We start from the raw sequence: 144179 nt of genomic DNA on the forward strand, positions 1-144179 counted from the left end.
GTTCAATGTAAATGAGCGAATCAGACCACGTTGTAAGTTAAATAAAAGTATTATTGATTTACTTAAGATGAAGAAAAGATTATGTACAGATGGAATAGCAATTCCAGTAATTACAGGATGGCTGTCAGGCAAATATGACAATCACGGTCAATACGACAATGAAATACGCTCAAAATGCTAATGACCTCGTACCCAGATTAACACTGGGAACTAAATTATACAAACAAAAAAACATGGGCCCCACACACACGTTCGCACACACACACGGACAACACAGAGATGCAGGCCTGGTCGCGGCTCGCGAGCGGTGTGGCTGAAAATAGCCCCTTCGCCTCAACAGGCTAGTTGCAGCTTACCGTACTGTTAGCTTCCCCAGGTAACGTTCGTAAACGAAAACGGTCCGGTCTCGTCCTGAAGCTTACCGCTCCCGTGTCCCGATGCACCGGTTGGAAAAGGCAAACGGTCCGACGCTGAGAGGTGGATTAGTCAACAGTCCAGTTGTTGTAGTTCCAGTGTGAATGTCCTTGACTGGGTGAAGAAACTAGCCCGGAGTCAGCTCTCTAGCAGCTAGCTATCCAGACAGGCAAAACGAGCCAATACTAGATACAGGAATATATATATATATAATAATACAACTGTTAACTATTACTATTACGTGTAACTCCGTCTCCAATCCGTCAGAAAGGAAAGAGGAAAAACTAAACTCTACTATATTCTTTTGATTACATCAAAACTCCAACGTCAAACTATTTCTCCAACTTTGTCTTTTTAGAAAAACCGCTCATCTGCCTCACAGCAAAACAGTGCGTGCAGCCACAAAACTGACTTTAATTGCCATGGCAACCTTTGCTGCCCGTAAACCTTAAAGGGGCAGGAGCTACATAAATACATAAAAGGAACAAATCAAAACACTTGACCTCTTGACCTATTTTGGCAACAATACATATTATTAACCATACTAGATTAACATATTCATTACGTTTTAATAATATAATAACATATTTATTACTTTTATGAATATAATAATATATTCATTACTTTTAGAAAAACAGTTTTAGTAAAGCCAGGCAATAAAGCCTGGGTTACACTCTCCCCCCTCTAAAAGTTTTTGATGTCCCCATCAAACCAAAGGTAAGAATTTAGTGCTAAGGGCACTGAATCTACTGCTAGAATATAAAACCCATGGAAGTTATTTGAATCTAGCACAACCAGAGCACAGTGCCAAAGGGTGACACCAAAAAGTGTGGCTTCGACATCTTCCCAGGTCTTCGTAGGCCCCACAGCCGGCAAGCACTCCCCTGCTCAAGATGTTCAGTGTTCTATCACAGGGATTTCCTGGAGCATCGTAGCCAAACCTCGTCACAGGTCTAGGCTCTCTTCGGGGTCTCAGTCACTGGGCTCCTCTGAACGTCAGCTTCACTGTCTCTGGAGTCTGCTCCCTCTTCTAGAGCCATCTCCGCAGCAGGATACGGGCTGGACAAGACCTCAATGGCTGGGACATCACCTGGATCAGCAACATCACACCGTTCAGCTGCAGGTACGTGGATCAAAGGTAACACTCTTTCCATGTTCCTTCGTCTCCCAGATGCTGAGGACAGTCGAAATCCCAGGTGGACATCTTCGGACTCGGAGGAGCTTGTAGCAACCACCTCAATCAGAGCTGTGGGATCTGACTGCTCATGGCGAAACTTCTGGGATCTGGTCACTCGCCTCTGGGGTACATCAGGCTCACTGTCATCTCCAGGCAACCTCACCAAGTATCCAATGGGCAACAGATGGTTCCGATGGATCGTCTTGATCGCTCCCATTCCTCTCTCTGGCTTCACCTGGTATACTGGCAGATTATCCATTTTCCCAATGACAACATACGGCATTGATTTCCACTTGTCTTGGAGCTTGTGCTTTCCGGTGACCCCGAAGTTTCTGAGTAGGACACGATCTCCTGTCCCCAGGACCTGTTCCTTGACTAGTTTGTCGTGAGCTCTTTTGTTCCGCTCGTGACATTTCCCAGCAGCTTCTGTAGCAAGTTGATACGCCCGGTGTAGATCTGTCTTCAGCTTCTTAACATAGTGCTGATGACTGACACTTTCTACCTTCTCAGGAGACACTTGGAAACACATATCGACAGGCAGGCGGGCTTCACGGCCGAACATCAACAGGTAAGGAGAAAATCCAGTGGCGTCATTCCTGGTGCAGTTGTAGGCGTGCACCAACTGACTGATCTGCTGACTCCACCTGTGCTTCTGCTTTGGATCCAATGTACCCAGCATGGAGAGAAGGGTCCTATTAAATCTCTCTGGCTGTGGGTCTCCCTGAGGGTGATAGGGCGTTGTGCGAGACTTCCTGACTCCCAGCGTCTTCAGAAGGTCATGGATCAACTTGGACTCAAAATCCCGCCCCTGATCTGAGTGGATTCGACCCGGTAATCCATAGTGCACAAAGTACTTCTCACACAAGACCTTTGCAACTGTTGTAGCCTTCTGGTCACGGGTGGGGAATGCCTGGGCATATCGCGTGAAATGGTCTGTCACAACGAGTATGTTGGCAAATCCTTGTGAATCAGGCTCAAGGGAGAGGAAGTCCATGCACACCAGGTCGAGTGGCCCCTTGCTTGTGATCTGTTTCAATAAAGCAGCTTTTTGCGGTGGCGTCTTCCGTGCAACGCATCTGCCACAGTTCCTCACATAGGCTTCAATCTCAGCTCCCATTCTAGGCCAGTAAAACCTATCTTTGATGAGGTCTGTCGTCCTCTCAATGCCCATATGTCCGCAATCATCGTGAAGAGACCTGATCACCATCGGGATATACACTCTAGGCAAGACAAACTGCTGAACTTCATTTCCAGATGATCGCTGAATGACTCTATAGAGCAAACTGTTCATTATCCTCAGCTTGGGCCCCTCTCGCCTCAACAGTGCTGTCTCCCTAGAGTCATGCTGTGCATTATTTGATGCACATCCACTTTCCACAGACTGTTTCACTGGGGCTATTACCGGATCAGCATCTTGGGCTTTGCAAAGCTCAGGGTTGCTCAACTGTTCCAGATGTCCAACATCAAGACGAACAGGAAAAGCATAACAGTCTGGAATTGCTTCAGGTGGGATACCAAGAACCTCTGCACACCTAGGAAGGGCCACACTTTCCCCAACCTCAACTTGCTTGCAAAGAGCCTGGATGCTCTCAGAGGGGATGTCTTGCCACTGACCATTGCTCCCGCAGAACACATTCCGGGATAGTGAGTCTGCATCAATATTACTGCACCCAGGCCTATACTGTATGGTGAAACTGTATGAAGACAAAGCAGCGAGCCAGCGATGACCTGCGGCATTCAGCTTTGCAGTGGTCAGGACATAAGTCAGAGGGTTGTTATCTGTCCTGATGGTGAAGTTCACGCCATACAGGTAGTCATGAAACTTGTCAACTACAGCCCACTTCAATGCCAGGAACTCGAGCTGATGGACAGGGTAGTTCTTCTCAGAGGGACTCAGCTTGCGGCTGGCAAAAGCAACTGGTCGGAGACCCTCAGGATACTCCTGATTTAATACAGCTCCTAAACCATGCAGACTAGCATCTACGTGCAAAACATAGGGCTTGGTGGGGTCTGCAAAAGCAAGAACTGGTGCACTTGTCCTTATCCTTGTACCATGGATAGCTTCAACCCACTCTCTTCTAATCTGTCAAGGACTTTGAACAGGCGCTCTTCATGTTGTTCCAGGGTCCTCCCAAAGACTATGATGTCATCAAGGTAAACAATGACTTCAAGCAGATGCATGTCTCCAACTGTCTTTTCCATGAGCCGTTGGAATGTTGCAGGGGCCCCTGTGACTCCTTGTGGCATCCTCTCAAACTGATAAAACCCAAGAGGGCAGATGAATGCTGTCTTCTCTTTGTCCTCTTCTGCCATTTGGATCTGATAGTACCCACTGCGGAGGTCAAGGACGGAGAACCACCGGCTGCCACTGAGACAATCCAGGGCATCATCAATGCGGGGAACAGCGTACTGGTCAGGAACTGTGTGTCGGTTCAACGTGCGGTAGTCCACGCACATGCGCAACTGGCCTGACTTCTTCCTAGCAATGACAATGGGGGATGCGTAAGGGCTCCTAGACTCCTTTATGATTCCCGCTGCTAACAGCCCCTGTAGATGACGTCTCAAGTCATCAAAGTCAGCAGGCGCTATCCGACGGGACCTCTCTCTGAAATGCTTTTCATCACTCAACCGGATCCGATGTTCCACCCCCTTGGCCAGTCCGACATCCCACTCATCCATGGAGAATACTCCTGTCCTCTCAGCCAGCCTTCTTGAGAGCCTTGCTTTCCAATCTTCAGGAACAGGGGAGTCTCCAAAATCAAACAGGTCTGGGTCTATCCTTGCAGTGGAATTCGGCTCAGCTCCTTTGGGCTCCACCACAGTATCAGCAACATGAAGGTGTGCGATAATAGTGCCAGCAGGAATTGCGGTCTCCTTGAGTGACTCATTCTTTAACATGACTAGAAATTTGTTTTTGTCAAGAGCAGAAGAAAACAACACAGTGGGCTGGACAAATACACTGGTGGGGAGAGCAATAGAGGAGGCGCGCTCTGTGATGAGTATGCCTTTCTTTAGTGGCTGTGCTTCAGTGACTTTACATGTGGCAATGTGCTCACTGGCGCCAGGAATGACCAATGGACCAGGGCCCACCCACTTGACATCGGCAACTGTATCTCTGTGCTTGCCCGGAACATATGTAGGCTGAGCTGGCCATTCACTGTCGTACTGGGACGAGCAAACTCTTAGTGAGTGAATTGGGTCGGTGCTTTGCCTGACAGGTGAGACACCATTGCCCGGACGAACTTTATGAACATTGGTGCCCACCAGAATGGGGATACTGTCAGAGCAACGAGGGTCGGGGCACACTAAAGCAAGGATGGAGATAGGCCCTGTGTCACCAGCCATCTTATTTGGGAGCTGTAATTCTACCTGGATGTAGCCACGATAAGGATAGCTGCTATCAGAGTCACTCAGCCCCCATATGGCTAGTCCACTGACTGGTTGAAGGGGGACATGGGCCAGGTGCTTGGTGTACCAGCTGTCAAAAATGATGGTCACTTGTGATCCACTGTCGAGGAGGGCGGTGCATCTCTTCCCCTCCACTTTAATCTGAGCTGTGGACGGTGGACCTACAAGACCTTCAGGCAGACACCCCTGTCGAGTTCTCACTGCCCCTCTTCTAACCCGGACATCAGAGGAGTCATTACCAGCTGGGCCACGTCCTCCTCTGTCTCTGTTTTTTCGCTGTGCGTCGATGAACTTCTGCACAACTTTCTGTGGGTCTTCAGGAGCTCTGCACTTTGTGGCAACATGCCCATCCTCACCACATCGGTAGCAAAAGAAATCCCTAGACCGTGTCTGTTGGTATGCACTGTGCTGATGCTGAGGGGAGTTGGGGGAATTCGGCTGACGGGCTGGCCTCTCGGTGGCTGCTGTGGCTGGACGGACAGTCATAACTTTGAGCTGTTTTCTCAACTTTCTCACCTCTTTTTTCAGGGCATTCACATCTCCACTCTCACATTCATCATCGGTGGAGGGAAATTCTTGGCCAACTGCAGAATGAATGGGCTGCACAGCTCTGTGCTCCGATGTCTGAAGCTTCAATGCTGCTATCTCATTCCTGAGGGCTTGCATATCACTGTCAGCATGTGCCACAGCAGCACTTCTCACACGAACCGGCTTCAGGGTGGACTTGAGCTGTTGGCGTGATGTCTCGTACCCCTCTTCTGCGAGGATCTCATTCAAAAGCTGAATAAACGTGGGTGGATTGTTCCGACGTTCTCTCAGTCTGAGATTTAGAATCATCATGTCCGCCCCCAATGCTCCTTTAATGAGCTGGTCTAGACGTGCATTGTTCACTGCAGAGGATGGGAGACCTCTTCGTTGTACAACTTTACATAGATGTCTTTCAATACGTCTGAGAAATTCAGAAAGCTTCTCCCCTGGCTGCTGGCAAAGGAGTCTGAAAGAAAAGTAGAGCTCTTCTCCAGTCTCATTCACTCCAAATGTGTTCTCAATCACATCAACATAGTCTCTGGCTGATGCATGTGGGTTGCTGCTTCTAACAGCCCGGGCCATCTCAAGCGCTGGCCCTTTCAGACTTTCTATAATCTTCAGGCTTTTCTCTCTGTCTGACCGATTACAGTTTTCAATCATGAAACGGGCCTGATCAACCCAACTATCAAGCTGTTCTTCACCAGGTGGAGTGGGAGTGATGCCAGAAAATGTGCGTAGCCTCTTGAAAACACTTGACTCACCTGAGAGCCTGCCCTGCCTCTCCATTAGATCTCCTACAGCCCGAATGATTGCCTCTGGAGAACATGCTTTGAATGGGTTGTTCACACCCTTTGGCGCGGTTTCGTCCTCTGAACCTGGACTGGGTGACTGTGGGTTCTCTGGAACGGTGGTTGAAACATCAGGAGCTCCCATGATCCTCCATGGCCAGCGGCTGCCCTCAGGCCACACCTCAGGAGGAACGGTGTGGACACATACTCTCTCACGGCATTCACACAACACTGTGAGACATTGGAGCTCAGAGTCATACATCCTTCCTCTTACTCTCACTCTTCCAAGGACTTTGATGGACTGCAGCGTGTCTTCAATGACGCCCACTTCGGCATCTTCAGGGACATCTTTCACCATCAGGGCATACTCAGGATCAATGCCTTCCCCTTTGCACCAGTTAAGAAGCTGTGCCATGCTCGGTGTCGTGCTTACTAAGTTTACTGTTTATTTATTTATTTATTTATTTTTTTATTTTTTTTTGTAAGCTATTCAATTTAGATTATAAATGAATGACTTCCTTAGCTATCTCTATATTAAAATGCTATGCCTACTGTAATTTAAAGCAGGACTTTACTTTGACAATCGTCACTAAACAGTAGAATTTAATACAGACCTATGTAATGACTAGTTGTTAGGTAGGCGATGAAGTATAGTTATATAAGCTACAATGAATAATAATAATAGTAATAGCTATACAGGAAACTTATTAAGTGCTACTCAGTAGCAGCTATTAACGTTAATAAACTAAAATAAGTGGCCTAAGTGCAAGCATAGGCTAAATTGTGCAAGAATATTACAAAACACAGCAGATTAATATCAACAGGCTATAGAAATAATTTGTTACTATGTTGTTGCTTTACAAAGCAGTCAAAGGGTTACTTTAGAAATCCCTATTTAAGTTATGTAAGCTACGTGGTCTGATGTAACGGCTAATTAAACAATATTATCATCCCAGCGGTGCCTCCATTTTATGTAGCACCCCAACCCTCAGGCGCCGGTTTACAGGGAATGAGGGGGACAGAAGTCGGCCTAATGGGGTGTCACAGGGTTCAATGTAAATGAGCGAATCAGACCACGTTGTAAGTTAAATAAAAGTATTATTGATTTACTTAAGATGAAGAAAAGATTATGTACAGATGGAATAGCAATTCCAGTAATTACAGGATGGCTGTCAGGCAAATATGACAATCACGGTCAATACGACAATGAAATACGCTCAAAATGCTAATGACCTCGTACCCAGATTAACACTGGGAACTAAATTATACAAACAAAAAAACATGGGCCCCACACACACGTTCGCACACACACACGGACAACACAGAGATGCAGGCCTGGTCGCGGCTCGCGAGCGGTGTGGCTGAAAATAGCCCCTTCGCCTCAACAGGCTAGTTGCAGCTTACCGTACTGTTAGCTTCCCCAGGTAACGTTCGTAAACGAAAACGGTCCGGTCTCGTCCTGAAGCTTACCGCTCCCGTGTCCCGATGCACCGGTTGGAAAAGGCAAACGGTCCGACGCTGAGAGGTGGATTAGTCAACAGTCCAGTTGTTGTAGTTCCAGTGTGAATGTCCTTGACTGGGTGAAGAAACTAGCCCGGAGTCAGCTCTCTAGCAGCTAGCTATCCAGACAGGCAAAACGAGCCAATACTAGATACAGGAATATATATATATATAATAATACAACTGTTAACTATTACTATTACGTGTAACTCCGTCTCCAATCCGTCAGAAAGGAAAGAGGAAAAACTAAACTCTACTATATTCTTTTGATTACATCAAAACTCCAACGTCAAACTATTTCTCCAACTTTGTCTTTTTAGAAAAACCGCTCATCTGCCTCACAGCAAAACAGTGCGTGCAGCCACAAAACTGACTTTAATTGCCATGGCAACCTTTGCTGCCCGTAAACCTTAAAGGGGCAGGAGCTACATAAATACATAAAAGGAACAAATCAAAACACTTGACCTCTTGACCTATTTTGGCAACAATACATATTATTAACCATACTAGATTAACATATTCATTACGTTTTAATAATATAATAACATATTTATTACTTTTATGAATATAATAATATATTCATTACTTTTAGAAAAACAGTTTTAGTAAAGCCAGGCAATAAAGCCTGGGTTACATATACAAATATGTTCACTTCAGGGTTATTGAAAAAAGCATTGAGCTTGACAAATTGTGCAATTTCTAGACTTCGTTGTCTGATGATCAATTCTGGTGATCAAAGATTTCCTTTTCACATTATCAAGCCAAGCTATTGGTCTGAACAGTTCATTAATTATGTTATATGGGGTCATTGTAGTCCTTGACCATGAAAACATGGGGGTAGCTCAAGAGATGTGACACAAAGTACTGTATTAAGGTTATGGTGAAAAGCAAAATGGCTGCCACGGCCACCAGGAGGGATGCATGATGTTGTTTATGGTAGCTATCATAGTAAGCCTTGATCATCAAAACATAGGGGTAGACATAATCCTATCTATTATCATGTTTTGTTCATTGAGAACAAAATGTCAATGCTGAGACAAATACTTGTGCTTTTTGAAAGGGGTTCCCTATTAAATTGATTTATCTATTCTACTATCTATCTATCTATCTATCTATACGCATAATAGCAGTATTAGGCCTAAAGGTGAAAAAAGAAATCACATTTGCAGGTGATTAGAATGTTGCAAATTAAAGGTTCCATATGACACTGTCATAATGAACTCAAGCTACCTGTTTGAATGGCAGTCAATGTAAGTTCTAGATCTTTACAGTAGAATTCTGGAATGACTTGTAAAAATATTTTACTCCTCAAAGATGTTTATATTGTACAGCAAATATCTAGCCCCAGAGGTCAGATCTGAAGTGCCTCCACGTCTGAAATTAAAGCTTAGGGGGTCAAGATTATATGGTGAAACTTTCATGCTTTAGTCATAAAATGCACAATACTTCTTATAATGTGAGCTTAACCGCTCCACTAACATTATCCCTTACATATACGCACGGCTATGAAGTAGTTCCATTGTTTTTGACCGTATTACACTTGAATATTAATTCGCCAAACTTGTTGTGAAGTTTAAATGCACTGTCACGTTACATACAAGCTGTAAAATACAGACGTTCAGATCATAGTAACGTTTAGCATATGACAGAGGTGTCATTTAGCTAGTTAGGTGGCAGTAGGCTAAGAAAAATAGCAATCTTTCAAAGTTAGGCTAACGTTGATCAGAATCTTGGGATATGCCAGCTTGACAACGGGAGATTAGAACTAACGACTGGCTTTTGGCCATAGCAACCATCCATTTAGAACTAGTAACCGCAGTTTGAGAAATTAGTTGAAATGTGTCTGGGAAAAGTAGTTCTACAAACAAAACAGTTCTAGCGATTAAAACATTTAAATTAGCACCGGAAACGAACACAACGCAGTGGCAACAGTGGAATAAGCGGGATAATGGACTTCACGCCGTGCGGTTATTCAAAGTTAATGCACTTTTCTAAACGGAACGTCCCTCCGCTTCGCGTCGGGCCGTATCACCGTCTAGAACGTGCATTAACTTTGAATAACCGCACGGCGTGTCGTCCATTATCCCGTAGGCCTACTTAACCAGTTATTTCAGTTTGCATTATATTTTCCATGTGTCGCCAATAGTTAAAGTTTTCATTCGGGAGCATATAAATCATTGTTCTTGGGCGAGAACAAATAATAGGCCTCCAGACGGAAATTGTTCACCTATCGCCTATAGTTGGGTTAAACGATCACAGATTAATATTAATAATTGAACATTGATTGTATTAGAAAAAAGAAAACAAAACACGTAGGCTATATTGTGAGTTTAGTGATCGACTGTAGGCCTACTGCTACTGTACTGTACTTTTCACCTTTATTCAGGTGAATTATATGTTGGCATAAGATGAGGGATAGATGAATTTCTTTGCAAAATGCATTGAAAAGAGGTAATAATAGACCAGACATGATTGAATAGAGACCACATATAAGAAAATGGACAACATATCCACATCAGTCCCTGTCAACACAAGTGTTTTTCAAAGGTCAGGATTATTGGGCTCTAAAACAGTTTGTCGACATTATAGCTTCCGAAGAGGATTCAGTTTGCACACATTGGACATAGGCTATAACTTTGAAAAAAAAAAATCTTGGCTCGAGGTGCTACTCAATTTATTCTTCAAAGTTGTCAGGTCTGGGTATGCAATGATTTAGTATGAATTCCACGCAAGTACATGAGGTCCCTGATTGCTACTGTCATTAATGACCCTTCAGAAATGTAGGCTATGAATTAAGGAAATATAATCATGTAAGAAATTACCAAATACAACATTTTTAATAAAACCAGAACCTGATAAAGCAGACATGCAATTAATATCACATAAGCAAACCTGCCTTTGCCCAGCGTATCATCATTGTTCTTCATTATGGGGTGTTGGCTGTGGATTTAAAAAAAAACAAGGTATTATTCCATAGCAAGTTCTACAGGCTACTCCAGTCCTAAATAAATGCTAATTTTAACATGTCTTAAACAGCAGAAACATGGAGGTTATTTGTATCTGAGGGTTAAATAGACTGTCTAATGCACCTAATCACCTATCCCAAAATATACCAAATTACTTATAGACATGGTCATAAAGTGTTCATACACCATTTAAAACATAAAAACATAAACCCAGTGTTTATTAATTTTATCGCACATTAACATTTTCCTTTGTGTGACTTAATACCCCAAAACAACAATCAGTGATCACCAAATTTCACCTGGGCATGTTATGTCTTAGACATGTCATGTCTTTACATCTCTCCAAAAACAATACTAAGTTATCAGCACACACAATATTTTTAAATTCAGGCCTAAATAATTTTCAAAACACTTACCCTGAGTATCATAGATGACCAGGCTGCTCCCGAGGCGTCTTAGATCACGCTATCTCACAAATGTAGCCGCATTGCATGGGTGTGGTGTATATACAGGATCATTTTCTTTCACTTTTAATTTGAGATGTGTCAAGGTGTGCACCCTCTGGTGGAGTAAACAGGATCTCTCTTTTAGAAGTAGGCTAAATTCACCTGAATCAAATAGGCCTAACAGTCGACATGTCCATTTAGCCATACAGAACATATTACATTTCACTCACCCATTTTAAATGAGCAAAGCAGCAAATGTGGACTTTTATGAGTCTCGACTCGTGGGAAAAGACAGGGATAATATCAGTTGTAAGAAAAGATGATGTTGAGGTAGTCAAGCCTTTTATTAGAAGGAATGAATTGGGTGGGTGGAAGACCGTGTTACCGGCCTCAAGCCTAGGGGAACTTGGGCCAGCACAAACCCTTTTACACTTAAAAGTAAAAGAACAAAGAACGCAGGTGTTTAGGCATGGAGACAATGGAATTCCTTTTTTATTAAAGATCAATATAAAAAAGATGCATTAAAAGGATTATTTCCTAAATACTTGACTTTCATTCATTAACATAATCATAAGATTAACACAGCCATAAGATCACAGATTACACAAGGTTCTCACATTAAAACTAGAGCTCTCACTCAATCACCACCACTAAATGAACACATTTCATCTCAACATACAACCATCACTGCATACCCAATCATAACCATCATATACATCAAAGATTAAACTGCCATGGCACTGCCATGTGCTTGTTAATTCATTACTCAACAAATGCTCAAACAAACAGTAAACTGTATCAGTGCCATGTGCTTAATTCATTCATCCACATTGCTCAAACAAACATTACAACCTGAATATATATATTGTTCCACAAAGTGGGACAGCTCAAGTCATTAGATCATTTTAACACAGACAATTTATCAGTTCAAAACCCATAAGAAAATAGTCACTTTACCTTAAAAGTAAAAGAACAAAGAAGGCAGGTGTTTAGGCATGGAGACAATGGGTGCCTCTCATTATGCCTCCTCGATCCTCGATGCTCGATCCTCGAGGGGCGTTCCCACTGATCTAACTAACACTGGATAGACTATCCCATTGTTTTCCCCCCATCATTCTTTATGTAGATCAGTGAGGATCGAGGCATCGAGGAGCGAGGGAGGACGTATAAACGCTGCATGAAACGCACCCAATGGAGTTCAAAGTAGGATCCCAAACTCCTTCTCTTTATCCTGCCTACCCAGGTGAGTGCGGTGACGTGGCACACACCATTGCTCCCTAGTGGACTGGAGTTGACCCAGAATGATGTCACCATCTCAAAGCATATTAATAATACTGTGTACCAATACTAGGGAAGGGGGACTGTAGGTTAGCACATTAGTCATCTGCTACAACTGCATTAGTTGTGGGAGGAATACATTATGAAGTTATATAGTGCATCTGTTTAGCAGGCTATTCAACCATGTTATAGGTGGCAAGAAGGACTCAGGAAGTAGTGAGGGTAAAGATAACTGGACTGAGGCTCAGACATTATAGGATAGGGTATAGACCTCTGAAGTTCGCCTACAAAAAGGATCCAAAGCTGCCATCTTTGCCCATATAAGGAGATCCGGGAGTTAATTGAAGCTAACTGCCTATGGCAAGTTGCATTGTAAGTTAGCTCTGGGGTAGCAAAGATCAAAGTGTGCCGTCTTCACCTACCGAAGATCACAGTATCCACCAGACGGCAGTGGACAAAACTGCATAGCGAAAAACGTCTGCATTTCCAATGTCATCATCCCCGCGAGAGTTTAACAGGTGCGATAATTAAAACTCCCCATGTTATTTTCCCATAGAAAAAATCTCAAGATACCGGATCTCCTTATTTGGGCAAAGATGGTAGCTTTTTTGTAGGCGAACTTCAGAGGTCTATATGGAGGCACGGTGGGAAGGGTGCAGCATGTGGGGATACTATAATAAAACTGAGAGGGTACAAAAGCAAGATCTAAATGCAAGACATCAGAAGATGGTGCTACAAAAAGCAATGAACTTGGTCCATTCAGGGCAAATATCAGTGTACTTCACATTACCACATACTGTACGTACTGTATGTACAGTATGTGATATTTATGACTTTCGTGTTGCAACAGTATGGAAAGCATCTTCGAGATCTTCACCTTCAGCATTACAATCACATTTTCCTTAAAAATATGTCGAGAACATTGTGAAAGTCAGATAAAATATGAATAATACATTGTTATGCATGATTAATTTTAGTACATGTCTGAGTGGAAGTGTGTGTGTGTGTGTGAGAGAGAGAGAGCGAGTGAGTGAGTGAGTGAGTGAGTGAGAGAGATAATGGCTCCTGTGGCCAACATCCCCCAAAGTGTTACAGTAGGTCCCCCACAGTCTGCTACTGAAGTGTATGAAAATAGCATGGATATGGATGAGGTACTTCTAAATAATACTTCAAAATAGGCACTTTTTAGCCTGGTTATCACCAGACCAAGCTCAATCTTTTAAGACTGAACATTAGTCTGCACTGTATTTTCTACTGCACAATCAGCGGGCATAGTTCAAATGAGTCTGTATGCATTTGGATAGTCCTTCAACCAACCAACCAGACCAACGATCCAGGTGTGCCACCTAATTTATGATATGGTCCCTGCAGATTTGTAATGGAAAGAGGATAGAAGAGCTGCAGGGCGAAATCAAAGCGCCGGCATCGAGCTGGATTTACCCAGTCTAGTACTCCTGCACAATTTAATGCATCTTAAATTCATTTTAAGCGGTAAAAATCACTACCATGTCGAGGCGTTTATATATATATATATGTGTGTGTGTGTGTCAAAGTCTGTAGGACTGTTGACTTCGTATCATACACAGGCAAGTGTGAGGTGTGGGCCAGGTACACCACTTTAGTGAGCCTGTCCTCTAGCTAAAGGGAGCATAAGGAACAACAACACAAACAACAACAATAATAATATGCAGCAGGAAAGGATTGGGTGGTGGGCCAGGGTGCCTCCCTTTAGTGAGTCCATCTTGTGGCTAAGGTAAGGGAAAGGGTGAGGTTTGATAAGGAAGACAAGGAGGAACAATATAAGTACACACACATGGCCATATATAAGGCTATATAAATACAAATATACAATCAAATTATCTTAATATAGAGGGTGGGGGTGTGGGCCAGGGTGCACAACTTCCAAGTTCAAGTTCAAGTTTTTTTTATTGTCACATATACTTACTGCATTGTAGTGAAATTCTTGTGCCACCGTTGCAATAAGGAGGGGTAAATAAACAGTAGGTAGTGTGTGTGGGGGGGCACACATAGCCAAACTATTCATATATGTACACATTATACAGTCATTCACAAACACAACCAGCATAAAGTATAAATAAGCCTCATGGGTATGGGACATGACCATTCAATATTCTGACAGCTTGCGGAAAGAAATTATCTTTGATTCGTGTGGTGTGAGTGGTGATGCTCTGGTAGCGCTTGCCAGAGGGAATGAGCTGGATGGCTGACATCTTTGATGATGGACGTAGCCCTCCTCTGACAGCGTGTGGAGTACAACGTTTGAAGCTGAGGGAGGTCAGCCCCAATGATCTTGGATGCAGTCCTGGCAGTCCTTGACAACACTTTCAGGTCATGAGCAGACAGGTTCAGTGTGCCTCTCCAGTGTCAGGAGAACCAGTGTCCAGATAACAGGATTTGCGGAACCTGGTGGCGTAGATGGTAATCCCTGAAGCCTCACAGTGGTCAAAGAAAACATTATAGGTTATAGTCTTCTTGAAGCTCAAACATAAACATAAAGCAGTCTTTTGCCTCATCGTCCCCATTTAGTTTCCTGTGCGACACCTGCTGTCTGTCTTCTTCCTTCATGGACAAAACGGCTGGGCATGTTGACCTACACGGTCGGTTCCACTTACAGATGTAGTAGTCTGTGAAACAGAAACACAACCACACATCAACAACTCTACTCTACAGAATATACTGTTTTAAACATGTTAAAGTGTTTAAAATCCTACCTCCATGATGTACAGCATGTTGCATGTGGTTATTGATATGGCCCTTGAATTTATATTCATGGCCTGTGGAAAATTTGCAGCACGGGCATCTGTAGATCCTTTGCATCGGGCAAAGTTGGCAGGACAGGAAATGTGTTGGTTGCTGAAAACATTGACACATCATAAATGTTATTTAACATGATAGTAAAGGGGCTTATGCATGGACCTCACCTTATACAAGATTTTCTGCGCATGCCATTTTTGTGCTACTGTCGTAATAAAAGTATTACTTTGAACATTATTGGCGGAGGTAAATAATCTGAGTAAAAACAATAGCGCCTTGCACCTAAGGTGCGGCCGCTTCAGCTTTTACAAGTCTTTTACAAAACCTAGGCTGGGTATTGAAATGGTCCTTTTGAAACTCGGGCCTAGCCCAATAATTAAAAACAGCCCAAACAAGATTTTTGTGATTGCCGAAACTTGAAATATCAACAACAGTGAAATGAAACTGCTCCAACTGGTCTCAGAGATGGGAATTGTGTAGCACATGTTAATGTAGGGAGTGTGTGGGGTGTGGGCAAACTGGAAACAATTAGATATGATTCATTATTTATTAGGTCCCCGACCAGTCCACGGCTGAAGTGCCCTTGAGCAAGGCACCAACCCCTCACTGCTCCCCGAGCGCTGCTGGTTTGGCAGGCAGCTCACTGCTCTGGGTTAGTGTGTGATTCACCTCACTGTGTTCACTGTATGCTGTGTGTGTTTACCAATTCGGTTAAATTGGGTTAAATGCAGAAACGGAATTTCCCTCACGGAATCAAAAAAGGATAAATTCTATTCTATTCTTATTCTATTCAGTGATGGGCAAGTTTGCCTGTGCAAGCTCACAGAGCAAAGGGCACACAACGGCGACCAGTCCTATTGCCTATGCCACTCTTAACAGAAAACAAAGACATACTGTATGTCAATGAGGTGGAAGATATTAAGGCATCAAGTTTATCACATACTGGAACTTCAAGACACATAACCTTCCAGTATGATTCCCTTGTTCAGTCCTGCCCTGGATTTGAATTAGTCCCCCCCCATGACGCCAGGACTGGTGTGTGTGTGTGTGTGTGTGTGTGTGTGTGTGTGTGTGTGTGTGTGTGTGTGTGTGTGTGTGTGTGTCTGTAAAGCAACATAGTGTAAACTGGTTATCATGATACATCTTCATGAATGTGTAACCAGCTGGTGTAGTTTCACACTACTGTATGGTCTTCCCAGCATCTTAAAAAAGACATGCTAGCAATAGACAAGTTGTCTTGTTCATTAATATTTTGTAATTTATTTGTCAAGTTGTCAAATAAACAAGAAGAATTGAAAGATCAGCTGAATGCATTATGAGCTCATGACCCTGTAACCAGAAATGTGGATGAATAGGAGAGAGGACCATTGAGTCAAAATATCTCTTAGATAGAGGAATCAAAAGACTCTAAAAAGACTTAAAGAACAGCCAATAATCACAATAGAGTGCAAAAATAACATTACACATATTGAAATTTTGGTGATATGTGTTGACATCCTTCCAGAAACGGAATAAACTCAAATTGTAGATGCATTTAACTCCTAATATACCAAACCCTGTCACAGACAAGTCTGTATGTTGATTTTCTGTGACATGCTGTAAATGTATTTTCTTGATTGATCATATGTTGGTGCTATACACAAATTGATTATATCTAACGTAATCTCCATAAACATAAGCATTGATTTTAAAAGCATAATAAAATCAAACCACATGCAATGATGTACAGTGCCCATGCTTAAGTTGGCTAAAAAGAGGAATAAGAAATCATCTTTTGGAACGTGATCCTAATGCCTTAACTAAATAAATGAGGAAAATCCAATCTTTAAGGACACCAATTTTCTTCTCTTGTGAATGAATAATGTTCTTCCTTGAGTACACCCCTATGTTCAATTCCCATAGAGGCAGGCAGATTTTTATGTTTAAAGGCCAGTTATTTCAAGTCCCCTTGGCCTTTGGAATTAAAATAGCCCCACATCATCACATACCCTTTACCATACCTATATTGCCATATTTTTTTTTTCTGTTAGCCTATTAACTAGCTTGATTTGCAGTGAGCTCAATGAGCTCACTGTGACACAGTGGGCTCTAATGGTTTGACACTCAATACAGTGTATTAAAGAGGAACTATGCAGGATTGGCGATTTCATCTCTGGTTTCGGTTTCGTTTTCGCTCGTTTTATGCTTGCATATTTCTCTGCAGAGCTTCCCCGACAGCTTTAGCGCGTATATTTATACATATATAGGCTATATATAAATATATAAATTGCAAGCGTGTTCTTCTTGTTCTTTACGCTTCTCAGACTTCCAGATGTAAACAGGAGACCAGAGGCGATTGCTCATTGAGTGCAGGGGAGGCTCAGCCTCCTCTAAAATATCACGGAAAATTGCATGAAATAATGCCTATTATGAGCTACATTAGCAAGCCTAATATTTCAACTACAACATGCTAAAAACGTGTTCAACTTCATGGCTATATCGTTATAGTTTCGTTTTGCAACAAGGTTTTGCCTGTCATCTATCGTGATTTCGCACGTCTAATGCATTGCTGTGACGACACGATCCATTAAAATCCCCATAGAGGCTCGGCCTCACTGGACTTCAATGGCACTACGGAGTGGGCTGGTCTCAGTGTAGGAAAAGCTAGATTAATATTGGATAAACGCCGCAAAATCGTCATATCCAGGGAAGCCCGGCCTCTCTGGGGGTGAATGGGACAGTGGGATGGCTCGGATGCCGAGCTTCTGTATGATGATTGGAGGAACCGTCATTTTTTTTTATTGACAAGCATATTTCGCGATTGCACAGGAAGTCTCAACAGAGACGGGCTCTGGTTTCAAGTTCAGGGATGCATGAAAGTTACGGAATCTTACAGGGTTGGCAGGTGAACTCGAGAGGCAAGGCTCACATTTTAATAATTCTATTGCATGTTGTACACAACATATCCTATCAATAAAACCGTAATGTGGAGTTACAGAGTTCGTGATTTGCATTTGTTTCAGTTGTGTATTTAGGCTAAGTTGTAGGCTAGCCACATAGCGCGCTATAATAACTGTGTTGCTTGGCTAAATTGCTAATGTTTACTTGAATTTTATAAGCTATTTGATAGCATTTCCCACCATGGGAGATTCCAAATAAAACAGCAAGGCATATGAACGTAGAATAGTCGCGTACTATAAAGGCTACCAAATAGCATATTTAACCCCCCAAAGTGAACTGGTAAAATGTAAGCTTAGTTCTAATCTAACCAAGCCAGCTGCAATCCTACGTATCTGATGCCGGATTCGTCTATAGGCTACTGTTGGGTCTATTCTGTTTTAGGATATATTTCCCCCTCAAATAACAATATAGCAGCAATAATATTAATTTAATAGTTGACCATTTTTATCAGAGCTTCCCCTGTTCCAATGAGCAGCAGCCGCCACTGCAGGAGACGATATGTCTCCTGCAGAAACTGCAAGGTTGCAATAGCGGATAGGGACACTGGGGGCGGGAGGAAATGTTACTGTTTTCGATGAAACTGGTCAGTCAAGCAAAACAACGATTTCTGAGTGATTTTATGACTATGAAAAAGTTGCATAGGGTCTCTTTAATAGGCATAAACTGATTAAATGCACCTTAATGCAAAATGTGACTAATTTAATTTGGGAGGTGGGCTTAGTCAATTTTCTCACCCTTTTTGCTACAAAACTACACCCACATTGTTCACCCACTGCTTCATGTACAGTATCTACATCAGCCACTAGCAAGCACTCCTTGTCCTCTGCACCAGCCCATGCCTAAAGTATTGTACATGAAACTGCCCCTGCCACTGCAGCTCCTCCACCTGCCCCTGTAGCTCCTGCCCCTGCTGCTGCTACAGTTCCTCCAAATGCACATGCTCCTGCCCCTGCTATTGCAGCTCGTCCACCTGCACATGCACGTATCACGACTACAAGAAGAGTTACCAAAAGCAACTTTTCCCAATGTATTTTAAGAAATTCCAAGAATCCATTAGGTTTCTCAGCTCTACTCTCTTCCTCTCTTCTAAGCCTTTCTGCATCCCTCAACATGTAATTAGTGTAGAAACGTCCTTCATTCTCCTCCACCATTCTGTCAATCTTTCCCAGCAGTTCAGTGACCTGATCTCTGTTGCTCTGGTCTGTGTTATTAAAGACGTGATATCTCTGTCCACACTGCTGGACCAGATTACTGAGATCTTTGCTCTTTTTAATGTGCTCTTCTAAGTTCATCCCTTCTAACTCATCTCCATGTGTGAACAGAATGAGTGTGTATTTTAGAGCCCCTTCCCCATAAAGCTCTCTGATCAGCTGAATAACCTTTACTTCCTGTTCTGTAAATCTTGAACTTAGAGAGAGAACAATGAGAAAGGCATGAGGTCCTGGACTAGACTCATAAATACCCCTGCCTAATTCTACAGTTAATTCCTCATGTGAAAGATCTGTGTCAAAAAGCCCTGGAGTATCAACCACAGACACAAGCCTCCCACCAACAACTGCCTGTTTAGCCATAGACTGACGTGTTACGGAGTTAAAACCAGGTGCTGCATGAAATTTATTTTTGTCCATTATGGTGTTTCCGGTTGAACTCTTCCCAATACCAGTTTTTCCAAGCAACACCATTCTTGTCTCCGGCGATCCCATATTCTTCAAACGTAGAGACCGTGATGAGGAGAGGGCTTTAAAAAAAAAAAGCCATTTTAAATTGTGTGTGTGTGTATATAAAATACATTTTTTACAATACAAATTTCACAAAATAATATTAAATACACATCCAAATCCTGTATAAAACACAATCTGATACAATCTAATGTTTAATATGGGAAATGTAATTAAAGTAGTACAACAAAACCTACCTTTATATTTTTTCTCTTGCATCCAAATCCACTGGATCGCTTCATCACACTGTTAAATATTACTGTGATTTCACAATACCTTACGGTATTATTTCACAGTACATTACTGTACTCAAACATTTACTGTAAAATCACAGTAGATCTATCACATTACAGCACCTTGTTGTGAAATTTGAATTGCACTTGAACCGCACAGCATTGTGGGGCGATTTCTAACGTTCACCCCTCCCACCCGCACCTGCCACCCTCAACTGAATTTTCAACTCAGCCGTCCACCAGTGACTTCAATCATCACTTTTCTGCATGTGTAAGCTGTACAAACTCTGCCATCATATCCAAGGTAAGAAGTACAGTGCTTTTGTATGTTATTTAGAAACGGGAATTAATATTGGTGTTATACTGTAATGTTTACCAAAACCTGTTGTGTTAGAAGTGGCTGGCTAGCCATTAGCTAGCGAGCTAAGAATCGCTAACATTTGCAGAGTTAGCTTTTTCAATAGCTAACTTCACGATTATGTGCAATATCTGGAATGGTAGTTAATATCATATCCAACAATACGTCTGTGTAAGATGTCGTTGTGAATGTAGTTTTAGTTTGAATGAAATATCAGGCGCAAGTAACGTTTATGTTAGCTATCTTTAAAGTGGCTGATTGTAGCCATGCAGGCTAACATTAGCTGCTAAGTTAACATTGCAGACACAGATGAGAGTTGTTAACGTTACTTTCCTAACTAACGTGACTTTTAAGAATTGTCATGGGACATAGGCTTAGGTAGATAACTTAATTTAAATTTGATATACAGTAGTGCCGATACAAAGGGAAAGAGGACCAGTAAAACTAATGAATGTAGTAATTTATCTCCCACCTTAACCTTAACTAAACTGCAGTTTAGTATGGCCATTGTCATTAACAGACGTGTCAAGTATGTGAATGGGGGTATGATGCACTTTAGGTTGTGAAGGGTAGTGTTTGGCTTCATGTTCTTCATTTCATAGCCCTTATTTATCCCTTGTTTGATATACCTAATCTGCGCCGAACTATGTGTTTATTTAAAATGCATATGAGTGTAGTAGTGCTTCAGTGATGATCTTTTTATCTTCTGTGTGTTTTGCAACTTATTAATCTTAGTCTCCCTCTGTTCCCTCTGTTTACAGACATTGCATTGTGAGGACTGGTGCCCTGGGAACACTGAGCGCATTCTCGAAAATTCCAAATTTGTGCCACTTCCATATGAAGACAGCCCAGAATAATGTAGGTCCGGCCCTGCACACATTCACATACAAAAAATGTACAGAATTACATATAGCATTATGATGTGTGCATTTATTTGTACGTTTATCTCCTCTCTTCCTTGTCTGTTTGTTGTTATGATTGTGTAGTGGGCTCCATCAACCATCCCGGGTAAAGTCGGTCTGTCCTGATTGCACTACTTGCTAATTGATGACGTCTAGAAGCCATGGCTGCTTCCCTCAATGTGGCGTAAGTGTTAATGTGTTTTGAATGTATTTATTGGTACCATTGTGAGTGCTCTACTGTGAATGAATGCAGCTACTTAAAATACTATACTCTTGAAATATCCATGTTTACCATTGTGTTGGTGGTAATGTAAAGTGTTGTGAATATCTGCCAAACTGATCATATTCATTATTTCAAGTGTATTGTATAGAATGCATACTTATGTTAACTCCTATCTTTTATTGACAGAGCCCTCACAAATAAACTGATACCAGGAATTAACATACAGTAGATGGTGATGGTGGTGGTGGCAAGGGTGCCTTCACAAGGTAATTATAATATCTGTTTGTACATTTCATTGACTTGTCTTACTTATTTTTTAATGCTTCATTTTTTTAATCTTGTTCAACAATGACAAGGTGTATGACAATTGCTGTTTTATTTTTTAGGTGCCATGTCACAATCTCAGTGTGGAGCCAAAGGCTGCTATTGCAAGTCAGATGGGGGACGATCGATGTAAGGCATCAGAAAGGTGGTGTACGTACAAAGGCTGGAGCTGCTGGAGACAGTGTTGCACTTAGGTATGATATCACACAGATATACTATTGCTCAGAACTGTGGGGTCACTTTGAAATATCCTTCCTATCAAAAGAAAAGCACCCGACATCTGCATTACTTATACTGTAACTATTGCATCTGACTTATAGGTTGCTAATGTGGGTATTTTTTTTTTATTTGTCACACAAGATTACTAGTTTGAGTAGTTTGTATTAGTTATATTCATGGACAGGGCCTATTGTACTTTTTTACAGATACTTGATTTACTGCCGAAGGTACCATCAGAGCACCACCCTACCCCTGCAGGACCAGAAGAGGACGGACAGGGGGCCAACATTTTTTAACACTCTGACCATGGACTATTTAAACCATTGAGGTAAAGCAGACGTCTGATCCCACTTGGCTAAAACAGAAGACTGAGGAGGAGTTTCTTTCCTCATGCCATTCGCATCCTGAGCACACATACTACATTACATGGACTTGCCATACTGCACTTACACACTGCACTATTTACCCCCTGACTCATTCCGTGTCAAATCAGACAAGGTTATGCTGCACCGTCTCAGGCCTGTACAATATTTTTTTGTTCAATCCTATGTCTTCATAGTATAATGTTTGTATGGCCTGCTCAATGATTTTCATTGAAAAGTGTTCATTAAAAGTTCAAATGGTATTTTCTTTGTTGTTGCTTTTATTGACCAGATCCAAAACATGTTGGTATAGGTCAGGTAAATCACTAATCAAATGTTCAAATGTACAATATCTTTCACTAATTCACAGCAAATTGCTGGCTACTGAGTTGCATTACTTTTACAGTAAAAATGAAAATATACAGTATGGTATTGTGATTATACACAACATGATACTGTAAATTTACTCCAAATTGCTGGCTACTAAATTGCATGACTTTTACAGTAAAAATTAAAATGTACAGTATGGTATTGTGATTATACACAACATGATGCTGTAAATTCACAGCAAATTGCTGGCTACTGAGTTGCATGACTTTTACAGTAAAACATGAAATTCACAGTAATTTACTGTGAGATAGTACCGGTAAATTACTGTGAAAGTCATGCAATTAGTAGCCAGCAATTTACAGTAAATTCACAGTGAAACATTTTACAGTGCATCATTAGGCCTATTTGGACGGAGGATTTCTGAGGACTTTATTGAGATTGCAATATCCCATAGTGCCACATTCTTATCTGGTTTCACCATTTTAATCTCCTAGAGTGGTTCTAAACAAATACAGATATAGGCCTACAATATTAATGTCATATCATACACACACAATTCTAATCTTGTCAATGACAATATGTTTTAGGCTATTTGATAATTAAACATTTTTTAATGTTAATTTAGCCTATATGAATGGCTTGAAGACAAACCATTTTGTGGAATGATTCATCATATGACATTTGATGTGACATTTGATGCAAAAACAGTCTCTGGCAGCCTATTGCGATATCATACACTGTGTGCCACTAGTAGTCTGTAGCTGGTTATGCTTTTCATGTGTGCCATTCGGAAACTACCCTCGAATTCACGATAAAGCAGTTGAGGTAGACCTTTGAGGTCGCTTTCAAAAAGGAACCAAGGCTGCCATCTTTGCATATAAGGAGATCCTGGTGTGAATTGAAGCGCCATTAGACCTCTAAAAGTTCGCCTACGAAAAAGCTATCATCTTTGCCCAAATAAGGAGATCCGGTAAGCCTATCTTGAGATTTTTTTGGGAAATAGCATAGGGACGTTGAATTATCACCTGTTAAACTCTCGCTGGGACGAAGAATGTAAAGCAGACGTGTTGCGCTACACAGTTATGTGCTCTGCCTTCGAATGGATGATCTTCGGTAGGTGAAGACGGCACATTTTTATCTTTGCTACCCCAGAGCTGACTTACTGTACAATGTGAAAATACATTTACCTTACAGGCGACAATAAGAGAGCAACATACAATAGGCCTATTCCGAGAAAAAAGTGGCATATTTGCGAGAAAAAGAGGCAAATTTGCCACTTCACAAAGTGGCAGATTTGCCACTTTATTTGCGCGAAAAAAAGTGGGAAATTTGCCACTAAGTAAAGTCGCAAATTTGCCACTTTGTAAAGACGCAAATTTGCCACTTTATAAGGTCGAAGATTTACCACATTATAAGGTCTGTATGTAACAGTGTAACCGGTAGTTTCTGCCCTGCGTTGATTGCTCGCTTGATAGAGTAAAGCGTGACGCCGACACAGCTGATTGTATTCTCTTTTTGATAGTTTACTGGAAACTATTGTAGGGATGGGAGGTTATAGGAGATGGGGAGGCTGACATGTCATTCCAAACTCGGGTCATTTATTTTCCTCACGTTGTACATATACTGTAGGCTACACGGGGCAGCAGGGAGGTTTCCACTCGAAAAACAATAAACTCACTGCTATCAGTCAATCGCTCATCCACTCGTCAATCACACAACTCTCTCGCGCGCGCGCACACACACACACACACACACACACAGTGTACACACACACACACACACACACACACACACGACAGGGGAAACAGATCAGAGCAGTCCAACAAGGGGGCTAGCCTACAGCCTCAGCGCTACACAAATGAGTGAGACACACAGCTGGGTTTGAGTCTCCTTCCCAACTCCTCTTCCCAGGGTAATTTTGAGCACACAATGAAAGGAAGAAATTAACCCCGAAAAATGTTCACTGTTTACACTGTCGTGCCATAGCCTAAGAGAACCCTGAATCTGATATTTTTTTAGGGTGTGAATTCTTAATGTAATTATCAAAATGCACAATAAAATGTTTAACTGGAATCCATGTAGAAATTGGCACACTCACATTTTTAATTAATACCTGTCATATTTAGAACTAGGAAATACTACCCAAACTTGAAGTGTAATTTTCAAGCCACTTACCGACCGAATGAAGAACGAAGGAGCCTATATCAAGACTTTGTCAGGTAGCCAGAGGAGTGGAGTCTGCTAATTTGAAGATGGTTGTTAAATATAGGGCTGTTATTTACTTTCAATTTCATGTTTTTGGAGGTGTGGTTGCTCAGTCAGAAGGTATTCTTGAGTTTCATCAGGTCCCTTTCCACAGGTGGGTTAATGAAGCACTTTTAAAGAGACCCTATGCAACTTTTTCATAGTCATAAAATCGCTTAGAAATCGTTGTTTTGCTTGACTGACCAGTTTTATCGAAAACAGTAATATTTCCTCCCGCCCCCAGTGTCCCTATCCGCTATTGCAACCTTGCCGTTTGTTCAGGAGACGATCGTTCCCTGTTTATATCTGGAAGGCTGAGACGCATAAAGAACAAGAAGAACCACGCTTACAATTTATATATTTATATGTAAGCACCTGTAAATTACAGTCTTTTTTGTTTTACTGTACACTCGATGTACCACAATGCTTTGTGGTTTTACATGTGTATTTTTCTGATCCAATAAGATGTACTTGTTTGTTTGCTTTTATTTGAATTGTTTTATTAACCAATGGTTGGTAGTTATTGTATTGTGCCCGCGAAATCGCGGGGAATACGAACGTTCTACCTCCTCAGCGAGCGAGACGAGGCTCGTCAGTCCCAGGCCGGAGCTGACAGTGAGAGGTCCCGTCAATATGCTCCCCTGGTGATTAGTGGAGACTTAGGTAGGCCTGCTGCCTACCCGGCCCACGAACTGTAGCCATGAGTCATCTGTTGGAGGGAGTGTATCCATCGTCGCCTCCGGACAACTGCGTTTCCTCCGGTGCTGAGCCCACCGGCGGACTGTCCTGTGAGTGAGGGACGCTGTCACTCCTCCTTCGTTGCTGCCACCCGGCGACTGACTTCTCCTCCGGTGCTGGGCCCACCGGCGGACCGATCACCCTGCTGCCGTTGGCTAGCTGGAGCAGCTTGCCTCCCGTCTGCCCTGGACACCGGTTCGGCCGAGTGGAGTGGAAATCTCCGTCGTGAGTACATGTATACTGATACACACACACACTCGGTTGTCGCCATGAGCGACCAAGGAAAATCGGACGTTCAGCGCAGCGGTTGTCCTGCCCGCGGCTCCGAGAGCTGCCACCGTGTACGTGCACCAACGGCAAGCGCTTGGGGGTGTTTGTATATTGTGTACTTTTGCTATTTGTAAGCCCATGAATGTTTTGTCTGTATTTTCTCTGTGGGGTATAATCTGTGTCTGTCTTCCACACTGGTAACCGCATTTGTGTTTAGCTCTGTAAGCTAACTGTCTAGCGAACAGTTAACGTTCGGTACAAACGTTAACGTTCGCTTGTAGGTTTTCTCTCTCCGCTTCATTTCGAAGCTGTTGATATATATTCACTTTTACTATCAGTAAATAAATACTCTATTGTTATTTCATACTTTTGGGTGTATTGGCAATTTATTTTATGCAACCACCACTAGTTTAATGAACACTTGTTTTCCCATTTCATATCTTTTTATAAATTATTCTGTAACATACATTTAATGCACGAGCTTTAGGGTGAGTGTAGTATGTTACAGTGGAGGCACCGCGCTATTACTATTTAATTATTCTATTCTTGTTTAAATGCTAGCCTACTGGTAAGTCAGGGATGTTTTCAGCCAGCTCACCACACCACCGCTGAGAGCTCGGGATCCTGTTTAGCGCCACTGCTTCTATAGCCTGTTTTACATTGCCTGTAACCAGTGCCTTATAATAGCACACCTGTCAAGATGGGGTTACATTTTGGAGGCACCGCTGAGATTTTCCTGGTTTACCCTTATAGTAGGTAGCTTGTACTTTGTTAGTGGCTTTTTGTTTTAGCTATTGACATTTATTTAATATGGAGCTTAGTTAGGCTGTTGAGTAAATCCGGCCTGCTAACCCTGTGCCTGGTGGTGTAGTTCACAAGCACTAGGCAACACATGTAGCTACACACCTGCCATACACCATAGCTAGTTTTTGAGTACTAGGCTGTGTTTGTTGTTTTGGTTGGTTGATTTTCTTTTATTTGGTTTATTGCTCTTGCTCTTGCTCTTGCTCTTGCTTTCTACCTGTGTGACTCCCCTTGTGGGGAAGTGCTATGGGAGTCTTGTGGTGTTGTGGGGCTGGATGTTGTGGGAGTCTTGTGGGAGTCGTGTAGGAGTGCTGTGGTGGATTGGGGCTTGCTGCAGGGGTGCTGCGGGATTGCTGTGGAGGTACTGTGGCGGCTTGGTGGATGTTGTGGAGGTGTTGCAGAGCATCACGGACTTCTGTTTTGTTCTGTCGTGCCTCTGTGGTGTCCTCTGGCTGTTGTGGTGTTTTTGTGGCGGTCTTGTGGTGTTTCTGTAGTGTGACCCGGTTTGCTGTGGTATTCCTGTGGGATTCCTGTGGGGTTCCTGCGGTGTTTGGTCCCGGGGTGCTGTGGGATTCCTATATACTTTTTCGTAGGGGTCAGCATGGGGGCATGCTGTTTAAGTGGTGGGGGGAGAGTGTAAGCACCTGTAAATTACAGTCTTTTTTGTTTTACTGTACACTCGATGTACCACAATGCTTTGTGGTTTTACATGTGTATTTTTCTGATCCAATAAGATGTACTTGTTTGTTTGCTTTTATTTGAATTGTTTTATTAACCAATGGTTGGTAGTTATTGTATTGTGCCCGCGAAATCGCGGGGAATACGAACGTTCTACCTCCTCAGCGAGCGAGACGAGGCTCGTCAGTCCCAGGCCGGAGCTGACAGTGAGAGGTCCCGTCAATATGCTCCCCTGGTGATTAGTGGAGACTTAGGTAGGCCTGCTGCCTACCCGGCCCACGAACTGTAGCCATGAGTCATCTGTTGGAGGGAGTGTATCCATCGTCGCCTCCGGACAACTGCGTTTCCTCCGGTGCTGAGCCCACCGGCGGACTGTCCTGTGAGTGAGGGACGCTGTCACTCCTCCTTCGTTGCTGCCACCCGGCGACTGACTTCTCCTCCGGTGCTGGGCCCACCGGCGGACCGATCACCCTGCTGCCGTTGGCTAGCTGGAGCAGCTTGCCTCCCGTCTGCCCTGGACACCGGTTCGGCCGAGTGGAGTGGAAATCTCCGTCGTGAGTACATGTATACTGATACACACACACACTCGGTTGTCGCCATGAGCGACCAAGGAAAATCGGACGTTCAGCGCAGCGGTTGTCCTGCCCGCGGCTCCGAGAGCTGCCACCGTGTACGTGCACCAACGGCAAGCGCTTGGGGGTGTTTGTATATTGTGTACTTTTGCTATTTGTAAGCCCATGAATGTTTTGTCTGTATTTTCTCTGTGGGGTATAATCTGTGTCTGTCTTCCACACTGGTAACCGCATTTGTGTTTAGCTCTGTAAGCTAACTGTCTAGCGAACAGTTAACGTTCGGTACAAACGTTAACGTTCGCTTGTAGGTTTTCTCTCTCCGCTTCATTTCGAAGCTGTTGATATATATTCACTTTTACTATCAGTAAATAAATACTCTATTGTTATTTCATACTTTTGGGTGTATTGGCAATTTATTTTATGCAACCACCACTAGTTTAATGAACACTTGTTTTCCCATTTCATATCTTTTTATAAATTATTCTGTAACATACATTTAATGCACGAGCTTTAGGGTGAGTGTAGTATGTTACAGTGGAGGCACCGCGCTATTACTATTTAATTATTCTATTCTTGTTTAAATGCTAGCCTACTGGTAAGTCAGGGATGTTTTCAGCCAGCTCACCACACCACCGCTGAGAGCTCGGGATCCTGTTTAGCGCCACTGCTTCTATAGCCTGTTTTACATTGCCTGTAACCAGTGCCTTATAATAGCACACCTGTCAAGATGGGGTTACATTTTGGAGGCACCGCTGAGATTTTCCTGGTTTACCCTTATAGTAGGTAGCTTGTACTTTGTTAGTGGCTTTTTGTTTTAGCTATTGACATTTATTTAATATGGAGCTTAGTTAGGCTGTTGAGTAAATCCGGCCTGCTAACCCTGTGCCTGGTGGTGTAGTTCACAAGCACTAGGCAACACATGTAGCTACACACCTGCCATACACCATAGCTAGTTTTTGAGTACTAGGCTGTGTTTGTTGTTTTGGTTGGTTGATTTTCTTTTATTTGGTTTATTGCTCTTGCTCTTGCTCTTGCTCTTGCTTTCTACCTGTGTGACTCCCCTTGTGGGGAAGTGCTATGGGAGTCTTGTGGTGTTGTGGGGCTGGATGTTGTGGGAGTCTTGTGGGAGTCGTGTAGGAGTGCTGTGGTGGATTGGGGCTTGCTGCAGGGGTGCTGCGGGATTGCTGTGGAGGTACTGTGGCGGCTTGGTGGATGTTGTGGAGGTGTTGCAGAGCATCACGGACTTCTGTTTTGTTCTGTCGTGCCTCTGTGGTGTCCTCTGGCTGTTGTGGTGTTTTTGTGGCGGTCTTGTGGTGTTTCTGTAGTGTGACCCGGTTTGCTGTGGTATTCCTGTGGGATTCCTGTGGGGTTCCTGCGGTGTTTGGTCCCGGGGTGCTGTGGGATTCCTATATACTTTTTCGTAGGGGTCAGCATGGGGGCATGCTGTTTAAGTGGTGGGGGGAGAGTGTAAGCACCTGTAAATTACAGTCTTTTTTGTTTTACTGTACACTCGATGTACCACAATGCTTTGTGGTTTTACATGTGTATTTTTCTGATCCAATAAGATGTACTTGTTTGTTTGCTTTTATTTGAATTGTTTTATTAACCAATGGTTGGTAGTTATTGTATTGTGCCCGCGAAATCGCGGGGAATACGAACGTTCTACCTCCTCAGCGAGCGAGACGAGGCTCGTCAGTCCCAGGCCGGAGCTGACAGTGAGAGGTCCCGTCAATATGCTCCCCTGGTGATTAGTGGAGACTTAGGTAGGCCTGCTGCCTACCCGGCCCACGAACTGTAGCCATGAGTCATCTGTTGGAGGGAGTGTATCCATCGTCGCCTCCGGACAACTGCGTTTCCTCCGGTGCTGAGCCCACCGGCGGACTGTCCTGTGAGTGAGGGACGCTGTCACTCCTCCTTCGTTGCTGCCACCCGGCGACTGACTTCTCCTCCGGTGCTGGGCCCACCGGCGGACCGATCACCCTGCTGCCGTTGGCTAGCTGGAGCAGCTTGCCTCCCGTCTGCCCTGGACACCGGTTCGGCCGAGTGGAGTGGAAATCTCCGTCGTGAGTACATGTATACTGATACACACACACACTCGGTTGTCGCCATGAGCGACCAAGGAAAATCGGACGTTCAGCGCAGCGGTTGTCCTGCCCGCGGCTCCGAGAGCTGCCACCGTGTACGTGCACCAACGGCAAGCGCTTGGGGGTGTTTGTATATTGTGTACTTTTGCTATTTGTAAGCCCATGAATGTTTTGTCTGTATTTTCTCTGTGGGGTATAATCTGTGTCTGTCTTCCACACTGGTAACCGCATTTGTGTTTAGCTCTGTAAGCTAACTGTCTAGCGAACAGTTAACGTTCGGTACAAACGTTAACGTTCGCTTGTAGGTTTTCTCTCTCCGCTTCATTTCGAAGCTGTTGATATATATTCACTTTTACTATCAGTAAATAAATACTCTATTGTTATTTCATACTTTTGGGTGTATTGGCAATTTATTTTATGCAACCACCACTAGTTTAATGAACACTTGTTTTCCCATTTCATATCTTTTTATAAATTATTCTGTAACATACATTTAATGCACGAGCTTTAGGGTGAGTGTAGTATGTTACAGTGGAGGCACCGCGCTATTACTATTTAATTATTCTATTCTTGTTTAAATGCTAGCCTACTGGTAAGTCAGGGATGTTTTCAGCCAGCTCACCACACCACCGCTGAGAGCTCGGGATCCTGTTTAGCGCCACTGCTTCTATAGCCTGTTTTACATTGCCTGTAACCAGTGCCTTATAATAGCACACCTGTCAAGATGGGGTTACATATATATAGCCTATATATGTATAAATATACACGCTAAAGCTGTCGGGGAAGCTCTGCAGAGAAATATGCAAGCATAAAACGAGCGAAAATGAAAAATGAAACCGAAACTTAAGATGAAATCGCCAATCCTGCATAGTTTCTCTTTAAGCTGAAGCAAACTAGGCTGACAATCTCAATATCTGATGCAACTCTACCAACATTATGTTCTTGCTTTTCAAGTTCCTTATACCTTTGTCATATCTCTTTTCACCATGCATGAAGACCAGGGCTGTACGCTTAGCTTTTTCACTAGGAGCACAGGTGCTCCTAAATGAAAACATTTTGGAGCACAGAAAATAAATTAGGAGCACTATGAAATTATCACGGTTTTCGATATTATCGCAGTATTTTTTTAAAAAAATATGTGTTCAATATGTTAAAGGAACCGTATGTAGGATTTTGGCCAAAACGAGTACTGCAATTACTTTCAAAATACTGTAGAGCGGTGAATCACCTCCCCCTCCCCTCTGAGTCACGGTTGCCAGCTAGCTGCAGCAGGAACGTCGGCTGCTAGCTTTCAATGGCAAGTGCTGTTTTCCTCTAACCTGACTTTCGCCAGATCCTGTAGTTCGCTGTCTGCTTCACACAAGGATCTGGGACTTCACGATAGGAGATGTATTTCTGAAGGCGGGTCCTTGTAAAACATCCTCGCATGTGATTCGATAAACCACTTGCCTGTTATCTTGAATGACGTGCTAGGCTTCTTCAAGCTCTTGCCAAACCCGGTCGGTAGAAGAGTAAAAACATCCTTGCCACCAATAAATGTCTTCAAAACTATTCTCTGTTAATCTTTTAAAGAATGAATACTCGATAGATTCGACAAAACGGTTGAAATAGCAGAATCAATGTCAGCACAAGACTCCTCGCTGCGTGCCGCCATTGTTATTTGAATCAAACACTCGCTTTGGCGCTCCTGATTGGTTGCTTATTTTTTGATCACTGGCCCAGGGGTTTGGATTGCCCTCGCGTCCAGACCCTTGTTTGGAGCTCAGCCTCTGGTGGAGCATGGCGGAACTACAAGGGTCTGGCGAGAGTCAGGCTAGTTTTCCTCAGCATAAAAACAGAACTCGAAACTCGAGAAACGAACTCTGATAATGCATTGCTAACGTTAGCAATGACTACTATTTCCCAAACAATTCCTTAGCCTACCTTTTCAATTCAATGACCCACCTCCTCCATATGGACAACATACTTTGCACGAACTTGCATAATTTGTTCAACTGTCATGAATAGGCTATTTAAAATGTCCATTTACAGTAGCCTACAAGTAAGTTAGCCAAACTGATTAATCTTTACTTGTCCAGGAGCAAATTAACAACACTGACGTCTGTCTTCAAATTCTTCTCCGTTTTCAGCCGTCTCAATCTCCTAAATCCTTGTTTTATTTAGACGTATTTCGGATTCATAACAAGGTCTTTTAGGTTCCATAACGTTAGACATTTTCTATCCAACACGTTTGTAGCTGCAGCTGTCTATGGTGGTAACTAGCATAGCTGGCAACCCGGATGGCGAAATACTACTGACTTCGTGATAAGTGTAGGGCGGCGCATCAAACCAAAACACAACATAACAACATCAACATCAGTTGAGGGCTGCAACTTCACTTTTAAATGAAAATATCTTGGCCGGACTACTGTTGTCAGTGATATAAGTATTTGAAATTAGCATGATTTCTAAATGTCCAGTGACATATCAGGGCCATTTTATGATTAATTTAAGAAAGCACTGATAGGCCTACACAAGCTGAAATAGTTTTTGTGACCATGTTTATTACTTTACAAAAATAGGCAAAACCTTATTGCCTTAAGCGGGATACAGATCATTCACAGCAGAGGCAATCCTAGTCTCTCAACCCTCCACACACACAGAAAATGGCTTGTCTTGTTTCTATGTCATATTTTGAATTAATAATTTGTATACATTTTGTTAACAATTTATAGCATTAGGATCTGCATAATTACTTATAGCTTCAGTAATTTGAATACTTCATATTGATTACACACTTGTCATTAATGATATATTACAGGGGTGGTGTGTAGGCCTAGGTCTTATTGAGTGCCTGTCACTTTAAGTACCATACGTGAACATAATTAGGTTTCATTCAGTTTTAGGAAAATAGTTACGCATAGTTCAAGGATAGGCTATATGTTTTCATTAAATAACATGAATGTTATATGATAAGATGAGTTATATGATTTAGGTATAGGTTATGGCATGGCATTGAGAGTTCACTTTTTCCTTGGTCATGTTTAATTGGCTGGGTGCTTAACTTAGTCTACCATGACTTGGAGTTTGGTATATCTGTTATATATATCCAATGAGTGACAACCAGTGCTCAAAATAAAACTTTACGGTATTCTCCTGATAACATTAGTGATGGATTTAATGTGAACGTACATAAAAAGACGCAGAGTGGCTATATGAGCCAGCGCACGTTTGCGGTGAAAATGTTCTGCCTTTTTAAAGCTGGTGTAGCCTACACGGAATCGTGGTTAAATCCATCATTTAGACAAGAGAATCAGTAGGGTACCAATTTTGTTTCATAGTAGCCTACCAGGCCTATGTCAAAAGCAGGCTCGGGTGAAGCTGGGAGGAATTTAACACACGGTGTCCACACTGTGTTTATCAACCGTGATAACAATATTTGAAATGAACACGGTAATTGAAGAAAAAGAAGAATGTGTGTGAGAGCGCGAGGTTGATGCTGAAAGCTGAGTGTCCAGCCAGGTGCGTAAGAGTAGTCAACTCTGACATTTGTATACAGATGCGCGGAAATGTTACTATACTTTGATCCACCTTGTGTGAATTCATTTTAGGAGCAAAGTGTGAATGAAAGGGTTTAAATCCATACTCGCACGTGTGCGCCGTTTTTATTTTTTCTACTCGCACACTCTATTTTTTAGGAGCATATGCGACGGTGTACTCGCACTGTACAGCCCTTCATTGAAGACGCTCTTTTGTTTGCTGTTGACAGAAGAACCACTTATCTGTACTGGCAGCATTTGCTGCTGAACAAGTCTCAGTAGGGCTTAGTTCACACTGGCAGTCGAAATCCGATGTCTTGCATATCCGATCAGAATCTGGGGTGCGTTACCCGAAAGCCTAAGCCTAAGATGATCGTAAAGATCCTCTTACGAACGTCTTAAGGTTATCTGACTGTTTCCCGAAACCATCGTAGCTTAAGAGCATCGTGAAAACACTCGTAGATCTACGAGTGCTCCAGAGTTCTCGTTACTGACTAAGAGCGTCTTCACGCGTATGCCTCAGTGGAGTCACCAGCAGGATATGCAGGGGGATTACAACTAAGAATATAATTATCCAACTTACGTTACCATTCTTTATTGTATTCACTTGTGATGATTCAGATTTTAGCGTGCAAAATAGCATTCATTCAATGGACATAAGAATGTGATTAAAAGCGGACAAAAATAGCCGGTAACACTTTATAATAACTACACACAATTCATCATCTATTAAGCATTTGTTAACTATTAGTTAATGGTTTGTTCATCATTAGTAATTAATTGTTCATGCATAATTTATCATCACTTAACCATTTGTTCACAAAGTTATGACTGGTTTGTTCATAGTGAATAAGCCTATTTCTAAATGTATAAATTGTTGCTAATACTTAATATATCATGCAATAACATTTTTTTAATGAAATACTATTCATTATTTAACAGTTGTTACTCATGCACTAATGATTAGTAAGGATGTGAATACATGTTTTATAAACCACTTCCTAATACTATAATTCATGATTAACTCAGAAGTTACAAGTGGTTAGTTAATGATATTTGTGAGCTCATCTAAAGTGAGGACTTTTTATGCCTTGTGTGATGGTCTGCTGGCCTTGTCTGCGCTTGCCCTGTCGTGTGCTTTGTGTGTTTCCTGTAGGCGTGGCAGACCATCTGCAGAATTGGAGACACCTGGGCCCACGTGTTTCCCCGTCCTTTAAAATGGCTTTCCCCTGGTCACCCGAGAGAGCTTTTCTTTATTCTCCCATTTGCGTTTTTACATGCCACACGCTTCACTTCATTGATCACACATCCCTGCATTTACTTCACACTACTGACGCTACTGACTTCCACACTCTACGGTTTGATTACTTTACGTTCGTCAATACAATAAATTACTTGTTATTTTGTACTAACACACTGCGTCCTCATCTTTGTCATGGCCTACGAGCCGGGTCGTGACAAAGTGGGGGCTCGTCCAATTTAGTGACCTGTTCATTTTTGTTAAATTGTTTGGTATAGCTTTCCGGTTTTGTCGGAGTGCGGCGGGTCGAATTTGTGAACGGCGTGTCGTCATTCGTCACTTCACTTGATAGTGAGGATTCCATTAGATTCTGCTCAGGTGTAGTACTGATGGGAAGTCTTTTTTTTGAAGGCGCGGTGTGTTTGAAGCGATTTTTTGATTATATTGCGTTATTTGAAAGCTAAACTTTTGTGTGCAGTGTTTGAGGTAAGTAAGAGTGTGACTCGAGGTGTAAGCGATGTGTGTCCCTTGTTAGGTGAAGCGGCGTTGGCCCTTTTGGACTTCGTCGGGGGGGGATTGTTTAGTGTTGTGGTGAAAGCGGTCAGAGCAATTGTCTCGGGAGTGTATCCATGGGGCGTGATGAGTTGCCAGTTTCTGGTTGCTTTTTCTCCCTACTGGGCTTTGGCACTTAAGTACCCACCGCCAGTAACTGCATGAAGAGGTAGGCCGCAGCTTAAATAGGTAGGTTATGGGGCGTTAGTTAGTTAGCGGGACCGGCATTGTCTTTATTTGGCCTTCAATTTGGAGGGCTGGTGTAGAGTCACACACTTACTGTTTGTTTAGCGTTGCGCACATTGCCATAATGCCGACGGTAGAAGATTTTCTTGCTTCTCCGTCGGAAGACATTTTAGATCAGTATACTAAGGATCAGCTTCTCAAATTGGCAGAGCATTACGAATTTGATGTGAGCAGTCAGTTTGTAAAGGACAAGGTCAAGTCAATTATTAAAAGTAATTTGGTTGCTGCAGGGATCTTGGTCGATCGTGAACCGGTTACAGGTACATCTTTGACGGTGTCAATGGAAGGCTTGAGTTTCGAACAACGGAGAGAGTTATTATTACAGATTGGGCATGACAAGTATAAGGTTAATGCCGAGAACGAAAAGGTCCTGGCAGTTGAAAAGTTGCGTCAGCAGACTGAACAGACGCGCTTAGACTTAGAGCATAAACTCCAGGTTATCCGGGAGGGTAAAGTTACACCTGCGCCTCAGTTAAGGTCTGGGTCGCAGTCTAGCGGCGATCAGTCTGATCCACTTAATTTTGATGTTCGGGGAAATTTGAAATTGGTCCCCAAATTTTCCGAAAGCGATCCGGAAACATTTTTTCTTTTGTTTGAGCGTTTAGCTGATGCGCGGAGCTGGCCTAGCTCCGGTCGCGCATTACTGCTTCAGTGTGTGGTCAGTGGTAAGGCGCAAGAGGCATTCTTATCATTGTTGCCAGAGGACGGTCAGGATTATGAAAAGGTGAAATCTGCCGTGTTGAAGATATATGAGCGTGTTCCTGAACACTATCGGCAGAAATTTAGATTGTGGAAAAGAGGTCCAAAACAGAGCCATTTAGAATTTGCACGGGATTTAACAACTTATTTCAACCGCTGGTGTGGTTCTGTTGAGGTCTCAGATTTTGACGGTCTCTGCGATCTGGTTGTGCTAGAACAGTTTAAAAACTCTGTTCCCCCTCCTGTTGCCACCTATATCTGTGAACAGAAGGCGCGCACTGCGGCTGAAGCAGCCGCTCTAGCTGATGATTATGTGCTAATCCATCAGAATGCTCCTCTTGATCGCCGTTTTCAATCGAGTAGTGGGCCTAGTAGTTCAGGTGAGTCAGATAAGGTTTGTCATTTGTGCCATAAACGTGGCCACTGGAAGGCAGATTGCTACATGCTCAAGTCTAGCGTTAATGGCGCGGGCAAAGTTTGAGTCTGAGCCGGTTCGGCTGGTAAGAATTATTGAAAAAGTGCGTTGCCTGGTTGTTCAGTGAGCTGGTTGCTGAGCGGCAGGCTAAACCCTTCACTGGCTGGGTTGGCAAGTTGGGCCAACCTAAAAGTGAATCGAGGGACAGAGCTTGCGTATTTTCAAGATTCAGTGTTGCTGAGAAAATGGGCTTGGCGCACGGATTTGTTTGTTGGGGACGTTGTTTTCAACTTGTTTTACCAGTTAAGCTACATCAGTCAATATTAAAAGTTGCTTTTGATAAATTTCGACATTCGGGTGTTATGACCGGCTGTTGAGACATTTTTTTTTTCATGGTCTTAATTTGAAATTAACCACTCTCTTTTCTGCAGTCCTTGTTGTCTGGAGGTCCGCCGCATCGGGGGACGGACGGCGTGGGGGCAGACGCGTTGTCCAGGGTTCCCCAGGTGTAGCGCCCTCAGCTTTCACTCCCCATGTTACAGATTATCAATTAAGGGGATGGAATTGAGTTAATGTTGGTTTTCGTGCTCTAAATGTGTTGGGGAATGTTAATTTATGTTGGCTTGATTAACATGCTGATAGCCTTGTATTATGGGCAGGACTCCGTTAAAGGTCCCATATTATGGAAAAATCACTTTTGCTGGGATTTGATGTGTTATTGTGTGTCTCTGGTGCTTCCACACACATACAAACTTGGGAAAAAAACGATCCATGCTGTTTTGAGTGAGATAGGTGTTTCTGAATGCATCCTGCCTTCAGCCCTCAAGGTGAGCTGTTCAAAATCGTCAAGGTTTTACACGTCACAAGTCTAAACATTTAAATATTCCCACCCACCACGTCCTTTTAGGGAATGATTACGTTTGGATTGCCTAATTAGCCAGACCCACTTCAATAAACTCTGCAAATTGCATTTGCTGCCGCTAGAGTGCGTCGAGATTTCGATAACTTTTGCATACAATGGAATCCAATGGAGGTGCATCCAAGTGAGTAGGGGGATTTATACTTACGAAATCTTTGAACATGAATAAAAGGCACAAAATAAGGTTGGTGTAAGAGTTATCTCTGTGTTCTTGGGACTAATTATAATTCCATCACTTGTAATACAAATGTATTACCTACAACTAAGTGAGATAACTATGATATTATAAGTGAGTAATAATGTTTTCCTACAAGCTATTTCCAGCAAACAACTTCAGGAACATGTTTTCTGGAACTCATAGACCCATTTTAACTTCTGGAAAAATAGCATAATATGGGACCTTTAAGGAGCCTGTTTTTGTGGGAGGGGGTGTGATGGTCTGCTGGCCTTGTCTGCGCTTGCCCTGTCGTGTGCTTTGTGTGTTTCCTGTAGGCGTGGCAGACCATCTGCAGAATTGGAGACACCTGGGCCCACGTGTTTCCCCGTCCTTTAAAGGTCCCATATTATGCTATTTTTCCAGAAGTTAAAATGGGTCTATGAGTTCCAGAAAACATGTTACTGAAGTTGTTTGCTGGAAATAGCTTGTAGGAAAACATTATTACCAACTTATAATATCCTCTAATTCAGTCCCTTTCAGAGTGTGCCGTTTCTGCTGCACATTACATATTTATGAGCGGCTGCTCATTTAGACACGCCCCACTAATTAACTGTTAACTTGGTCATTATGTGCCCAATCAACAGATGCCTCCCACCTGGCCATCTTGGATTTGCTTCATACTTCTTAAGAGAGCCAGAAAGCCTGAGATAGAGAGTTGCTGCCATGCACTGTAATAAGAAGAAGATGCCCAGGAAGAACAGAACAGTGCATTTGCATGCACTGTAATAAAAAAAAAATCCAAAGCTCACACTGTTACAGAATTGCATTAAATGGTTGCATCTTGGGGTCACAAAGTCTCCAAAACAACCATCAGGCGCTATTTGCATGCCAACAAGTTGTTTGGGAGGCATGCACGGAAAAAACCTTTCCTGACTAAAAATCATAAGCGCTAACGTCTGGAGTTTGCTAAGCGGTACTGGGCCTTCAACTGGGACCGTGTGCTTTGGTCAGATGAGACAAAGTTAGAGCTTTTTGGCAACAAACACTCTGGCGGTTCTGGCGTAACAAAAAGATGAGTATGCAGAACAGCACCTCATACCCACTGTGAAGTATGGGGGAGGATCGGTGATGCTGTGGGCCTGTTTCTCTTCCAAAGGCCCTGGGAACCTTGTTAGGGTGCATGGCATTATGAATTCTTTGAAGTACCAGGACATTTTAAATCAAAAACTGGTGGCCTCTGACCGAAAGCTGAAGATGGGTCGTCACTGGGTCTTTCAGCAAGATAATGACCCGAAACATATGGCCAAATCTACCCAGAAATGGTTCACCAGACACCGTATCAAGCTCCTACCATGGCCATCTCAGTCCCCAGACCTCAACCCCATTGAAAACCTCTGGGGTGAGCTGAAGAGGAGAGTGCAGAGGGGAGGACCCAGGTCGCTGGATGATTTAGAGAGATTGTGCAACGAGGAATGGTCGAAGATCCCTCTTGCTGTTTTCTCCAATCTTGTGAAACACTATAGGAGAAGATTAGGTGCTGTTTTGTTGGCAAAAGGGGGTTGTACAAAGTATTAAAATCAGGGGTGCCAATAATTGTGGCACACATGATTTGATATAAAATAATTATTTCTTAATGTGGGATTTTGCGGGATAAATGCACTTGAATTAAAGGTTGGATTTTACTCTTTTTTTTCATTGTGGTCCTATATTATTTAGAAAAAAAAAATTATTATAAGCTAAAGAACACATCAGGGGTGCCAACAATTATGGAGGGCACTGTAAATTACTTGCGTGACTTTTTTCCACCTGCAGGCGCGGCGCACAGACAAGCAACAGTACGAGCTTGCATCGGCAACATGAGTAAAGGTTCAGTGTAAAATTAACCATTTGCAATGTATGTCGTGCTGAAATCCCTCAGGGTGGAAGCCACCAACGACGTTTTAACACCACTGACAGACAACTGAATATGTCGGGTATGAGAAACTAAACCAGCTAACTTCACCATCCTTCAGTATCAGCCGACTGTACTAAAAGATAGGGATAATAAGAGATGGAAAGATATCACGTGCAGAATTAATTTGCCTCCACGAACAACCTCTTCATTGTGGAAGATAAAGCCCTCCTTATACAGTAGGTTAGCCTACGATTTTTAGTCACTCTCTCACATCTAAAGACAAGTCATAGAGTTTTAAAGGTCCCATATTATGGAAAAATCACTTTTGCTGGGATTTGATGTGTTATTGTGTGTCTCTGGTGCTTCCACACACATACAAACTTGGAAAAAAAACGATCCATGCTGTTTTGAGTGAGATAGGTGTTTCTGAATGCATCCTGCCTTCAGCCCTCAAGGTGAGCTGTTCAAAATCGTCAAGGTTTTACACGTCACAAATATAAACATTTAAATATTCCCACCCACCACGTCCTTTTAGGGAATGATTACGTTTGGATTGCCTAATAAGCCAGACCCACTTCAATAAACTCTGCAAATTGCAATTCCTGCCGCTAGGGTGCGTCTAGATTTCGATAACTTTTGCATACAATGGAATTCAATGGAGGTGCATCGAAGTGAGTGGGGATAAGGATTTATACTTACGAAATCTTTGAACATGAATAAAAGGTACAAAATAAGGTTGGTGTAAGAGTTATCTGTGTGTTCTTGGGACTAATTATAATTCCATCACTTGTAATACAAATGTATTACCTACAACTAAGTGAGATAACAGTTACAGTTAGCTAGCAAGCTAATCGTTTTACATTGGAGATTAGCCAGCTAGATGACTAGCTGTCAATAGCCACGTTTACATGGACATTTTTGTTTTGATTGAAATGAATCTGATTGATGATTGAATCCACCTGAATCTGAAGATTGTTTACACCTGTTTACATTATGAACGCTATGCCATTTAGTTTGCGTAGGCATATTCAGGAGCCCCTAGTCTTATTTTGGCATAAATAAGTTCGTTTGAGAAAACGTAGTTCTAAGTAAATAGTGATGTGAAATGTTGTTGTAGCTTTATAAAAGTTATGAATGATACGGGGATGTGCAATTCGCAGTTAGTTCAGAAGGTGAGGACTAGCTGCAATTACACATTCGTTTACCTATAGGCGTTAGATGCAATGATATAAATCGTTAGGAGGAGACGTGGAGCTCTTGACATTGCATGCTAGACTTCTTCATGAGGGTGATGAGAGGATGTGCCAACATAAACAAGCCACTGTACACAAGCTCTTCACATCTTATATTATATAATTTAGATGAACAAATATCTAAATGATCAGTATAACAACAATTTGAATCTTAAAATGTAACTTAACTGGTTCTGTTGGTTGGGTGATGATTGTTTGGTTGGGGCAATGCAAACTGTGAGTGTGGGTGTGGCTATGAGATGGGTCACCATGATGGAGAAGCCTAGCATGTAAAGCTACTCTTGCGACAATAACAGTGATGGCCATAATCGTGATGATCAGAAATCACCATGATGTCTTTAGTCTTTATAGTTATAGCAGATCTCCTGAAAGTTTATAATTGTTTACCCAAAATTCAATATTATTCCTTAGTTCATGTATTGTTTCAATGCTTTTTGAATTGTAGTGGCTGACACACGGCTGTGAATTTCCATAGGTAATTGATATTTGTAAAGCAACTTCAATATGACCAGCCTTTCATCATGCGAAAATGAAAGTAGTCCAACTTCAAACACACTTGGATGTTGAAAAGAAAATATTCTACTTGTTGTCTTTACTTTTATTCTCCCTAATGACGATAACGTTGAATTTAATTCATTATAATAAAGAAAATAATATGGATGCAAGGTTAAAACTTTGCACAGTAGGTGCTGGGTAATATTTAGCATTATTGACAAAGTATGAAGCAAATCCAAGATGGCCAGGTGGGAGGCATCTGTTGATTGGGCACATAATGACCAAGTTAACAGTTAATTAGTGGGGCGTGTCTAAATGAGCAGCAGCTCATAAATATGTAATGTACAGCAGAAACGGCACACTCTGAAAGGGACTGAATTAGAGGATATTATAAGTGGGTAATAATGTTTTCCTACAAGCTATTTCCAGCAAACAACTTCAGGAACATGTTTTCTGGAACTCAAAGACCCATTTTAACTTCTGGAAAAATAGCATAATATGGGACCTTTAAGTCACAAACTAGTCACAGACTATGCAAAGACATGCAATAATATGGCCCTGGGGTTTAAAATGTGCTTCTGTATGATGGTAATTATGATTTTGTGCCAGTGGGATATATTCCTGAAAGTTAATATTTGTCCTGTATTATTGTGGGATAAAATAAAAGAAACTTTGAAAATCAATAAATATATTTTCAAATAGAAAGAAAAAAAAAAGGTCAAGCCACATAAAAGATTTAGAGCATTACATAACATTTAATAAAATCAATGGGTGTTTTTTTTTGGAGAAAATAAACTTTGTTATGTGTAAGTCAGTTAGCTGAGTTCACCCTATGACATGGGTGAGTCAAAAGGTGAAGCCGCATAACAGCATTTACAAAGTTTATCAAAGCCAGGGCTAAATAGATTTTTTGGATGTGACGAATAATCAACATACAATATAAAACCAACTTTACCACACGTGCACACGTGTGATGTATTGGCCACGTGTAGGCTATACATGAATACACATCAGCGTGCCACTTTTGCATAAAGTTTCATATGCATTGCTTGTGAGATTGAGTTGGTTTTGGTTCGACAGCTGAAACCTGCATGGCTGGTTTCTGACTTATGGTGCTGTATGTCGATTTAAGTGTCGGGAACATCCTCGTCATCAGCTGTAGCAACCACATTCAGGGTTATTGTTCTTAGTAGCCTCCAAGTCTCACGTGATCATGATATTTCAAGTATCAACTTAAAACACTACACCTACTGACTGTTGTCTGACTGAGCAACCACACCTCCAAAACATGAAATTGAAAGTAACTGTCCTTTATTTAACACCCACCTTAAAATTTGCATCAGACTCCACTCCTCTGGTTACCTGACAAAGTCTTGATAGGCTCCTTCTGTCTGTTCATCGGTAAGTGGTTTGAAATTACACTTTAAGTTACTGTAAGGTAGGCTATTTTCTAGTTCTGACAATTCAGTGGACCTACCACAGTAAAAAATGACCGGTTTTGATCTAGGTTTGTATTAAAAGGGACATAGAATGGATGAAACTGAGTACTGTACTGTGTTCTCTGATGTTAAAATATTCAACTTCGATTTATAAAAACTAAACTCAATTGCAATTTACAAGCCCAATTAAGACCCTATATTTAGGCTGGGTATTGAAATGGTCCTTTTGACTAAATGACGCCCTCTTTGGCAACCACAATTGAACTACAATGGCTTTGATATCACATGTAGGTGTTGCTCTAATATTCATGTTTTATAGTCGGGCAGCCAAATGGCATAATTTAGGTGAACCTGGTTTTGTCGGTTAAAGTTTTTTTTTTACAGAATATAGTAGACTAGGGGTACCTCTTTAAGATTTAAGAGGGTGCCCGGTGATATCCCTTGGGCAATTTCATTTATTAAGCCTTTCTTGTCTTGTCAATAATTCTAGTACATCTTGGGAGTTGTACTAGAATCTCGGCGCGCTCCCGTCATCTAAAGCCTACCTTACATTGACAGACTTTGCAAAGATTTGGAAAAGATTTTTGAAAGACTACAGTCTCAGACCCTCTCACATCTAAAGACAATTCATTGAGTTTTTAGTCACAGTCTAGTCACAGGCCAGTCTCAGATTAGGATTTTGCAAAGACTGTGGGTCACTATTTACAAGACTGCTGCTAGATTCCTTCAAATTATTTCCATCGTGCAATAGGCTACACGTCATCATTAACAGGAAATCACATGATAGCCTACTCATATCAAAGTATTTTTTTCGTGTTTCTGCAGCATTGTTTGATGTGTGACATCACTAACAGATATAGAGTTGTTCTGTCTCGTAGAATAGCCGACTAATAAATTATAAGAAATGAAATAACAAATAATCATATAGACTACAGCTGTCGCCTATTTTGCCACTTCCTGTTTTCGTGTTCGCGAGAGGTTACTATTGGTTTTTAATGTTCACGTCACTATTTGCATGAGCCACGACTGAAAAGACTTCCGATAATATCTTAAACTTAACCTTATGTCCACCGAAAACAAGTTCGAACGTCAACGACCTCAATTTCGAATTTGAAAAGACATTTGAGTTGAAGCATCAGTCCAGAGTGAAAGCTATAGGCAAAAGCATAAGTCATCGAAATTAAATGAAAGTAGAAAGAAGAATAAAGTGATGTCCCGAACTATGGGAAAAGTTTAGGAAAACCCCAACTCACGTAGGCTATGAAATGCAGCATGGTCAAGCTCTCTCCCGCACTCCGTTGTCTTGCTGATATGCTTTTGTTTACATCTCTCGCAATGCCTTGCACGTTATATAGGCTACTGATTGTCAGACAGTCTCACAAAGCAATTAAATCACGGTTTAGTAACGCAGCCTGCTTGCAGGAAAGTAAAGGTAATCTAATTATTGTTTTTGCAATTGTAATTCCTTACTTTACTCATTACTTGAAAAAAGTAATCGGATTACAGTAACGAGTTACTTCTAACGCGTTACTGCCCATCACTGCCTATGACTAAAGTATCTAAGTAAACCTATTAATATTGCATTTGCTAGTGTGTTGGCAGCGCGTCAGTCTCCCGTACGCAATCGAGGAGACACAGGTTCGAATCTACAAACCGGGTTTTTTTTTCCAAAGGCTCATGCCTCATGCTCATACCTTTTGTTTATGGACAGTCAAAAAAGCTTTAGTTAGGCCTACATCGTTTTATTTGTCATGGATACAAATTAAGGGGACATTTACATGGAAACCCAGGCCTTCATTGCACAGAAGTAGGTTCAATTTGCTCACGCTAAGTTACCGTGGCTAACATTCTAGAATCGGAGTCCTATCGCTGTGACGTGCTAATTGTTTAGCCCCAGTTCACAGGATCCCATCGAGATCCATAAGGCGGAGATCACATTAGCCAGCGGCAGCGGCAAGCGTAACGCAACGCTCAGACCATACCCAGATAGCAAAATCATTATGGCCCAAATTTGGGCCAAAACTGGCATGCCATTTTGGCAAAGCTTTGGAATGATGTACGGCCCAAATTTGGCCCAAGTTAGGCATGCCAAAAGAAAAACAAAAGCAGGCCAAAGCCCAGCCAAAACCTATTGTGGAATACCAAAATGTAGCCAGAAGTATCCCAAAGAGTGGCCAAAATCCCAAAACCTTGCCAAAAAGATGCCATAACTGACCCACAGTGATGCCATAACTGACCCAAAGTATAGCTATTTATTAATTTATTTATTAATTCATTACTTATTTATTTATTTATTTATGTGGATTAGTTACGCAAAAATGTCCTAGTATCCTAGGCTCATAAATTAAAATGTTAAATTATGTTCTATGTGGATTATGCATAAAAAATGTGACAATGTATTTTAAAGTGAATTTTTGTTTTTATTGGTATTCATTCAGTTTGCAGCTCCTGGTTGGGAGCCGGCTGACGTTTTTTCCTCACATCGCGCCCAGTAAAACCATCTCTTCGTAGCCTTTGTAGCCGATCTGTAAATCTGTAGCAGCCGAGCAGGTTGGATTGCGCCTCACTGCATCTGAAATTGAAGACATACACAAAGAAAGTGTGTGTCAGTGATTTTAACAGATATAACTGGGTTTAAACAGCAATTTTTCACGATGCAAGTTCCAATAGAACTCATAGTGTGGGAGATAGGTTTGTGGGGCTGTGTGTCTGTGTCTCCCAGAAACATTTCAGGAAGTTTTCTGGAAGTTCAGTTCTGTTAAATTCTACTAAGAATAATTGTCCGCATATAGGTGCAGGAGCTTTTGGAAAAGAGTTATCAGAGCCTAGAACAGGATGCTTGTAATAAACAGTGATGAACAGTTAAATGCTTACCCATCACTACTGCCTTCAGATGCAGTTTCTCAAAAAAAAAGAAATCTTTGACATCGGCTCCCCCTGCCAATCCTATAGTGATGACCTACAAAAAAAAAATAACCGGTCCGGTTGTATTACCATAATATTTTTACCATTCATTCAGCATTACCCACTCTTAGAGAAATCAAAGCAGCTCACCAATTCCTGACGAAGGTCCCGCTGGGTTGCCAGGTCAACCTCCAAGGCCTCCAGAACCTGTGTGTCACCCAGGGGAAAATAGGCAGTATAAGCCTGAAGGTGGGGGACATCTTGATGGATTAGTGTAGGTCTCGAATTATTTGTATCACATGCTCCTCTGCTGGTCCAACAGGATTTGTTGGTTCACCAACAGGTCACGCAGAAGAGCTGAAAAATACAAAAGCATCATTTTATATAAAAAGGCAGTTCTGAATCCTCAACATATGTAGGTATGTCATGTAGGCTATGTATTTGCCCAGCTAGCCATCCATCTATCTATTTACACCCTCCTAGCACCATGCATAGGACAGCCATAGCCTTTTCCTAAAACATCCAAACAGAGTTCTGTCACATCCAGAGAAATTAGGCCTAATTACCATAGAATATTCTGAAATGTACAATTGGACATTATTTTTTACAAAGGAACAAGGCCTACTGCATGGGGAAATGCGTTTCTCCAATTATCTAACTTCCTTTAGGCCTACGTGATTGATTACGTTATGTTGTGAAGTTACAGTTATGCCACTAGCTCTCAATGACAGTCTCCTGAAGAGATTAATGTACTGCCAGGAGAGCAAGATCCTCAGTTAGCAACAAGTTGGGCCAACGGATTCGTAGGTTTAAAGGTGAGAGCTTTCTGCAATACGCAAAGGCTATATTTTTTTTGTCTGCATATTTCCAACCGGTACGCTAACTCGCTTATTGGCCTAGCCTGCTCGCCAAGGTAGCGGGTGTACTCGATTTACCTACTTCAAATCTAACACGTCTTTTTAGGCTACATTAAACACAAGGCGTAACGTTATTATACACAAGAACAACATCTTTTTTGATAAAGAGAATAAATGTAGGCTACATACCTTCAGTTATCACAACGGCAAACTGATGGAGGCTCTTCTCTGGGCAATTCAAATGTTCAAAATTCCGTCTCTGTGCATTCTTTTGGCAAGCCATATACAGCCAAAGCTCACCCATGAATCATGAGATGCGGTCCCGCTCATCACATTGTCGGCTGGTTAACCAGACGTAATCCATAACTTAGCCAGAATTACATGGCGCCCTTTATTTATTATGGCAAATCATAATTAAGCCATAGGTCGCCCAAAGAACGCACCCGCAAGTCATGAGATGCGGTCCCGCTCATCACCTTGTCGGCTGGCTAACCAGACGTAATCCATAACTTGGCCAGAATTAAGGCAGATCATAATTAAGCCACAGGTTGCCCAAAAACCTTTGAGTGGCCTTTTCCTGTGCCAAACAAAGCCCAAAGAGGCCACATGTATGCCAAAGGAAAGCCAAAATGATTTGCTATCTGGGATAATAATAAATCTAAACATTCTATCAAAGTTCAATCTTTGTTGCTACGTCCTTAGACGAATCTGATTGGTTAAAATACCTAAACATTCCAAAACTGATTGGGGCAATTGCTCTGTCAGTTAGCAGTGTGCTAGCTGTGCTACGATTTAAAACCGTGCTCCTTAAAACGGAGGTTTTGGAGTTTAACACGCAGCTGCGCACGAAGTTTAACGTGATTGCTGTGTCAGAAATGAGATAGGATCAGCTGATTCCTAGTTACTGGGGTTAAACTGCCTGGAAGCCGGAAGTACGCTGTTTTGAGTTTTACCCCAGCAGATGCAGTCGTAATTCAACAGTCTTAACGCATTTCAGGATTTTGACGGGATACTTTTTATGACTCTTGTGGCTAAATGCGCTCTAAGTGCCAAAACACTTTGGAAATGTAAAGTACATTTTAATAAAACGCAAATAATGTTGAAATATATCATGAAATAGTCTAGGCTACTTTTGTGGAAATCTGAATCTGAAATCTTATCCAGTAGGCTATGCTATTTATAACATGAAATCAGTCAATCAATCAATTGTCACGAATTAAATAGAACATTACACGGAGGAGCAAAAATAAGCCTTTTAATCGCCACACTTCAGCCCAACTATGGACAAATTATGCTGGGCACTAAACCCACAATCCATGGCTCCGTGTGCATTCCAGCCTTTACGAATCCATGTGGGACTAGGCTACGTATTTTGTCAGCCTAAACAGGACTACACCATGGCCAGGCAAAATGCATCTGTGCGGTGTAGGCTACATAATGTCACAACTGTCTTTAATGCCTGTGAAATGCATGTTAGTGTGTCGGATAGGGACGTTTTCAAATCATACTGCTCCCCGAGCGCCGCTGGTTGGTTGGTTCTCTCACGGGATGAAACAAATACCTATTATATTCTATTCTATTCTATTCTATTCTATTCTATTCTATTCTATTCTATTCTATTCTATGTAAGGGATAATCAACGACGCGCCCTGCGTTTCTAGGAAAATTATGCACTTATATCGAAGTGTAAAGTCCCCTCCGCCTGCGGCGTCGGGTCCTTATTACCACTTCGAACGTGCATTATTTCCCTATAAACGCACGGCGCGTCTTTGATTATCCCTTACATATTCTATTCAGTCATTGAATTAATGAAAGCGCCTCCCGCAAACAGCGGGTGGAAATCCCTTTCAACGACATGAAACGTAATAGTGAACCTTCAAATATAATAATATTTCAGTGCCCATCAGTCTCTACATTTAGCAACATCACCAAACAGTCCAAAAGTAAATTAAACCCCAAACTAAACTGAAAACTACTGCTTTTAATAGCCTGCCGGTGCCGCTAACAAAACGCATGTCTCTCTGGTCTCACAATAAAACGCACGTAACAAAAGTTCTTGCCTGGAAGTCTGCCTCAAATAAATGCTTTGCGCAGCCTAAGTAGCCTAAATAAAGACCATAATCGAGGGTTGATGGTACGATCTACCGTGCGTTAGGCTATTTTACGAATAGGCCTACTCGTTCTTTGTACATTTGTAGTTAGGCATTTGCCAACTTAAGCAACTGCTATCTTGTAGCCTTTATTGTAGCCTACTGTGTAATAAGTCCAAACTAGCCAACAGTGTGTGTATGTGTCGGTTTATGAAGCGTAACCTGTCACCTATCTTGCTATCCTGCAAACTATGGTTTAGTCTACCGCAAAACCATGTCCTTTCCGAGATTAGACTAACACGCATTAAATGCGCCCTCTAGTGGGTGATTTGAATTTCCTTGAAGACACAGCAATTGAGATCAAGGTAAAACGCAGCAGCAGGTTAAACCACAGGTGCATATGACACAGCAATGGAGCTTAAGTCGTCACGTGACTTCTTGCGTCACCACCGAGTTTAAAACCGTGTTAAACTCCAAACTAGCGACAGAGCAATTGCCCCAAAGTGACGAGCCGAGCGTTGCGCTTCAAAGTTGAACCAAGTTCAACTCACAGTTTGCTCAACGCTAGCGTTACGCCAGCGTTGTCACCGTTCCGCTGCCGAATCAAAGAGAACAATAGGAAACCTGCCACTTGCCGCTGGCTAGTGTGATCCCGCCTAACATTGGGACAAAGAGCCACTCACACATGGGTACGTAATTGTGCATTCAGTTGGACTGCCACACCTACTCCAGCTATGTTACAGAAATAGCCATCATTCCCCATTCAAAAAGCAGGACTTTACTTAAGTCTTTTAAGTGTCTCTAACTTTACTTCATTGTTAGTCAATATCAAAAGCGGTTGTTCACTTTGTGTAAATGATGCTATTTTCTGTGTCTTTTTTATTCCAACCGAGTTCTTTGGGGGAGAAATGAGAACACGCTCGGATCCTGAATTACTTACACCAGCTTGACATAGTCGCTCCTATTAATTCTGGATTGGTGTTAGTGAAACAGGTTGAGCAGGGTTGACAAGACAACGCTATGTCAACCCTGCTTTATCACTTAGGACTGCCGTTCGTTTGGTCCTCGAGGGCCACTCCACCCCCACGCTGGCCCCTCCGAAACCCCAAAAAATGCAGTTATTCCTGAATAACTACCTCAACTGTGGCATCGGGGATGACAAAATGTTTATCGTATATTGGTCTCGAGCCCGCATCAACTTATCTTTTAAAGGGATATTCCGCCATTTTTGGAAATACGCTAATTTCCCACCTCCCCTCGAGCAAAACAATCGATATTTACCTTGTTCCCGTTCATCCAGCCATTCTGTGAGTCTGGCGATACAACTTTTAGCTTCAGCCTAGCATAGATCACTGAATCGGATTAGACCATTAGCTTCTCGCCTGCTAGCTTCATGTTTAACACTAGAAGCGCCGCGCCGTTCTGACCCACTTATACCTAGAAGCGCCGCGCCCCGGTCATTTGACCGCTTTGACGACCTACTAGAAGCGCCGTGCTGTTGTGAACTACTTAAAGCGCGGCGAGGCGGTCAAATGACCGCTGAGTCCTTAGACTGGGAGGCTTTTACTTACACATAATGATCGCTAGATGGCGCTTCGTGCACGAATGAAATCGTTTGGTCATAAATTCAGTTTGCACTAAGCCATGTGTCATTCGTGTCAGACCGTGTTGTTGATAATCTGTGGTTGTTTGTTTCATTAGGACATACAGCACGTTTGAGTTATCTGTTCATGTATTTGTGTTGATTTGTGTTGTTTGAGGTAAAAACTTTGGAAGAGTTCTTGAACAAACCTTAAGCAAACTTGACTTTCAACTAAAATGCTCTAAAAGTGAATGTGGCTAGTTCTAATTCACTCCCCAAATTTACTTCTATTCATTTAATAGCCTATATATTTAATAGCCTATATAGGTAGCCTATATGTTCGCGCCGCCGAAAATGATCGGACCTGGTCACCTGGAACAAAGAGAAATAACAGTCTGGTTTCAATTACACAGTAGCCAGGATTTCATGCCGCATTTTACAGGCTACCGTGGCTACTTTCTAAAACAACTTTCATTCATTTAGGGAGAAGCATCTTATAGGGTCTAGGCTAGCTACCTCGGAGGGAGGGAGATAGAGAGAGCTATGCTGAGCAGGCATAGGCGTGAGAAGTAGCATAATTTAAAATAATGAGTGAATGATATTCTCCGTTTTGCGAATGTGTAGACTATGTTTGCGATGTCTGCTGAAAAAAAGCTGGCCTATTGTTTCTACAATTTAAGCTAACTTCTATGTGAATTCGAGATTCAGCATTGAGATACACATTTTCACGTACCCGATAAGTAAGACTGTGGCTCACTGGTTAGAGCTTCGGCTCGAGGACCCAAGGGTTGTTGGTTTGATTCCCAACCTATTCATGATGAAAGTCCTTTTGAACAAGGCATCAATAAAGTAGGCTATTCTATTATTTTCTATTCACATAACTACACGCACGCTGGCGAATTCGAACATTCTGAAACGCGCATATGCGATGAAACATTGCGCATTCTTCCACGAGTTGCCTAAACAGTCAGCCGACTAGTAGGCTTGCAGGGACAGATAGATGGGGTGGGGGTGGGGAGGCAGTTAATTGTCCTCAATGCCTCGGTGATGTCTGTAGCCTAGCCTAGACGAGTGTATGGGGGAGGGGGGATGATCGGTTTCAAATAGGCTGCAATGGATAGTGTTATGTATAGACCCCGAAGCCATTTGCGTTGAGAACGGCTGGCTGATGAGGTTTTGGCTGGCTAGCTGGCTCAGCCAAAACCATAATGCAGCCGCCACAGTTTTCATGACTGATAATGGCTTTAGTTGCCACTTCATGTCTACAGATGTGTATATTGTATTAGATATCAACATACAATGTTATTGTATTGTTTTGGACAACGTCCTGCACGTTTCACTTCAATGTAGACTGCATGCGTTCATTGCGTTGTGAATGCGCAGCAATCTCTGGAAAGGAAACGGTGGAAGTCACAGCAGTAGCCTAATAGCCTCGTTCAATGCTGTAAATCCATCTGTTCCAGAATATTTGGTTCATATCATCAATCTTTGGTTTTGGTGTTTGTGCAACCGGGCCCTGACGATTTAACAAAAGTCTGAGTAACGTAGGAATTAGGAAAGTATGTAGGCCTAAGGTGAGATCAAAATCAGGCTACTTTGTTTCCTTCTTTTCCCCATGTCATTTTCATTGGTCGTCAACTCACTGTGAGTCCTGTGTATCGTAGCAACGATGTGGTGTGTCCAGTGGGAAAATCTCATGCAGGCCTAGTTTCTAAGCTATCGTTTATTTTTTCGCGTGTCACTATGATATAATTATTTTTAGATGCAAAAAGTCTAACTGGCTTAGTCAAAGTTTGTCAGATGGCGGCAGAAAATGATTGGCTGGCGAAATAATTTTTCGTTAATGGTAGGCCTAAACATATTGGGCCAATTGCTCTGTCAGTTAGCATTGTGCTAGCTGTGCTCCGATTTAAAACCGTGCTCCTTAAAACGGAGGTTTTGGAGTTTAACACGCAGCTGCGCACGAAGTTTAACGTGATTGCTGTGTCAGAAATGAGACAGGATCAGCTGAATCCTAGTTACTGGGGTTAAACTGCCTGGAAGCCGGAAGTACGCTGTTTTGAGTTTTACCCCAGCAGATGCAGTCGTAATTCAACAGTCTTAACGCATTTCAGGATTTTGACGGGATACTTTTTATGACTCTTGTGGCTAAATGCGCTCTAAGTGCCAAAACACTTTGGAAATGTAAAGTACATTTTAATAAAACGCAAATAATGTTGAAATATATCATGAAATAGTCTAGGCTACTTTTGTGGAAATCTGAATCTGAAATCTTATCCAGTAGGCTATGCTATTTATAACATTAAATCAGTCAATCAATCAATTGTCACGAATTAAATAGAATATTACACGGAGGAGCAAATATAAGCCTTTTAATCGCCACACTTCAGCCCAACTATGGACAAATTATGCTGGGCACTAAACCCACATTCCATGGCTCCGTGCGCATTCCAGCCTTTACGAATCCATGTGGGACTAGGCTACGTATTTTGTCAGTCTAAACAGGCCTACACCATGGCCAGGCAAAATGCATCTGTGCGGTGTAGGCTACATAATGTCACAACTGTCTTTAATGCCTGTGAAATGCATGTTAGTGTGTCGGATAGGGGCAGACGTTTTCAAATCATACTGCTCCCCGAGCGCCGCTGGTTGGTTGGTTCTCTCACGGGATGAAACAAGTAGCCTACCTATTCTCTTCTATTCTATTCTATTCTATTCTATTCTATTGTATGTAAGGGATAATCAACGACGCGCCCTGTGCGTTTCTAGGAAAATTATCGAAGTGTAAAGTCCCCTCCGCCTGCGGCGTCGGGTCCTTATTATTACCACTTCGAACGTGCATTATTTTCCTATAAACGCACGGCGCGTCGTTGATTATCCCTTACATATTCTATTCAGTCATTGAATGAATGAAAGCGCGCCTCCCGCAAACAGCGGGTGGAAATCCCTTTCAACGACATGAAACGTAATAGTGAACCTTCAAATATAATAATATTTCAGTGCCCATCAGTCTCTACATTTAGCAACATCACCAAACAGTCCAAAAGTAAATTAAACCCTAAACTAAACTGAAAACTAGGCCCTACTGCTTTTAATAGCCTGCCGGTGCCGCTAACAAAACGCATGTCTCTCTGGTCTCACAATAAAACGCACGTAACAAAAGTTCTTGCCTGGAAAAATGCCTCAAATAAATGCTTTGCGCAGCCTAAGTAGCCTAAATAAAGACCATAATCGAGGGTTGATGGTACGATCTACCGTGCGTTAGGCTATTTTACGAATAGGCCTACTCGTTCTTTGTACATTTGTAGTTAGGCATTTGCCAACTTAAGCAACTGCTATATTGTAGCCTTTATTGTAGCCTACTGTGTAATAAGTCCAAACTAGCCAACAGTGTGTGTATATGTCGGTTTATGAAGCGTAAGCTGTCACCTATCTTGCTATCCTGCAAACTATGGTTTAGTCTACCGCAAAACCATGTCCTTTCCGAGATTAGACTAACACGCACTACATGCGCCCTCTAGTGGGTGATTTGAATTTCCTTGAAGACACAGCAATTGAGATCAAGGTAAAACGCAGCAGCAGGTTAAACCACAGGTGCATATGACACAGCAATGGAGCTTAAGTCGTCACGTGACTTCTTGCGTCACCACCGAGTTTAAAACCGTGTTAAACTCCAAACTAGCGACAGAGCAATTGCCCCATTGTGATTCATCCGTTTATTTCAGATAGGTTGTTATTAAAAACCATTAACAAAAAATAATTGTTCATCGACGTTGAAAAACGGTCAGCAAATTAAATCGATATAAGATTCTGTATTTCGCCCCTGCCAAGACGTGAACACGGGTCTCCGGCGTTGCAGACAGGAGTGTTAACGCTGCGCCACATGATATTGTACAACACCTGCGTTAGGATAGGTGTTTGACTTGACGTAACTCAGTCAGTCCAGCAAATATGTAAGAAAATGCTTATACATTAGTCTGAGCTTTAAAAGATAGCCTACAAATAGAAGATAAGATATACAACTATGAATGTACGTAGGCATACGCGCCCTACGTACATAAATAGGCTACGACGAAAATATGTTTTACACATGTAGGCCTGTCGCAACGTTTTCAAAACAATCTCGCATTTTACCACTGTAAATCGCCTCCATAGACTATGCCATGTAAATGGAAAATAGTTATTAAAATAAAGCACATATATAATACATATTGCACAATATGCACATATATAAACGATATGTTTTATGGTAAAATATTATTCTCATGTCCGACTGACAGGAAATCCTTGCGACATCTGCTGTGAGAAAAGAGAATAGCAGCCTGGACAAAAATGGCCGAACGCGAGACAACATAGTGTTGTCACATAAGTGAGCGCAAAATAGCTCTAAACTAGCTTGTACCGGTGTGCTTTTGATCATGTAAAAATTCTGGGTGACAAAACACGCGTATTTAGGAAAAGTCGTGAACGTAGGGTCCTGGAATTTAATCGAGTGGAAAGATTTATTTTTTTTTGTAATCACTGCGGTCAAATGACCGCAGCCCGGCAGTTCTAGGTATATCTAGGTCAAACCCCCACGGCGCTTCTAGGAATACGCGTCAGCGGTCAAATGACCGGCGCTTGGCGCTTCTAGTGTTAAAAGTGACTAAGATTTCTGATAATTTTCCCATTTAAAACGTGTCTCCTCTCAAGTTAGAAAGTGCAATAAGACCAACTGAAAATGAAACCTGGCGTTTTTCTAGGCTGATTTGACATGGAACTACACTCTCATCTGGCGTAATAATCAAGGCAACTTGCAAACGTACCATAGGCGCAGTGATATTGTACGCAGCATCTGAAAATAGTCCCCATAGACATCAAGCAGTAGTAGTGCCAGTAGCTGCAAGTTGCCTTGATTATTACGCCAGATGAGAATGTAGTTAAAGGAGAATTCCGGTGTGATATTGACTTAAAGTGTGTTGAAATATGGGCCCTGACATTTAAAACGAGACATCGAGAACTTTGAAAAAGCACTGGTTGTTTACTTACATGACTCTGTTTATTCAGGCAGTCACTTTCGAAAGTTTAGCGGTAGCAGCCATCTTGAATCTAGTCACGTGACTGATTCGTGACTGGTTCACGTAATCGCTATAGCCGTGTTCAAGTTCAACTCCAAATGACCTTTTGCAGCAACGAGAGCTGCCGGTGGCAGCAGGGGCGGGGATGCAAACGCTGCTATGAAGTTGTACACTCTCTACTTCCCGTGGTCTAGACTTGACCATGTGACGAATCACGAGGCACGGACCCGCACGGACTCTTGTGGATATGGGGAGGCATCTAAACACCTGCACACACGTCAGGGATGTAAAAGCCAATTAGGGCAAAGACCTGACGTCATGAAGGCAGGGTCTAGGCTCCGCTGCTCTCCGCAGTACCTCCAGACCGGCTGCTCTTTTGCGGAGCAGCCGCCTGGCCACGCCTTGCTCCCGCGATAAGTTGAGGCCATGTGATACCGACTGCCGAGTCGAAAACACACCCATCTAGACCATCGTGGACAGATTTTTACCCACGTGCATCTTGTGCTGCGCAGTTTTTGTGCTGCGCAGCCAACTTGAACGCGCCTTATGTCTATGTGTGCACTAGTCATGAATCAGTCACGTGACTAAATTCAAGATGGCTGCGACCGGTAAACTTTCGAAAGTGACTGCCTGAATAAACAGTCATGTAAGTAAACAACCAGTGCTTTTTCAAAGTTCTCGATGTCTCGTTTTAAATGTCAGGGCCCTCAGAAGTCTACCAATAAAGTGTGGAGCTACTTTGAGCCTCATTAATGGTGTAAAACAGTGATTTATTTGCACGGCAGTTCGATGCCCGAGGCACAAACGTTAAAAACCTGGTTTACTAATTGCTGAGCTACCGCCGGGTTTCGGAGAACAGCTGACAGGTCGAGATCAGCTCTGAGACAATCGCTCACACTCGGTATCATATTTCAACACACTTTAAAGGTCCCATATTATGGAAAAATCACTTTTGCTGGGATTTGATGTGCTATTGTGTGTCTCTGGTGCTTCCACACACATACAAACTTGGAAAAAAAACGATCCATGCTGTTTTGAGTGAGATAGGTGTTTCTGAATGCATCCTGCCTTCAGCCCTCAAGGTGAGCTGTTCAAAATCGTCAAGGTTTTAGACGTCACAAGTATAAATATTTAAAGGTCCCATATTATGGAAAAATCACTTTTGCTGGGATTTGATGTGTTATTGTGTGTCTCTGGTGCTTCCACACACATACAAACTTGGAAAAAAAACGATCCATGCTGTTTTGAGTGAGATAGGTGTTTCTGAATGCATCCTGCCTTCAGCCCTCAAGGTGAGCTGTTCAAAATCGTCAAGGTTTTAGACGTCACAAGTATAAATATTTAAATATTCCCACCCACCACGTCCTTTTAGGGAATGATTACGTTTGGATTGCCTAATGAGCCAGACCCACTTCAATAAACTCTGCAAATTGCAATTCCTGCCGCTAGGGTGCGTCTAGATTTCGATAACTTTTGCATACAATGGAATTCAATGGAGGTGCATCAAAGTGAGTGGGGATAAGGATTTATACTTACGAAATCTTTGAACATGAATAAAAGGCACAAAATAAGGTTGGTGTAAGAGTTATCTGTGTGTTCTGGGGACTAATTATAATTCCATCACTTGTAATCAGAGGTGTCAGAAGTAAAAGTACAAAGTAAAAACAGTACAGGTGATTTCACTAATGAGCTGCTACACCTGGCTTAAATGTTTTGCTAATTAGAATCAGGTAATTGAGTGAATGGTTGGAACAAAAATGTGAGCTGGACTTTTACCCCCCCCCCCACACACACACACTCAACTAGTCCTAGCTACAGCAGTTAGGGATTGTGGGTAAATTTTACTGTCTTGTTAATGTTAATAATGTTTTTTTTGTGTGTCTCTGCACTCTTAATTGTGGCTTTTTTTTTTGGATGTGTATGACATAGAACAACTGATGAGTATGAGGGATTTTCAGAGTATTGTCAGGATAACCATTGATGAGAAGACCATTGTTAAAATATATGGACATTTTAGAGGGTAGACACAGTTCCTCTAAGGAGCAATGTGAAATTGATTTCTTTCTCAATTTACACTCATCTGCTCCCTTTGGGGTGTCACAAAGTTGTGCACTCAGTGCTTGCTTACAATGGCCGGGTTTCCCAGATTCGTTAAGAAGCTCTTAAGTGCCAAGAACTTCTTAGAAGCGTTCTAAGAAAGCTCCTAAGAAGTTCATAGCACTTAAGAGCTTCTTAATGAATCTGGGAAACCCGGCCATTATCTGCAGGAGAATTTGGGCCCTATGCTCGACAGTAATTCTGGGCCTCCCAATAATACATAGTTTATATCAGAGGTGTCAGAAGTAAAAGTACAAAGTAAAAACAGTACAGGTGATTTCACTAATGAGCTGCTCCACCTGGCTTAAATGTTTTGCTAATTAGAATCAGCTAATTAAGTAAATGGTTGGAACAAAAATGTGAGCTGGACTTTAGCCCCCCCCCCCCCCCCCACACACACACACACTCACACTCACTCACACACACACACTCAACCTGTCCTAGCTACAGCAGTTGGGGATTGTGGGTAAATTTTACTGTCTTTTTAATGTTAATAATGCTTTTTTTGTGTGTCTCTGCACTCTTTATTGTGGATTTTTTGGATGTGTATGACATCTATGTTCTATAGAACAACTGATGAGTATAAGGGATTTTCAGAGCATTGTCAGGATAACCATTGATGAGAAGACCATTGTTAAAATATATGGACATTTTAGAGAATACACATAGTTCCCCAAAGGTGCAATGTGAAATTGACTACTTTCTCAATTTACATTCATCTGCTCCCTTTGGGGTGTCACAAAGTTGAGCACTCAGTGCTTGCTTACAATGGCTGGGTCTCCCAGATTCGTTAAGAAGCTCTTAAGTGCTTCTTAGAAGCATTCAGCTCCTAAGAAGTTTATAGCACTTAAGAGCTTCTTAATGAATCTGGGAAACCCAGACATTATCAGCAGAAGCACTTGGGCCCTATGCCCGACAGTTATTCTGGGCCTCCCAATAATATGTAAGCCTAGTTTACAGTATGTCAGGGAAGGGGCTTAGGGCCCCTGTCAGTGCTGCATGCTTGCAATTGGATGGATTTCGGTATTCAAATATTGAAGCAATTGATCTTCCGTTAGTCAGGAGTTTAACACGGTTTTAAACTCCAACTCTAGTTTAAACCATGTTTACCTCCAAACTAGTGAAAGTGCAATTGCCCTGTTCAGTCTGAAAGTGCTGATTGAGTTGGCAACAAGATCAAACACATAGAATCTTGGCACGGGATTAAGATGTTGTAGATGGTCATCTACTTGACGGTTTATGGCACAAATAAACATTTTCATGACAACAACAGTATAGCCTTTAGTGTAACTTTCACTTAGTTGCATTTTATTTCAAGATTAAATTTCAGTGGCCTAGGGTTACATGTAATATCTTAAAGAATAAATTGACTTGGGCTGTGGCATTATGGGAACAAACTTCAGCTAATTTTTATTGTTGTTTAGACTTGTTTTTGTAAGTAGCACCAACTAAAGTCAGTCAGCCGATTTCTTTTTACTTTGTGTTAACTCATACTACTCAATTGTAAAAGTTTGTAAGACGAAATCACAAAAAAAAGTTTAGATAACTGTTTGTTTCTCATTTACCACGTCTTTCTGATTTTTTTGAGTTAGGCTATATATTCTGAGGTGTAAAAGTCCAGCTCACATTTTTGTTCCAACCATTTACTTAATTAGCTGATTCTAATTAGCAAAACATTTAAGCCAGGTGGAGCAGCTCATTAGTGAAATCACCTGTACTGTTTTTACTTTGTACTTTTACTTCTGACACCTCTGCTTGTAATACAAATGTATTACCTACAACTAAGTGAGATAACAGTTACAGTTAGCTAGCAAGCTAATCGTTTTACATTGGAGATTAGCCAGCTAGATGACTAGCTGTCAATAGCCACGTTTACATGGACTTTTTTGTTTTGATTGAAATGAATCTGATTGATGATTGATTCCACCTGAATCTGAAGACTGTTTACACCTGTTTACATTATGAACGCTAATGCCATTTAGTCTGCGTAGGCATTTCATTTAGAAGCCTCTAGTCTTATTTCGACATATAAGTTTGTTTGAGAAAATGAAGTCCTAAGTAATTAGTGATGTGAAACGTAGCCTAATAAAAGTTATAAAAGTCACGGGGATGTGCAATTCGTAATTATCAGCCAGTTTGGAAAGTCAAGACCTTTAGCATCAATAGCTGCAATCACACATTCGTTTGCCTGCAGGCTTCAGTTGCAATATTTCAGATCGTTGGGAGGAGACGTGGAGGTCTTGACATTGCATGCTAGACTTCTTCATGAGGGTGATGAGAGGGTGTGCCAACATAAACAAGCCACTGTACACAAGCTCTTCACATCTTATATTATATAATTTAGATGAACAAATATCTAAATGATCAGTATAACAACAATTTGAATCTTAAAATGTAACTTAACAGAGGGGTATTTCACAAAAGCAGAATTTAGACATCCAAGATAATCGATAAAGCCAGGTTTGACATAGCGTTCTCTAGTCATCCTTGCTAAACTCGTTTCACTAACGCCAATCCAGGATGAACAGGAGCGTCTATGTCAAGCCAGGGGCCTATTTCACAAAACCAGAGTAAGTAGATCCAAGATAAGTGACGACACACGCGGTTGACCAAGCCTGGTCAAAGTAAACATGCAAAACACGTTTCACTAATGCTGAGCGCAGATGAGTTGAGGCGGCTAGGTCAAGCCAGGTGTAAGTTATTCGGTATGTGTGCGCGTTCTCGTTTCTCCCCCAAATAACTCACGGTTGGAATAAAAAAGACGCGAAAAATAGCGTCTTGCACACAAAGTGAACAACCGCTTTTGATATAGACTAACAACGAGGTAAAGTTGTACTTTTTTGGATGGGAATCATGATTATTTCTGTTACATAGCGGGAGTAGGTGTGGCAGACCAAGTGAATGCAAATGTACGTATGCACCCACGTGTGAGAGCTTCCTTGTCTCGGCACGCAACGTCATTAAGAAAGCGCTTTGCCACTGCAAAGATGCACACAGTATGACTATATATATCTTAATTTGTCGAATTAGTTGAAAACACCTTTGAAAAATGTCCCCTCCACTTCCAATAAACTACTAGGCTATTCATCAAACGTCCGTCAAAAAATAAGCAAACAACGAGTATGTTATTAATTATAAGGCCACCATAATTTAAATAACATCCATATGGTATTAGGCAGACATTCTGCTGTGTTTTGCGAGTAAATGCAAGTAGCAAATAATATATAAATGGAATACAGCTCTTTGAAAAAATCGCATGGAGGTCTGATTTGAATGACAGCTAGCAGAACCAATCAGATAATGTAATTACCATTAGAATTAACTTAGCTTGGCTGTTAGCCTGGTCGGGAGCAGGCTAGCTTCCAAGTATAAATTCCCATGGTAACTTATATGTGATCTCTTCTGTGAAACCAAGTCAAGGCTATGTTCATCCAGGATAACCCAGTAAGCCTGTCTAAATCCCCTATCTTGGTTTTGTGAAATACCCCCCAGGTGTAAGTTATTCGGGATGTGTGCGCGTTCTCGTTTCTCCCCCAAATAACTCACGGTTGGAATAAAAAAGACGCAGAAAATAGCGTCTTGCACACAAAGTTAACAACCGCTTTTGATATAGACAACAACGAGGTAAAGTTTTACTTTTTTGGATGGGGAATCATGATTATTTCTGTTACATAGCGGGAGTAGGGGAGAGCAGGGTCAATTGAAACACTTTTCAGTTTAACGTCTTTTTCAAGACAGGTGAAAGGGATACAAATAATGTTGTCATATGATCAACAACTCACATGTGTCCTCTCTTAGTTACCAGTATAATTTCATATACACCTTGAGTGATCGCGTTGTTTTTTAACTTTGAACGTAAGTTGTCATTTGTTTCAATTGACCCACCCTGTCGGGTCAATTGAAACACATGTGCGGGACGAATGAAACAGCATATTGTAAACAGAAACCATTCACTTTACTCTAGTTTTTATGAAACATACCTAACAACATACTTCTGTACTTGTCATGGCTAAAATTTCACCTGATTCTTCAAAATATAAGTAGGTCAAAAAATTTATTTTTCCATGTGCGTCAATGTCGAGATATGCGTTTCGATTAAACTCACATTTCTTCATTTTATACCATGCTGATGACTACATTTCCATCTAATTTACTTATTTCCCGTTGTAAGCCTTGTTGAGGGATTCACAATTGATCTTCCTCTTTTATTTTGAAACATTTTTTTTTTTTTTGCATTGATAGTTCGGGACGATTGAAACAACTGTTTCAATCGTCCCGACAGTGCTAACTAACACTTAAACATATTTTGCTTCTAAACCTCAAAATGCTGACATTTAACACTTTCAGACATGTTTAAGTAATGATTCATCTCTCGTATGGTCATGTGATCATTGCATGAAACAATAAACACGAGTTGTGATCACAAAAAAATTACCGCACATAAGATTTTACTTGCCGGTGTCAAAAACAGGTTTGTGGGGATAACGTTGGAATTCGATGACGTCATGGCACAAGATTTCCCGTGGTTGGCAAGTCTTGTGTGATGAACAAACTGACGACATATGACATTTCAGATGTGCATGGTTTTCGAGGAAATCGCTGTGTTACTTTCGTCCCGCGTTTCAATCGACCCGGCTCTCCCCTAGGTGTGGCAGACCAATTGAATGCAAATTTACGTATGCACCCACGTGTGAGAGCTTCCTTGTCTCGGCACGCAACGTCATTAAGAAAGCGCTTGCCTCCGCAAAGATGCACAAAGTATGACTATATATATACTTTATTCTGTCTTTAAACCAAATTAGTTGAAAACACCTTCGAAATATGTCCCCTCCACTTCCAATCAACTATACAGTAGGCTATTCATCAAACGTCAGTCAAAAAAGATGCAAACAACGATTTTGTAATTAATTATAAGGCCACCATAATTTAAATGATATCTAAATGGTATTGGGCAGACATTCTGTTGTGTTTTGCGAGTAAATGCAAGTAGCAAATAGTATATAAATGGAATACAGCTCTTTCAAAAATCGCATGCAGGTCTGATTTGAATGACAGCTAGCTGAACCAATCAGATAATGTAATTACCATTAGAATTAACTTATCTTGGCTGTTAGCCTGGTCGGGAGCAGGCTAGCTTCAGAGAATAAATTCCCATGGCAACTTATGTAGCATCTCTTTTGTGAAACCGAGTCGAGGGTAAATTCATCCAGGATAACCAAAAAATCCCGGCTTAATCCCTTATCTAGGTTTTGTGAAATACCCCTCTGGTTCTGTTGGTTGGGTGATGATTGTTTGGTTGGGGCAATGCAAACTGTGAGTGTGGGTGTGGCTATGAGATGGGTCACCATGATGGAGAAGTCTAGCATACAAAGCTAGTCTTGCGACAATAACAGTGTAGGCTATAATTTTGATGATCAGCATCATCACTATGAATCTTTAGCCTTTTAGTTATTTATAGCAGGTGTCTCGTAATTCTATAATATATCTGAAATATTTTGTCTCAAAATTCAATATTATTCCTGAATTCATGTGTTGTTTCAATGATTTTTGAAATGTAGAGGTTGACACATGTCTGAATATTTCCATAGTTAATTGGTATTTGTAAAGTAACTTCAAAATGACCAGCCTCTCAGCATGTGAAAATGATAGTAGTCCAACTTCAAACACACTTGGATGTTGAAAAGAAAATATTCTACTTGCCTTTACTTTTATTCTCCCCAATGACGATAACGTTGAATTTAATTCATTATAATAAAGAAAATAATATGGATGCAAGGTTAAAACTTTGCACAGTGGGTGCTGGGTAATATTTAGCATTATTGACAAAGTATGAAGCAAATCCAAGATGGCCAGGTGGGAGGCATCTGTTGATTGGGCACATAATGACCGAGTTAACAGTTAATTAGTGGGGCGTGTCTAAATGAGCAGCAGCTCATAAATATGTAATGTGCAGCAGAAACGGCACACTCTGAAAGGGACTGAATTAGAGGATATTATAAGTGGGTAATAATGTTTTCCTACAAGCTATTTCCAGCAAACAACTTCAGGAACATGTTTTCTGGAACTCATAGACCCATTTTAACTTCTGGAAAAATAGCATAATATGGGACCTTTAAGAAAAGAGTTATTGATCAAAACCTTTTTACAGAGTGAAAATAACAACAAATTCCATTTTGAATCAACTGTGTTCACTAGTTTGCAGGCACATATTTCTTGAAAGTTGTTTAAACAAAAGAATAGAAGTTAAGATAACACCAAGGGCAAATGCTTTTTTACAGTTATGGGCTCAAAAGGGTTTATATTCCTCTTTTCAGTCAACTTAAGCTTGGGTTCAAATACTTATTATGGTCTCTGTATGTGATAATAAAGGAACACTTCACCGTTTTTTCATATTAAACTACGTTATTCCCTTAACTAAGACGAGTTGATACATACCTCTCACGTTTCAATGCGTGCACTCACTGGCTGTGGCGCGCGGCGCAAGTTTGATAGCACTCAGCTAGCCCAGTTCATTCATTAGGATCCAAACAGAGATGAAGTTAGAAGCGACCAAACACCTCCATGTTTTCCCTATTAAAATACAGTTACACGAGTAGTCAGACGACCAAGTATGGTGAGACAAAATAAAATGTGGTGCATTTCTAAGCAGGTAAGAGGGATAACTGTGTGGCGCAGTAATATCCTCACTCTTGCACTTTCAGTTTCACTTTGTAGTGAGGATATAGAGAGCCGAAGTCCCGCCCCTTCCGATTGCCTCCATGGGACCTATCTTTGGATTTTTTTTCAATGGCAGTCAATGGAGAAATATAAATTATTTTCTGGTCCCGATTGTCTTGTGCCTTGAATGACCCATATGATGTTTGTCAATTTTAATGACAATTTTTCATGTAAAGACATTTGAAAAGTATGTCGTAACTAGTGAATAACAACATTGTGAAAGATCGTGTTTCCAACGACTACAAACACATCAGTCGCGTTAGTGACGTTAGACCAATTCACAGCCACGGGCGCCAGCAACAGGTCTTATTTGAGCTTCCCCCTTGCCGATGAAAATATCACGAGTCAGCAGAGGTGTCAGAAGTAAAAGTACAAAGTAAAAACAGTACAGGTGATTTCACTAATGAGCTGCTCCACCTGGCTTAAATGTTTTGCTAATTAGAATCAGCTAATTAAGTAAATGGTTGGAACAAAAATGTGAGCTGGACTTTAGCCCCCCCCCCCCCCCCCCCCCCCACTCACTCACACACACACACTCAACCTGTCCTAGCTACAGCAGTTAGGGATTGTGGGTACATTTTACTGTCTTTTTAATGTTAATAATGCTTTTTTTGTGTGTCTCTGCACTCTTTATTGTGGATTTTTTGGATGTGTATGACATCTATGTTCTATAGAACAACTGATGAGTATAAGGGATTTTCAGAGCATTGTCAGGATAACCATTGATGAGAAGACCATTGTTAAAATATATGGACATTTTAGAGAATACACATAGTTCTCCAAAGGTGCAATGTGAAATTGACTACTTTCTCAATTTACATTCATCTGCTCCCTTTGGGGTGTCACAAAGTTGAGCACTCAGTGCTTGCTTACAATAGCTGGGTCTCCCAGATCCGTTAAGAAGCTCTTGAGTGCTAAGAGCTTCTTAGAAGCATTCTAAAGCTCCTAAGAAGTTTATAGCACTCAAGAGCTTCTTAATGAATCTGGGAAACCCAGACATTATCTGCAGAAGCACTTGGGCCCTATGCCCGCCAGTTATTCTGGGCCTCCCAATAATATGTACTTTACAGTATGTCAGGGAAGGGGCTTAGGCCCCCTGTCAGTGCTGCATGCTTGCAATTGGATGGATTCCGGTATTCAAATATTGAAGCAATTGATCTTCCATTAGTCACTCCAACTCTAGTTTAAACCATGTTTACCTCCAAACTAGTGAAAGTGCAATTGCCCTGTTCAGTCTGAAAGTGCTGATTGAGTTGGCAACAAGATCAAATACATAGAATTTTGGCACGGGATTAAGATGTTGTAGATGGTCATCTACTTGACGGTTTATGGCACAAATAAACATTTTCATGACAACATGACAACAACAGTATAGCCTTTAGTGTAACTTTCACTTAGTTGCATTTTATTTCAAGATTAAATTTCAGTGGCCTATAGGGTTACATGTAATATCTTAAAGAATAAGTTGACTTGGGCTGTGGCATTATGGGAACAACCTTCAGCTAATTTTTATTGTTGTTTAGACTTGTTTTTGTAAGTAGCACCAACTAAAGTCAGTCAGCCGATTTCTTTTTACTTTGTGTTAACTCATACTACTCAATTGTAAAAGTTTGTAAGACGAAATCACAAAAAAAAGTTTAGATAACTGTTTGTTTCTCATTTACCACGTCTTTCTGATTTTTTTGAGTTAGGCTATATATTCTGAGGTGTAAAAGTCCAGCTCACATTTTTGTTCCAACCATTTACTTAATTAGCTGATTCTAATTAGCAAAACATTTAAGCCAGGTGGAGCAGCTCATTAGTGAAATCACCTGTACTGTTTTTACTTTGTACTTTTACTTCTGACACCTCTGCGAGTCAGAGGATTAAACACATCAGATAAAGGCTGGCTTACATTGCACGATTTTGGTCTGTTTTAACAGTCGGCGACTAAATTTCCAAAATCGGGCGGAAATCTTGGGAGTTGTACTGAAATCGCAGCGCGCTCCCGTCATCTAAATCGTTTAGTGTAAGGTGCCAATCTTAGCGGTTTTAAGTCCGTCGGAGGCAGTCTTTTTCTAGTTTTGCCGTTACGACAATATCAAACATGTTTGATATTATCGGAAGTCTTTTCAGTCGTGGCTCATGCAAATAGTGACGTGAACATTAAAAACCAATAGTAACCTTGCGCGAACATGAAACAGGAAGGGGCAAAATAGGCGACAGCTGTAGCCTTTATGATTATTTGTTATTTCATTTCTTATAATTTATTAGTCGGTTGTTCTACGTGACAGAACAGCTCTATATCTGTTAGTGATGTCACACATCAAACAATGCTGCAGAAACGCGAAAAAATTACTTTGATATGAGTAGGCTATCATGTGATTTCCTGTGAATGATGACGTGTAGCCTATTGCACGATGGAAATAATTTGAAGGAATCTAGCAGCAGTCTTGTAAATAATGACCCCAGTCTTTGCAAAATCCTAATCTGAGACTGGCCTGTGACTAGACTGTGACTAAAACCTCAATGAATTGTCTTTAGATGTGAGAGGGTCTGAGACTGTAGTTTTTCAAAAATCTTTTCCAAATCTTTGCAAAGTCTGGCAATGTAAGGTAGGCTTAAGTTGTATTTCATTCATAGACTGTACAAACACTACTGTTAAGTGACTTAGCTGGCAGCAAGATGTAACCGTTAACTAGCATAATAGCTAACTAACTAGCCAGCCTCTCGTTTGCTAGTTGGTGGCCCTGTTGGTGACGTGCATCGTTTGAGACGAGATGTAGTCCACTGAACGGATTCGCACAAAACTTAGATAACTTTTAAAGTCTAATGAAAAACAGAACTTTATTAATGTGAAAAATTATCTTTTAAATTCCCACACATCATATGTGAAATGCACGGTCCAACTCGAACGGGACCAAAAAATAATTGTTGTCTCTCCATTGACTCCCATGCATAAAAAATCGTAAAATAGGTCCCATAGACCGGAAGTAGAAGGGCGTGACTTCGGCTCTCTATAACTGCACCGAGTCCAAGTGCTCCCAATTGTTATTCCACCACACAATATAGTTATCCCTCTTACCAGAGGTGTCAGAAGTAAAAGTACAAAGTAAAAACAGTACAGGTGATTTCACTAATGAGCTGCTCCACCTGGCTTAAATGTTTTGCTAATTAGAATCAGCTAATTAAGTGAGTGGTTGGAACAAAAATGTGAGCTGGACTTTAGCCCCCCCCCCCCCCCCCCCCCCACACACACACAAACACACACACACACACACTCACTCACACACACACACTCAACCTGTCAGCTACAGCAGTTAGGGATTGTGGGTAAATTTTACTGTCTTTTTAATGTTAATAATGCTTTTTTTGTGTGTCTCTGCACTCTTTATTGTGGATTTTTTGGATGTGTATGACATCTATGTTCTATAGAACAACTGATGAGTATAAGGGATTTTCAGAGCATTGTCAGGATAACCATTGATGAGAAGACCATTGTTAAAATATATGGACATTTTAGAGAATACACATAGTTTCCCAAAGGTGCAATGTGAAATTGACTACTTTCTCAATTTACATTCATCTGCTCCCTTTGGGGTGTCACAAAGTTGAGCACTCAGTGCTTGCTTACAATGGCTGGGTCTCCCAGATTCGTTAAGAAGCTCTTAAGTGCTAAGAGCTTCTTAGAAGCATTCTAAAGCTCCTAAGAAGTTTATAGCACTTAAAAGTTTCTTAATGAATCTGGGAAACCCAGACATTATCTGCAGAAGCACTTGGGCCCTATGCCCGACAGTTATTCTGGGCCTCCCAATAATATGTACTTTACAGTATGTCAGGGAAGGGGCTTAGGCCCCCTGTCAGTGCTGCATGCTTGCAATTGGATGGATTTCGGTATTGAAATATTGAACCAATTGATCTTCCGTTAGTCAGGAGTTTAACACGGTTTTAAACTCCAACTCTAGTTTAAACCATGTTAACCTCCTAGTGAAAGTGCAATTGCCCTGTTCAGTCTGAAAGTGCTGATTGAGTTGGCAACAAGATCAAATACTTAGAATCTTGGCACGGGATTAAGATGTTGTAGATGGTCATCTACTTGATGGTTTATGGCACAAATAAACATTTTCATGAAAACATGACAACAACAGTATAGCCTTTAGTGTAACTTTCACTTAGTTGCATTTTATTTCAAGATTAAATTTCAGTGGCCTAGGGTTACATGTAACATCTTAAAGAATAAGTTGACTTGGGCTGTGGCATTATGGGAACAAACTTCAGCTAATTTTTATTGTTGTTTAGACTTGTTTTTGTAAGTAGCAGAGGTGTCAGAAGTAAAAGTACAAAGTAAAAACAGTACAGGTGATTTCACTAATGAGCTGCTACACCTGGCTTAAATGTTTTGCTAATTAGAATCAGGTAATTGAGTGAATGGTTGGAACAAAAATGTGAGCTGGACTTTTACACCTCTGAATATAGCCTAACTCAAAAAATCAGAAAGACGTGGTAAATGAGAAACAAACAGTTATCTAAACTTTTTTTTGTGATTTTGTCTTACAAACTTTTACAATTGAGTAATATGAGTTAACACAAAGTGAAAAGAAATCGTCTGACTGACTTAAGTTAGTTGGTACTACTTACAAAAACAAGTCTAAACAACAACAACAATTAGCTGAAGTTTGTTCCCATAATGCCACAGCCCAAGTCAACTTATTCTTTAGGATATTACATATATAATATAACCCTAGGCTACTGAAATTTAAACTTGAAATAAAATGCAACTAAGTGACAGTTACACTAAAGGCTATACTGTTGTTGTCATGTTGTCATGAAAATGTTTATTTGTGCCATAAACCATCAAGTAGATGACTATCTACAACATCTTAACCCTGTGCTAAGGATGTATGTTTTCAATGCTATTGCCAACTCAATCAGCACTTTCGGACTGAACAGGGCAATTGCACTTTCACTAGTTTGGGGGTTAACATGGTTTTAAACTAGAGTTGGAAGTTGGAGTTTAAAACCATGTTAAACTGGTAGATCAATTGCCTCAACATTTGAATACTGATAGCAGAGTGAGCAGTCTACGAAAAGTTAAGAATTATGTTGTGCAATGATATCGTTGTGGAGAAAACTGAAGTCAATTCCATCCAATTGCAAGGAAGAGAGCCCCTTCCCTGATATAAACTATGTATTATTGGGAGGACCAGAATTACTGTCGGGCATAGGGCCCAAATTCTCCTGCAGATAATGGCCGGGTTTCCCAGTTTCATTAAGAAGCTCTTAAGTGCTATGACCTTCTTAGGAGCTTTCTTAGAACGCTTCTAAGAAGTTCTTGGCACTTAAGAGCTTCTTAACGAATCTGGGAAACCCGGCCATTGTAAGCAAGCTCTGAGTGCACAACTTTGTGACACCCCAAAGGGAGCAAATGCATGTAAATTGAGAAAGAGTTCAATTTCACATTGCTCCTTCAAGGAACTGTGTCTACCTTCTAAAATGTCCATATATTTTAACAATGGTCTTCTCATCAATGGTTATCCTGACAATACTCTGAAAATCCCTCATACTCATCAGTTGTTCTATGTCATACACATCCAAAAAAAAAAGCCACAATAAAGAGTGCAGAGACACACAAAAAAACATTATTAACATTAACAAGACAGTAAAATTTACCCACAATCCCTAACTGCTGTAGCTAGGACTAGTTGTAGGGTAAAAGTCCAGCTCACATTTTTGTTCCAACCATTCACTCAATTACCTGATTCTAATTAGCAAAACATTTAAGCCAGGTGTAGCAGCTCATTAGTGAAATCACCTGTACTGTTTTTACTTTGTACTTTTACTTCTGACACCTCTGGTAAGTAGCACCAACTAAAGTCAGTCAGCCGATTTCTTTTTACTTTGTGTTAACTCATACTACTCAATTGTAAAAGTTTGTAAGACGAAATCACAAAAAAAAGTTTAGATAACTGTTTGTTTCTCATTTACCACGTCTTTCTGATTTTTTTGAGTTAGGCTATACAGTATATTCTGAGGTGTAAAAGTCCAGCTCACATTTTTGTTCCAACCATTTACTTAATTAGCTGATTCTAATTAGCAAAACATTTAAGCCAGGTGGAGCAGCTCATTAGTGAAATCACCTGTACTGTTTTTACTTTCTACTTTTACTTCTGACACCTCTGCCTCTTACCTGCTTAGAAATACACCACGTTTTATTTTGTCTCACCATACTTGGTCGTGTGACTACTCGTGTAACTGTAGGAAAAACACGGAGATGTTTGGTCGCTTCTAACTTCTCTGTTTGGATCCTAATGAATGAACCTGGCTAGCTAAGTCCTATCAAAATAGCGGCGCGCACCAGAGCCAGTGAGTACACGCATTGAAACGTGAGAGGTATGTATCAACCAGTCTAAGGCCGCGTTCAGACTGCAGACGAATCTGATTCAAATCTGATTCCTTCTCATATCCGATTTTTAGGGCTGACTGTTCACACTGCCTTTAGCAAGTGTCCAAATCGGATATGGCTCTGTTCAGACTGGGTCACATTAGTAACAGATCTGACAGGTTGCTGTAGCAACAAAAACAAACATTTCTGCCATCAGGAGGAAATACTTGCTAATTTGGTGTGATTCAACATAGAACAATACAACTAGGTGAGTGTTCATTGAATGCATGCATACGTGTGCGCATTTGCGCGACAGAAACCGAAACTAATCAGTGGCAAGCTCTGCTTCAAACTCCTGGAAGGCTATTTAATTATTTAACGCCATTTAATAGAACAATGTGGATTCTTGCAACTTCCATAGAAACAGAGCAGAGACTGTATAATGCTCTATTTAGCATTGAGTATTGTTAAGTCACGTTTAATATAACATGGTCAAAAGACATAACGTAGCCGTAATGTTGCTCTACAACTCGAAATAGGTGGGCGGTCACGCACGTAAAGTCACGTCACGGACAGTCAAATCCGATCTGAGTGTTGGGAGCTGTTCAGACTGAGATGCATCTGCCCATATCCGATACGAATGCGATATGAAACTACCTCCCGGATGTGATTTTGGAAAATCGGATTTCATGTGACCTGTCACTGTTCAGACTACAAAAGTGACATCTGATTCAAATCGGAATGGGCTAAAAATCGGATTTTGGCTGGCAGTCTGAACGCAGCCTTAGTTAAGGGAATAACATAGTTTAATATGAAAAAATGGTGAAGTGTTCCTTTAACATTGTATATCTGTATGTGTTTAGAACTGCTCTAGGAGAGTATGATTAAAATGGGGAAATCAGATGTGTGGGATATTGCAATCGCAAGACAGTCCCCAGAAATCACCCTAACAATTGAATTGGATGATGAAGCGATCATGAGGATTTGGGAATCACAAGAGAAAAAATGTAAAGGTAGGTTTTGTGATATTACTTTAATACATCTACCATATTAAACATTAGATCACATGAAATTGTGTTTGAGACAGGTTTTGGATGCTTATTAATGTTATTTGGAGAATTTTTTTTTTTTTTAATTTCTGTGTATTTCTGAAGAGTCATTAACATATGTGTTACATATCTTTAAAAGCCTGTCAGATATGACACAGTTTCACTAAATCGGTTCCAGAAAACAGACTGGGCTATCACTTCCAGTACTTAGTCATTGACCAGTGGACAGACATATACAGTATGTTTCTTCTGCAAAAGTAATTTAAAATGGCTTTTCTTTTTAAAAACCTCACCACCAGCAACACCATCTCCAAATTTGATGACTACGGACTTGCACGAGACAAGGATTGTGCTGCTGGGAAAAACTGGTTTGGGGAAGAGTTCAACAGGAAACACCATACTGGGCAAAGATATATTTACTGTATCACCAGCCTTTACCTCTGAAACAGATCAGTCTGTGGTTCATCGGGCAGTTGGTGGTGGGAGGCTTGTGTCTGTGATCGATACTCCAGGGCTTTTTGACACACATCTTTCACAGGCTGAACTAACTGTAGAATTAGGCAGGAGTGTTTTTTTGTCTAGTCCAGGACCTCATGCCTTTCTCATTGTTCTAAATAGAAGATTCACTAAACAGGAAATACAGATTATTGATCTTATCCGAGAGCTTTATGGGCAAGAGGCTCTAAAGTACACACTCATTGTTTTCACACAAGGGGATGACTTAAAAGGGAGGAACATAGAAAAATTCATTAAACAGAACAAAGATCTCTGTGATCTGGTCCAGCAGTGTGGATGGAGATATCATGTCTTAAACAACAAAGACATGGGAAACAGAGATCAGGTCACTGAATTGCTGGAGAAGATTGACAAAATGGTGGAGGAGAATGGAGGATGTTACTACACTGATGACATGTGGAAGGATGCAGAAAAGCTTAGAGGAGAAGGAGAGGGAATACCTGAGGAACCATTCTTGGCATTTCTTAAACTATATTGGAAAAAGTTGGCTCTTGGAGCTGTAATTGCTAGTCTGATAGGTGGAGGGACAGGAGCTGTAATAGCAGGAGCAGGTGGAGGAGCTGCAATAGCAGGGGCAGGAGCAGGTGGAGGAGCTGCAATAGCAGGGGCAGGGGCAGGTGGAGGAGCTGCAATAGCAGGAGCAGGTGGAGGAGCTGCAATAGCAGGGGCAGGTGGAGGAGCTGCAATAGCAGGGGCAGGGGCAGGTGGAGGAGCTGCAATAGCAGGGGCAGGGGCAGGTGGAGGAGCTGCAATAGCAGGGGCAGGGGCAGGTGGAGGAGCTGCAATGGCAGGGGCAGGTGGAGGAGCTGCAATAGCAGGGGCAGGGGCAGGTATAAGAGCTGCAATAGCAGGGGCAGATATAAGAGCTGCAATAGCAGGAGCATTTTCATGTACAATACTTTGAGCATGGGCTGGTGCTGCACAAAGTACAGTGATTGCTGGTGGCTGAGGTAAATACATGAAGCAGTGGGTGAGCAATGTGAGTGTAGGTTTGTTGGAAAAGGGGGAGAAAATTGACTATGCCCACCTCTCAAATTGGCCACATTTTGCCTGGTTCATTAAATTAGCATCAGTTTGTGTCAATACACTGTATTGAGTGTCAAACAAATGAGAGCCTACTGTGAAAGGCGATCTGCATCATTACAGTGTGATTTGATTTTATTATGCTTTTAAAAATAATGGAATGATTCTTCTGTCCTGTAGAGCACTTGAAAGATATTTTGATGATTCAATAACAGACATGCACATTTTCTGTCCTGCCATTGTTGCATTGTTTAATCCAAAAAAGTGATTGATGGTTGATTTCTATTAAATGTTATTGTCTTTATTGAAAACACTTTTGAAAATGACAGACCCTGAGAAATTCACCACCCTCAGTCAAATTTGATCTAAGTCTTCCATGGTTTTGCTATGATAAAAAATAGTGGTTTTGAGTGTGTGTGTGTGTGTGTGTGTGTGTGTGTGTGTGTGTGAGAGAGAGAGAGAGAGAAAGAGAGAAGCTATTACTCACAGTAATAGCTTTGAAACATGAAATCATACATAACTTCTAAATGCAGTGATGGGCAAGCTATTACAAAAGATAGATAGATAGATAAATACTTTATTGATCCCCAAGGGGATATTCAAGGTCCCAGCAGCTTAAGACACCACACACAACATACAATACAATGTAAACAGGAAAATACAAAGCAAATCAACAAATCAACATGACTAAAGGAGCAGCAAAATACTATTGATAAGATGTGCATGAATGTACTGAGGATTGGTACTGTGATCCAGTATGAGGTGTGTGTCAAGTTGGCAGTGCAAATAAGTCCAACAGTGCAACAGTGCAAGATTACATTCTAGTGACCAGCAATAAATATGTACAGTACAAAATGTAAGCATAGTAAAAATAATAACAGTACTAGTATAAATATATGGACAATTAAAGGAACCGTATGTAGGACATTTATTTCAATTAATCATAAAATGGCCCTGACATGTCACTAGACATTTAGAAATCATGCTAATTTCAAATACTTATATCACTGACAACAGTAGTCCGGCCAAGATATTTTCATTTAAAAGTGAAGTTGCAGCCCTCAACTGATGTTGATGTTGTTATGTTGTGTTTTGGTTTGATGCGCCGCCCTACACTTATCTACGAATCACATAGTAGTATTTCGCCATCCGGGTTGCCAGCTATGCTAGTTACCACCATAGACAGCTGCAGCTACAAACGTGTTGGATAAAAAATGTCTAACGTTATGGAACCTAAAAGACCTTGTTATGAATCCGAAATACGTCTAAATAAAACAAGGATTTAGGAGATTGAGACGGCTGAAAACGGAGAAGAATTTGAAGGCAGACGTCAGTGTTGTTAATTTGCTCCTGGACAGGTAAAGATTCATCAGTTTGCCTAACTTACTTGTAGGCTACTGTAAATGGACATTTTAAATAGCCTTTTCATGACAGTTGAACAAATTATGCAAGTTCGTGCAAAGTATGTTGGCCATATATGGAGGAGGTGGGTCATTGAATTGAAAAGGTAGGCTAAGGAATTAATTGGGAAATAAAAGCAGCTAGTAGTCATTGCTAACGTTAGTGTGGCATTGCGGGGAAATTGACTACGCCACCCCAGGTATTAGAGGGAACCCAGGGACATCCCTTAGAACCAATAGGACACACAGTGTCGTTGGTGAGGAGGCAGAGACGTGGTTTCCCATTACATATATTTTTTTATTACATAACAGCAAGACAACATGTACACAGACATACAGAAATCAGGACATTAATCAGGCTGTGACTTTAACAGGTAACCCTGCTAACGGGCGCTGTACCCCAAAAGGCAATCAAAGTGCTCCACACAGGCACGACCACAAGGTGGACTAACAGTAGTACTAGCTACATTCAACACAGCACACGAAAAGGGGAGTGGCGACCACCACAGGAGTTCCCCCAAACAAACAGCCCAATATACCTAATTATCACATACAAGGACAAAACAAAATACTACACAAATACACAACAGGCCATTGGCAAATGGCAAACATAAGACAAACCTACACTTACACCTATACATACATACACACAGGCACACACACACACACACACACACACACACACACACACACACACACACACACACACACACACACACACAGGAATGCCATCAGCAGACGACAACGGGGCCAAACAGGAAGCTGGAGCCACCCGAACAGACTTCACTGGCTGCTGCTGGGATGTCGCCGGGAGTGTGGGGAGCACAGGACAGCACATGCAACATGTGTGCGCACACGCACAGACACACACAAACACACAGTGTTGATAAAAAGCGCAGAAACAGAGCAGCCTCGTCTGTCGGCTTCCACCCGAGCTCAGGCCACTTTGGTCAACATGGAGTACATATGACAAGGGAGCAGGCACCACGGGGCAGGGTGCTTCCAGCAGTCCTTGACGGACCAAAGCAGATCCAGTGCACAGGGCGAGTGAATCCAATTGCTGGCTTGCTGCAAAACAGCCATAGTGCTACTGACCGAATGCTAGGGACAGAGCCCATGGAGCTGGGGTGAGAGCCATCCGGGGATCACGCATTCAAGACCCCTTCCAACATGGCCTCTCTTCTACCCCCTTTATAGGGATCTGAAGGCCTTTTCAGGTGCAAGCAATTAAGCACAGGGGCGGGGCAAGGAGAGCAAGTTAATTGCTACCCATTTGGAATTAAGCAGTGTGCGTCCTGCTACATTCGCAATGCATTATCAGAGTTCGTTTCTCTGTTTTTATGCTGAGGAAAACAGCACTTGCCATTGAAAGCTAGCAGCCTACGTTCCTGCTGCAGCTAGCTGGCAACCGTGACTCAGAGGGGAGGGGGAGGCGATTCACCGCTCTACAGTATTTTGAAAGTAATTGCAGTACTCCTACATACGGTTCCTTTAAAATAAACCTAACATAGTAATAATATAAGAGTTATAGCAGCAGTGCAAGGATAGTTAGATATTGATGCAGACATTAGTCATTGGTCAAATATATGGACAAAAAGAGGGTAGACATGTAAGCCATGCCATGTAAGTGTATAGGGTGGAGGTGCAGATATACTATGCATAGAAGTCCAACTCTCCTTTTCCCTTCAGTGAAGCATTATACCGTTGTATGGCCCTGGGTACAAATTACTTCCTCCGTCTGTCTGTTGTGCATGTCATGGAGCGTAGTCTCCAGCTGATCAAGCTCTTCTGCTGTATGATAGTGCTGTAGAGTGTATGACAGTCATTGTCCAGGATGCTGTGTAGCTTGTTCAGGGTCCTTTTGTCTGATATTGAAGTGATGCACTCCAGATCAGCTCCCACAACAGAGCCAGCCTTCCTTACCAGCAGAGGTGTCAGAAGTAAAAGTACAAAGTAAAAACAGTACAGGTGATTTCACTAATGAGCTGCTACACCTGGCTTAAATGTTTTGCTAATTAGAATCAGCTAATTAAGTAAATGGTTGGAACAAAAATGTGAGCTGGACTTTTACACCTCTGAATATAGCCTAACTCAAAAAATCAGAAAGACGTGGTAAATGAGAAACAAACAGTTATCTAAACTTTTTTTTGTGATTTTGTCTTACAAACTTTTACAATTGAGTAATATGAGTTAACACAAAGTGAAAAGAAATCGTCTGACTGACTTAAGTTAGTTACCAGCCTGTCTAGTCGCCCAGCATCCCTCTTCCTTGTGCTTCCTCCCCAGCATGCCACAGCATAGAAGAGGACGCTGGCAACAACAGACTGGTAAAACATCCAGAGGAGCTTGCTGCAGACATTGAAGGACCGCAGCCTCCTCAGGAAGTACAGCCTGCTCTGCCCTTTCTTGTATATTGCTTCAGTGTTGACTTACCAGTCCAGTTTATCGTCCAGATGTACGAAGTACCGTATTTTCCGGACTATAAGTCGCTCCGGAGTATAAGTCGAATCAGTCAAAAAATGCGGCATGAAGAGGAAAAAGCCATGTAAAAGTCGCACCGGACTATAAGTCTCATTTATTTAGAAATGTATTCCACAAAATCTTAGCCAAGAACAGGCAGAGGCTGTGACAAAGAGTTAATTAATTAATATTAGCCTAATAAAGAGAAGGAGTGAATGGCAGCGATATGAAGGCAGCCACTAAGGCCCAAAAGGTAATTGTAAAGCAATTCACTGAAGGAAAATGCTGAAGTGGTACAGGAACATTTAGCTAAAATGTGTAGAATAGTCTATAATGCAATCAAGCATTTCGGGCAATGTGGTTTTAAAAGACATGCAAGGATGAAAGATAAAGCGGAGGCAGCTGGGCGATAAGAGGAGGGTCCAACGGTATTTTTAAAGCAATTTACAAAAGATTCGCTGGATTCAAATGCTGATGTGGTACACGAACATTTAGCTGAATATGTGGCAAAAGCAATGTAATCAAGAATTTTGGGCGATGTGGAGTCACAGGTTGGCAGCAGGTGAAATGCTAAAAGGGACGCACAGGTAGGATGAATGCAAAGCTGAGGGAACCATATGGGCCCAACGTTAATAGTAAAGCGGAGGCAGCTGGGCGATAAGAGGAGGGTCCAACAGTATTTTTAAAGCAGTTTACAAAAGAATAAGTGAATGAAAATGCTGATGTGGTACACGAAAATGTAGTTAAACATGTGGAGAATGCAATGCAATCAATCATTTTGGGCGACATGGAGTCACAAGCTGGCAGCAGAGCAAATACTCGCGGGAGGCTTATTACATGAGCCAATAGGTTGTTTTCATAGGGGCTTGTTTGTCTGTCTGTTTGTTAGTAAGATAACTTAAAAATGTATGGATGGGACTTCCGGTTGGGCTCCAGCTAAGATGGCCGCTTAAGCGTGAACTTGCAATGCCACCTTCTATATATTTGTTCTTGAACTGAGTCAAAAGTGCCTTGACGGCAGTTTTATTTGTTGACAACTGCAATGGAATCGGCAGAGAAGAGAAGTGCAGATGAGTTAAGCCCCCTTAGCCCCTCGCCGCTATCTAAATCGACAAAGAAGAGAGCCAAGAAACAGCTCCTCTTTGATGAGAACGCGGGCTCCATCTTTGAGGGCAGCGCTGAGGGCCCTGTGTTAGCCTTGCTAATATATGAGATGCGGGGTACTCTACGCGAACTTTCCCTGGATGTTAACAGATCTTCAATATTGGTATGACACAGTTTCACTGAATTGATTGAAGAAAACAGACTGGGCTATCCCAGTGATGTGTGTGTGTGTGTGTGTGTGTGTGTTGTGTGTGTATTTTATATACACACACACACAATTTAAAATGATTTTTTTTTTTTAAGCCCTCTCCTCATCAAGGTCTCTACGTTTGAAGAATATGGGATCGCCGGAGACAAGAATGGTGTTGCTTGGAAAAACTGGTATTGGGAAGAGTTCAACCGGAAACACCATACTGGGCCAAAAGAGATTTCATGCAGCACCTGGTTTTATCTCTGTAACACATCAGTCTATGGCTCATCAGGCAGTTGTTGGTGGGAGGCTTGTGTCTGTGGTTGATACTCCTGCAGGGGCCTATTTCACAAAACCAGAGTAAGTAGATCCAAGATAAGTGACGACACACGCGGTTGACCAAGCCTGGTCAAAGTAAACATGCTAAATACGTTTCACTAATGCTGAGCGCAGATGAGTTGAGGGGGCTAGGTCAAGACAGGTGTAAGTTATTCGGTATGTGTGCGCGTTCTCGTTTCTCCCCCAAATAACTCACGGTGGGAATACAAAAGACGCGAAAAATAGCGTCTTGCACACAAAGTGAACAACCGCTTTTGATATAGACTAACAACGAGGTAAAGTTGTACTTTTTTGGATGGGAATCATGAGTATTTCTGTTACATAGCGGTAGTAGGTGTGGCAGATCAACTGAATGCAAATTTACGTATGCACCCACGTGTGAGAGCTTCCTTGTCTCAGCACGCAACGTCATTAAGAAAGCTCTTTGCCACCGCAAAGATGCACAAAGTATGTCCTATATTATCTTAATTTGTCTTAAAAGCCGAATTAGTTGAAAACACCTTCGAAAAATGTCCCCTCCACTTCCAACCAACTACTACAGTAGGCTATTCATCAAACGTCTGTCAAAAAAGAAGCAAACAACAAGTATGTTATTAATTATAAGGCCACCATAATTTAAATGACACCCATATGGTATAGGCAGCCATTCTGCTGTGTTTTGCGAGTAAATACAAGTAGCAAATAATATATTTGTAAATGGAATACAGCTCTTTGAAAAAATCGCATGGAGGTCTGATTTGACTGACAGCTAGCAGAACCAATCAGATAATGTAATTACCAGAGGTGTCAGAAGTAAAAGTACAAAGTAAAAACAGTACAGGTGATTTCACTAATGAGCTGCTCCACCTGGCTTAAATGTTTTGCTAATTAGAATCAGCTAATTAAGTAAATGGTTGGAACAAAAATGTGAGCTGGACTTTAGCCCCCCCCCCCCCCCCCCCCCCCCACTCACTCACACACACACACTCAACCTGTCCTAGCTACAGCAGTTAGGGATTGTGGGTACATTTTACTGTCTTTTTAATGTTAATAATGCTTTTTTTGTGTGTCTCTGCACTCTTTATTGTGGATTTTTTGGATGTGTATGACATCTATGTTCTATAGAACAACTGATGAGTATAAGGGATTTTCAGAGCATTGTCAGGATAACCATTGATGAGAAGACCATTGTTAAAATATATGGACATTTTAGAGAATACACATAGTTCTCCAAAGGTGCAATGTGAAATTGACTACTTTCTCAATTTACATTCATCTGCTCCCTTTGGGGTGTCACAAAGTTGAGCACTCAGTGCTTGCTTACAATAGCTGGGTCTCCCAGATCCGTTAAGAAGCTCTTGAGTGCTAAGAGCTTCTTAGAAGCATTCTAAAGCTCCTAAGAAGTTTATAGCACTCAAGAGCTTCTTAATGAATCTGGGAAACCCAGACATTATCTGCAGAAGCACTTGGGCCCTATGCCCGCCAGTTATTCTGGGCCTCCCAATAATATGTACTTTACAGTATGTCAGGGAAGGGGCTTAGGCCCCCTGTCAGTGCTGCATGCTTGCAATTGGATGGATTCCGGTATTCAAATATTGAAGCAATTGATCTTCCATTAGTCACTCCAACTCTAGTTTAAACCATGTTTACCTCCAAACTAGTGAAAGTGCAATTGCCCTGTTCAGTCTGAAAGTGCTGATTGAGTTGGCAACAAGATCAAATACATAGAATTTTGGCACGGGATTAAGATGTTGTAGATGGTCATCTACTTGACGGTTTATGGCACAAATAAACATTTTCATGACAACATGACAACAACAGTATAGCCTTTAGTGTAACTTTCACTTAGTTGCATTTTATTTCAAGATTAAATTTCAGTGGCCTATAGGGTTACATGTAATATCTTAAAGAATAAGTTGACTTGGGCTGTGGCATTATGGGAACAACCTTCAGCTAATTTTTATTGTTGTTTAGACTTGTTTTTGTAAGTAGCACCAACTAAAGTCAGTCAGCCGATTTCTTTTTACTTTGTGTTAACTCATACTACTCAATTGTAAAAGTTTGTAAGACGAAATCACAAAAAAAAGTTTAGATAACTGTTTGTTTCTCATTTACCACGTCTTTCTGATTTTTTTGAGTTAGGCTATATATTCTGAGGTGTAAAAGTCCAGCTCACATTTTTGTTCCAACCATTTACTTAATTAGCTGATTCTAATTAGCAAAACATTTAAGCCAGGTGGAGCAGCTCATTAGTGAAATCACCTGTACTGTTTTTACTTTGTACTTTTACTTCTGACACCTCTGGTAATTACCATTAGAATTAACTTAGCTTGGCTGTTAGCCTGGTCGGGAGCAGGCTAGCTTCCAAGTATAAATTCCCATGGTAACTTATATGTGATCTCTTCTGTGAAACCAAGTCAAGGCTATGTTCATCCAGGATAACCCAGTAAGCCTGTCTAAATCCCCTATCTTGGTTTTGTGAAATACCCCCCAGGGCTGTTTGACACAGATCTTTCACAGGAGGAATTAACTGTAGAATTAGGCAGGAGTGTTTATGAGGCTAGTCCAGGACCTCATGCCTTTCTCATTGTTCTCTCTCTAAGTTCAAGATTTACAGAACAGGAAGTAAAGGTTATTCAGCTGATCAGAGAGCTTTATGGGGAAGGGGCTCTAAAATACACACTCATTCTGTTCACACATGGAGATGAGTTAGAAGGGATGAACTTAGAAGAGCACATTAAAAAGAGCAAAGATCTCAGTAATCTGGTCCAGCAGTGTGGACAGAGATATCACGTCTTTAATAACAAAGACATGGGAAACAGAGATCAGGTCACTGAACTGCTGGAGAAGATTAATAGAATGGTGGAGGAGAATGAAGGACGTTTCTACACTAATTACATGTTGAGGGATGCAGAAAGGCTTAGAAGAGAGGAAGAGAGTAGAGCTGAGAAACCTAATGGATTCTTGGAATTTCTTAAAATATATGGGGACAAGTTGCTTTTAGCAACTCTTCTTGTAGGCGTGATAAGTGGAAAGTCAGGAGCTGCAATAGCAGGGGCAGGAGCATGTGCAGGTGGAGGAACTGTAGCAGCAGCAGGGGCAGGAGCTACAGGGGCAGGTGGAGGAGCTGCAGTGGCAGGGGCAGTTTCATGTACAATACTTTAGGCATGGGCTGGTGCAGAGGACAAGGAGTGCTTGCTGGTGGCTGATGTAGATACTGTACATGAAGCAGTGGGTGAACAATGTGGGTGTAGTTTTGTAGCAAAAAGGGTGAGAAAATTGACTAAGCCCACCTCCCAAATTAAATTTGTCACATTTTGCATTAAGGTGCATTTAATCAGTTTATGCCTATTAAAGAGACCCTATGCAACTTTTTCATAGTCATAAAATCACTCAGAAATCGTTGTTTTGCTTGACTGACCAGTTTCATCGAAAACAGTAACATTTCCTCCCGCCCCCAGTGTCCCTATCCGCTATTGCAACCTTGCAGTTTCTGCAGGAGACGTATCGTCTTCTGTTTACATCTGGAAGTCTGAGACGCGTAAAGAACAAGAAGAACCACGCTTGCAATTTATATATTTATATATAGCCTATATATGTATAAATATACGCGCTAAAGCTGTCGGGGAAGCTCTGCAGAGAAATATGCAAGCATAAAACGAGCGAAAACGAAACCGAAACCAGAGATGAAATCGCCAATCCTGCATAGTTCCTCTTTAAAGGTATACTATGCAGGATTGGCGATTTCATCGCCGGTTTCGCTTTCACTTTTAATTTTTTGCTCGTTTTATGCTTGCATATTTCTCTGCAGAGCTTCCCCTACAGCTTTAGCGTGTATATTTGATAAAACTCCTCAATCGGTCAGTCTGCCGTGCCTTTTCATGAGACTTTACATGACACTTCCTGGAGTAGAGCATGGGTGCGTGCCCGGTGTCTCCTGAAGTTGCAAGTGTGGTTTTACCGCTACAGACCACTAGAGCGGCCAAAAAAAACACCGTTCGACCGGTAATGACTCATTTAATCATATATAACAGTATGGAACGAATTGATTAACTGAAAAACGTTGCATAGTATACCTTTAATACACTGTATTGAGTGTCAAACCATTAGAGCCCACTGTGCAAATCAAGCTAGCTAATAGGCTAACAGAAAAAAAAAATATGGCAATATAGGTATGGTAAAGGGTATGTGATGATGTGGGGCTATTTTAATTCCAAAGGCCAAGGGGACTTGAAATAACTGGCCTTTAAAAATGAAAATCTGCCTGCCTCTATGGGAATTGAACATAGGGGTGTACTCAAGGAAGAACATTATTCATTCACAAGAGAAGAAAATTGGTGTCCTTAAAGATTGGATTTTCCTCATTTATTTAGTTAAGGCATTAGGATCACGTTCCAAAAGATGATTTCTTATTCCTCTTTTTAGCCAACTTAAGCATGGGCACTGTACATCATTGCATGTGGTTTGATTTTATTATGCTTTTAAAATCAATGCTTATGTTTATGGAGATTACGTTAGATATAATCAATTTGTGTATAGCACCAACATATGATCAATCAAGAAAATACATTTACAGCATGTCACAGAAAATCAACATACAGACTTGTCTGTGACAGGGTCTGGTATATTAGGAGTTAAATGCATCTACAATTTGAGTTTATTCCGTATCTGTAAGGATGTCAACACATATCACCAATATTTCAATATGTGTAATGTTATTTTTGCACTCTATTGTGATTATTGGCTGTTCTTTAAGTCTTTTTAGAGTCTTTTGATTCCTCTATCTAAGAGATATTTTGACTCAATGGTCCTCTCTCCTATTCATCCACATTTCTGGTTACAGGGTCATGAGCTCATAATGCATTCAGCTGATCTTTCAATTCTTCTTGTTTATTTGACAACTTGACAAATAAATTACAAAATATTAATGAACAAGACAACTTGTCTATTGCTAGCATGTCTTTTTTAAGATGCTGGGAAGACCATACAGTAGTGTGAAACTACACCAGCTGGTTACACATTCATGAAGATGCATCATGATAACCAGTTTACACTATGTTGCTTTACAGACACACACACACACACACACACACACACACACACACACACACACACACACACACACACACACACACACACACACACACACACACACACACACACACACACATGCCTTAATATCTTCCACCTCATTGACATACAGTATGTCTTTGTTTTCTGTTACATGTAAGAGTGGCATAGGCAATAGGACTGGTCGCCGTTGTGTGCCCTTTCCTCTGTAAACTTGCACAGGCAAACTTGCCCATCACTGAATAGAATAGAAGAATAGAATAGAATTTATCCTTTTTTGATTCCGTGAGGGAAATTCCGTTTCTGCATTTAACCCAATTTAACCGAATTGGTAAACACACACAGCATACAGTGAACACAGTGAGGTGAATCACACACTAACCCAGAGCAGTGAGCTGCCTGCCAAACCAGCAGCGCTCGGGGAGCAGTGAGGGGTTGGTGCCTTGCTCAAGGGCACTTCAGCCGTGGACTGGTCGGGGACCTAATAAATGATGAATCATATCTAATTGTTTCCAGTTTGCCCACACCCCACACACTCCCTACATTAACATGTGCTACACAATTCCCATCTCTGAGACCAGTTGGAGCAGTTTCATTTCACTGTTGTTGATATTTCAAGTTTCGGCAATCACAAAAATCTTGTTTGGGCTGTTTTTAATTATTGGGCTAGGCCCGAGTTTCAAAAGGACCATTTCAATACCCAGCCTAGGTTTTGTAAAAGACTTGTAAAAGCTGAAGCGGCCGCACCTTAAGTGCAAGGCGCTATTGTTTTTACTCAGATTATTTACCTCCGCCAATAATATTACGCCAGTAGCACAAAAATGGCATGCGCAGAAAATCTTGTATAAGGTGAGGTCCATGCATAAGCCCCTTTACTATCATGTTAAATAACATTTATGATGTGTCAATGTTTTCAGCAACCAACACATTTCCTGTCCTGCCAACGAGAAATATCTAGAGGGGATCTACAGATGCCCGTGCTGCAAATTTTCCACAGGTCATGAATATAAATTCAAGGGCCATATCAATAACCACATGCAACATGCTGTACATCATGGAGGTAGGATTTTAAACACTTTAACATGTTTAAAACAGTATATTCTGTAGAGTAGAGTTGTTGATGTGTGGTTATGTTTCTGTTTCACAGACTACTACATCTGTAAGTGGAACCGACCGTGTAGGTCAACATGCCCAGCCGTTTTGTCCATTAAGGAAGAAGACAGACAGCAGGTGTCGCGCAGGAAACTAAATGGGGACGATGAGGCAAAAGACTGCTTTATGTTTATGTTTGAGCTTCAAGAAGACCATAACCTATAATGTTTTCTTTGACCACTGTGAGGCTTCAGGGATTACCATCTACGCCGCCTGGTTCTGCAAATCCTGTCACCTGGACACTGGTTCTCCTGACACTGGAGAGGCACACTGAACCTGTCTGCTCATGACCTGAAAGTGTTGTCAAGGACTGCCAGGACTGCATCCAAGATCATTGGGGCTGACCTCCCTCAGCTTCAAACGATGTACTCCACACGCTGTCAGAGGAGGGCTACGTCCATCATCAAAGATGTCAGCCATCCAGCTCATTCCCTCTGGCAAGCGCTACCAGAGCATCACCACTCACACCACACGAATCAAAGATAATTTCTTTCCGCAAGCTGTCAGAATATTGAATGGTCATGTCCCATACCCATGAGGCTTATTTATACTTTATGCTGGTTGTGTTTGTGAATGACTGTATGATGTGTACATATATGAATAGTTTGGCTATATGTGCCCCCCCACACACACTACCTACTGTTTATTTACCCCTCCTTATTGCAACGGTGGCACAAGAATTTCACTACAATGCAGTAAGTATATGTGACAATAAAAAAAACTTGAACTTGAACTTGGAAGTTGTGCACCCTGGCCCACACCCCCACCCTCTTTATTAAGATAATTTGATTGTATATTTGTATTTATATAGCCTTATATATGGCCATGTGTACAGTATGTACTTATATTGTTCCTCCTTGTCTTCCTTATCAAACCTCACCCTTTCCCTTACCTTAGCCACAAGATGGACTCACTAAAGGGAGGCACCCTGGCCCACCACCCTACCCTTTCCTGCTGCATATTATTATTGTTGTTGTTTGTGTTGTTGTTCCATATGCTCCCTTTAGCTAGAGGACAGGCTCACTAAAGTGGTGTACCTGGCCCACACCTCACACTTGCCTGTGTATGATACGAAGTCAATAGTCCTACAGACTTTGACACACACACACACATATATATATATATATATATATATAAACGCCTTGACATGGTAGTGATTTTTACCGCTTAAAATGAATTTAAGATGCATTAAATTGTGCAGGAGTACTAGACTGGGTAAATCCAGCTCGATGCCGGCGCTTTGATTTCGCCCTGCAGCTCTTCTATCCTCTTTCCATTACAAATCTGCAGGGACCATATCATAAATTCAGAGGTGTCAGAAGTAAAAGTACAAAGTAAAAACAGTACAGGTGATTTCACTAATGAGCTGCTACACCTGGCTTAAATGTTTTGCTAATTAGAATCAGGTAATTGAGTGAATGGTTGGAACAAAAATGTGAGCTGGACTTTTACCCTACAACTAGTCCTAGCTACAGCAGTTAGGGATTGTGGGTAAATTTTACTGTCTTGTTAATGTTAATAATGTTTTTTTGTGTGTCTCTGCACTCTTTATTGTGGCTTTTTTTTTTGGATGTGTATGACATAGAACAACTGATGAGTATGAGGGATTTTCAGAGTATTGTCAGGATAACCATTGATGAGAAGACCATTGTTAAAATATATGGACATTTTAGAAGGTAGACACAGTTCCTTGAAGGAGCAATGTGAAATTGAACTCTTTCTCAATTTACATTCATTTGCTCCCTTTGGGGTGTCACAAAGTTGTGCACTCAGAGCTTGCTTACAATGGCCGGGTTTCCCAGATTCGTTAAGAAGCTCTTAAGTGCCAAGAACTTCTTAGAAGCGTTCTAAGAAAGCTCCTAAGAAGGTCATAGCACTTAAGAGCTTCTTAATGAATCTGGGAAACCCGGCCATTATCTGCAGGAGAATTTGGGCCCTATGCCCGACAGTAATTCTGGTCCTCCCAATAATACATAGTTTATATCAGGGAAGGGGCTCTCTTCCTTGCAATTGGATGGAATTGACTTCAGTTTTCTCCACAACGATATCATTGCACAACATAATTCTTAACTTTTCGTAGACTGCTCACTCTGCTATCAGTATTCAAATGTTGAGGCAATTGATCTACCAGTTTAACATGGTTTTAAACTCCAACTTCCAACTCTAGTTTAAAACCATGTTAACCCCCAAACTAGTGAAAGTGCAATTGCCCTGTTCAGTCCGAAAGTGCTGATTGAGTTGGCAATAGCATTGAAAACATACATCCTTAGCACAGGGTTAAGATGTTGTAGATAGTCATCTACTTGATGGTTTATGGCACAAATAAACATTTTCATGACAACATGACAACAACAGTATAGCCTTTAGTGTAACTGTCACTTAGTTGCATTTTATTTCAAGTTTAAATTTCAGTAGCCTAGGGTTATATTCAGAGGTGTCAGAAGTAAAAGTACAAAGTAAAAACAGTACAGGTGATTTCACTAATGAGCTGCTCCACCTGGCTTAAATGTTTTGCTAATTAGAATCAGCTAATTAAGTGAGTGGTTGGAACAAAAATGTGAGCTGGACTTTAGCCCCCCCCCCCCCCACACACACACACACACACACACACACACTCACTCACACACACACACTCAACCTGTCAGCTACAGCAGTTAGGGATTGTGGGTAAATTTTACTGTCTTTTTAATGTTAATAATGCTTTTTTTGTGTGTCTCTGCACTCTTTATTGTGGATTTTTTGGATGTGTATGACATCTATGTTCTATAGAACAACTGATGAGTATAAGGGATTTTCAGAGCATTGTCAGGATAACCATTGATGAGAAGACCATTGTTAAAATATATGGACATTTTAGAGAATACACATAGTTCCCCAAAGGTGCCATGTGAAATTGACTACTTTCTCAATTTACATTCATCTGCTCCCTTTGGGATGTCACAAAGTTGAGCACTCAGTGCTTGCTTACAATGGCTGGGTCTCCCAGATTCGTTAAGAAGCTCTTAAGTGCCAAGAGCTTCTTAGAAGCATTCTAAAGCTCCTAAGAAGTTTATAGCACTTAAGAGTTTCTTAATGAATCTGAGAAATCCAGACATTATCTGCAGAAGCACTTGGGCCCTATGCCCGACAGTTATTCTGGGCCTCCCAATAATATGTACTTTACAGTATGTCAGGGAAGGGGCTTAGGCCCCCTGTCAGTGCTGCATGCTTGCAATTGGATGGATTTCGGTATTGAAATATTGAACCAATTGATCTTCCGTTAGTCAGGAGTTTAACACGGTTTTAAACTCCAACTCTAGTTTAAACCATGTTTACCTCCAAACTAGTGAAAGTGCAATTGCCCTGTTCAGTCTGAAAGTGCTGATTGAGTTGGCAACAAGATCAAATACATAGAATCTTGGCACGGGATTAAGATGTTGTAGATGGTCATCTACTTGATGGTTTATGGCACAAATAAACATTTTCATGACAACATGACAACAACAGTATAGCCTTTAGTGTAACTTTCACTTAGTTGCATTTTATTTCAAGATTAAATTTCAGTGGCCTAGGGTTACATGTAATATCTTAAAGAATAAGTTGACTTGGGCTGTGGCATTATGGGAACAAACTTCAGCTAATTTTTATTGTTGTTTAGACTTGTTTTTGTAAGTAGCACCAACTAAAGTCAGTCAGTCGATTTCTTTTTACTTTGTGTTAACTCATACTACTCAATTGTAAAAGTTTGTAAGACGAAATCACAAAAAAAAGTTTAGATAACTGTTTGTTTCTCATTTACCACGTCTTTCTGATTTTTTTGAGTTAGGCTATATATTCTGAGGTGTAAAAGTCCAGCTCACATTTTTGTTCCAACCATTTACTTAATTAGCTGATTCTAATTAGCAAAACATTTAAGCCAGGTGGAGCAGCTCATTAGTGAAATCACCTGTACTGTTTTTACTTTCTACTTTTACTTCTGACACCTCTGGTTATATTATATATGTAATATCCTAAAGAATAAGTTGACTTGGGCTGTGGCATTATGGGAACAAACTTCAGCTAATTGTTGTTGTTGTTTAGACTTGTTTTTGTAAGTAGTACCAACTAACTTAAGTCAGTCAGACGATTTCTTTTCACTTTGTGTTAACTCATATTACTCAATTGTAAAAGTTTGTAAGACAAAATCACAAAAAAAAGTTTAGATAACTGTTTGTTTCTCATTTACCACGTCTTTCTGATTTTTTGAGTTAGGCTATATTCAGAGGTGTAAAAGTCCAGCTCACATTTTTGTTCCAACCATTCACTCAATTACCTGATTCTAATTAGCAAAACATTTAAGCCAGGTGTAGCAGCTCATTAGTGAAATCACCTGTACTGTTTTTACTTTGTACTTTTACTTCTGACACCTCTGCATAAATTAGGTGGCACACCTGGATCGTTGGTCTGGTTGGTTGGTTGAAGGACTATCCAAATGCATACAGACTCATTTGAACTATGCCCGCTGATTGTGCAGTAGAAAATACAGAGCAGACTAATGTTCAGTCTTAAAAGATTGAGCTTGGTCTGGTGATAACCAGGCTAAAAAGTGCCTATTTTGAAGTATTATTTAGAAGTACCTCATCCATATCCATGCTATTTTCATACACTTCAGTCCTAGCAGACTGTGGGGGACCTACTGTAACACTTTGGGGGATGTTGGCCACAGGAGCCATTATCTCACTCACTCACTCACTCACTCACTCACTCACTCACTCACTCACTCACTCTCTCGCTCTCTCTCTCACACACACACACACACACACTTCCACTCAGACATGTACTAAAATTAATCATGCATAACAATGTATTATTCATATTTTATCTGACTTTCACAATGTTCTCGACATATTTTTAAGGAAAATGTGATTGTAATGCTGAAGGTGAAGATCTCGAAGATGCTTTCCATACTGTTGCAACACGAAAGTCATAAATATCACATACTGTACATCAGAGGTGTCAGAAGTAAAAGTACAAAGTAAAAACAGTACAGGTGATTTCACTAATGAGCTGCTCCACCTGGCTTAAATGTTTTGCTAATTAGAATCAGCTAATTAAGTAAATGGTTGGAACAAAAATGTGAGCTGGACTTTTACACCTCTGAATATAGCCTAACTCAAAAAATCTGAAAGATGTGGTAAATGAGAAACAAACAGTTATCTAAACTTTTTTTGTGATTTTGTCTTACAAACTTTTACAATTGAGTAATATGAGTTAACACAAAGTGAAAAGAAATCGTCTGACTGACTTAAGTTGGTACTACTTACAAAAACAACAAACAAGTCTAAACAACAATAACAATTAGCTGAAGTTTGTTCCCATAATGCCACAGCCCAAGTCAACTTATTCTTTAGGATATTACAACCCTAGGCTACTGAAATTTAAACTTGAAATAAAATGCAACTAAGTGACAGTTACACTAAAGGCTATACTGTTGTTGTCATGTTGTCATGAAATTGTTTATTTGTGCCATAAACCATCAAGTAGATGACTATCTACAACATCTTAACCCTGTGCTAAGGACAAATATCTTCGATGCTGTTGCCAACTCAATCAGCACTTTCGGACTGAACAGGGCAATTGCACTTTCACTAGTTTGGAGGTCAACATGGTTTTAAACTAGAGTTGGGAGTTGGAGTTTAAAACCATGTTAAACTCCTGACTAATGGTAGATCAATTGCCTCAACATTTGAATACTGATAGCAGAGTGAGCAGTCTACGAAAAGTTAAGAATTATGTTGTGCAATGATATCGTTGTGGAGAAAACTGAAATCTGCAAGGAAGAGAGCCCCTTCCCTGATATAAACTATGTATTATTGGGAGGCCCAGAATTACTGTCGGGCATAGGGCCCAAATTCTCCTGCAGATAATGGCCGGGTTTCCCAGATTCATAAGCTCTTAAGTGCTATGACCTTCTTAGGAGCTTTCTTATAACGCTTCTGAGAAGTTCTTGGCACTTAAGAGCTTCTTAACGAATCTGGGAAACCCGGCCATTGTAAGCAAGCTCTGAGTGCACAACTTTGTGACACCCCAAAGGGAGCAGATGAATGTAAATTGAGAAAGAAATCAATTTCACATTGCTCCTTCGAAGAACTGTGTCTACTCTCTAAAATGTCCATATATTTTAACAATGGTCTTCTCATCAATGGTTATCCTGACAATACTCTGAAAATCCCTCATACTCATCAGTTGTTCTATGTCATACACATCCAAAAAAAAAGCCACAATAAAGAGTGCAGAGACACACAAAAAAACAATATTAACATTAACAAGACAGTAAAATGTACCCACAATCCCTAACTGCTGTAGCTAGGACTAGTAGTTGAGTGTGTGTGTGTGTGTGTGTGTGGGGTGTGGGGTGTGGGGTGTGTGGGTGGGGTGGGGGGGGGGGGGGTGGGGGGGGGGGGGGGTAAAAGTCCAGCTCACATTTTTGTTCCAACCATTTACTTAATTAGCTGATTCTAATTAGCAAAACATTTAAGCCAGGTGGAGCAGCTCATTAGTGAAATCACCTGTACTGTTTTTACTTTGTACTTTTACTTCTGACACCTCTGCTGTACATACAGTACGTACAGTATGTGGTAATGTGAAGTACACTGATATTTGCCCTGAATGGACCAAGTTCATTGCTTCTTGTAGCACCATTCTTCTGTTCCGTCTTGCATTTAGATCTTGCTTTTGCACCCTCTCAGTTTTATTATAGTATCCCCACATGCTGCACCCTTCCCACCGTGCCTCCATATAGACCTCTGAAGTTCGCCTACAAAAAAGCTACCATCTTTGCCCAAATAAGGAGATCCGGTATCTTGCGATTTTTTCTATGGGAAAATAACATGGGGAGTTTTAATTATCGCACCTGTTAAACTCTCGCGGGGATGATGACATTGGAAATGCAGACGTTTTTCGCTATGCAGTTTTGTCCACTGCCGTCTGGTGGATACTGTGATCTTCGGTAGGTGAAGACGGCACACTTTGATCTTTGCTACCCCAGAGCTAACTTACAATGCAACTTGCCATAGGCAGTTAGCTTCAATCAACTCCCGGATCTCCTTATATGGGCAAAGATGGCAGCTTTGGATCCTTTTTGTAGGCGAACTTCAGAGGTCTATACCCTATCCTATAATGTCTGAGCCTCAGTCCAGTTATCTTTACCCTCACTACTTCCTGAGTCCTTCTTGCCACCTATAACATGGTTGAATAGCCTGCTAAACAGATGCACTATATAACTTCATAATGTATTCCTCCCACAACTAATGCAGTTGTAGCGGATGACTAATGTGCTAACCTACAGTCCCCCTTCCCTAGTATTGGTACACAGTATTATTAATATGCTTTGAGATGGTGACATCATACTGGGTCAACTCCAGTCCACTAGGGAGCAATGGTGTGTGCCACGTCACCGCACTCACCTGGGTAGGCAGGATAAAGAGAAGGAGTTTGGGATCCTACTTTGAACTCCATTGTCTCCATGCCTAAACACCTGCCTTCTTTGTTCTTTTACTTTTAAGGTAAAGTGACTATTTTCTTATGGGTTTTGAACTGATAAATTGTCTGTGTTAAAATGATCTAATGACTTGAGCTGTCCCACTTTGTGGAACAATATATATATTCAGGTTGTAATGTTTGTTTGAGCAATGTGGATGAATGAATTAAGCACATGGCACTGATACAGTTTACTGTTTGTTTGAGCATTTGTTGAGTAATGAATTAACAAGCACATGGCAGTGGCATGGCAGTTTAATCTTTGATGTATAAGATGGTTATGATTGGGTATGCAGTGATGGTTGTATGTTGAGATGAAATGTGTTCATTTAGTGGTGGTGATTGAGTGAGAGCTCTAGTTTTAATGTGAGAACCTTGTGTAATCTGTGATCTTATGGCTGTGTTAATCTTATGATTATGTTAATGAATGAAAGTCAAGTATTTAGGAAATAATCCTTTTAATGCATCTTTTTTATATTGATCTTTAATAATAAAAAAAAAAAAAGGAACTCCATTGTCTCCATGCCTAAACACCTGCCTTCTTTGTTCTTTTACTTTTAAGTGTAAAAGGGTTTGTGCTGGCCCAAGTTCCCCTAGGCTTGAGGCCGGTAACACAGTCTTCCACCTACCCAATTCATTCCTTCTAATAAAAGGCTTGACTACCTCAACATCATCTTTTCTTACAACTGATATTATCCCTGTCTTTTCCCACGAGTCGAGACTCATAAAAGTCCACATTTGCTGCTCTGCTCATTTAAAATGGGTGAGTGAAATGTAATATGTTCTGTATGGCTAAATGGACATGTCGACTGTTAGGCCTATTTGATTCAGGTGAGATTAGCCTACTTCTAAAAGAGAGATCCTGTTTACTCCACCAGAGGGCGCACACCTTGACACATCTCAAATTAAAAGTGAAAGAAAATGATCCTGTATATACACCATACCCATGCAATGCGGCTACATTTGTGAAATAGCGTGATCTAAGACGCCTCGGGAGCAGCCTGGTCATCTATGATACTCAGGGTAAGTGTTTTGAAAATTATTTAGGCCTGCATTTAAAAATATTGTGTGTGCTGATAACTTAGTATTGTTTTTGGAGAGATGTAAAGACATGACATGTCTAAGACATAACATGCCCAGGTGAAATTTGGTGATCACTGATTGTTGTTTTGGGGTATTAAGTCACACAAAGGAAAATGTTAATGTGCGATAAAATTAATAAACACTGGGTTTATGTTTTTATGTTTTAAATGGTGTATGAACACTTTATGACCACATGTCTATAAGTAATTTGGTATATTTTGGGATAGGTGATTAGGTGCATTAGACAGTCTATTTAACCCTCAGATACAAATAACCTCCATGTTTCTGCTGTTTAAGACATGTTAAAATTAGCATTTATTTAGGACTGGAGTAGCCTGTAGAACTTGCTATGGAATAATACCTTGTTTTTTTTTAAATCCACAGCCAACACCCCATAATGAAGAACAACGATGATACGCTGGGCAAAGGCAGGTTTGCTTATGTGATATTAATTGCATTTCTGCTTTATCAGGTTCTGGTTTTATTAAAAAAAATTGTATTTGGTAAATGATTATATTTCCTTAATTCATAGCCTACATTTCTGAAGGGTCATTAATGACAGTAGCAATCAGGGACCTCATGTACTTGCGTGGAATTCATATTAAATCATTGCATACCCAGACCTGACAACTTTGAAGAATAAATTGAGTAGCACCTCGAGCCAAGAAATTTTTTTTTCAATGTTATATGTCCAATGTGTGCAAACTGAATCCTCTTCGGAAGCTATAATGTCGACAAACTGTTTTAGAGCCCAATAATCCTGACCTTCGAGTCACACTTGTGTTGACAGGGACTAATGTGGATATGTTGTCCATTTTCTTATATGTGGTCTCTATTCAATCAAGTCTGGTCTATTATTACCTCTTTTCAATGCATTTTGCAAAGAAATTCATCTATCCTTCATCTTATGCCAACATATAATTCACCTGAATAAAGGTGAAAAGTACAGTACAGTAGCAGTACAGTCGATCACTAAACTCACAATATAGCCTACGTGTTTTGTTTTCTTTTTTCTAATACAATCAATGTTCAATTATTAATATTAATATACCGTCTGTGATAGTTTAACCCAACTAAGGCGATAGGTGAACAATTTCCGTCTGGAGGCCTATTATTTGTTCTCGCCCATTTATATGCTCCCGAATGAAAACTTTAACCATTGGCGACACATGGGAAATATAATGCAAACTGAAATAACTGGTTAACACATATTATTATACGGCTGCAAACAGAACGCTCCATTGACTTGAATTGGATTTCCCCAAAGTTCTACCGGTCATTATTTTCTGATTGTCTGACCTCTGATAAACATAATGACAGCTGTCAATGGCAACAATATCCCACAAGTGTGACTGATTTGATGCTATACTCCTATGAACCAGTGTTCCCTTCATTTTTTTGAGCAGTGTATAAGTGGAGACCATTTTCAGCGCATTTCATGAAGTCCTTCTAGTTGCAGAATCTGTTGGTGCTTGGCTAGCACAAGTCAACAGTATGTACTAGCCTGCCACTATAACAGTCTTACCCACTCCACATTACACACTTGAGGCAAATAACTTAGAACTTCAGACTTTCAATGTAAACGTCTGTGTTGATAGAATTATGTTAGTTTGTTTAATTTCGTGTTTTGAGTTTGGTAAATGTAACAACCCGTATTTTCCTTTTTCCCCTAGTATATATGCTTTCCTTACTTGATTCAATTGAAAAAATGGAAAAGGATGTGTTTCATTCAGAACTAGACTGTTTTAAGTCATTGTAACATAATATGGTTTGATAAATTGGACAGCCCCGATTTTCCCTTTTTACACATGCGCACACACACACACACACACACACGCACACACGCACACACGCACACACGCACACACGCACCCACCTACAGAATTCTGATCATTGTTATTTATCTGTGGTTTTACTGATTGAATGAATAATGAATGTTGTTTTTTTATTATTATTATTGACTGAGTGATCTGCAGAAGCATTCCAATGCACCTGTACGCTGTACTTAAGCAAATGGTCAAATGAAACTCGGGCCTAGCCCAATAATTAAAAACAGCCCAAACAAGATTACTCTCGTAATCTCAACAACAGAGACATGAAACTGTTCCAACTGGTTTCAGAGAGTCTCACAATGGTTTTACGGTATTTCAGTTATAGGAAAGTTTGCCTGTGCAAGTTCACAGAGCAAAAGGCACCGACAATAGAAACCAGTCCTAGTGCCTCTATGCCAATCCTTAACAGAAAAAAATGACATACTGCATGTCAATGAACCACAATGACATCAACAGATAATGTTGGGTGTGTTTGAATTCCTGTCCTTGTAGCATCCCTATCTACATTCCACAGTGGGGAGAAGTTCACCTTGTTTAAATAACAATTCTATTTCCTTATTAGCTGTGTGTAGAAAGGGCAAAATCCATAACGATCTGATTATGGTCATAACCAAACTGTTCTCGATTCTTTAGTAGCTACTTTTTCCACATAGAATCCATTTCTGCTTGGGGCATTTTTATATCACGCATAGTTGATGAGATAATTTGCATATCGGACATTTAACATAAACATGACCAGAATTTACACTGCACATAACAGGAAAAGAATCTTCATTAACTATCATAAAATGTCACCCAAACACAAGTGGGGCAACCGAAACCCTTTATTTGTGCTGATTAGTCAAAATATGCTAATTCGCTTTCTATACACGTGATATTAAAAAAAAAAGGGTACAGTATTTACTCTTACTAAATACTATTTCTATGCCATTTACTATTACTAAATGCAGTGGACAACTGAAGGGGAGGATCAGTTACAACACAGCATGAACACAATGTTTGAACTTGACATGTGTTGTTCAAGGAATCTTGCAGCTCTACATTATCTGCATTTTTCGTGGTGTCATGCGCAGCGCAACAGGAAAGTAATCGTATCATGTTTTGCGTGTTCTCGGGTTCGGTTCCCATGCGATGAGTTTACATGTTAACACATTAATATTGCCATGTTTAGTTATATTCTTTAATTAAAGGCATGTTCACTATTGATAAAGGGGCATGCATGTGTAGTAACCTGTTCAGTGACAGTATAGGCTATATGCCAGTGGGCTATATATGTTCCAAGCCAGTAGCCTAATTCTAGCTTTTAGGCTATCAAAACCGCTTCATGTAGCCTATTGATTATAGGCTAGCCTCTCTTTTCAGCAGGGACCCTACTGAAAAAAACATCAAGAAACCAGCTTATGCTGGTAGCTGGCTTTAGCTGGTCTTTTGTGGTTTTCACCAGCTATTGCTGACTGCACCTTTAAGATGAATTCTTATAAGACTGTCGGTCACACGTTTAGTGTGCCAGCCAGTGACAACATATGAATGCAGAGAGATAAACTATGATCTACTGCCTACAATTATCAACATTTCTTGTAATAAAACATGACTGCTGATTTAATTAACTTTTTTGTCTCCTCAGAGATGAAAGCACACCCAGCCCCCTCTCCTGGTGTGGTCACTGCTATGCCTGAGATGAGAATTGTGATGCTTGGACAGACTGGTGTGGGGAAGAGTTCAACAGGAAACACCATACTGGGCAAAGAGAAATTTCGTACAGAATTTAGCTTCTCCTCCGTAACACGTCAGTCTATGGCTAAACAGGCAGTTGTTGGTGGGAGGCTTGTGTCTGTGGTTGATACTCCAGGGCTGTTTGACCAAAGTTTTTCACAGGATGAACTAACTATAGAATTAGGCAGGAGTATTCATGAGGCTAGTCCAGGACCTCATGCCTTTCTCATTGTTCTAAATTCAAGATTCACTAAACAGGAATTACAGGTTGTTCAGCTGATCAGAGAGCTTTATGGGGAAAATGCTCTAAAATACACACTCATTCTGTTCACACATGGAGATCAGTTAGAAGGGATGAACTTAGAAGAGCTCATTAATATGAACCAAGTTCTCAGTCATCTGGTCCTCGAGTGTGGACAGAGATATCATGTTTTAAACAACAAAGACATGGGAAACAGACATCAGGTCACTGAACTGCTGGAGAAGATTGACAGAATGGTGGAGAAGAATAGAGGATGTATCTATACTAATGACATGTGGAGGGATGCAGAAAGGCTTAGAAGAGAAAAAAAAGGAGCAGGCAAGAAAGAGAAAAGTGTATTCTCAGCTATAACGTTTTTTTTTAAAACGTATGCTTCCATTTTGACTAATGACGTTACATTTGGAGGAGTGACTTTTGTAATGTTCTACATACGTGGTGTATGTGGTCTTGGACAGGGAGCTAGAGGGATCATTATGAAATAGAGAGAGAGAAAGAGTGAGACCACAAGAGGGACCGAGAGATAGAAGGGAGCATTGAGAAATAGAAAGAGAGATGTAGGGAACATGGAGCAAGTGTGAGTGCAGAAGTGGATGCAGGAATTAGTGGGAGCAGTTTGGTTAGGAAAATGTCTATATACTCCTTTTTGATTTTTCACCATTATAAATCATTATAAATTTCATTTCTGAAGCAGAGGGTGAGATTTCTTTGTTAAGCACTTTGTTTTGTTACATTGAGGGGGTTACCCATATGGGAAAAAAAAAACTGGAAGAAAATTATAAGAATTTACTTCAGTAGTAAATCTGTATTTATCTTTAAGGATGATATGTGCAACATATGGTTTACTCCTGAAAGTGGCCCCTTTTGCATTTTTCTCATACAACTATATTATGAGAAACAAGTAGGCTATATATAAAGTGAACATTGTGTACCACATTTATTGGTAATGTGCAAGATCAACTATATTTTCTTCATATGTTCCGTGTAATGTTATAGCATTTTATATGTAAATCCACACAATTATGTATGTTTTGTTTGAAGTGTACATTTACTATAAAGGGAACCTATGTCTTTCTATGTTTTTTATATGGCAGCCAATGTAAAATTACTGTCAATATAAAATATTGTTTTTCTGTATGACTTATGTACACAATTGCTTAACTTGTAGATCTGTTGATTTACAAAAAACTGTCTGCACTTCAATCAACCTGGATAAAAACAATTTTAAACTTCTATGGCAGACATGATTCACACTATTAATTCCTGCCATGTAGTGGTATATGTCGATATCGATCTGTAACATAGAAAACATAGGCCTAGACCTTTCACAGATGTAAACATTGAGCTTTAAAAATAAATAAATAAATAAAAAAATAGCTTAAGTGACAATAAACATAACTACATGTTGCTGTTTTCCTTGATATTACAATGAGCAAATATACACCAATCTCACTAACTAAAGGGGCTCCAAAGGTATTCTTTTTTTATATTAATAATTTTACATTCCTTACATTAATTTAAATAAGCCTATTTAAAGGTTATTGTGAGCTAGCATAATACCGTATCATATGGCCTTCAATGGTTAATCACTCATAGGCCTACAATAAATTAGCTTTAACAGTCATACATTTGGACTTTTTTTTGCTGATCATATATGAAAACAGATGTTCTTTGTTTTGTGTTACAGGCTATGTTATTCAAGATTTCAACACAATTTTAGCACTGTTACAACCATGACGCTATGTTACAACTGTAGCCTACCACACTTTCTTATGGCTGCGTCTAGGTTGTAACAAAGGTAGGCTAGGCCAGGGTTTCTCAAACTTCTTTGCTCTGGGGCCCTGTGATGTTAGGCCTTGGTGTTCCAAGGCCCTGCATAGGCGTCTGCACACCCTCTGAACACCCGCCCATGCCCCCAACTTCCACCGCCCGCCACCATGCACGCCTTTAGATAGCAGGCTTGTGCACAATTCCGAATTTTAGAATTCAATTCATGAATTGGAATTGGAATCGAATTGGCCCCACCCCACAGGAAGTTGAATTTTAACTTGAATTGGAATGACAGGAAGTGGAATTCAATTCATGGCAATTCAAGACAATTCCACAGTCACATAACAGGAAGAATGTGTTGAATCTGCATTCAGTTTTGGGAAGGTCACTTTGGAAATGTAATTGATTACTGTTTTCAATAAATTGTGTGTTTGTTGCGATCATATCTGACATTTTGTGAAACTTAATTGTTCAACACTACCCTTAAATTATGTATATGAATTTCTTTGAATTTCAATTCTTCTTTAATTCAAATTTGAATTGTAATTCTACATCCTGTTTTTGACCTCAATTCAATTAAATTCAAACCCTAGAATTGAATTGGAATTTAGGAGTCATTCTCAATTCAATTCTGAATTTTGCACAAGCCTGATAGATAGATAATTTATCACTATTATTAGGCTATTATTATTACTAGTAGTAGGCCTACGTATAACATTTCAATCTATTGCCATATCAAGCATCTGCCATATCATAAACATGGGTCTGAAAACTTGTTATGAAAAACACATTATTTTAAAGTGGGGGAAATGGGGAGGTATGAAAAAAGGCAGAAATTTAATGTAATTTCAAAAAGGGATTTTTCGTGATTACCGCTAATTATACAGACACATTCTATATGCCATTGGAATCAGTAGGATCTCCTGTTTATTTTGATATGCAGTTTGCCATAGGGCAGTTCCGAAATCATGAGATATTTCACAGAGAAGAATCTGTATGACGCAGAACTGAGTGTGACATTTTATTTTTGTATGTAATTTTCAACGCTAATTATCTCGCGAACCGTTCGTCGTAGAAACTAGTGGCTAGCGTCATTAGAAAGGTCAGGTTATGCAGTTTCATATGTTATGCCTGTTATTTCTGTGTGAAGATATCTCGTGCCAATATGACCGAGAAGAACGGGTGCGGCAGCGGCCGCATGGTGCGTCTTGAAGGCGGCAGAGAGGGTCGGCCGGCGGCCCGATGGTAATCTTCTCGCGGCCCGGTACCGGTCCGCGGCCCATAGTTTGAGAAACACTGGGCTAGGCTACATGTAACTGTTAAGTAAAATTATTAACAAACTATCAAACATCATTTTAAAACTAGAGAATGTAATTCCAAGGAAATTACAAGTGCATGAAAAAGCAAAAATGTACAGATAAATCATGTAGATATGGTTACTAAGGTGTTGCTAGGGTAGACATGATGGTGTCATAGTTTATGAAAGTTGATAGTGCGAAGATAGACAGTTTAAAATTGAATATGCATAGCTGAAAAGCTGTTGATAAAAAGATAATTTAATGAATGTTGACAGACCGATAGTTTAATTGATGTTGATAGGTAAATCATTTTAAATGGATGGAGATGGGTATAGTTTAACGGATATTTAATGTTTTGCTAATGCTTGCTAACAATTATGTTAATAATGCTAATATGCTAATCAGATTGTTAAGCTAATGTAACCCACCTCTGGTTTGTTACCAGAGACACATACACAACACACATACAGTACACAATACACATGAAAACATTTGTTTCGACTTCCGGCCGTGACACAGAAAGGATGGCAGCATAGTGGAACAGCTCCCGAGTAGTTAAACATTTCCCATGCCTCTAAACTTCGAATTGTTTAAGTGAGTGTTAAATATTGAGTAAGAGCCCAGAGGAAAGAAATTCTTAGATTGAGATCTCTTTTGTTTCTCATTTGTTTCTCCTAGACAATAATGAGATCACAGTGATACAAAAATGAGATTATTGCCTTTGTCTCACGCTTCTCAGGTTTGTCTCGGGAGCCAAAGAGTTATGTTATCTCAGTGTAGACTCCCTTTGATTTATAAATGAGATCTCAATTAGGTCTCAAATAATGCTCAGTTTTGTCCATGTTGTATGTCTCATATTTTACTCAGGCTGAGTCACCAGAGAGCTCTCCTTGTAAACTCAAGAAATTCTCATTTAAGTCTCTTTGGTAAATCTCGTGTTAGGCTCAGTGTAGACTCCCTTTAATCTACTAATGAGATCTCAGCTATGTTTTAAATAATGCTCAGTTTTGTCTCATTTATATGTCTCATTCTTTACTCAGGCTGAGGCGCCAGAGAGGTCTCTTTGTAAACTCAAGCAATTCTCATTTATATCTATTTGGTAAATCTCAGATTTGGCTCAGTCAGTTCCATAAAAGATTCCTCAACACATTTCTTACCAAAAGATTTTTTTACCAGTGTTATTATACACTCTGTACATGTGTGTGTAGCTGTGCTGTGTGTGTCTATATCCACGTGTGTGTGTTCGTGTGTAACTGTGCTGTGTGTGTCTGTCGACATAAGTATGTGTGTGTTTGTGTGCACTTTAAACATGTATTGGCTACACAGTCCTAGATAGGCTAAATTAGCCAGAATAGATTGTCATGTTAATTTAAGGAGAAATTATCAATAACTGAAATCAAACTAAAAAAATAAAATTGTTAGATTAATCCTTTTTTTTTTTTTTTTAAATCATTGTTTTGTCCAGCCCTCTCATGCTCATCCAAACCTATTTGTTTCAAATTAGAAATTAGTCTCTATAAACACAATACCCAAATACAGACAGGCACACAACTGCAAGCCACACACACACACACACAGCACAGCTCAGGGCCAGAGTGGGACACTTCATTTTACTGTGAAATTTCAAGTTTTAGCGGCCCTTGAGGGGCGTGGGTCATTCAAGTACACTACATCACATGCCTACTACTATAAGAGAGATGGGATAGGAGTTTATATAGGAATGGCCTCCCCTGAGCTAATAAAAGATTTTTGACAACTTTGGCAGACTAGGCTATACATTGGGTGGAATGGTAATATTTCATTCATACATTTCAGGAGAAAAAGTATGACTTCAACACACCAATTTCAATTCCAAGGCCATTTTATTTCTGCACATAGCATAGGCCTATACAGTACCCAAGTAAGACACAATAGCTGCTAGGCTACCACTGTAAATGTGCACTTTCTGTCCTGTGTCTGCGGGATTTGAACGCTCCTCTCGTTTCTCTTAACAGGGCTATTTGCTCACTGAAACTGAGTGCTAGATATTCCATATGAGGAGGACCCAATACAATGATTTAATGATATTTTATCTTCGAGGGCTTTTGAGATTTGGGGTTATTATCTTACAGTCAAATTGATTATTATTAGCCTACACATCTCCCTTGCACACATTCATGGTCATGGTCATGGTTGTGGCACTGGAGAAGGGGCCGCTCATTCACTTCCGTAAATTATTGCAAAAATAGACTTAGTTGCATTTTTGTGAGTGCTACTTTGTTAATATTTGGGAAACTGCGAGTTAGGGGCCGAGACCGCACAGCTCAGGCTGCAGAGGTGCTGCGAGGGCGCAGCAAATGAACTTCAGAAACAATATATTTAAGCTCACATATTCATACCGGCCCAAAACGTTAACGGCCCACCGGGAATCCTCCCAAATCTCCTGATTAGCCGGGCCTGGCACAGCTGCAATACACACACACACACACACACACATGCACAAACACATACAGTGCCTATAGAAAGTCATCATACCCTTTTGAAATACTCACTTTGTCTTAAAGCCTGAAATCAAAACCGATTTTTTAAAAATCTTTTTCCACTGATTCCACTGAAATTTAAAGGGTTTTGATTTCAGGCTGTAAGCCAAGAAAAGCAACTATTTCAAAAGGGTATGATTACTTTCTGCACTTAGGCACTGTACATGTAGACAGACACGCACAGCACAGCTACACCCAAACACCAAAGACAAAGACACACACACTCATACGCACATCTACACACACAAACACACACACACACACACACACACACACACACACACAAGCAGACACAGACATTTATACAATAGACATAGAAAGGCACACAGCTACACACCAAACACAGACACAGACACAGACACAGACACACACACACACACACACACACACACACACACACACACACACACACATATATACACATACAGAGCAGAGACATAGACTCACACAAATTCAATACCCAAACAAATACGGAAGGAGGTTCTTTGATTTGTCTACAATGTCAGGTGTTGTATTTGCTGCACACGGCGAACAGTGTAATTAGACTACTACACGTGTAGGCCAATGATTTTGGTGCTTTTGAGTTAATAAATAATATAAGAGTGTCACACAATGGTTAGCAAGGACCTAATGGAAGGTTAGCATGGAAGGTTTTGAATATCCAAACCACACACCTGCAAATATCATGTTTTCTTGTTTGGCTACATTCTGCAAAACTAAGTTTATTAATGAATTAGATCTACATGTCTCTTTATTATTATTTAAGTCTGTTGGAGGTAGTCTTTTTCTAGTTTAACATGTTTGATATTATCGGAAGTCTTTTTAGTCGTGGCTCATGCAAATAGTGATGTGAACATTAAAAATCAATAGTGACCTCTCTCCAACACCAAACAGGAAGGGGCAAAATAGGCGACAGCTGTAGCCTATATGATTATTTGTTATTTAATTTCTTATAAACTATTAGTCGGCTATTCTTGTGACAGAACAGCCCTATAACTATTAGGGATGTCACACATGAAACAGTGCTGCAGAAACGCGATTTGATATGAGTAGGGTATCGCATGAGTTCCTGTTGATATGTAGTGCGCGATGGAAATAATTTGAATGAATCTAGGCCTAGCAGTCTAGTAAATCACTGATTCTTGAGAATTTGCCTAAAACAGGTTTTAATTTTGAAAAAAAAAAGTTAGTTCAAAATCTGAAGGTATGTCATTATAGACCAAGGTCTTAGCTGTTCAGCAATGTACCGGTGCAACCTCCCCTTTTTGTATTTTTTTCATAAAATAGGCATTTTTCCAGTACTTATACAACGCTTTTTTAGGCCTAAATAGAAAAAGTATGTTTTTTTAATCCAACAACCATATTTTTTAAATTAAAACAGACTATTACTTTAATAACTACACCACTGAAGAAGCATATTGTAAGCATATTTATTTAAAACAAATAAAAAATGAATCTGACGGTGTGACACTAATCTGACGGTGTTGACAGTGGTTTCATTACAACATAAAATTCCAAAATGAATACCACTCAAGTCTTGCTTGACAACTTAACTATTTGGTCCAAAAAGCCTCCGTTGAGGACCATTTGGCGGCTTTTTTCACCACCGTTAAGCAGAAAACCTGACGGTGGGTGACATCTGACAGTGGTGACAAAAATCTACTCTTTCACATGATATGCATGCATTGTTCACATTATCCACCTTGTTTGCATCCTATTGCTGGCTACTTCAAACCTCTTCTTAAAAAGTAAACATTTATTTTATAATCTAATCTAATATTTTGTATACAAAAGAGACGGTGTTGACATGTTATGGTTGTGACAGTAGCAGTGTCCAAAAATATGAACAAATTTAAGAGAAAAATACCAAACTAATGGGAGCTTGAGTGATCTTAAGGCATGCAGTACGGCTGAAGGTTTGAAAATGAGGTCCTCAAGAATGTAGTTGACCTTGTAGTTGCCTGATTTTATTGCCTTTTATAAATATCTGACGGTGGTGACGAAAATGTGGGACACATTTTGAGCATCCACGAAATAATAGTAAATATTGCTCAAAACGTACTGTTTGGAGTTTCTAATACATAATACAATGTACTCTTTCATGTGGTAAAGATATCATTAAATTAAATGATTGCTTTTAGTGTTTTTAATCAAGTCAAAATCTCCTATTCGAGGACAACTGATTTTGTAGGGTATGGGCCAGCATATAATCATTAAATTAATACAAAAATAAAATAAACCTTTAAAAGAACCTCACATTTGTGCAAAGGACCCCCTGATTATAGCCTTGATTCTTTTTGTTCATGGAAATGGTATTAATTTCCAACAGAATCAGCACTTTTCTTAGTGAGACATGTTTTAGGCAAATTCTCAAGAATCAGTGAAATGTGACCCACAGTCTTTGCAAAATCCTAATCTGAGACTGGCCTAGTCTTTCAAAAATCTTTTCCAAATCTTTGCCAATGTTTGTCAATGTAAGGTAGGCTTAAGTTGACACTTGTCAGTGTCCATTCTTTTGTTGGTCCAGAGTTTATTTTTACTGCATGAACGGTGTTTATAATGTCGTTCAGAGAGGGTGAAACCGAAGCCAGTCAGGCTCTTGGTTCAGTCCTTCGGGTACCCATCTGACGTCATTACGTCGGCAGACGTCTCTCCCTGGAAGTCCGAACTCCGAAGTTGCCCGAGAACAACATGGCTGCCTGACAACGGCTGAACGGTAAGATAATAAATGTAAGATGTAGTTTGTCTAAATAGTTGCCCAGCATTTGTAACTTTTTAAGAAACATTCCCGTCGTCCATGTTTGAACTTAACGTTCGTGCTGAGGATGTACTAGGTTGGGGAATACCCGCAGTATCGTTAGCTATCGTGCTAACGTTAGAACTAGCAGCTAGTTTAATGATCGCTAACGTTAAAGGGATAGTTCGGATTTTAAGACACGAAGTTGTATGGGTTCCCTGTCAGCAACGTAGTGCATCAGCACTGACTTACCCCCGACAGCGTCCTGTGAGCCGAGATCCAGCCGGTTTTTGATCGTTTTTGATGCCGGACTATTTTCTTCAGCAAGTTTCTGGGGTCACGAAAGTAAAGTGTTTTTCTTCTCAAAACCATATGCGTTCAACAGAGTGATATATTTGCACCACAAAAACGTTGTCCAGCTGTCAGTAGCGCGCAGTGATAGGAATCGCGAAAAATAAGTAAGTGATAACGAGGTTTGAATTTTTCCTGGACAACGTTTTTGTGGTGCAAATATATCACTCTGTTGAACGCATATGGTTTTGAGAAGAAACACACTTTACTTTCGTGACCCCAGAAACTTGCCGGACTACTTTCTTCAGCATCAAAAACGATCTAAAACCGGCTGGATCTCGGCTCACAGGACGCTGTCGGGGGTAAGTCAGTGCTGATGCACTACGTTGCTGACAGGGAACCCATACAACTTCGTGTCTTAAAATCCGAACTATCCCTTTAACGTTAGGTTAGCGCACTAGCAACTTTTAGCACACGATATCAAAGCTGACCAAACTCTTTTTCTGTTAAATAGTGGGATTGAATTCGTGAATACAAGCGTTGGTCATGTTTTACTTTTCTGTAAGAGACGTGTAGGTCGACAAAGCTTGCCTGCTGTGTAGTGTAACTGTAACGTTGTTAGCTCACCGTCAATCTGTTTAAAAGGCAACAAACTTTTCTGTTGAAAGTTAGCATTCGCCCCCACCATCTGCTAGCTGCTAGTGCTACCTTAATTTGAATTTCGTGGGGAATATAATAGGCCAGTCAATCTAGCTCAAAAAAGGGCCAAAAATTAAACTAATTGCAAAAGTAATAGTAATGTTTCATACTTTTTATTGATCCTTATACCCTCCTGCATCACATAAAAAAATCGACCCATTTATATTTAGTGGAACATACGTTTCTTCAAGGTCAAAGGTAGCAATTTCCAATGCACTTTGCCATTGGGATTTAATGGGTACAATTTTAAACTATAGATATCAACTTGAAACTTTCTCAGTTGTTTACTCACATTAAGGCAAAGATTTTTTTGTATTGCAAGTTTTCTGAAATGTGATGTTTAGATATGCAAATGAGATCAGTTTTACTTAAATATGCAATAATTTGCATATATTTCTAGAAAACTAAATCTGAACAATAGGTACAGTCAGCTTCAAAATAATTGCTGCATTTTGCTTATATGTTGGATACCAAAAGCCTATGCAAAGGGAATATTAGATAACACTTCATATCACCTCAAAAATGAGGAAGTCAAGTCAAAATCAATGCGTTTCAATGGAAGTACATTATAGAACAAATGATTGTCAATGATATGGTATGATGGAAGTATCTCAATGCATGCCAAGTCACATAAGGAAGATATTGACCTTTAGACAACATATCAAGTGACTTGGGATGCATTGAGATACTTCCATCATACCATATCATTGACAATCATTTGTTCTATAATGTACTTCCATTGAAACGCATTGATTTTGACTTGACCTGACATCCTCATCTCTTAGGTGATATGAAGTGATATCTAATATTCCCATTGTATTTTGGCTTTTGGTATCCAATATATAAGCAAAATGCAGCAATTATTTTGACGCTGACTGTACCTATTGTTCAGATTTAGTGTTCTAGAAATATATGCAAATTATTGCATATTTAAGTAAAACTGGTCTCATTTGCATATCTAAACATCACATTTCAGAAAACTTGCAATACAAAAATCTTTGCCTTAATGTGAGTAAACAACTGTGAAAGTTTCAAGTTGACATCTTTAGTTTAACATTTTACCTATTTCACCTGTAGTAAATCCCAATGGCAAAATGCATTGGAAATTGCTGCCTTTAACCTTGAAAAAAAACTATGTTCCACTAAATATAAATAGGTAGATTTTTAATATGTTAATTAGATATACCTAGGGATCACAAAAAACTTGGAATGATTACTATTGCAATTAGTTATGGGTCAAACGCTAGATTGACTGGCCTATAACCGCTGGTCAGGTTTTAGCTTGCCGTTTGGCGTTTTCTTTAATGTGTCAACGTCCTTATTTTTTTTTATAAAGGTTATCAAGGAAACAAGTGGTGTACTGGATGAAGTTTGATGGACTCTTCTGAACAGGTAAGGGAAGGTCCTAAATTAATGAATATCCACAATTACATTTTGATATATTTTCCTTTTTTTCAAGTCAATGAATCAACAATTCCAAGAGGTGAAACAATGCATTTTCGACATCAACCAGTAAATTTAGACGTGTATATTAGAACATTTTACACGATTAAATGATCTATAAAACATTTGGCCACTGTATTATTATTTCAGATGATCATGTTTTGACTTAACTCTTGTTTTGTCTGTGTCATGGTGATTGTAGGTGCTGCAGGTCTTCCAGCTACTGTTTGGAGAAGATATTTCCTCTCAATTTATGGAAGTAGGGAATTTTTCTGAAGGCAGAAATCAAGGATTCAAGAACCCAAGTTGGACTCTTGATTCCACTGAGACCACTGTGTGCATTTTGAAATGTTCCAAATGTGTGTCACTTCCATACGGAAGAAGTTCCAAGCCCACAAGTGAGTTCACTCACCAGATAGACACACATACGCATATAACACTAATATGTGTGCATGTATTTGTGTCTGTAACGGTTAGTTTATCCCCTCCTTTTATGTGTCTGTTATGACTTTGTAGTGGGCTCTATGAACTGTCCAGGGCAAAGTCGGTCTACCCTGATGACACTCCCTGTTCCTTGATGGTAGCCATGGCTGCTGCCCTCAACGTGGTGGGTGTGGACTATGTTATTGAGCATGCTCTAATTTGTTTGTCATAAGTGCTATGCAATACATTAATCCAGAAAGTAATCATGATTATTGCAGTTACCTAAAAGTAGTCTTGAATTTGCGATTAGCCTTGTTTTACCAATTCAGTTTGTTGTACAGCATGCATCATTGGGGGCCAAGCAGCGAAGCTGCGAAGCACCCATAGTGTTTGTACCTTTTCCTATTATATATTCTTCTCCTCTGGAAGTCTATGGCAGCCCATAGATCCATACAGTAAAAAGTTGTGAAATTTGGCACACTTATTCTACTCACAACTCTAAGCACTTTCACCAATTTACAGACTCCAGACCTCAAACCTCTAGCGCCACCAACAGGTCAAAATTCATCAATTTTTCAACAACATTAATGCAAATATCTCTGCCATGCTTGAACCTATCAAGCTCAAACTTGCTCAGTGTATTAAGGCAAGAGTCAAGGCCCCACCCACCAATTAACAAGACTTTTCCATGAACGCTGTAGCGCCACCAACAGACCAAAGTCAAAACTTTCAAAAGGCTACTTCTGTCACAAATTTCATCCGATTCTCACCAAAATTTGCACACATCATCTTCAGACCATGCCTTCTTATTGCATTGCTTTTTGAAAGAATTGACAAAATTATTTGCCCGTAACAGCCAATCAACTTAGGCGGCGAAGCCGCCACACAGACATTAAACATATATCTCTATGGAAGCCATAGAACCATACTGTAAAAAGTTCTGAAATTTAACACACATATTCCGCTATGGCCAATGGCCACTTTCCCCAATTTACAGACTCCAGACGCCAAAACTGTAGCGCCACCAACAGGTCAAAATTCATAAATTTTTCAACAACATTAATGTAAATATCTCTGCTATGCTTGAACCTATCAAGCTGAAACCTCCTCAGTGTATTAAGGCAAAAGGTATGGCCCCACCCACCAATTCACAAGACTTTTCCATTAACGCTGTAGCGCCACCAACAGACCAAGATCAAAACTTTCAAAAGGTTTCACAGGTCACAAATTTCCTCCATTTCTCACCAAAATTTGCACACACCATCTTCAGACCATGCCTTCTTATTGCATTGCTTTCTGGAAGAATTGACAAAATAATTTGCGCGTAACAGCCTATCAAAATTGGCGGCGAAGCCGCCACACAGACATTAAACCCATATCTCTATGGAAGCCTTAGAACCATACAGTAAAAAGTTCTGAAATTTAACACACATATTTCTCTATGGCCAATGACCACTTTCCCCAATTTACAGACTCCAGACCCCAAAACTCTAGCGCCACCAACAGGTCAAAATTCATCAATTTTTCAACAACATTAATGGAAATATCTCTGCTATGCTTGAACCTATCAAGCTCAAACTTGCTCAGTGTATTAAGACAAAAGTCAAGGCCCCACCCACCAATTAACAAGACTTTTCCATGATTGCTGTAGCGCCACCAACAGACCAAGTTCAAAACTTCCAAAAAGTTTCACAGGTCTTAAATTTCATCCGATTCTCACCAAAATTTGCACAAACCATCTTCAGACCATGCCTTCTTACTGCATTGCTTTGTGGAACAATTGACGGAAGTGCTCGCCTCTAACAGCCAATCCAAATTGGCGGCGAAGCCGCCACACAGGAAGTGAACCTACATCTCAGCAAGGCTTTCACGTATCAAGACTTGGGAACACATCCCAAGGACACACACAAAAAAAAAAAAAAAAATTGAAATTAATTTTGGCTATTTTCTTAACATCCACTCTCTCTCTGTCCCAAACCCATTTGCACACACCCACTCTCCCATTTCATGTGTTTTGACCACTAGGGGGGTGCTATAATCACATGAAGTCATCTCATGTTTCATTCATGTTTTCATCTCTCTCTCAAACTCAGACACAAGCACACACACTCTCCTCTATGGTGGTCATGGGGGGGGGGGGGGGGACTTTCCCACATTTTCCCATGGACTTCCTGGATGACCACTACGTCTATCCACCTACCGGGTGGTAAGACACCTGGGATTTTCCGCTGCTGTGCCTCAGCCGGAGGCCATGTGAATCTTAGTAATGCCGCAGCCTCGAAAGGGATAGAGGGACTTACTCACTGTTAAACATGCTGCTAGTTCATTCTCTATATATAGCCCACTCTTACCAGAGGTGTCTCTGCGACGGTGTGTGTTTGGACGATTGAGAGCTGAGCATTGTGGGTAAATCACACTCAAAGAGTTTAAAGGGGGCCAAGCAACAACATTAATGCAAATATCTCTGCTATGCTTGAACCTCTCAAGCTCAAACTTGCTCAGTGTATTAAGGCAAAAGTCAAGGCCCCACCCACCAATTAACAAGACTTTTCCATGATTGCTGTAGCGCCACTAGGGGCGCTATAATTAGCAAAACTTTCTCGGATCACCACCAAACTTTGTACGTGGACTTGTGAGCACATTCTGAGAACCTGCGCTAAATTTGGTGACGTTTGAACACTAGGGGCGCTATAATTAGCAAAACTTTCTCGGATCGACACCAAACTTGGTACGTGGATTTGTGAGCACATCCTGAGGACCTAAACTAAATTTGGTGACGTTTGAACACTAGGGGCGCTATAATTAGCAAAACTTTCTCGTATCGACACCAAACTTGGTACGTGGACTTGAGAGCACATCCTGAGGACAATGCGCTAAATTTGCTGACAAATCCAATGCTGCAAAAATCTTCAAACCTCCCTGCTTGGCCCCTCATTGCTGCTTGCAGCTATATTTTTGTTTATTCTTATTCTTATTTTTATTGACAGAGCCCTCAGAAATAAACTGATATCAACTATTAATATGGATGGTGATTGTGGCAAGGGTGTCTCCATAAGGTAATTATCGTTTATATTTGTACATCTGATAGACTTACCTTGCTTATTTTTTTTAATTCTATGATTTTACAGATTAATCAACAATAACTAATTGTATGGCAATCTTTTTTTTTATTATTATTTTTTTTAAAGGTGCCATCCAGAAGTCGCAGCCTGGAGCCAGTGGCTGCTATTGCAAGACTCATGGGGGATGATCTGCAGGCAAAGCTACGATTAGGTATGATATCACACAGACATACTACTGCGCAGAAGTGTAGGGTCACTTTCAAATGGCCTCTCTATTAAACTGAATAAATAAATACCGAACATATCTAAGTGCACTCCCAAACTCTCTAATACAAGTATATGTTGTTCACATCTGAATTACTTATAACTATTGTGCCTGACTGCTTGTGTGGGTTTGCTTTTATGTGTCACACACAAGCGGAGTAGTTTGCATTGATTATATTCATGGACAGGGTCAATTGTAATGTATGCTTCCTTTCTCTTTCACAGACACTTGACATTTACTGCGAAAGGTACCATCAGAGCACCTCTCCCTACCCTGCAGGATATCTATACCAGAAAAGTACAACAACGGCCCAAAACTATTTCCAAAAGACATTTCACACCCTGACCATGGACTATTTAAACCACTGAGGTCAAGCAGACGTCTCTGTTCCCACATGGCTAAAACAGAAAGGAAACAAGGAGTCTTTTCTCAATATGCTGCTACATCGCTCCACCCCTGAAACATCAATTTCGATCTTGAACACATGAGGATGTTGGCTCAAGTTTGCCTGCAGACAGTCAATATAGACAGGTGTGTTGTTTTGATTTGATGTTTAGATTGTCGTGCATACAGTGTCTTTACAATAATGATGGAACAAATTCTCATTTGGTTTTACCTACATTGGGATTAAAGGAACACTTAACCGTTTTTTCATATTAAACTACATTATTCCCTTAACTAAGACGAGTTGATACATACCTCTCACGTTTCAATGCGTGCACTCACTGGCTCTGGCGCGCGGCGCAACTTTGATAGCACTTTGCTAGCCCAATGCATTCATTAGGATCCAAACAGAGATGAAGTTAGAAGCGACCAAACACCTCCATGTTTTCCCTATTAAAATACAGTTACACGAGTAGTCACACGACCAAGTATGGTGAGACGAAATAAAACGTGGTGCATTTGTAAGCAGGTAAGAGGGATAACTATATTGTGTGGCGCAATAACATTGGGAGCACTTAGACTCTGCGCAGTAATATCCTCACTCCAAAGTGAAACTGAAAGTGCAGGATATTATTGCGCCACACAATATAGTTATCCCTCTTACCTGCTTACAAATGCACCACGTTTTATTTTGTCTCACCATACTTGGTTGTGTGACTACTCGTGTAACTGTATTTTGATAGGGAAAGCATGGAGGTGTTTTGTCGCTTCTAACTTCATCTCTGTTTGGATCCTAATGAATGCATTGGGCTAGCTAAATGCTATCAAAGATGCGCCGCGTGCCAGAGCCAGTGAGTGCACGCATTGAAACGTGAGAGGTATGTATCAACTCATCTTAATTAAGGGAGTAATATAGTTTAATATGAAAAAACGGTTAAGTGTTCCTTTAAATAATTTTGATTCTAAGGGCTCTCAGCGAACAAGGAGACGATGGCCCATGGGAGCCATGCAGTTTATTTATTTCAGTTAGCCTATTGGCTGGTTTCATTCTCATTGAGCTCAATGCAATTCAAACCAGTATTTTAAGAAACAATTTATTTATTTACGATACATTATTCATTCACAAAGAAAATGTATGTCCTTAAAGGTTGAATATTTCCTCATTTTTTCATTTAAAACATTAAGAGCAATTTCCAAAAGATGATTTTATATTGTCAACTTTAGCTTGTGTTCCAATACATTTGGGCTTGACTGAATGTCATTATTTATTAGTTAAATGTTTATGATTGCTTTTTGTAATGTCTGCACCTTAAAGTGTCAAAGTGTCCATGTAGTATATAGTTCATGAAATAAAAGTTTTAAATGCTACGGAATGGTCTATTTTTCTGATCCCCAAACTGATTTCTCAATTGTAACTCCTCCTTCTCAATAGTGTCTCATAGCAATGTCTCCTCATTTGCTCTATTATTTCTCCAAAGGAGAAACAAGTTATAAATGAGACTACACTCAAACATATAGGAGATCTCCACTAGGTCTCCCCTATTTCTCCAAAGAAAAAACAAGTTATAAATGAGACTACACTCAAACATATAGGAGATCTCCACTAGGTCTCCCCTATTTCTCCTGTGTCTCAAACGAATATCTCTTTTGTGGCTCCTTCTTGTCTCATTAATATATGTCTCACCTATTTCTCCTAAGGCCATTTTAGGAGAAAGAACTGAGAAAAAAACGATACTTCAATGATCCTAAAATGATCCTTAAATGAGAATCTCAATTTTGTCTCCTGAGCAACAGAAGAGATACAAATGAGAAACAATTTTTTCCTCTGGGAGGGGCAAAGATGTCAGCTAGGGGTAAAAAAGATGGCAAAGAAATAAAAAACACAAGGCAAACAGGAACGCAAAGTGGAAATGCTAACACGGCTAGCCCTGACGAAGAGCCCATGGCTAATCTAGATTTGATCCTTCAAGAATTAAGAGATTTTCGACAGGACAATAAATCTCAACTAGAGGAAATCAAAGGAGAAGTAAGTAAAACCAACACTAGACTGGAGAAGGCCGAAGACCGAATTGAAAAGGCAGAAGAAAGATTACAAAATGTTGAGGGTGTTCTGTCAGAAATGCTAAAACTCCAAACACAAATGGAGGCTAAATTAACCGAGCAAGAGAGCCGCTCACGGCGAGAAAACATCCGCCTATATGGGATTCCTGAAGGGGCCGAAAAGGACAGTGCATCGGTGGTGGAGTTTGTTGAAAAACTGCTGGGGGATAATCTGGATATTGCAGATACGGTTACATGCTGCCACTCAGACATGCCACCACTACGACATGCTTCCATTTAGACATGCCTCTATTTCGACATGCTGCTATTTAGACATGCTGCCAATCCGACACATTTTAGTACCCCCATTCCGACAATTTACAAATCCTATTTTTTTCCAAGACAATTTAACGGACCCTATGAGCCCGACGGACGCAAAGTGCGTCAAAAAACACACCCATTTTTCTCTGTACATTGCTCCGCGATTATTAGTCATAGCGAGATGAGACCTATATTGCATGAAAGAGCAGAACCGGGGCTTTAACGAGACTAGACAGTGTCTGTACGATCAAGTATGAAAATAAAATAAAATCATGAATTTAAATCAAAGTATAGGCCTATCATATTTACAGTCTATATTGCTCCACGCAGCCACTGCTCTCGCTTGGATTACTCCGGGACCAGGCATCGCAGGCAACAGACACGCATATCAAATGAAAGAGGAGAAACAGAGCTTTCCATTGATACCAAACACATCGATCCTTTTGTGTTATAAAAACAGACGAAGTGACAAACAAATAAGAATGTCATATAGCTTCGGCTACCGCTACTTTCGTTTGATTTAGGCTACTCGTGAAACCATGGTAAAAAATATATGGCTTGCATGTCAGATAAAAGAGGAGAGCTAGAGCTATCCACAGATGCCAAATACAACCTTCTAGGTCATAAAACAGACGAAGTGACAGGAAAATAATAACTGTAACATTAATAGCCTATTACCTCATGTCGGAATGGCACGTTGTTTGAAAAAAAAAGTTAAATACCGCCACTGCGACCATGAAAAAAAAATATGTCGGAGTGGTGGGACTTTTTCCCATAAGGAGACATGCCTCCACTACGACAATTGGACGTCAATGTCGGAGTGCTGGTATGTCGGAATGAACGGCGGATACCTGCAGATACAACAACTCTACAAATTGAGAGAGCACATCGTTCATTGGGACCCAAGCCACCGGCACAGGCACAACCAAGATCAATCGTTGTGAAATTCGCCAATTTTCGTACCAAAGATACGATACTTCGCAAAGCTTGGCAAAAGAAAGGCTTGATGCTGGAAGGGAATCGGATTAATGTTGACAATGATTACCCACCGCGCATTCTACAAAGGCGAAAGGAATATGCAGAAGTCAGAAAAGCTCTCAAGGATCAAGACATCAAGTTTCAAACATTGTGGCCTGCCCGGCTAAAGGCGAAATACCAGGAAGCGGACAAGATATACGAGACCGTGGAAGAGGCAACGAAAGACTTAGCCAAGAGGGGATTTAACATTGTGCCTATCAAGCCACCTGAAACGATGATGGAGCGCCTTCAGAAATTAAGCTGGCAGAGAAGCGGACGGGCCCGACAAGGGAATAGCGCTAGTGCTGGTGGATCTACGTTCTACAAAGAGCGGCTGCAAGCTTTTCGAAGAGATTCTTCACCTCAAAATGACTCTGGTTAGTAGGCTAGCATAACGGGGCTTTCAACTGACCTAACCCCCCCCCCCCGCCTTGGAATGGTGAGTTTTGATTATTTGACTGTTTAGCCCATACATAGAGCAATGTGACTTTCTAGACGACCTAGCAATTAAGCTATATTTCCACGAGAATCGGGACAACTTAAGGACATGGAACTCTGCTATGCGGACACCTCCGAGGGCCCTCCCACTCATCGAGAGGGAGGCTTTCCCTCAAAGCCACCTATTACTATCTGGTGTAGTAGGGTCACAAGTGAGACCCATACCGTGGAAGACGTTCTTATGTTTTTATTTTTCAACTTTGTTAAGTGTTCACAATTTGTTTGTTTACAGCTGTTCTGTGCTGTAAAGGGGAATCTTTTCACTCAAATGCAGGACATGACAATTGATTTCAGCTTTAATGCAAAGTATAAGATTAGCCACATATAATGTTAATGGTTTAAATAACCCAGTCAAAAGAGGGAAAATTTGGTCAAAACTCAAGAAAGACAAGGTCCAAATAGCGTACCTCCAAGAAACCCATCTTAATGCCATTGAACATGCCAAACTAAACAGAATGGGGGTAAAATATGTATTTTCGTCATCTGATAAATCTGGACATAAAAGAGGAGTAGCTATTTTGATAACAGGAGGAGTACTTTATGAACACATGTCAGAATTCACTGATACAGAAGGCAGATACGTGATGATAATAGGTAAACTAGAAGGTACCATTGTAAGTTTTCTTAATGTGTATGCGCCTCCTGGCAGTGGATGGGTGTTTTACAGGAAAATATTTGACTTGATGGCAACGAAAGCACAAGGGGTTGTAATTTGTGGTGGGGACTTTAATGTACACCTAAACCCTAAACTAGATGTTTCAACTGGTAAGTCAGAGACAAAACTAATTGGTAGGAAAATGACTGCCTTGATGAAAGAATTGGGTATTGTAGATATATGGAGAGAACTTTATCCTGTTAGCCGAGATTACACTTACTACTCCTCGCCACATGCGATATACACTAGAATAGATTACTTTTTTACTTTTAGTAGAGACTTGCATAAAATTGAAAGGTGTGATATAGGCACAATCACTCTTTCAGATCATAGCCCTGTATTCATATCTTTGTTAATGAACAGAGAGCAAAAGGCTACACTATGGAGATTGAATTCAAATATATTGAATGATCCAGACACCAAGGAGTATCTCATAGCAGAGATAAACACATTTTTTGACCTAAATGATAATGGGGAAGTGTCACCGGATATCCTTTGGGATACACTCAAAGCAGTTATGAGGGGTAAAATTATTGCCACTACCTCAATGATGAAAAAACGTAGAAGACAAAAGCTACAAGACCTTGAGACCAAATTAAAGCATTTACAAAGGGTTCACAGTGATACCTTAGATGAAAGAGTGAAACAAGAAATTAAAGGAGTCAGGAGTGAGATAGAGGAAATGAGCACACAGGAAATACAAAAGAAATATATATTTCTAAAACAACGATATTATGAGGTTGGGGGTAAGGCGATGAAGCTTCTTGCATATAAATTAAGAAAGCAGCAAGCTGACAATACCATATCTAAAATTCGAAACCCAGAATCTGGGAAAATTGAACACAGATTGGAAGAAATCCAACAAAGCTTTGAAAAGTTTTATAAAACACTCTATTCTCAGCAACATATTGACAATACTCCTCACATTGACTCATTTTTGGACTCCCTTGATTTACCCTCTATTTCTGGAGAGCAAAATGTACAATTAGCATCAGAAATAACAACGGAGGAATTAAATGCAGCCATCTCTAGATTGAAGGCAAATAAGTCACCAGGCCCAGACGGTTTCACTGCAGAGTGGTACAAATCTCTGCGAGAGCAGTTACTCCCAATACTACTGGAGACGTATAACTGGATCCTAAAGGAAAATAAAACTCCACCCTCCTGGAAAGAAGCTATAATCTCATTGATCCCTAAGGAAGGGAAAGACAAACTGGATTGTGGAAGTTTTCGTCCTATTAGTGTATTAAATATAGACTATAAATTATTTACATCAATACTAGCACATAGAATAGACAAGATTCTACCTAAAATAATTCATACAGACCAAACTGGATTTATAAGACAAAGGCAAACACAAGATAACTTAAGAAGAACCCTCCACATTATTAATCATATCGTTCAAAAAGACACAGAGGCAATACTTGTAAGTTTAGATGCGGAAAAGGCCTTTGACTCTGTCAGGTGGTCTTTTCTTTACAAAGTACTCTTAAAATTTGGCTTCCATAAATCGATTATTGACACATTTCAAGCTCTATATGATAGTCCCTCTGCCAGGATTAAAGTTAATGGTGCCCTTTCAAAGGCATTCATCCTGGAACGTGGAACAAGACAGGGGTGTCCAGCCTCTCCCTTGCTTTTTGCATTATTTCTTGAACCACTGAGTCAATGGATACGACAGAATTCTGATATTAAAGGGATAAATATACATTTAGAGGAACATAAACTAGCGTCATTTGCGGATGATGTCTTAGTCTACTTAACACAGCCGACTTTGACTTTCCCTAAGCTAATGACTGTTTTAGAAGAATATGGCGCACTATCAGGATATAAATTGAATATTCAAAAGACGCAAGTACTCACTTTCAATTATGATCCACCTAGTTCCTTGATAAACAAGTACCAACTGAGATGGAAGGCAGACCATATAAGATACCTTGGTGTCAATCTACCAAAGGATACTTCAAAGCTGTCCACCTTGAATTATGGGCCTCTAAACACAAATATTAAGTCTGATATACAGAGATGGAGCCTCATTCCATTCCTCAGTCTTAATTCTAGGGTAGAATCTATAAGAATGAATGTTCTACCAAGATTATTATATCTCTTCCAGAGTCTCCCAGTGGAGATACCTATTAAACAATTTATGGAATGGGATAAAATGATATCTAGATTTCTGTGGCAGGGCAAAAAACCTAGGATTAGGTATAAAACCCTTCAGTTACACAAAGATCGTGGAGGACTAGGCCTTCCTTGCTTGCGTGACTATTACCATGCAGCCCAATTAAGATCTCTAGTGTGCTGGTGCAACCCATCTTATTCCGCAAGATGGAAAGATATAGAGAGCAATATGGCCCATCCGATTCCTTTGGCAGCGGTAATGGCAGATGTTAGATTGATGAACAACATGATGGATAAAAACAACAACCCATGGATTAAAACTACATTGAAGATATGGCAGAAGACAATAAAACACTGCGATTTGGAACATACTTTAAAAATATTAAGATGGTGTGCTTTTGACACCGATTTCTCCCCTAATAGTCTGGACTCCAGATTTAAGACTTGGATCAAAGTGGGCCTCACCAATTATCATACTTTTGTAAATAAGGGAACACTTAAGAGTTTTGATTTGCTACAGCAAGAGTATGGACTACAACGCCAAGATTTCTATAGGTACCTCCAGGTTAGACACTACTTCCAGGAAAATATAGCTAGGGCATTAGAAGGGCAAGAGACAGGTATTTTAGGGGTGTTTAAAGGAGCAACCAATTCATCATTATGCAAGAAGGTTGTATCGAGATTGTATTATGGGTTGCGTCAAGTTTGCCCTGATAATACTCTATATATTAAAGAGAAATGGGAAAGGGAAGGTAGTCTTTCAATATCTGTGGAAGAATGGGAAAGTTTATGTATACAACAATGGGTAACAACATGTTCAAATACATGGCGAGAATATAGCTGGAAAAATGTGTCCAGATTTTTTATAACGCCATTACAACAACGAACACAAATACCTAGCACTGCCTGCTGGAGAACATGTGGATCAAATGAGGCCAATCATTTTCATGTCTTCTGGGATTGCCCAGTACTAACTTCATACTGGCAGGAAATTCACTTCCACCTGGAAGCGACTTTCAAAGTAAATATCCCATACAGATTTGACACTTTATATTTAGGAATCTTTTCATTTGATACATGGGATTACAGAGATAAAAAGTTGTTACTTATACTTCTGGTTGCAATCAAAAAAACAATCTCAAGAAGGTGGTTGAAACAAGAATCTCCTACAATAGGAGAATGGTTAGATGTGGTACATGATATATATATACTATGGAAAAGTTATCCTATTCTCTCAAAATTCAGACTGACAAATTTTCTAGGATATGGTCTAAATGGACTGGGTATGTTGAACATATAGGCTTAAGATCAAACTTTGTTTGGTAACTTTGATTGTTGTAATTGTCTATGTATATGCGTGTCCTTTTATTTCTTTCCTTTTTTTTAGAGAAGTGTAGTGAAACTCCCCCCTATGTTCTAAATGTTTCTATTGTTAATTACACAAATGTATCAAAAAAAACAAAAAAACTTTGGGCCTGGGAAGAAGTCTGATACTGTTATGAGGATAATTGGGGACTTAGATGGAAAATCCGTGGGGTTTTCTTTTCTACTATATCTAAACTATTTAACTTTATTTATTTTTTCCTTTCCCTTTCTGATCCTCTGTGCCAGAAACATGTAAACCTTATAACAAAACAGAAAAAATGTAAAGAAATGTCTACATTTTTATGTATCTTGTTGGCCTCAATAAAGATAAAATTAAAAAAAAAAAAGAAAACATTTGTTTCTGTTGCACTGCTCCAGTTGTTGCAGCTCGTGGAGTGCTGGTTGCTAGGCGACCGTTCTGTTTAACCCTATGAGCCCTAAGCTGTTTTAAGGGCATTTTCACTACCTCTAGTTAGAAGCATTTATCCTGGTCATTGTAAGTGCCATTCACACATGCTACATATTGTTTTTTTCAGCACAGTCTAGGCTATCCAGATCTGCCACAATATCATGTATAAATACTTGCATTGATTTGATTTAGATTTTTAAATAATAAAAAGTTGAAAAGCGTACTATACAAATTCTTACATTTTGATGTGTATCTCACCAGAGCAAGCTCACATCTCGACAAAACTTACATGGTTATGTAGGCCTGACTGTCCTGAACACGGCAATATAAGAACCATGGTGGAGGTATACTTTGGGGCTGAGCAATTTACAGAAATATGTGGTGTGTGCCTTCCAGAAATAAATGGCAATTTTTATAGACCGGTTTCAGCCCCCTACCAACCGTCGTCAAGAACGAACTCAGAGGACAAGCGAACTCAGAGCCGCACAGACACGCACGGTCCGTGCGGCACGGACAGCACAAAGCAAGCATGCTGAACTTAGTTGATGAAACTCATCGACTGATCATACGGGTCTAGTGACCACTTTTTATCAGGTAGGCTAAAGTAAACACTATTCTAGGCTATAACTAATGGCTAATAGTGTTCTCATTTTAATCTAAACCAGTCCGATCCTATGCTCTACTGGGACGGCGAGCACTGCACACCGGACCCCACCCCCCTTCTAAAAAAAAACAGACTTGCATGCACGACCATCATAGCACCCACACTCATAAAGCGGTCAACCAAACAGCTGAGTGTGTAGGCCAGCAGAAACGACCAATTCAAAATAATGTGAGACGACATAAACAAGCATTCATGCCACAGCGGGCTATTGTAAAGTGTACTCCTTATCTTACCTTAAACCTGAAGCGTCTGTGTTAGCACTTGTGGTGGATGCGCTAGCATCATTGCTATCAGCCTCAGTATTCTGCCCGAACATTAATCCAGAAATCGTAGGCTTATTTGCGATTTTTTGTATTATCTACCTTACGTTTCGTTTGTGTTCTTTGTTTGTGTGTGGCTACCAGATTTGTATTTGGTATTGTATTATTTGATGAGGATTCATTAATAAACCACTGAGGCCAATTTCTCATGACAAACACTTTTCTAGATGTCATCGCGAACTCATGTTTCTTACACTAATATACAAGACTCAGGTCCGAACTAATGAGGACGCCACCAACAGGCAAGGAGTGTTTATTACAACTAACTACAATTTAGGCCTACATCTCTTCTTACAGTAAGATAGAGTTCTATCCTATCACTTAGGTTAGGTCCTATGTTCACTGACTTTGCAAAACGTATCATTTATTGTAGCCTACTAAATAAAACATTCTTACTTCCTTGTTTTAACCTTACAAATACATGTGACTTTGCAATATTTATTTTTTTCTATCACCTCAAATTCACAACTTAAACAATGCTTTACTGTCACAGAAGTTGCATAAACGTTTTTTTCCACAATAAACTCAAGTTCATAACGTGCACTTACAGCAGAATCAGCACAAATTGGGACGTATAACATTTGTGGTGTACAGAAAGATAGCACAGAAAGACACCGTAGACTGCAGCAAAGAGTCGACAAACGGGTCAGGAGTGAAAGTGCTTTGCTATTGGAGATGCACACTCGTGTGAATGTCTGTACGGGAGATGTTGCTGTTACAGGGGTTTCTTGTCAGACTGAAATGACAATGAAACATTGTGAACAGATACAAAACGAAGTGAATGGGTTGCATGAGGAACTGAGTAAAAACTGAACATAGCTGGATTTATTGGAAATTATGAGAAAACTCTTCACTTCACTGGCCTTCCCAACTGGCAGTTACCGTTTTCCCTGTATGAATACCTCAAAGGGCACCTTGAAAGAGTTCCGTCTTCATCAGCTTTGCATGCATTCCAAAAACGTATTCTCACTATCATGCGAATTAAACTTCATCTTTATGGAAAAGACTTGGCCTATAGATTTGAGAGGGATCAGTAAAGCAACTGTATCAAGAACTTTTAATCATGTTTTACATGTCATGTGCTTGCCTCAAACCCTTGATCATGTGGGCAGAGAGAGATCCCTGCTGAAAAAACCAGCCTGACCAGCTAAAGGTGGTTTGCTGGTTGACCAGCTTGTTAACCAGCTTGTTTGACCACCCTTTGATGGTTAACCAGCTAGACCAGCAAAACTCTCGCGAAAACACACCTTCAGCTGGTTTACCCAGCTTATGATGGTAATTCAGCTGGTTTTGATTGTCGTACCACCTTAAGCTGGTCATTTTAGTTGGTGTTGCTGGTCTACATTGCTGGTTTTTACTGGCCACGCCAGCTTATGTTGGTCATTCTAGAAAACCAGCTTGACCATCTTTGTCAAGCTTGACAGGCTGGTCACCAGCATGACCATCTTAAACCAGCTGTATCCCACACGACAGGCTGGTCACACCAGCACGACCAGCTTCCTCAGATGGTCACGCCAGCATGTCTAGCTGGTGGCCTAACCAGCTACACCAGCAAGACCAGCAATAAGAACTGTGTTTTGGGCAAAGACCAGCTAAAACCAGCTAAAACCAGCTACCAGCCTAAGCTGGTTTCTTGCTGGTTTTTTCAGCAGGGATGATTTCATGAAAACAATGCCAATGGACTTTCGAAAACACTCTCCAAACTGTGTGGTGTGATCATTGACTGCTTTAAAATGTTCTTGGAACGAGCCACATCCACTAGCCAGGGCCCAAACTCATCATACAAACATCAATCAGGTGCCCTTTGAGGTATTCAAATGTTATACGTCCCAATTTGTGCTGATTCTGCTGTAAGTGCACGTTATGAACTTGAGTTTATTGTGGGGAAAAAAAGTTAATGTAACTTCTGTGACTGTAAAGCATTGTTCAAGTTGTGAATTTGAGGTGATAGAAAAAAAAGAAATATTGCAAAGTCACATGTATCTGTAAGGTTAAAACAAGGAAGTAAGAATGTTTTATTTAGTAGGCTACAATAAATGATACGTTTTGCAAAGTCAGTGAACATAGGACCTAACCTAAGTGATAGGATAGAACTCTATCTTACTGTAAGAAGAGATGTAGGCCTAAATTGTAGTTAGTTGTAATAAACACTCCTTGCCTGTTGGTGGCGTCCTCATTAGTTCGGACCTGAGTCTTGTATATTAGTGTAAGAAACATGAGTTCGCGATGACATCTAGAAAAGTGTTTGTCATGAGAAATTGGCCTCAGTGGTTTATTAATGAATCCTCATCAAATAATACAATACCAAATACAAATCTGGTAGCCACACACAAACAAAGAACACAAACGAAACGTAAGGTAGATAATACAAAAAATCGCAAATAAGCCTACGATTTCTGGATTAATGTTCGGGCAGAATACTGAGGCTGATAGCAATGATGCTAGCGCATCCACCACAAGTGCTAACACAGACGCTTCAGGTTTAAGGTAAGATAAGGATGACTTTACAATAGCCCGCTGTGGCATGATTGCTTGTGTATGTCGTGTCACATTATTTTGAATTGATCGTGTCTGCTGGCCTACACACTCAGCTGTTTGGTTGACCGCTTTATGAGTGTGGGTGCTATGATGGTCGTGCATGCAAGTCTGTTTTTTTTTTTTTTTTTTAAATTTAGAAGGGGGGTGGGGTCTGGTGTGCACAGTGCTCCCTGTCCCAGTAGAGCATAGGATCGGACTGGTTTAGATTAAAATGAGAACACTATTAGCCATTAGTTATAGCCTAGAATAGTGTTTACTTTAGCCCACCTGATAAAAAGTGGTCACTAGACCCGTATGATCAGTCGATGATAAGTTTCATCAACTAAGTTCAGCACGCTTGCTTTGTGCTGTCCGTGCGTGTCCGTGCGGCTCTGAGTTCGCTTGTCCTCTGAGTTCGTTCTTGACGACGGTTGTTAGGGGGCTGAAACCGGTCTATTTAGTGATGAAAAAATGATTTTTTAGGCACTTTTTGCACTCCATATTTGTGACACTAGCTGATCTGACATGACTTGTTTGCGGTAGCACACATGACGTGCACAGATGATGATTCTCTATAATATTTGTTTTACTGCATTGCAATGAACAAAGTAAAGGCAAAAAGTGTTTATTTGTCAAACAAATTTGGATGCAATATGAGTCTTGAATTGGATACCATACAGGAGTGTGCTAGGATCTCAAAACCGTGTTATGAACGTGACTTGTCATAGAGAAACACATGATAACATTGGATTATGAACATAGGCTATTCCACACAAAAACACGAGGTAAGTGGAGCTAAATGAAGTTATTATTTTGCTCTCACTTCGTCTGTTTTATGGCCTAGAAGGTTGTATTTGGTATCTGTGGATAGCTCTAGCTCTCCTCTTTCATCTGACATGCGTGCCAAATCTTTTTGATCGCGATTTCACGAGGAAATCAAACGAGAGTAAAGGTAGCCAAAGCTATATGACATTATTATTTGTTTGTAACTTCGTCTGATTTTATCATACGAAATGATCGATGTATTTGGTATCAATGCAAAGCTCTGCTTCTCCTCTTTCATTTGATATGCGTGTCATGTCTGTGCGATGCGTGGTCCGCGAGTAATTTAAGCGAGAGTTCTGGATGCGCCGGTGAACGCAGAGCAATATAGACTGTAAATATGATATACTTTGATTTAACTTCATCATTTTATTTTATTTTCATACTTGGTCGTACAGACAAGTGTCTAGTATCGTTGGAAAGCCCCGGTTCTGCTTTTTCCTGCAATATAAGTTTCATCTCGCTGTGACTAATAATAGCGGAGCAATGTAACAAAGAAAATGTGTGCGTTTTTTGACGCACTTTGCGTCCGTCGGGCTCATAGGGTTAAGCTTTTCTATCGACTTTTCACTTTTTTGATTCCTGGCTTTGAGATCTCCACCCGTTTGAATTCCCTGTGAACTTCTTGATTAATCACTCATCTTTCACCTTTCTTTCACCTTCCTGAATCATCTACTGTATCAACTCTTTTTCTTGACGATCTTCTTTTTCATCAAGAAAGTCTGCATTCTTCCCCGTGAAACTCCGGTGAGTTGTTATTAGCATCTCGCTATTAATAGCTAGCCATTTTTTAAAAACCAATCGGAGCTTTTAAACTGTAATGTAATGTTTCAATCGCTATTGAGATTGTATTGTATTTAGGATTACTATAAGTATCACTTCTGTATTAATTTGTGAATGAGATGAGAAGACGATAGGAATATTGATAAGATTTCGTTGTGAATAAGATGAGAAGACGATAGACGTATGTTAGTAAGATTTCGTATTGACTGTACTGTATTGACTGCGCTGTTCAAAAGCCAGTCGGAAGATATTAACTTCGAGTCTCTCTTGTAGTTTTGTAGTATTTCTTTTTGACATTTATTTCATTTATGAAGTCGTTGATCCCAACGGACGTTGTGGTGAAAGCGCTCGAGACAAATGAGGCGTTATTTAACATTGTTCTGTAGAATGTTGGGCGCACTCTTAGCCGCGGCCCGTGTGAATGAAAGTGTACGTTTTTGTCAGTGATATTTATCATACAATACTGCTGTATGCAGATTGGTTTTTTTATATGTTATGAATCCTGATTGAACCCTTGATGGCGAGCCTACCCACCCGATCCTGACCTGATCCCCTTGAACTTGGAGCATCCCCAGAAGACCGGACCTCCTGCCCTACCCCAGATAAGCCGTCACACTGACATAAAAACACTCGACACTCCCTTGGACTGTTCCCTTTCCTTTTTTCTCCCTTTTTTACCCTCTATCCCAAGGACCATCCATTTTTCCCTTTTTGCATTTTTTTGGACATTGCCTATTTTTATTTTCAGAGCTCTGCTTTTCTTTGTTCATTTGACTATTTATGGTTTTTTATTATTTTGGGGAAATTATTATTAGATATAATTATTATTAGATATGCTATACATACTTAACCAGAATTGAGTATATAACCTGAACTCTCCCTATCCTTTATTATTGGTTAATAAATTATTGGTTTATTTATATACATTGACTCTGTTGTATGTCAATTTACTGCTTCTCCAGTAGCGAACCTAGCTTCATAAGGCCCAAGGATATTTCCATTCCCCTTTCTTATCCCTTTTAACTTGCTGCTGTATTTCCAGCCTAAGCATAGATACATACTGTGTAATTCTTGTAGCCCTTTATAACATACCCAGAGTAGAGGCGCTACATAAACTTGGCGAGCCAGCCAGGAGAAGCACATATTTGACAATTGAGTCGAACATACTGTGTTCTTTGCATAGTAAGGTATACACTTTCACTTTCTATTATTCTTTCTGTTTCTCTTTCCTCTTGAACTTACACACTTGCTTATTACTGATACTGATATAGTACACTTTCATAATACTAATACAGTTACTAGTAGTTAAAATATTATATATTTAAACATGGAAATAATTACACAACAGAATATTAAAGTGTCTAACTCTGTCTTAGTGAGTGGTTTAAGTGACAGTGATGCTGATGGGGAAATTTTTAGATTCTTAGAGGAACATGGACCTTTTTCACGGGTGATACACGTAAGTAGTTCTGATCCAGAATTACAGAACACAGTAATCATTGAGTTTGAGTCAGGGCTTACTGTAGAGAAGCTAGGTCAGCTACCACTCTATAGGCCTTCCCCAGATGACCCCAGCACTGTCCACTGCATTAGGCAATTGTCTAGTGTTTATTCAAGGTATGTGGGAAGTAGTTTAACACAGACCTACCTAGACTCACTAAGAGACATAGCTAAACTGAGCGGTCTGGACTTGCAGTCACTTCTGCATGATGAGCTCTCCCGTCTTCAAGGTTCTGTTGGAATTGACACACCTGCTTCCTCACCGTCCATCCCTGTTGAAAGCTCAGGTGTCTCAACAATGTAGGCATGTAGGTCGGGTCAGGAAATGATCTGTATGAGAATCATCAATTCTGAAAAGTACAGGGCTTGTTTTTTCGAAACCTTATGTTATTCATGAGTTCTACCTTAACCTGTTTAATCCCATTTTTTAAAAAAGAAGAATTTATATATTTTTCTCTGTACACTTTTCTAAGAACTTTAGGACTTTAGCTTGCTAGCCAATATTAGCACAGTAAACGAAAAGTGAATGGGTAATAACCCATTGACTTTGCTCTCTCGCGAAGTCGCGTTGCGTCTGTGAGTACGTTGCCTACTTGGCTAAATTGTTTTAAACACGTCTGTCTTGGACTTACCTGGGTCATGGCTAGCACCCTCGAGTCCTGGTCAACTGGAGCCTCTCTATCCGATGTGTCCAGGCTGAGACAGGAGTTGCGCTCCATTGAAAGTCTTCTAAACGATGTGCTCGATCGCCATTCCCTACTCCTCACGCAACTGAACAAACTCCAACAGGCCCCCTCTGCCGCTACCTCTGCATCAGATACGAGGCCGGAGTCCGCCTGGACATCCGTTGTGAAAAGGAAAGGCAAGCGGTTGTCTTGTCCTCTTTCCATCCACGACAGCGCTGTTAATGGCGTTTCATTGTCAAACTCCTATGCTCCCCTGGAGGGCTTGAACGAGCCCGAGTCCTACTCCACGCGAATGGCGTGTGGGGCTAGTCAGCTGCCGTCCTCCCTCGGCAAGGCAAAAAAACCCCGGACCTCTCCATCAACTCCTGGTTTCTGTGGGAAGCGGCGGCGATGTCGGTCCCCCTCCATGGAGTCCAACGGGTCCGGCCTCGAGTTTGGTTCACCGGTGAGCCCACCTGAACATCTGGGGATACCGGAGCGGCATGACAGCCCATCTGCATTGCCCGTCGCCTCTGATGACGTCACACCCAACACCTATACTTCTCTCCTCCCTTCACCTGTGCCCAGTGGGAACTGCATCTCGTTATCGCCCCCTAGTCATTCGGGGTCAAACTCAGGAGATGGTTATGATGATGTCATTCTCATTGAGCCATCCGCTCCACCAAGTGCCATTGAGGATCCTGTTGATCCGTCAGAGCTATGCAGTTCTGCCCATCCACTCCCAAACGCCAATGGGGATCTCTCTGCCCCTGAGATCTTGGTTTTAGGAGACTGTGTTATAAGAGATGTCCAACTCCCTGCTGCCATCTGTTACTGTATAAATGATGGTAAGGTTGGGGATTTCATTAACATCATTCCCCTGCTTATAGATCAACACCCCTCAGTTAAACATGTCATTATTCATGCTGGGGTAAATGACATCATGGATAGACAGTCTGAAAAGCTGCACCAGGACTTTGAAATGCTTTGCTGTACCATCCAGAACTTAGGCAAGAATTGTATAATCTCTGGTCCCATTCCATCTCCATCAAAAGGCTCAGAACGTTTCAGCCGCCTCTTCAGCCTCCACCAGTGGCTGCGTACTTTCTGTCTAGCAGCTGGTTATAATTTTATAGGACATTTTGATTATTTTTGGACACGACCTGATCTGTTTGAACGTAATGGTATTCGTCTGAGTAAAGCAGGTGTCATGCAAATACTGTCAAATTTGATCAATTTTATAGCCTTTGGCTTATGACTCACTCCATTTGTGCCCCCCTTCTCTCCCCCTTACCACTACCAGTTAAAAGATGTGATTGAATGTGACCATAGTCATATATCTACTATTGAGGTTTTAATTCATAACCCATGTTCTTACCTCCTTGCTCACCGCTCTTCTCAGAGTGGGGCAAATCTATCTAACCTCATTCACATTCCTTGTTGCACATCACTCACCAACTTTCCTACACCTCTTTCAAACTCCTCTAATCAGCCTTCTGACTCTCCCTTATCTAACCCTCTGGCATTTAGTGCTAGAAAAGGCCTTGGTCTTGTTCATTGGAACATTAGAAGCCTGCTTAACCCACAGAAGCTGGACCATGTAAAGCTTCTTGTCTCCCAAGCTACTCCTGATATCTTGGTCCTCACCGAGACCTGGCTGAAGAGTGACATAGATGACTCAGAGGTGGCACTGAATGATTTTAATATTTTTAGAATTGATAGACCTAGTAGAGGTGGTGGTGTTGCTGTCTATACTAAGTCTTGTTTTAGTTCACATTGTCTTTATTCAGTCACAGTGAAGAATAGCTTTGAGTTTATTGCTATAAAAGTCTTTTATGGGCAGAATAACAATGCCTTGGTTATTATAGGGGTTTATAGGCCACCCTCAGCCTCTACCAAGTCACTTGATCAGTTGGCTGACCTAATATCCTCCTATGCTGAAAGTGAAACTATTATTTTAGGGGATTTTAATATTGACTGGTCCTCGGCTGCCTCAGGTCACTTGAAAGAGGTCGCCATTAGCCTTAACCTCACCCAACTCATCTCTGAGCCTACAAGACCTAACCACCTAAACCCCTCCAAGTCAACTACTATAGACTTAATTTTTTCTAATAGACCTGATAAAATTACTGCAACTGGGGTCTTTGACCAAGGGGTCAGTGATCACTGCCCCATTGTTTGCATCAGAGATACCCATCTCAAAAAAGCACCGTCTCGTTTTGTCATTAAAAGGTCCCTGAGACATTTCAATGAGCAGGCTTTTAAAAATGACTTACATAATAGCAATATAAATTGCACAACTGAGTTTATGGATGTTGACCTAGCTCTGGACTGTTTTCTAACTACTTTTAATTCTATTGCCAATGCTCATGCCCCCCTTAAAAAACTTAGGGTAAAGAACAGATCAAACCCTTGGTTTACAGCAGAACTATCAACTTTGCTTATTGCCAGGAACAAAGCCTGGGCCCATGCAAGGCACACTAACACGGCTTCTGACTGGACATATTTTAGGCTAATTAGAAATAAATTCTCAGCTATGGTGAGACAAGCTAAATCTAATTACCATCTTAGTATGCTCTCCAGTTCCTCCTCAAATCCTAAGCTTTTTTGGAATGCATTTAAGTCTCTAAAGGGTAGTGCAATCTCTATTCCCACCTCTGTGATCTCTGATACCTGCACTCTTGTCGACCCTATTGATATTTGCTCAGCTTTTAACAAGCACTTTTCAGTAGCTGGGCTCATTTTTAATGAGGATTTATCTGGGCCTTCAAACCTCTATCCCAGCTCTGATGATGCCCTCTCTCTCAATGTCAGCTCAGACTCTACTGCCCAGTTCTCCCTATTACCCATTACTGTTGCTGAAGTCCTTAGAGCACTTAATGCAATGAATTGTAGGAGTTCCACTGGTGAAGACAACCTGGACCCATTTCTTTTAAAGGTATCTGCTCCTGTTATCGCAGAAAAACTCACTTTTATTTTTAATCTCTCTATTTCTTCTGCCACTTTCCCCCAAGTTTGGAAGATGGCTCATGTAACTCCCCTACATAAAGGCGGGGATAAAAATGACTTGAACAACTATCGTCCTATCTCCAAGCTACCCTGTCTATCAAAAATCTTAGAATCATTGGCAAATGATCAATTAAAAGCGTTTCTTACAGGGCACTCTGTTTTAGCTCCCAACCAGTCTGGCTTTAGAGCTCAACACAGCACAATCACTGCTGCAACCCTGGTCTTAAATAATATAATATCTGCTTTAGATAGAAAGCAACACTGTGCTGCTCTTTTTATAGATCTGACAAAAGCTTTTGATACTGTTGATCACGTCTTACTCTTGCAAAAATTAATGGATATTGGTTTTGACTCTGATGCTCGTAATTGGTTCTGGAGCTATCTTAGCAACAGGTATCAATGTGTGAAAACAGGAATCACTAAATCAGACTTCTTGCCTCTTACAAAAGGTGTCCCTCAAGGCTCTGTTTTAGGACCTGTTTTATTTACCATCTTCATTAATGACATAGCCTCTTCTCTCAACAACTGTAATGTCCATCTTTATGCCGATGATACAATTTTGTATTGTACAGCAGATACTATCAACTTAGCAATTGATAGCCTGCAACTGGCTTTTAATGCCTTGCAAGAGTCTCTTTTTAGCCTCAAACTAGTCTTGAATGCTAAAAAGACTAAATTCATGCTTTTTTCTAGAGGAAAAAGCATAGACCCCAGCGTTCTCCACCTGAAGACCTTGAGTGGTAGTAACATCGAGCAGGTCCCTGTGTACAAATACCTGGGCATCTGGATAGATGAGAAACTCAATTTTTCTTTCCACATTGACTGCCTTGCAAAGCAGCTGAGACAGAAGATTGGGTTTCTCTATAGACATAAATCTTCCCTCCCTTTATCCTGTAGGAAAAGGATTATTGAGTCTGTTTTCATGCCTGTTCTAGACTATGGCGACATCATCTATAGGAATGCCTCTATGTCCTCTCTCAAAATCCTGGACATTATACACCACTCAGCAATCAGGTTTGCCACAGGTGCTACATACAACACCCATCACTGCACCTTGTATGCCTCAATTGGCTGGCCTTCACTCACTGAGAGACGTTTTAAACACTGGATCCAGTTTATTTATAAAGCAATCATAGGTAAACTCCCATCCTACATCTCCATATTATTAAATTGCCACTCAAGTGCCTATCAGACCCGCTCCAGCAGTTATTTCTTACTGACAGTTCCCAATGCTCGCACTGAGCTGGGTAAGTCAGCTTTCTGTCTTGATGCCCCCATGTCCTGGAACTTAATCCAGCGCACCCTTAAGCTTGAGTCATTAATACCTTTTGAGCAATTTAAGGCACTGGTCTCAAATCTCCCCACTCCAGTCTGTAACTGTTTTCTCTAAATTCTATTTTACTAATTCTGTTTTTTATCTTTTATTTATTTATTCATTTCAATTGTTTTCTTGTGTGTAAAGGTATATGTGTTTGTATTCCACATTGCTAGCTTGTGAGTATGCTTGTCCATATATCTTGTGGGTATGTATGCAGGTTTGTGTGTGCCTGGATCAACATGGTGTGATGTAATGAATGTGTATTTATGCATATTTTAGTTTAGCCTGATTTTTATTGTTGTTGTTGGTCAGACTACCCACAGCCTCGACAGGCTCATGCATAACTTTGTTGTATCTCGGCTGCATTGAAAAAGAGGGTTGCCCTCAATGTAATCCCGAGAATATTAAATAAAGGTTTCAATCAATCAATGCACAGCCCAGCAACAACCTCTGATGACCGGCATGCATCTCTTGATTGCCACAGTTCAGCTTCACCATCTGTCATGGCAGCTAATGTTCTTAGTGCCACTCCTCCTCCAGTTCAGCTTGACACTGACGTTCCCTCGCTCAACAGACGACCATCCTACACACTTCCTGTGAGTCAGCTCACAACGCCTGAGGTGCAGAAGGTGGTAGTGGAGCACATTGTCCGAGGCACTGACAGCATGTCTTCTCACAGCAGCACTAAGCTGCGGTCTTTCTCTGGTAGGCTGCCCATCCCTAACCATGAAGTGGACTACGAGACCTGGCGCAGCCACACTGAGTTTTTGCTTTCTGACCCGGGTGTGTCTGCAAGGCACGTGACAAGGAAGATTGTGGAGAGCCTGTTGCCTCCTGCAGCCAACCTGGTGAAACACTTAGGGCCTCACGCTCATGTCAGTGCCTACATTCACATCCTTGATTCTGCCTACGGCACAGTTGAAGATGCCGATGAGCTTTTCGCAAAGTTTCTTACCACCCACCAGGATGCTGGCGAGAAGCCCTCTGCTTACCTGAGCCGTTTGCAGACCGCACTCAACCGGGTCGTGCAAAGAGGAGGCATTCTATTTAGTGACTTTGACCGCCAGCTGTTAAAACAGTTTTGTAGAGGTTGTTGGAACAACGCTCTCATTTCTAGTCTTCAGCTTGAGCACAAGAAGAATGCTCCGCCTCCATTCTCTGATCTGTTGCTGCTTCTCCGGACTGAGGAGGATAAGCAGGCTGCAAAATCAAACAGAATGTCCCAGCATTTGGGCCTCTCCAGAACCAAAGTCCAGTACAAACACCACCACGTATGGGACTGCAATGCAGATGAGCTTGGCATTGATACACAGTTCACGGAGACACTCTCTGCTGGTGAGAAGCAAATGAGAAAGGAGATTGCTCAACTCAAAGCTCAGCTTGCCTCCCTGACAGCCTCACAGTCTGAGCAGTCCAAAAATTCTTCAAAGAAGAAAAAGGATGTCAACAGCGCTTGGACCCACTCCGACCGTGCAGTAGCCACTCAAGGTGAGTCTGTTCCCAAGAGACCGAAGCCCTGGTACTGTTTCCAGTGTGGAGAGGATGGCCATGTCTCTTCAGCATGTAGCAGCCAGGCCGATCCAGCGCTGGTGGACACAAAGAGAAGAGAACTCAGAGAAAGGCAGCGGGCCTGGGACAAAGTTCATGGTGTTTCCGGCTCCGTTCCTTTAAACCAGCATTAGTTCCTGTTATGGAGCATACAGGAACTGAGAAACCCCCCTGCTCCACATCAACCCCAACGACTAAAGCAAGGCTTTGCTATACAGGTTCCAAGCAGCATTTTAACCTTCCTAGAGGGCTCATTGGTCATAAGTGCACTGCTAACATCATCATCTCTGGCGTGCACTGCAACAGTTTGCTTGACACAGGCTCTCAAGTGACCACCGTCTCTATGTCATTCTACCGAGACCACTTGTCTGATCAGCCCATTCAGCCCATGAAGCATCTGCTTGAAGTTGAGGGAGCTAACGGACAGTCTGTTCCATACTTAGGGTATGTAGAACTGAAGATAGCTTTCCCCAAGGAGTTCATTGATTCTGAGCCTGAAGTAGTCACCCTCGCTTTAGTCATCCCTGACATCCGCTCCAGCAGTGACATTCCTGTTCTGGTTGGCACCAACACTCTGGATATGCTTTATGATGAACATTGTGATTACCACACCTCCAGCTTGACTTCCTCTTTGCCTGGATACTCACAGATCCTGAAAATGCTGGCACTTCGAAAAGAACAGCGAACGAGTGGACACCTTGGCATACTCACAATGAGAGAGAGACAGCCCAAAGTAGTCCCAGCTGGAGGAAGAGTTCTACTAGAGGGTCATGTGAGCACCAGCAATGTCACCGCTGAGAGTTGTGCCCTAATTGAACACCCGAGCACCTCAGCCCTGCCGGGTGGAATCTTTGTGGACACGTGTCTCATCACTTTGCCATCACAGCATCCATCCAAGCTTCCTGTGTGGGTCAGAAATGAAACAGAGCATGACATCACACTGCCTGCGAACTGTGTTATTGCTGAGCTGACCACCCCCCTTGACATCATTTCCAGCCCTTCTCTGGAATCCAAGAACCCTGAGACAGTCAAGTGTTGTCAGCTGTCCTACCAGCAGCCATGTTCACCTGAGACACCTGACTTGAAATTCGACTTTGGTGACTCTCCACTACCAGAGTCTTGGAAGAACCGAGTCACACACAGACTGAGGCAGTTCTCTGACGTCTTTGCCCATCATGAGTTGGATTTTGGCCAGGCGACCAGAGTGAAACACCACATCAAGCTCAGAGATGAAACACCTTTCAAGCAGCGGTCAAGGCCAATCCACCCCCAAGACTATGAGGCAGTCCGTAAACATCTCCGGACCCTCCTTGACGCAGAAATCATCCGGGAGTCAGAGTCTCCATATTCCTCCCCCATTGTGGTGGTCCGGAAGAAGAGTGGTGATGTCAGGCTGTGCGTGGATTACAGAAAGTTGAACAACCAGACCATCAAAGATGCCTACGCACTGCCTAATGTGGAAGAGACCTTTACCGCACTCTCTGGGTCCCAGTGGTTCTCAGTCATGGACCTGAAGTCTGGGTACTACCAGATTGAGATGGAAGAGACTGACAAACCCAAAACTGCCTTCGTCTGTCCATTGGGCTTCTACGAGTTCAATCGTATGCCCCAGGGAATAACAAACGCCCCCTCCACCTTCCAACGGCTGATGGAGAAGTGCATGGGAGACATCAATCTGAAGGAGGTGCTGGTCTTCATTGATGATCTGATCGTCTTCTCCAGTTCCTTAGAGGAGCATGAAAGCCGACTCACCAACGTCCTGACACGGCTCAGAGAAAACGGCCTGAAGTTGTCTCCAGAGAAGTGTCACTTTTTTCAGACCTCTGTGCGATACCTGGGACATGTCGTCTCAAGGGATGGAGTCCACACTGATCCTGAAAAGATAAGAGCTTTAACCACCTGGCCAGTGCCTAAAACGCTCAAAGAACTTCAGTCTTTCTTGGGATTCACTGGATATTACCGCCGTTTTGTCAAGGATTATTCAAAGATGGTGAAGCCTCTGAATGCCCTGACCAGCGGATATCCACCTGTCCGGAAAGGGCACAAGAACAAGACTGGCGGGAAATACTTCCATCCCAAAGAGCCGTTTGCAGACCGTTGGACCCCTGCATGTCAGCAGGCGTTTGTGACTCTCATTGAGAAACTGACGACGTCCCCTGTTCTTGGATTCACTGATTTGAAGCTTCCCTTTGTGCTCCACACAGATGCCAGCACCACAGGCCTGGGAGCAGCTCTCTATCAGGAACAAGACGGGCAAAGCCGGGTCATCGCCTATGCCAGTCGGGGATTGTCATCAAGTGAGTCAAGATATCCAGCGCACAAGTTGGAGTTTTTGGCTTTGAAGTGGGCTATCGTCGAGAAGTTCCATGACTACCTCTACGGAACCACCTTTACAGTCCTAACTGACAATAACCCCTTGACCTACATCCTGACTTCAGCCAAACTTGATGCAGCAAGCTACCGTTGGCTGGCCGCTCTCTCCACCTTTACATTCAGCATCAAGTACAGAGCTGGAAAACAGAACCAGGATGCAGGTGGGCTGTCCAGACGTCCTCATGGAGAGCTGATGAGTGACCAGGCTTCGCTGGAAGAGCATCAGAGGATTCAGCAGTTTACCTCCCAACATCTGTCCCTTTCAGCTGCTGACGTGCCTGCTGATGTAGTCACTGCTGCCTGTAATAAGCACCTCTGCCTTGCTGAGCCAGATCCCTCTGCTCCAGTGACACTAGTCGAATCCCTTGCTCTCCATCCTGGGGCAGTTCCAGATGTTTTTGAGGAGGATGGCTGCCTGGAAGGACATGCCACCATCCCCAAGTTTTTCAGATGAAGAGCTTCGGCGAAAACAGAGTGCAGATCCAGTTATAGGCCAAGTCATCTACCTGCTTGAATCAGGGAACAAGGTCACACCTCAGCTCATGGCTGAGTCTTCAGAGTTCAAGCTCATGGCAAAAGAATGGACTCGTCTCGAACTCAAGAACGGTATCCTGTACAGAAACCGACAGTGCAACTCCCAGCCAGTTTGTCAGCTCGTGCTACCTCAAGAGTTACGACCAATTGTGCTCAAGGGTCTGCATGATGACATGGGGCATCTTGGGGTTGAGCGTACTCTTGACCTGGTCAGATCCCGGTTCTACTGGCCAAAGATGGCTGCTGACGTCGAAAGGAAGATCAAGGCCTGTGGCAGATGTGTTCGACGAAAGTCTCAGGAGAAAGCTGCACCCCTTGTCAACATCCAGACAACAAGACCCATGGAGTTGGTCTGCATGGATTTCCTGTCCATTGAGCCTGATAGTAAGAACACCAAAGACATCCTTGTCATCACCGATCACTACACCAAGTATGCAGTGGCCATACCAACGCGAGATCAAAAACCATGCACAGTAGCCAAATGTCTGTGGGAGCAGTTCTTTGTCCACTATGGATTCCCAGAGAGGCTCCACAGTGACCAAGGCCGGGATTTCGAATCTCACACCATCAAAGAGCTCTGTGCCATCACTGGGATTAAGAAAATTAGAACGAGTCCTTACCACCCACAAGGAAATCCAGTGGAGAGATACAACCGCACCCTCCTGCGTATGCTGGGAACGTTGAGAGACAAGGAGAAGAGCAGATGGCGTGATTTTGTCAAACCTCTCACTCACGCCTACAACTGCACTAAGAACGACGTCACTGGTTTTTCCCCCTATGAGCTGATGTTCGGTAGACAGCCCCGTCTTCCCATCGACATTGCTTTCGGGTTGCCAGTTCGAGGAGTCCAGTCTCCTTCCCACTCTCAGTACGTCAGACAACTCAAGTCTCACCTCAAGGAGAGCTATGAGCTAGCCATGAAGAATGCTGAGAAGGTGGCTGGCAGGAACAAGAGGCGCTTCGACAAATCTGTCCGTGCGTCTTCCTTGGCGGAGGGAGACCGTGTCCTCGTCAGAAACCTTCGACTACGGAACAAACACAAGTTGGCTGACCGGTGGGAACCCACCACTTATAGAGTGGTCAAGCAAGTTGACGACATACCAGTGTATGTCGTCCAAGCAGAGGCAGGAGATGGACCCGAGCGCACTTTGCACAGAGACTTGCTGCTGCCTTGTGGAGTGTTGATGGATGAGGAAAGTGAGGAGCAGTTGGAGGTCAGAGTGAAGCGACGACCTCGAACAAGGAACAACCCTGTCAAACTATCAGACAGCGATGATTCAGACTCTGAGAGTGACTCCAGCTCTGACACTTTTCCAAGAATTCCGTATGCTGGATACTTACCTGTGATATCCGTGAATGACACCGTCCCTGCCTGTAATGTTTCTGGAAGACTGATCCATGCTGCCACTGGTGAGTGCTCTGTCCAAGCTGCTGCTGCTGCGGAAGGTCCTGCCCAGGCTGATACTCTCGGGGGTCCAGTCCAGGGTGTTGAAGGTCCTGCTCGCCGTGCTGCTGCCGCCACTGAGTGTCCTGTCCGTGCTGCTGCCACAGCTGAGTGTCCTGTCCGTACTGCTGCCGCAGCCAAAGGTCCTGTCCGTGCTGCTGCCGCCGCTGAGTGCCCCGTCCGTGCTGCTGCTGCCGCCGAGTGTCCTGTCCGTGCTGCTGCCACAGCGAAGTGTCCTGTCCGTATTTCTGCTGCTGCGGAGGGTCCTACCCAGGCTGATGCTCTCGGGGGTCCAGTCCAGGGTGTTGAAGGTCCTGTCCATGGTGCCATTGTCAAGGGTCCAGTCCATGCTGCTGCTGTTGCTGGAAGTCCTTCTTTTGCTGTGATGCCTGAGAGAGCAGTGGTCGGTGGAAGTGACTTACCCGAGTCTGTGGATGACATGGCAAGCAGGTCTCAAGATGAAGACTTGGAGCGAGAGCCCTTGGTAGCTCCTGAATTCCATGAAGTGCCTTCTGAAGATCCTCCAAACAGGAGATCTGAGAGATTGCGGAGAGCTCCCAGCCGGTTTCAGTATTCCCACTTAGGAAACCCCCTGATCTTGTTTGCCCACACCATTTTAGAAGGTTTAAGCACAGCCCTAACCTCCTTTAATGAATTAGATAACCACTCACTCCTTAGAATCTAGCTTTTAGTGCAAAACCCATTAGAACCCTTGAAGGGACTCAAGGTAACTTAAGGGGGGAGGGTGTAACCCACCTCTGGTTTGTTACCAGAGACACATACACAACACACATACAGTACACAATACACATGAAAACATTTGTTTCTGTTGCACTGCTCGTGGAGTGCTGGTTGCTAGGCGACCGTTCTGTTTAAGCTTTTCTATCGACTTTTCACTTTTTTGATTCCTGGCTTTGAGATCTCCACCCGTTTGAATTCCCTGTGAACTTCTTGATTAATCACTCATCTTTCACCTTCCTGAATCATCTACTGTATCAACTCTTTTTCTTGACGATCTTCTTTTTCGTCAAGAAAGTCTGCATTCTTCCCCGTGAAACTCCGGTGAGTTGTTATTAGCATCTCGCTATTAATAGCTAGCCATTTTTTAAAAACCAATCGGAGCTTTTAAACTGTAATGTAATGTTTCAATCGCTATTGAGATTGTATTGTATTTAGGATTACTATAAGTATCACTTCTGTATTAATTTGTGAATGAGATGAGAAGACGATAGGAATATTGATAAGATTTCGTTGTGAATAAGATGAGAAGACGATAGACGTATGTTAGTAAGATTTCGTATTGACTGTACTGTATTGACTGCGCTGTTCAAAAGCCAGTCGGAAGATATTAACTTCGAGTCTCTCTTGTAGTTTTGTACTATTTCTTTTTGACATTTATTTCATTTATGAAGTCGTTGATCCCAACGGACGTTGTGGTGAAAGCGCTCGAGACAAATGAGGCGTTATTTAACATTGTTCTGTAGAATGTTGGGCGCACTCTTAGCCGCGGCCCGTGTGAATGAAAGTGTACGTTTTTGTCAGTGATATTTATCATACAATACTGCTGTATGCAGATTGGGTTTTTTTATATGTTATGAATCCTGATTGAACCCTTGATGGCGAGCCTACCCACCCGATCCTGACCTGATCCCCTTGAACTTGGAGCATCCCCAGAAGACCGGACCTCCTGCCCTACCCCAGATAAGCCGTCACACTGACATAAAAACACTCGACACTCCCTTGGACTGTTCCCTTTCCTTTTTTCTCCCTTTTTTACCCTCTATCCCAAGGACCATCCATTTGTCCCTTTTTGCATTTTTTTGGACATTGCCTATTTTTATTTTCAGAGCTCTGCTTTTCTTTGTTCATTTGACTATTTATGTTTTTTTATTATTTTGGGGAAATTATTATTAGATATAATTATTATTAGATATGCTATACATACTTAACCAGAATTGAGTATATAACCTGAACTCTCCCTATCCTTTATTACTGGTTAATAAATTATTGTTTTATTTATATACATTGACTCTGTTGTATGTCAATTTACTGCTTCTCCAGTAGCGAACCTAGCTTCATAAGGCCCAAGGATATTTCCATTCCCCTTTCTTATCCCTTTTAACTCGCTGCTGTATTTCCAGCCTAAGCATAGATACATACTGTGTAATTCTTGTAGCCCTTTATAACACACCCAGAGTAGAGGCGCTACACTAACTTAGCTCATGTTTGCTAGCAGTTTTGCTAACTATGCTTGCAATGTTAACAGGGCTCGACATTAACGGTAGCCCAGTAGCCCCGGGCAACCAAATTATGACAAGTGGCAACCAATTCCTCACTCCTGGTTGCCCCTGTGGCAACCACAAAGTTGCCCCATTTTTCCTGTGGTTTGATTATTATTTTCATTGTTTGGTATTGTCAGTACATAGGCTACACATACATTTCAGCATTTCCCACATGTGGTGGGCAACGTAAACTTAATTTTCTGACTCGGGATGGCCCGGCAAATCAACGCAGCTAATAGTAAACAAATTAAACTTTTTTCAAGTAGGCATAAAGATTCGTGTTGCACGGTTCACCGATAATACAAACTAAAAATGTCACAATGGCTAATGTTAGCCTACTTTACGATACTTTTAAGAATGACCGTGTTCTTCTGAAGTAGCCTAACATGCGTGTGCGCAAGGCACCCCCTCCTCTAGAAGCTAGCCTGAGGCTGTGCGTCTTTTCCCCCCTCACACACACGTATGCGCAGCAGTGCCATAAACAGCGAAACATGGCTGCTAGTTTAAGTGATGCTATTGTAAAACATAATAATAGGCTAATATCAAGTTGATATGCTCTCTTGCATCTCTCAAATTTGTGTTGCTAACCTGTCTAGGCTATGGGATTTAGGCAATTTTGGGTTCATTTAGAAAGCTACGCAACCTTGGCAAACTTTTACATCTGGAGAGAGCTTCTGCCATGCCGCTATCAGGTCATGCCATTCGTGTAGTGGTCACTAAAATCATTAATGAACATTAGAAGACACTTATCTCTTCTATGATCCCAAAAAGATTGTCTTCGACTTATTATATTTTCGAAAATGTATTTAATCTAATGATATAGAAAACAATGAATTGCACCTCTGATTGCATCCGTATGCGTTATGCGCAACTAGACTGTGTTAGCTAATTACTCTCCCCACGTATTTCTTAAAGTGACAGGCACTCAATTACACCTACTGTACACACAACCAATGTGCACTCAATTAGCCCTACACAACACATTAAACATACTGTAGCCTAGTATGTATCCAAGACATTAAAGATATGCCTTGTTTTAGTGCACAGAGAAAAATAACAGGCCTTTAATAATGGGGCAACCATTTTTTTGTATTTGGCAACCAAAACCTCATGCCTGGTTGCCCAGTTGGCAACCACTTTTAAAAGCTAATGTCGAGCCCTGAATGTTAACCATGCTAACAATACTTACTATGCTAATAATGCTAACCAAGTTGATAAGCTAACTTGGCTAATGATTTTTAGCAGTTATGTTAAAAATGCTAACTATGCTAACAATGCTAACTATGCTAACAGCTAACTTGCTAGTGAGGAGTTTTATTTTGAAAAAATTCTTGCTAGGGTATCCATGGTGGCCACTATCAGAAATAAATAAGTTACTGCAGTATAATCATGTTGGTTCCTATGGAAACTGTCATAAACGCCTAATTTTAATGGTTGCTATGTTGGTTGCTAGGTACATGGAGGTTTCATATAGTTGACTGGAGGCATAGTTGATGATAATTGACAGTTGGAATGGTTAAACAGTTAAATAGTTGAGTAGATGCAATGGTTAAATGATTTAATAGTGTATTATTGTAGTGAGGACTTTTATTTTGAAACAGTTGTGGAGAGAGGAAACAATTTAACAGGATATGTAGTCTTCAATGAGAGATTGTATGCTTAAAGCCTGAGAGCGAGAGAGCTGCTGCTGGCCACCTGGCATAAGATTCTAATTGCCCTATTATGATGTCATAATCGCAATGTTAAGTCTATGGGGACATTTTAATAGTTTTAAGAGAAATCGGTCTCTGTCAGTTACGTTATTTTTTTCATTGTGACGTCTACGAGCCGCCATTTGCAATGTACTACTTGATGGAACGATACACTGTGACAGTGGGCGGCAACCTGACGCTGCTCGGCTGCTTTCTTTCACAAGTTGTCATTGTAGTCATTGTATGCGTGCAACTTTACCAAACAGTATAGAAGTAACAACACCCCTCTCCTTGGCCCGCTTTCTCTCCCTCTACCTCTCCCTCACTCTCCCGTGCGCGCTCAATGGACACTCGCGACCCGCCCCTCCACATGCACATTTAATCCAAATAAAACATTCACAATCGTGAAAGCAATGATGCAGATAAGACGTTAGCTAAATTAATATAAATTCCGGTTAGCATGATAGCTGCAGAAAGTTGATTAACACTCTTACATTCAAGTCACTCTTGCATGAGTTGGATGATAATCTCAATACCAATGTTTTCCAACTCCAAAACTTGAAAGGAGAAAAAGTATTAGCCCACATTGAAACTTACAGTAAACACACGTGGGGAAAATGAACAGTCCAACCTGAACTATGATAAACTAGCCAACTATGCTACTTTGTTTACATTTTGAGGTTTCAAGCAGACAGCTGAATTAAAGAGGCAGAGTTGTAATATTAATAGTAGGCTACAATCTGCATAAAGTGTGCTGTCATGAGTATCAGACATTTCAGTATGTAGAATAGGCTTATATAAATAATTTTGTAAAGAAAATATTATTTTATTGTGTTTCAAGCTTTTACTAGGCTTTTTGTTGTTAAAAAATCATTATATGAAAGGACAGCAATAAAAAGGTGACCTTTTAGCGTTTAAGGCGATGCAATGAAAAATGTGGGGGCACCTACATTTTGTGCTGGTGCACCTAAAATTAATCTAGATTAATCTAGATTAATTTCAAGATTACAGTGAGATTAGAAAAAAATAATCTATGCCCACCTCTAGTGTGTTTACAATTAAACATTGCCTTGTGTGAACGGTACTGGGTTCCATACCTCATTCTGTCTAGTAAAGCTTCATAAGGAAAACAGAATAGATTTAAGAATCACCATCACATACTTTATTGTACATACAAGACCAAGTCAAATAAATTAGTTTTTAAACAGTATAAGTATAAGTAAATGGCAATTAAAACATGTACAGTAGAAACAAGGTTACTTAAAATGTACACAGAATACTTGAGGCGGGCCCCAAATAATTTGAGGGGAGGCGCGGAAGGTTGATTCAAAAAAGAAGGAAAAACGCTTGTTTCATTTTAGAAATATCTATGCTTATTTCAATGATTATGCAATTGTCAACATTATAAAATCAAAATAAATCATATAAGAGATATATACTAAATCTTTTGGATAGTGGAAAGTAGTATTGATCCCTATCCTGTGTGAGAATATTGTGCCAAACTTCTTAACACGGAGGTGTCACTGTTTTCAGAGGGGAGGCCCACATTCATGGAGTTTGGGAACCCATGATCTAGCCCCTTGGTACTCCTCTAATTCACGCCGTAGCTCTCGGTTTTCTCCAAACAAGCGGTTTACTTCGGCAGACCTGATAGCACACAGATGACATTCAGTCTCTGGCACCTCCTCGGTCTTCATGGTGTGCCTGGCCACCTTCCTCAGCCTCTGGTGCATCCTCCTCAGGGGGGTGATGATGTCCAGCCTCTTCAGTCCTAACTTGCTGCTGTGTGACATTTTTCAGCTGCTCCCGCTTACCTCTCCTTTCAGAGCGTGCTGTGTCTGTGCATGTAGTATCCATGTGGCCCAGATGGAGAGATGGTGCCCAGTCTGGATCAGTCTCCAGCATCTCATATGCAGGCTGACCTGCACAAGCAAGGATGCAAAATATTTCAGACG

At 41.1% G+C, this 144179-nt stretch overlaps 1 protein-coding gene and 2 long non-coding RNA genes across 4 annotated transcripts; all 3 read left to right on the top strand.

Moving 5' to 3' along the window:
- The first annotated feature begins 20293 nt into the window (after positions 1–20293).
- Positions 20294–22786, top strand: LOC134079447 (uncharacterized). Of its 2 annotated transcripts, XR_009939064.1 has the most exons (6): positions 20294–20475; positions 21291–21387; positions 21516–21615; positions 21841–21920; positions 22041–22172; positions 22404–22786. It is a non-coding gene; the product is annotated as an uncharacterized LOC134079447 (long non-coding RNA). The 2 variants fall into 2 exon arrangements; XR_009939063.1 differs by lacking the exon at positions 20294–20475 and having other exon boundaries at positions 20850–21387; positions 22404–22783.
- A 20232-nt stretch (positions 22787–43018) lies between these two features.
- Positions 43019–101550, top strand: LOC134079729 (uncharacterized). Its single transcript, XM_062535807.1, has 9 exons — positions 43019–43068; positions 71635–71784; positions 72120–73237; positions 78241–78410; positions 78643–78842; positions 81320–81769; positions 97090–97221; positions 100358–100408; positions 101546–101550. Exons 2-9 carry the CDS (start codon positions 71652–71654, stop codon positions 101548–101550), a joined length of 2259 nt encoding a protein of 752 aa, XP_062391791.1. The 5' UTR covers positions 43019–43068; positions 71635–71651.
- A 6412-nt stretch (positions 101551–107962) lies between these two features.
- LOC134079448 (uncharacterized) lies at positions 107963–112771 on the top strand. The gene is made up of 6 exons (XR_009939065.1): positions 107963–108143; positions 108397–108592; positions 108711–108801; positions 111605–111673; positions 111806–111890; positions 112169–112771. It is a non-coding gene; the product is annotated as an uncharacterized LOC134079448 (long non-coding RNA).
- Positions 112772–144179: the final 31408 nt, after the last annotated feature.

Source organism: Sardina pilchardus, chromosome 5 (genome assembly GCF_963854185.1).
Source record: "Sardina pilchardus chromosome 5, fSarPil1.1, whole genome shotgun sequence".
NCBI classification, from domain to species: domain Eukaryota; kingdom Metazoa; phylum Chordata; class Actinopteri; order Clupeiformes; family Clupeidae; genus Sardina; species Sardina pilchardus.

Coding starts and splice junctions, on each gene's coding strand:
- LOC134079729 (XM_062535807.1), top strand. CDS start 71,652: ATGATTAAAATGGGGAAATCAGATGTGTGGGATATTGCAATCGCAAGA. Junction 71,785..72,119: donor ACAAGAGAAAAAATGTAAAG/GTAGGTTTTGTG, acceptor CCTCACCACCAG/CAACACCATCTCCAAATTTG. Junction 81,770..97,089: donor GCTTAGAAGAGAGGAAGAGA/GTAGAGCTGAGA, acceptor TTGTCTCCTCAG/AGATGAAAGCACACCCAGCC.